The 144,179-nt window shown below is 39.4% G+C and overlaps 3 protein-coding genes, 1 non-coding gene and 5 pseudogenes across 10 annotated transcripts; 7 read left to right on the top strand and 2 right to left on the bottom strand.

Moving 5' to 3' along the window:
- Positions 1-28,038: 28,038 nt before the first annotated feature.
- Positions 28,039-28,836, top strand: LOC111024529 (putative glycosyltransferase At5g11130; annotated as a pseudogene).
- A 1,031-nt stretch (positions 28,837-29,867) lies between these two features.
- LOC148212257 (uncharacterized) lies at positions 29,868-44,030 on the bottom strand (annotated as a pseudogene).
- Positions 44,031-63,859: 19,829 nt separating this feature from the next.
- On the top strand, positions 63,860-86,593 carry LOC148212256 (uncharacterized). Of its 7 annotated transcripts, none has more exons than XM_088121626.1 (13): positions 63,860-64,396; positions 64,487-64,526; positions 66,998-67,126; positions 67,212-67,259; positions 67,428-67,469; positions 67,817-67,936; positions 68,125-68,270; positions 69,400-69,547; positions 69,671-69,754; positions 75,752-75,867; positions 76,891-76,949; positions 77,166-77,256; positions 86,187-86,593. In XM_088121626.1, exons 3-13 carry the CDS (start codon positions 67,030-67,032, stop codon positions 86,412-86,414), a joined length of 1,179 nt encoding a protein of 392 aa, XP_087977752.1. In that variant the 5' UTR covers positions 63,860-64,396; positions 64,487-64,526; positions 66,998-67,029; the 3' UTR covers positions 86,415-86,593. The 7 variants fall into 7 exon arrangements, with proteins under 7 accessions (XP_087977752.1, XP_087977754.1, XP_087977753.1 ...); XM_088121625.1 differs by having other exon boundaries at positions 63,861-64,388; XM_088121624.1 differs by having other exon boundaries at positions 63,861-64,400.
- Positions 86,594-96,212: 9,619 nt separating this feature from the next.
- On the top strand, positions 96,213-99,936 carry LOC148212255 (uncharacterized). Its single transcript, XM_088122165.1, has 2 exons — positions 96,213-96,408; positions 99,299-99,936. The coding sequence occupies exons 1-2, from the start codon at positions 96,213-96,215 to the stop codon at positions 99,934-99,936; spliced, it is 834 nt and encodes a 277-aa protein (XP_087978291.1).
- A 657-nt stretch (positions 99,937-100,593) lies between these two features.
- LOC148212254 (secreted RxLR effector protein 161 pseudogene) lies at positions 100,594-101,274 on the top strand (annotated as a pseudogene).
- A 2,958-nt stretch (positions 101,275-104,232) lies between these two features.
- On the top strand, positions 104,233-104,913 carry LOC148212253 (secreted RxLR effector protein 161 pseudogene; annotated as a pseudogene).
- A 2,960-nt stretch (positions 104,914-107,873) lies between these two features.
- LOC148212252 (secreted RxLR effector protein 161 pseudogene) lies at positions 107,874-108,554 on the top strand (annotated as a pseudogene).
- A 4,150-nt stretch (positions 108,555-112,704) lies between these two features.
- Positions 112,705-113,793, bottom strand: LOC148212251 (uncharacterized). The gene is made up of 2 exons (XM_088122164.1): positions 113,707-113,793; positions 112,705-113,595 (listed from the first exon to the last, which is right to left on the bottom strand). Exons 1-2 carry the CDS (start codon positions 113,791-113,793, stop codon positions 112,705-112,707), a joined length of 978 nt encoding a protein of 325 aa, XP_087978290.1.
- Positions 113,794-139,301: 25,508 nt separating this feature from the next.
- Positions 139,302-139,408, top strand: LOC148212250 (small nucleolar RNA R71). Its single transcript, XR_015790012.1, has one exon. It is a non-coding gene; the product is annotated as a small nucleolar RNA R71 (small nucleolar RNA).
- The last annotated feature ends 4,771 nt before the right edge of the window (positions 139,409-144,179 follow it).

Here is a 144,179-nt window from a genome sequence, read left to right as displayed (position 1 = left end):
AAATGAAACTTTGTGAATATTCCAACCTGAAACACTATATCATAAAATTAAAATTTACATAAAAGTAAATAAAATAAATAATTATAATGAGTTTATATCTATATCCAATGTATAGATAGAGCTCCAAGTGAATAATCAACTACTTAAACATGAGGAAAATTATTTCATGATTCTAAAAAATCGAAACAAGAAAGAAGGCAACACCCACCGAAGAGAATATAATAGATCAAAATTATTAAATCAAATAATCAGCTCACAATTTTCATAAGAACTACCTAACAAACTCTACCATTGTCATTACAAAAGAGCAAACCAATAAATAAAAGATGAAAACAAAAACGAAAAGAACCAACCAGAGTTTGGAAGTAACTTTCATACCTGGTACATGAAATTTTGTGCTCCCACTTTGGGCAAAAGTTTTAGACATAATTTCTTAATTGGAACCTGAAATGGATTTGAAACTGCATCCAAATATGCAGCATGAAATCTCTAGCTATGGTATATGAGTTTGCATACGTTTGAGATTGCAAGTTTGATAGACTACATAAACTCATATTTCTAAAACTTATCTACATAAGCTACACAAATGCTCTAACCACTACAAGAAATGAATCATTCAGCGACGAAAGATAAGCGACGAAAATCGATTTTCGTCGCAAAATAGGCAACGAAGACGCGTTTCGTCGCAAATTTAAGCTACGAAATGTCGTTTCGTCACATAAAAATGCGACGAAACGAGATTTTGTCGCTAAAAAATGCGATGAAACCAATTTTTGTCGCTAATATATGCAACGAAATATATTTTCGTCGCTTATATCAGCGACGAAAAATGATTTCGTCGCATTCGTTAAATAGAATGACTGCGTTTCCAACTCAAAATGACGTCATTTTGACTTGGGACGAAATAAATTTTCGTCGCTAGCCCCATAAAAACCCCCAGCCCTTTCTTCCCCATTTTTTCTCTCCTTTTCTATTCTCATCCCTCTCTCTGTGTTTTCTGCTCTCTTCGTCGGCCATCAGAGACTACGCAAGAATATTGGACATTTTTTTTGCATTTTTCTTGCCGGAAGTCGCTCAGGTTGAGTACATGGGTAAGTTTCTTCCTTTTAAAACTTCATTTAGTTTGTTTTGTGCTAGAATCTCTTTTTTTTTTTGTATATTTCTTTGTTCGTAGTTGCTAGGATTTGCTCAAATCTCAATTTTGTGCTCGTGCTTGCTCGAGTTTGTTTCTTTCCTTTTAAAATTAGTTGAGGCAATGTAAAAAATTGATGATATTTGTTTGCATATTTGTGGATTTGGTACCCATTTTTGTGATGAATATGATGTTGAAACCATGTGGTAGAATACCGTCTTTATGAATTTTTTGTGCTTTATTCTTCTATTGCATAGTTTGAGATTTTTTTTTTAGTTTTCTAGAAAAAGTTTAGCATAGATTATTCTAAGTCACTTTTGAGAACGAACAGTTTGAAAGTTTGTTTGAGTAGAAGAAATATGTAGGAAATTAATTTGAAATTTATTTTCAAGAAAGGAAGATGACATAATTGTAATTTGAACTTTTCAAGCTTGAAGTTTTACATTCACGGATGATTGAATAATAAATTTGAAGAGAAATTTGAGGTTAGTAAATCGACGACTCCGGATATTGAAAAATTACTAATGTAGTATGTTATATTGTTTATGTTTGTTTATAACTTATATTATTGACTAATCCTAAAATACATTAACCGACAATGGATGAGACCATTATTGGAATGACACAAGGTAGGGGAGAAACTTGTGGCGATTTCTTAATAAGGATTGTGTTAACTATATGTCTAGAATTTATGGGGGATTGTGTTAAGTATATGAGACCATTATTGGTTTTGTGTATTTTGAGTTTATGGACATGGAGGTTGATATTAGGTAACAAATTATGGTAAAGAGCGAGGGGTACTTTATCAAGGGGTGGTATAAGACTTAAGTGTGTAGTTATGAATTAAAGTTGAGATTTATGTATGTCTCAATAATATCTTGAAATTAGTATCATGATGTTGTGGTTTCGCTCTTAATTTTGAAATTTATGTATGTATGTATGACATGACTTGTGCATGCTTAATGAAAGACGAGGAGGGTATAGTTAATTAGTTTGAGATTTATATATGTGCCTTACACATGTTTAAGTTGGTTATCGGTACTCTAGTTTTTAGGTAAGTTCATGTATTGCAATTGTTTTAGTTTAATTATTTATATATTGTTTATGCAAAGAATTGCACAACACAAATTCTGCGAACTTAACTCGAGCCCGGTCCTCGGCTCGACCTGAACCCGCGAGTGAACCTGCACAAGAGGGTAAACTCTCCGACGCTCAAGTCAGTGTAGGTCGGGCTCAATATAAAGTTCAAGATGAGAAACGATACTTGAGCGTGAAATGAAGCCCTCTATTTATAGGTGGCGGGTCCGACAGTACTCACGACCGGCGGTTACCTTTATCTTTTTTCACGTCGAACCTGTCGGGTTTGAGCACCTCGAACCCGTCCAGGTTGAACCGGAGCTTTCTATACTTAGTGTAATGCCCCAGGAATTTCACCATTTCCAAACAGGGACCGTTACTAAGACTATCTAAAATTTTCACCTAAACAAAAGAATTATCTTCACAACAAAACTAAGCAATAAAGCTACCACGCTTCTCCTGCGCTACTCTAATTTTAAACACTCACGAGAGCTTGAACAATTAGAACAACACCACTAAAAATTTAAGAGAAACTCACATCCTATACGGATAGACCATTTAATACCGACTTCACAATAACCAAACCCTTCAAGGAAACCTTTACTAACTATAAACCATCCACTAAATGAACATTAACATCTCAAATGACAATGAAGCAGAAACTATTTCAAGTACGATCAACTTAAACAAATGTATTCATAAAGATCCTAAGTAGGTTACAATCCCGTAGTTCAAGAAGCTGACACAATTAATGCTCTAAAAAGAATAATGAATCGGCAACCTTACAACTTCTTTTAGACCATAAAACTAAACAAGACCAACCGCTAACAACTCAACTACACGATTAAATAGACACAACTATCCTAACTAAAAGAAATTAATTGCACGCAGCATAGCTAATGGTCTTTCCGATCAAGCCTCCTCCTCGCCATCACCTTCCCAAGAGCTAGCTCGATACCTGCAAACTGGAGGGGGAAAAAGAGGGATGAGTACAACCACAGTACTCAGTAAGCAGCCCTTATCCGAACGGTCATGCACAAACAGCATACCTATCAAGGAAAACAACGTGTAATGCTTATTAAAGAATCAACAAATCATGCTTATCACAACTCTCAAGCTTTGAATAAATAGAAACATATCACAAGAAGCAGTTTATGCAAATGTTTAACTATACATGTACCGTACATGTCCAACTCATCATGCTCAACCAAATCATGAAACATTCATAGTCATGCTTTTCATCACATTATGTAATCAAACATAGACACATTCTATAAAATCCGGGACAACCACAACCCGGAACACAATAACTACCAACCTTTAGTCTCCCTAACATCTCAAGTACCCCTATGCTTATCACAGCTATCCTAGCCTTCCACAGTTAAGTCCTTCGAGTAGAGTCGGCCCCTGACCATTTATACGCAGAGCCCCGACACTGCTGCATCGGCCCTCGACCATTTATACCCGAGGCCCCGATGACTTCACCATCTATTGGCCCTTGACCATTTATACCCAAGGCCCCAATAGTCTCCCTTCCAAAGGACTCATCGCATCGACCCTCGACCATTTATACCCGAGGCCTCGACACTCATCCTCATCCAATATTGGTGTATCGACCCTCGACCGTTTTTACCCGAGGCCTCGATACCCAATTGGTGGCGTATCAGCCCTCGACCATTTATACCCGAGGCCCTAACACCTACCCATTCACTTTCTCCAAGAATCCAAATCTCACCAGAGTCTTACTATATACTTTCTTAAGCCACTACCCCTGCACCTTTCAACTCACAAATACAATCCAGCATGCTTCCACAATATAGACAACTTTCTAATAATGAGATAATAACCCAATCATGCTTAATATCCAACATCATTATTTAACAAGCATTACTAATTATAATAACTCACAATACACTCCGAACAATTCATGCATATCCAGACAACAAACATTATCACAGCAATACTCAACAGTTTGGCAAAGCAGAAATCTCACCATTTTCATCGACAAATATCCAACACTACTCCAAGTAGATCGACTAACACAACGAGAATTATTTAGCACAATGACGTAACACAATTAATATTAAACGCCACAAAACCAGCACATTAGAGACCATTTAACATACATTAACGCACGCACACGCCCCTTGTCCACTTACTTTGTTATGTCTCAAAACTCTCACAAGAGTCTTACTTGCTACTACGCCATGCCTCATGCATCAATAATCTCATAACAGTCCAATATGCGATACACCAAAATGATCATATGTAAATCAAATCAATTTAAAATAGTCCAACGTGATCCAACAGCTCCAACAGGCTTCGTTCACAGAAAAGGTACAACCAACAACTTAACCAAAATATAATTGATAGATACCCAACATACATCAAACACAGCCAACTTCTCATAAACATTCAATATGCTTTCGAAACAACAGATTATAGTACCGGTATACAAGTTTCATCATGAAAACCAATTAGAACATAACAACAATTCAATCATAGTCACCCAAGATTACTTGACTACAATTTATTCACACAACCACATAATTTTCCCAAGATATATCAACAGTTTTATCAACAATGACGTTTACTAAATGATAACAACGACAAGCAACATGCAAATATCACACATGGGCACACGAGCAAACAACCATATCATATCAGCACACAACAACCAATCCCTCCAGTAAGAAACTACTTACTCAATGGCCATAACACTACTAAGCTCGCCGAAGTATTTCATTAAAAACTCTTGGGTTAGGAGTCGGTAGATGTCGATGAGGTTTGGGCTCCCAAATCCGAGCTCGAACGGCCTTATGCTTGCTGGTCCGATACCAAAAAAGAATGGGTAACGCTGATTTGGGTCCGATTAGCGGTGGGTCAACGCCGAACCAATGTCGAATAGAGTGCGTATCTGAATGAAGCTTCGGTTATGTGTGGGTAATCCAAATTTAACTTCGAACAAGGGTGGGACAACGAAACTTGCCGAGCTTCACCGATCTAGACTGTTCGAGGTCGTTGAGGGTCATCGGTTGCTGAAGAACGAAGCTGGAGGGCTATCACGCACGGGGCCACCGAAACCAAGACGCCCAGCCATGAATTTGGTGCAGACACCGCTACTGGTCGGCGAATCTAAGCTCAAGGTCGCCGGATCGGAGCAAAACACCATGAAACCCGCTGGTTTCACAAGTCTGGGTTGTTCGGGGTCATCGGAGGGCCACGTCGCCGGTATCTGCATTTGAAATAAGTTGCGTCGCTGCCGGTTGCTACAGGGAGAGTTGCGCCGCTACTCGACGCTGGAATCTGCTGCAGAATGCCAAACCCGCCGTCGCTGCCTTGTTGTGTCGCCGTTTTCGTCACCGACATGCTACTTCAGTTGTAGGTCCGTCGACTGGTACGGTCGTCGGTGATGAAGGCTGTTGGGGCGAGGGGCGGCGACTGGGGTTTGGAAAAAGAAGAAGAAGAAGAAAGGGAAGGGAAACCTAGGGTTTGTTTTGTTTTAATTTCCTTTTCTTTAACTTGTTTTAAAACCTAAAAGCCCAAACCCTTATCCTTCAAGGTGGCCCAACTAAACAAAACAATGACCCAAAACAATAAGCCCAATAATTATAGTTTAAACATCAAATAAAACCCACAACCCTAAACAAAATAGTTAACTTAAACTCTAACACCCAAGAATCATAATTCCAAGAAAAGTAGAATTTATGAAGGAAAATCCTAAAACCCCTGAATTTAAGATTTAACTAAAAAAAAATCTCCTACCCAGGTCAAGAACTTAAATTATCTTAATCCAATGAAATTAAACTTAATTCTAATTCAGCCAAAAATTAGTATTTCGAAGTTAGAAGATCCAAGAATTAAAGTTATCAACTTAGGGAAAGATCCAAAGACACTATTTATCTCTTAAAATAAATGAGTCAGAGAACGCGGGGCGTTACACTTAGCCTTGTCAATGGGCGAACCCGACCTCCTCGACAGGTTCGAGGTGGACCTGGTATATTTTAATCCTTGAACACCGATAAGCGTCCTCCACGTGTCCAAGGTATTTTTACCCCCAAACATTGGCCACCTCCCTATCAGGTCCGATCTTGATCTGGCAGAGAACTTTCGACTCAACTTTGGACACATGGAGACTTCTAATTCGTAGAGATAATACAACCATTGTGGAAGATTTTTCGATCTTCTAGGCTGTCGGAGTACTCAAGTATTCTGTCGTTACGAATTTCGAGATGATCGTGGCCGCTCGTTCTTTACACGTGTACGACGTAGAGGTTTTTCTGATTAGTTATAAATAGTTCCGAGACTTCAGGTCAAACCTTACGTTCCCTGAATTTCTGGAGTTCGATCTGAAACCAGCTCGAACCTTCCGTAGGTCAGTCATTCTTGTTTTACTCTTGCTTTCTAATATGGTAGTTTTCATGTCTTCCCCTTCCAGTAGTGACAGTTTAGGTAGTGCATGTCGGACTATAAGCAGTTCGCCCCACAAACCAAGTGACTCTAGGGAGAAGTTAGCTCTTAGGTTAGAGTCCGAGCTGGAAGAGATAGAAAATTTTAGGTTTTCTGACGATGGGGAGGATAGTGACACTTCTACCTCGGGCCTGGGTTTGGAATACCCTTCGAAGATGCCTGAACATTACCTCGGACCCCTCCGTAGGGGGTTTAGTATTCCAAATGACATCCTCCTTAGGATTCCGGAGGAAGGGGAAAGAGCTGACAATCCTTTAGAGGGATGGGTCACTCTTTATTTAAAAATGTTTGGGTCCGCCTCAGACTTCCCCTTTATCCTTTTGCCCATGAGTTCTTAAACCGAACTGGACTGGCACCTGCTCAAGTGGCCCCCAACGGATGGGGTGTCATTTTTGCTTCGGCCATCCTTTTTTGGTTAGAGCTCGAGATGAGGACGAGGCCGAGCTACTAAATGTTGAGCAGCTTCTTGGGTGCTTCGAAGCCAAGAGAATAGCTAAGAAGCCAGGTCGGTATTATATGTGCGCAAGGAAAGGCGCAGGTGGCATAGTCAAAGGGTCGACCTCCATCAAAGGATGGGTGGGGAAATGGTTCTTTGCCTCTGGAGAGTGGCTGGCAAAGAACGAATCAGGTCGTCCCTTCTTTGACGTGCCTGTTAGGTTTGGGAACCTAGGTATGAGGTCGTTATGATTACTTCTTGCATCTCTAAACCTTTTTATTCTAACTTTTTCATATCTAACTTGAATTCTTCTCTGTCTTGTGCAGTGTCGATCAGACCGATTCCCGAGCTCACTCAAGCCTCCTTCAACACCCTCAAGTATTACAAAGATCACTTCCCAAAGGACCGGAAGATCGGAACCTTGGTGACTGACAAGCTGCTCCTGGAATCTGGGTTGTTAGACTACAACCCCTTGGTGCGTCCGGTTGAAGCATCATGGCCAAACTCCAAACTTGGTAAGTCGAGCTCGGTCTTACTTCAAATTTGTACTTCAACTTCCATTTCTGACATCTTGCTTTAACTGCCTTGCAGCAATGGTGTGCGGGTTCACTGGCAGCGTGAAGTGCAAGTCCAAGGGCCACGTTCACACCCTTAAGTCCGTTGAGGGTACAGAGCCTGCAACCCCTACTGTGGCTCGACCTGCGGTTTAGGATAAGGCTGAACCATCTTCTGAAGTTCCAACTCCGGTGATCGAGTTGGACTCTGCTGGGGAGCACTCCAGAGAAAAGCACCCAAGGAATGAGTTCGAGGCGTTAGACGTATCTCCCCTGAACGAGGTGAGGGGAAAGTCTCCTTTGAAGAGGAGATGGAAGAAGAAAAAGACCACCTCCTCCTCGGAGGTCGGACCTCGTAGGCCCCTGCCCACGAGCCATGCCGACTTGGTGGACGATCCCGAAGCTCGGATGTGAGGTACGTTCGACGTGAAGATGCGGTTCAGAATGGAACCGTCGAGCTCCGAGGAAAAGGATCAGGTGTCCCGCATCTCGGCCGGGGTGCTTGGACCGTTGCCTTAGGGCATCCAAGTTTGTAAGTCACCCTAGGTCCGTGCTGCAAAGGACCATTGACCACACCGCCGAGGTAAGACTTGCTTCAGCTTCTGAATCGGCTTTTATTTTTGCAACTTATAGCTCGGCTAACTCTCGTGTGCTTGGTCTTCGCAGGCGTTCATTGCTTTTATTCATTCGGCGGTTATGATAAAGGCCGAGTTGGATGGAAGTGAGGTTTTGGCAGCGAAGGAGAAGAAGAACTCCTCTACGAGGCTGCCACCACGATAAAAGGCGAGCTGCTGAAGGCCCGGAGCGAGGTGGATATCTTGAGGGCCGAAGTGGAGGCCAATGCCGAGCTGCTGAAGAAAGGATGAGAGGCATGAGGCTCACCTCCAAGCTGCCCATGCCATCACTAAAGGGCTGGAGAAGGAGAAGTTCCAACTCCTAAAGGAGAAGGACGACATGCTCCAGGCCCTTGAGGCGAAGGATGCAGTGATAGGGCGTCTCACTGCTGAGCTCAAGGTGGAGAAAGAACGCCTCGCCAACGGAGCTCTTCTGGAACAAGCCTTCAAGCAACACCCAGACTTTGATGGGTTTTCCAAGGACTTCAGTGATGCGGGCTTCAAGTTCTTGATGAAGGGCATCACTGCCAACATGCCCTATCTTCAGATCGACCTCAGCGAGCTGAAGAAGAAGTATGCTGAAAAATGGGTCTCTGGGCCTAACAGCACTCCGGGCCCCCAGTTCTTGGTGGAAAAGTACGTCAGAGAACTGGACTCTGACTACTCCGATCTCGAGGAAGAAGATGCTCCTAGTCAAGAGCAGGTCGAGGTCGGCACTACCCAGGAAGAGGTCCCTTCGCAGTAGAGCGGGTCCTAGGAGGTCAACCTTCTGGGCTCCCAAGGCGAGCTGTCCTCTCATCTCGGAAGTACTTGAGGTTTCTTGTCTATTTTGTTTGTTTTGTTTTTTTTTTTGTAAGTCTTTGGGCAGAGCTGCAAGGTATACAAGCCTTGGCTCTGTCTTTTAATCAATGAAATCTTCATTTCTCCACTTATGCACATCGAGCTCCGTCTGTCCCTTTATCGCTATTTCTTTAAGTTTTTGAAATTGCTTTTGTAAATTTGAACTCATATATGAACAATCTCATCTCGCACCTCTAACTCGTAGGTTTAAAGGATTGAGAGTGGAATGAACTCTTTTCACATCGTGCCCTTTACTTATGCTTATTTAAAAGGTTCGAATTTGAGAGTTTCTTTTACTGGTCTTTGATATTTCTCCTCGAACTCGGAAGTCCAAAAGATAATATTAAACAATCTGAACTTTCTACATCGCACCTTTAACTTAAATGTTCAAAGGGTTGAATTTTGAGTCCATAACTACTATTCACATCGCACCTCGAACCCGTGGGTTTGGAGGATTGAATTTCTTGAACCTTCCACATCACGCCTTTAACTTAAGCGTTTAAAAGATTGAATTTTGGTTCATAATTGATTTTGACATCGCACCTCGAACCCGTGGGTTTTGAGGTTTGATTTTAATCAATTTTTACATTTTACCTTGCTGGTTTTGAGTCTTGTGGGAGTCCGTGGCCCCCATTTAGTTTTTGATCGAACTTAGAGTCATGAAATTAAATAACTCTGTTTATTAAAAGTTTCTCCCCTTGAAAATTTTTACAAGTCCATTTTAGGACCATTTTGACATTTCAAGGGTAATATCGCTTTAGGTGCTCCGCGTTCCACAGATGTGCAAGCATGTTTCCTTTCAGGTCGGCCAGCGTAGCATGTACGTTCCCGGTCGGACTATGCCTTTGACTTCGAATGGTCCCTCCCAGCTTCGGTCAAGGGTGCCCACATGACTTTGAATCTTCCTGAGGACCAAATGTCCAACTTGAAAGCTTCGAGGTCGAATTTCGGCATTGTAATGTCTGGCCATTCTGTTTTGATACTCTGCTAATTGTAGCTAAGCCATTTCCCTTTTTTCTTCTAGTAAGTCGAGGTTAAGGAGCAGTTCAGCCTCGTTTCTGAGTGGTTCGTACTGCTCTACCCTGTCGGTCGGCATGCCGATCTCAACTGGAACAACAGCTCCAGAGCCAAAGGCTAGTGAGAACGGGGTTTCGCTAGTTGATTCTCTTGGGGTGGTCCGATATGACCATAACACTTCGGGTAGCTCCTCGACCCATCTCCCCTTTCTGGAGTCCAATCTCAGCTTGAGCCCTCGTTTTATAATTTTATTTATCGCTTCAACCTGCCCGTTTGCTTTCGGATGCGCAGGGGACGAACTGAGATGGCTTATGCCCAACTTCCTACAAAAGTCCTTGAACTTTGCATTGTCGAACTACTTTCCATTGTCCGTCACAATAGCGTTTGGTATACCGAAACGGCATACAATGTTTGTCCATATGAAAGATGTGACTCTTGACTCCATGATGTGAGAGAGCGCCTCAGCCTCGGCCCACTTGGTGAAGTAATCCACAGCGACCTCGGCGAACTTTGTTTGCCTTTTGCCTAGAGGGAATGGACCTATGATGTCAACCCCCCATTGTGCGAATGGCCACGGGGCCGAGATAGGGGTGAACAGCTCGGGAGGCTGATGTATAATGTTTGCAAAGCGCTGGCAGTTGTCGCAAGCTTTCACAAACTGCTTGGCATCCTGATCAACAGTGGGCAAGTAATACCCTTGTCGGACCACCTTGGCCGATAGCGACCTGGCGCAAGAGTGCTTTCCACACACTCCTTCGTGAATTTTCCTAAGGATATACATGCCTTCTTCGGGAGTTACACACTTAAGCAGAGGCAGGGAGAAGCCACGCCAATACAATGCTCCATCTCGAAGTACGAACCGACCTGCCTTTCGCGCCATTTTCTTGTGCTCCTTTGAATCTTGCAGTGGATTCCCTTTGATTAACTCCACGATTGGATCCATCCACGAGGGTGCTGGAGTATCGAGCTTCATCAAATCTGGCTCCAAGATTGAAGGATTGTCCAGGATCTCGACCGGGACCGACCTGTCTAGGTCGGTCTCATATGTTGATGTCAATTTGGCTAAGGCATCTGCGTTGGAATTTTCTGATCTTGGAACTTGACTCACCTCGTAAGTCTCGAACTGGGCGAGGTACGATCTGACTTTGCTTAGATACTTTTCCATCCGGGAGTCTTTTGTTTGATACTCCTCCTTAGTCTGATTTACGACCAGCTGGGAGTCACTGAAGACCTTGATATGGATGGCCTCAGTCCTCTGCCAACGCGTAGGCCTGCCAGAAGCGCTTCATACTCCGCCTCATTATTTGAAGTCCAAAAATTGAACCGCAAGGCATACTCGAACCGCCCGCCACCTGGTACGAGCAAGAGGATTCCTGCTCTGCACCCTCTTTCATTGGAAGATCCGTCAACGTAGATCGTCCACGGGAGGTCGAACTCGGCCGACTGAGGTGGTGGGGTGAGCTTCGCGAATAAATCTGCCACTGCTTGCCCTTTCAACGCAGTTCTGGCTCAAACTGGATGTCGTATTCGCTCAACTCCGTTGCCCACTTCATCAGGCACCCTGATGTCTCTGGCTTATGGAAGATGTTCTTTAGGGGCAAGTTGGTAAGTACCACGACGGTGTGTGCTTGGAAGTACGACCTAAGTCTTCGGGCCGAGGTGACTAAGGTGAGGGCTAGCTTCTCCATTTGGGGATATCTGGTCTCAGCATCGGTCATGGCTTTACTTGTGTAATAAATGGGCTTTGGCGTACTCCCTCCTGCTTAATTAGGGCTGAGCTGACAGCTGTCAGACACTGCTAGGTACAAGTGGAGCTTGTCTCCTTACAATGGCTTGGCGAGCAGAGGTGCCGAACAGAGATAGTTTTTCAATTGTTCCAATGCTTGCTCGCACTCTGACGTCCATTCAAACGGTCCCTTCTTTCTTAGGACTTTGAAGAAAGGAAGGCAGTTGTCTGTTGACCTCGAAACGAATCTATTTAGAGCTGCCATCCTGCCATTGAGGCACTGAAGCTGCTTCAAAGTCTTGGGTGCCTCCATCTCGAGCACATCTTTATCTTCTCTGGGTTGGCTTCGATTCCCCGATTGTTTACCATAAAACCAAGGAACTTCCCCGAGGAGACTCCAAAGGCACACTTGGCTGGATTGAGCTTCATTTGATACTTCTGGAGAACCTCAAATGCTTCGGCCAGATCGGAAAGGTGCGACTTTGACTGCTTACTCTTGACAAGCATGTCGTCCACATACACTTCCATATTCCGGCTGATCTGCTTGGCTAACATTTTATTCACCATTCTTTGATAGGTCGCCCCCGCATTCTTGAGGCCAAAGGGGGGACCTTATAGCAATACAGACCTTAGTCTGTTATGAATGCGGTATGATCTTGATCTAGGACATGCATTTTAATTTGGTTGTATCTGGAGTAGGCATCCATGAAGGTGAGCAGCTCGTGCCCGGCCGTTGCGTCCACGAGCTGGTCGATCCTTGGCAGGGGGAAGCAGTCTTTTGGGCATGCCTTGTTTAAATTTGTAAGGTCTACACACATTCTCCACTTCCCGTTGGATTTTTTCACTAGTACGACATTAGAGAGCCACTCGGGATACAAAATTTCTCTTATATATTCAGCTTTTAATAGTTTGTTAACTTCCTCAACAATTACATCACTTCTCTCCTTGTTTACAAGTCTTCTTTTTTGCATTACTGGTCGGAATGATGGGTCTATGTTGAGGCGATGGACCATGATCTTCGGGTCGATGCCTGGCATGTCCTCATGGGACCACGTGAAAATGTCCGAGTTGGACCTGAGGAAGTTGATCAGCTCCTCCGTATCAGTAGCCCCCAACTAGGTTACTATGCTTACTTGTTTTTCAAGGCTAAGCAAAGGAACAAGCTCGAGCTCCTCTGTTGGTGCAGAGAACTCCCTTTTGCCTTCTCTAGGTAGGTCGGCCTCGAAATTTTGCAGCTCGTCCCGGTTGGTTTGTCCTTCCAGGGCGCACACTAACGACCCTTTGAGTGTGGAAGCATAACACTCCCTTGAAGTCTTCTACTCTCCTCGAACCGTGCCCACTCCATTGGGAGTTGAGTATTTTAAAACTTGATGAAGTGTTGAGGGAACGGGCCAAAACTAATGGATGATGGGTCTCCCAAAGATGACATTGTAGGCCGACCTGCCGTCGATCACGACGAACTTGGCCATCTGAGTTACTTGTGTATCATCTTGCCCAATAGTGACCGGCAAGTCAATACACCCTTCTGGGGAGACTGATTCTCTAGAGAATCCAACCAAAGGTGTCAGACTCTTCTTCAGCTGTGACCTGCTCCATCCCAAGGTAAGATATGTTGGAAGGGACAAGATGTTGGCAGATGCGCCTCTATCTACCAGTACTCTTCGGACCAGGACGTGTCGATGAGAGGAGCGATCACAAGCGCGTCACAAATGGACCCTCTCCAGGTCGGCGTCGTTGAAGGTAATGGGGGAGGTCGGTCTCTGCTCCCTAATGATGCACACCTCACGCCTGGCTTCACGAGCTAGCTACTTTCTTTTATTTCCAGATTGGCCCCCACTTGGGCCTCCGAAAATGGTGTTGATGACCGCAGGTCGGTCATCTCGGTTAGGTGGCGTCCTCGAACGCTTCCTCTCTTCTTTCTTTTCCACCGAGTTGGACCTCGGTTTGCCAATGAACTTTTTGAAGTAGCCATCTTGAATGAGGTGTTAAATCTGGCGCTTAAGTTCCCAGCAGTTTGACGTATTATGGCCGTGATCGCGATGAAAACGACAATACTTATCTTTGTTGCGCTTCTCTGGGTCTCCTCGGAGCTTCTCAGGTCGCTTGAGGAGCTTTTCCATCCTAATCTCCTTAATGTTTGTAAGTATTTCAGAGATTGGGATGGTGGTTGGAGTATAACGCTCATAAGGTCGGCTCCGGCTGGGGCCATTATCCGACCTTCGATACTCAGCTCGGCCATTGGAGGAAGACGATCCCCTGTCCTTAGACTTGGACTCAGCCTTCCTCTTCTCTTGGCTGGGCTTTTTCTGGTCAATCTGCTTCTCAGGTCGGCCAGTTTTGGTTCGGAGAAGTTCCTACCCGTCAATGACTTTTTTAGCTTTTTGCAGTACTTCGGCAAAAGTGGCTGGAACTTCTTCTCTGAGCTTCACGGTTAAGGTCTCATCGGCCAGGCCGGTGAGAACGTAGCACATGGCCGAGTTATCGGAGCAGTGCTCGACTTTCAGCTGCTCCTCTTGAAACCTTGTGACATATTCTCTCAACTTCTCACCTTCTTTCTGCATGATGGTGGTAAGGTGAGTCGCTGTTTTTCTATCATAATGCCTAGAAGATAATTGACTAATAAACTGTTTTCTCTGCTGGGAGTAGGTCGAGATCGACCTGGCCAGCAGTCTTCGATACCACAGGCGCGCGCAGCGGGTGAGCGCGATCTGGAAGACGCGGCACTTGATTGCATCTGTTGCCGTCTGAATGTCCATGAGGCCTTCGAAGACCTCAACATAGTCTTTTGGGTCCTTAGACCCATCATAAGGCTTCATGGTAGGAGTTTTGAATTTTAGAGGGATTGGAGCCTCCAAGATGTCAGAGGTGAATGGCGATTCTCCCAAGTCACCATCATTGAACGGGTTTTCCTTTTTCTCGCATATAGCCTTCAAGGCTTCAACCTAAGCATCGAACTTGCTCTTAAGCTGGTCGAACTCCTCTCTTGTGATCATTCCCTCGGGAGTTACCGGGTTGTAAGAAGATTTAGCCTGCTGGTTGGAATTCTTGTGCGAGCAAGACGGAGATCGTCCCTTTCGGAGGGACGAGCTTCTTTTTCTGTTGAGATGATCGTGGAGATCACCTCTTTGATGAGTGTACTCTTCATCTTCATCTCCCCCAGGGTGCTCTTCATCGACTGGGTCGAGGTGAAGACCTCTTTGCTCGCGCACCTCGTCGCGCGCCGGTCGGTCTTCAGATCGAGACCCAGCACCTGCGGCTTGCACCATTTCGTTGTACATCTACTCCATGGTGCGCATCTGGGTGCGTATTGCCTCCATTTATTTTTGGAGTGCATCAAAATTCTCCCTCGTAGGAGCTGGGGCTGCTCCTTGAGCGGTTCTCCTCGAGGCACCACCTCGGCCGCGATTGGCCTTAGACGGTTTTGGATGTGCTGGTGGCAGGACGGGCGTGGTGATACGTGCCGACCTGCAAAGAGGTTCAGTCCCAAAGCCTTCATGAATATGTCCCTCTGCCACTTCGGCCCCGACCTCCCTCTAATGACCCTCGTTGGCAGCCAGAGCTCTTCGGTCTGCTGTTGGTTGAGTTCGCTGGCTGAACCATTTTCGTTCACGCTTTTTAGATCGGGATGACTTAGATTGTCCTTTCCCACAGACGGCGCCAAATGTTTATGCAAAAAATTGCACAACACAAATTTTGAGAACTTAACTCGAGCTCGGTCCCCAGCTCGACCTGAAGCCGCGAGTGAACCTACACAAGAGGGCAAACTCTCTGATGCTCAAGTCAGTGTAAGTCGGGCTCAATATAAAGTTCGAGATGAGAATCGATACCTGAGCGTGAAATGAAGCCCTCTATTTATAGGTGGCGGGTCCAATAGTACACACGACTGGCGGTTACCTTTGTCTTTTTTCATGTCGAACCTGTCTGGTTTGAGCACCTCGAACCCGTCCAGGTCGAACCGGAGCTTTCTATACTTAGCCTTGTCAATGGGCAAACCCGACCTCCTCGACACGTTCGTGGTGGACCTGGGATATTTTAATCCTTGAACACCAATAAGCATCCTCTACGTGTCCAAGGTATTTTCAAATTTAGTGTTGAATTTTGGAAACGTCCCTACCTTTTGGACAAAATGGAACTTAAAATATTCAAAAAAGACAAATTAAAAATAAAAAGAAAAAAATGCGACGAAAATAAGAAACGTCGCAATTGAAACTTGTGACGAAATTTATTTTCGTCTGCGTTTCATAGCAAAGTTGGCGACGCAAATGCCTTTCGTCCCAAATATTGAGACGAAAATGCCTTTTCGTCGCTGAAAACCTTCAGTGACAACGTTTAAGCGATGCTTCTTGCGACGAAAAAGTTTTCGTCGCTGAAGACCTTCAGCGACGCAAAAAGACTTTCAGCGACGAAAATATTTCGTCGTTGAAAGCCATAATTTTTGTAGTGAACTTTCATACAATCCAAACAGAGGCTACACAATACTAGACTTTCTAGTCTAAACAATGCAAGCAGCTCAAACATATGAAATTCATGAACCAAAGCTCTTTGAGTTAGTAGGGTTGTGTAAGAAAAATGAAGCAACACTTGAATAGAGTGCAAATGATAAAAGACAAGGACTTTTTATCATGGAAAGAAAAAATATGAAGACTTAATTCATGGATATATTATGGTGTCCACACCACTAACATCTTTGATAGTGACAATACCATGGAATGTATCATCTTCATAACATATGATGAATATTATTCAGAGATCAAAAGGCCATGTGTATTTTGAGCAGCAGGCCAATGGTTTTGCTTTATCCACCCCTTTTGTAAAATCTTTCTTCTCCCTGTAACTTCAATTTATATATAACCACTCTCCACAAAGCAACAAAATGACCCATTTGCTATAGAAAAGAAACTAATAATGGATGCCTTGTGCTCTAATGCCAAATAAGCTATTACGTGGTAAAACATGGGCAAAAAAAAAACGACGATGAAAATTGAAAATCAACATCAACATTCTTGCAAACAAGCTTATAACAACAATATTGATACATAATTCAAATACCAAATGATATAATTTCTAACTGTACTACTTCACAAAATTTTTATGTGAGACAATGAAAAAAATGAACGGATGTGATTCCCGGAGCGGAAGCGGATTTTCGTTGCTGATTTTAGGGATACAAAATCGAAATTGAAAGAGGGAAAATACAGGGGAAACCATTAGCTTTGAAGAACTTTTCTTCTGCGGTTTCCCACGAACACCACCACTACGTCTTCCTCGCTATCCTCTTGGGTCTCGGGATTGTGCTTGTGGTAGCACCTTGATCGAAGAGAGGGAGAGATTGAGAGAGTTTTTGAGAGAAATTGGATGGGAGTTATTTTTCTTGTTCTTTATCTCACTTCTTCTGCTTCTCCAACACTTGGAGAGGAAGAAGAAGGGTGACGTAGGGTAACTCCCCACGTCACAACTCCTCCCACTCCCCTGCAATTTTGCAGGGGAGTTAATATTAATAATAATATTATTAATATTAATATTAATATATATATATATAATATATATAATAATAATTAAAAATATATATAATAATAATTAAAATATATATATAATAATTAATATATATATAATTAATTAATTAATAAAATTAATTAATAAAATTAATTATTAATCCAATTAATAATTAATAAATATATATATACATAAATAATTAACACTTAATTATTTATAAAATTAGAATCATATTCTAAAACATTTCTCTCGTATAACCTATAGTTCTAATGTACATCTTATGCACATTATTTTTAACCTATAGTTTTAATATGAATCTTATTCATATTAATTTTATTTGAATCTCATTCAAATAATTTCTCTCATAATATATAGTTTAAACTATATATTATAATGTATCAATATACATATAATCCCTTAAGTAATTTGAACAATTCAAATTCTTCCAAAAACTTGATCCTCGTTTTACCCGTTATGAGCTAGCAAAGGGACCTAATGGACCTACAGATCCGAAGCTCCAACGATGCAACATTAATTGGTCAAACTCATTGACCGAGTTAATCTAGATTCGTTAACTACGGGTCATTCCACTAAAGACCCGCAGTTGCACTCTTCTCACTGCAGAATGTTTTCGTGTCCATGGATATATGACCATTAATGACGAGTCAATCTTTCACGAGTGTTCGTAACTCAAGTTGGGTCAAATTACCGTTTTACCCCTGAGTTACATCTTACTCCTTAAACTCAACTGCTCCTGTAATGAACAACCCGGTTATGGTCCAACCAATAACCGGAAGTCCCTCTCGGCCAATGAGAGGGTGGGGCCCCTTGTTCAAGTCCCGGAGTCAGCATTTAAGGGAACACTCATCTACTCCCCTAAAGTCGGGAAGGAGTGAATTCCATCTTGTGAAGTTATGTTCCCAGCTCCCCACTCGGTCTCGTCCCCAAAATGGTAGGAATGTTGAGTCGGCGACTCGGGCCACTCTCACCCATACATATCAAAGAACGAGCCCTCACGGGCAGGAGTTCATAACTCACTCAGGATTGAGAATGAGTTGCCTGACCATCCTAAGAAATGGTAATCTATTAGTTAACGGTGTTACAACTAAAGATTGCCTATTTCACGGTCCGGTCTTATACAAACTCATTGTATAGGATACCCCCACTCGCATGTCTCCACACGAACGACCTGGATCGAGTCGTCTGTAACCTTTACAGAGCGGACCGTATCCATAGTGTTGCCAGGATAAGGTACCCAGTCTTATCCATATACTGTAGACCCTTTAGGTTATTCACGGGACATTATCCATTCATATATCAGGGGTATATCAAATATATACCCCGTATATCAACTATATACCCAGTATATATACTGTCCCGATTACATCACAAATAACCTTGGATGTTTAGTTTATTGGATTTTGGATAATGCAAAGCTATGATTCAACAACAAATTTATTGAATAAAACTTTATTAAATAGACATTTGTTTTTACAAAATACAAACTACGAGTTTAGGGCAACACACCCAACAAAAAAATCAAACAAACTAGAAGTCTACCAATTACCTTTTCAGTATTAACGACGTCTCTTTTGCAGTTGTCCTGAGTATTCTTCAACTCTCAAGCCGTTATGATTAGATTCTGTGAGAGCTAGAGAGAGAGTAGATTATTACATGAAATTGAATAAACTCATCGACAAACAAATAAAAGTGTAATTGTAAGGAAACATACCTTTTTCTTTTTTAAGAAGGAAACATACCTTGATCTAGAGAGGAACTGAAGAACATTAATTTGCAAAGTTTGGAAGGTATAGCATCAACTTTCAAAGAGTCCGACAGAGGTGGGAGACGGTCGTAGTTTCCTGAGCAGCTTATAATTCCCTCTCTCTTCGCCGCCTTCCTTTGCTTCACATATCTCTCTCTAATGAAATTTGCAGCCCTATATCATAGTTGAGAACCGGAGTATAACCTCAAGCACCACCGTCGATTAAGAACGACGAAAACTCGATCTCAGACGGTCCTTCATCATACCTATTGCATTATTGTGGAGAGATTTGCATTGTCGTTCATTCCACCGTTGTAGAGATTCACACCACTATTCTCCAATCACAAATCTGGTTCGTCGACATAGATCTAGTTCGTCGTTCTTTCGCCTGTTTGAGATGGAGATTTGGTTCACCAATAGAGGTCGAGTTCGTTGGAGGCACAATAGAATCGAAGGATGCTAGGTCGCATGTTTGAGACAGAAGAAGCGCCGTTTGTGTTATCGAGAGAATTAGGTCTTGTTTTTCTTTTTTTTTGTTTATATAGAAACCCTTTAATGACGGACAATGCCTGACATTAAAATAATTATACGATGTCGGTTAAAAACCGACATTGTATCTTACTTAAAAAAATAATTTATTTCGGCACGCGTTTTTCTAACTGTCCGTCATTGTTTCTCCGCATGATTTTTTTTGTCTGTCATTAAATCTCAAATTTGTTGTAGTGTTTCAAAAACTCCAATGACGGAAATTTGAACCTTCCAATATTCTCTAGGTGATAAATTTTTTCCAATGGTCCTCATGCCACTTATATCTATTAATTCATACCTTATAACAAAGTGTGAATTAATATAACTTGAGACATTTAAATAAAAACACAAAAATATTTTCTTTTGGACAAAATAATGTAATAGGTTAATTTCTGACAAAAGATGGTACCGTTTTCAAACGGGTGTCGTAAGGTGCTAACACCTTCCTTACGCTTAGTCGACTCCCGAATCTAAAATCTATTTTTCGTAGACCAAGTTTTAAATAGGTGACCAATCACACCTCGTAGATGATTGGTGGCGACTCCAAACCCTTATCTCGAAAGAGACCTTTCAGAGGATGATGTCGGCTGCTCCGCATCACGATGACGTTGCGACAGTATGTTTATGCAAAAAATGTGACGAGGTATGACCTGCTCAAGGTCAGCCATGCGGAAGAGCTGGAGTGTTGTTAAGAAGGAATTACCGTCTCTAGAGGTCAAGGTAGGTTGACTGGAATGAGCAGAAGTGTTTGGAATGAGTTAAAAGACCACTTGGCGAGGAAGACCTGCACAAGGGAACAACACTCCAACTCTCAAGTCAGTTTGAGTCCGACCTCTATATGGAGACCGAGCTAGAATACCATACCTGATTCAAGAATGAAATGCCGTATTTATAGGATGAGGTACCCGACAAGGAATCCGACCGGCATTGAGCATGTCGAGACCAAGGTCGGCCTGTCGGGGTTCATATGATTGTCATCCCAAATTTGACCAAGTATTTGAAGGTCATTCCTCCCTTGAATGATCTTTAGGGAAGACCTTCAGGTCGGCCTTAAGAAAAGACCTGAATGAGGTCAGTCTTTATGTAAGACTATGATGAAGTCGGTCTTTATGGAAGATCTTCAAGTCAGCCACTAAAGGGAAGATCTTCAGGTCAGCCACTTTTGGTGAGCCACTAAAGGGAAGACCTTCAAAGTTGGACCTTTTTCTGTCCTCCACGTGGCAGTACGATTGTCACCCCAAACATTTGCGCCCTCTCTGGCTGGTTCGAGTTCGACCTGGCAGAGAAGTTTTTCCTGGGTTTGAAACTTTGCCTAAGTGGTGACTTCCACCTTTAGAGATTGAAGTAGATAACAAGTCAGACATCGAACAATATATAATAGGTAGGACCTCGAACACAGTGTTATGGTCATGACTTGAGTCGACTTTGAGAAACTCAACTTAGACTTACTATGTTGATTAAGTTTGTTGTTTGAAGAAGCTTAACCTAAGCTGGGCACTTAGGAGTTCGAAGTAAAGAGATGAGAAGCTCGGTCTAAGCTGGGCGCTTAGGACTTTGAGTAAGAGCTGAGAAAATCGGCTCAAGATGCGCTTAGGAATTGGAGTAGGAGTTGAGAAGTTCAGCCTAAGCTTCGCGCTTAGGAGTTGGACATGCATACTTTGTATTGGGTGAATTCAATCTCATCTTTGTCATTTCGAACTTGTTGTAATTTTTCATACATCGCACCTCGGACTTGTAAGTTTCGAGGTTTGGATTTTTTCTTTTATCAAATTACATCGCACATCGAACTGGTAAGTTTAGAGGTTTGAATTTTCTTTTATTAGATTACATCGCACCTCGAACTCATAATTTTAGAGGTTTGAATTTTCTGTTATTACATTACATCGCACCTCGAACTCGTAAGTTTAGAGGTTTGAATTTTCTCTTATCAAATTACATCGCACCTCGAATTCGCAAGTTTAGAAGTTTGAATTTTCTTTTATCAAATTACATCGCACCTCGAACTCGTAAGTTTAGAGGTTTGAATTTGGTTTTGAATTGTACCTTCGCATTTATGCCATGTGGGAGTACTTGGCCCCCATTCGAATATAGGTCGGCAGCACCTAAGTTGGATGTGTCATACTGGATCAAATATGATCAAACAATGGAAGTTCTTTCTTTGGATGAAGATGAGCTGTCTGATCGAAGCTCTTCTTCTAGGTGGGGATGAGCTGAGATGTAAGCTCGTCCTCTGTGCAGGGATGAATTGAGATGGAAGCTCTTCATCGATAGAGCGATGAGTTGTCTGATCAAAGTTCTTCCTCTAGCCGGGGTTGAGCTGAGATGTAGGCTTCCTCTAAGTGGGGATGAGCTGAGATGGAAGCTCTTCCTCTAGATAGGGATGAGTTGAGATGAAATTTCTTCCTCTGAGTAGGGATAAGCTGAGATGGAAGCTTTTCCTCTATATGGAATGAGCTGAGATTGAGCTTTTCCTCTTGGCGAGGTTGAGCTTAGATGAAGCTTTTTCTCTAGGCGGGGATGGACAGGGATGGAGCTCTTCCACTAGGCGAGGTTGAGCTATCTTGATAGAAGTTCTTCCTCTAGTCGAGGATGAGCTAAGATGGAGCTCTTCCTCTTGGCCAGGTTGAGCTATCTGATGGTAGCTCTTCCTCTAGTTAGGGATGAGCTCAAATGACGCTCCTCCTCAAGGCGGGGATGAGCTGAGATGGAGCTCTTCCTCTAGGCGAGGTTGAGATGAGAAGAAGCTCTTCCTCTAGGAAAGAATAAGTTGAGATGGAGCTCCTCTCTTGCGAGGTTGAGCTATCTTGATAGAAGCTTTTGCTCTATCCGAGGATGAGTTGAGATGGAGCTCTTCCTCTTGGCGAGGTTGAGCTATTTGATGGCAATTCTTCCTCTGGCCGGGGATGAGTTGAGATAAAGCTCTTCCTCTAGACGGGGATCAGCTGAGATGAAGCTCTTCCTCTAAGCAGAGATGAGCTGAGATGGAAGCTCTTTCTCGATGTGGGATGAGCTAAGATGAAGCTCTTTCTCTTGGCGAGGCTGAGCTAAGATGAAAATTTTTCTCTAACTCTAGCCGAGTTGATATAAAAACTCTTTTTTTATATGAGTTATTTGATATAAGCTCTTTATATACAGCGATGAGCTGCATAATTGAGAGCACTTCCTCTAGGCCGGGATGAGATAAGATAAAAGCTCTTCCTTTAGCTGGCAGGAATGAGTTGAGATAAAGCTTTTCCTCTAGACGGAGATGAGCTGAGATGAAGCTCTTTCTATAGGCGAATTAAGCTAGCTTGATAGAAGCTCTTCCTCTAGCCGAGGATGAGCTAAGATGAAGCTCTTCCTTTAGGTGGGGATGAGCTATCTTGATAGAAGCTCTTCCGCTAGGCAGGGAGGAGCTGAGATGGTGCTCTTCCTCTTGGCGAAGTTGAGCTATCTGATGACAGCTCTTCCTTTAGCTAGGGATGAACTGAGATGAAGCTCTTCCTTTAGGCGAGGATAAGGTGAGATGAAGTTCTTCCTCTGGGTAGGGATAAGCTAGATGGAGCTCTTCCTCTTGGCGAGGTTGAGCTATATTGATAGAAGCTCTTCCACTAGACGGGGATGAGCTGAGATGGCGCTCTTCCTCTAGGCGAGGTTGAGCTAGCTTGATAGAAGCTCTTCCTCTAACCGAGGATGAGCTGGGATGAAGCTCTTCCTCTTGGCAAGGTTGAGCTATCTGATGGAAGCTCTTCCTCTAGTCGGGGATGAGCTAAGATGAAGCTCTTCCTTAAGCGGGGATGATCTGAGATAAAACTCTTCCTCTACGCGAGGTTGAGCTATCTTGATAAAAGCTCTTCTTCTAAGCGTGGATGAGTTAAGATGGCGCTATTCCTCTAGGCAAGGTTGAGCTATCTTGATAGAAGATCTTCGTCTAGGCGGCGATGAGCTGAGATGGCGCTATTCCTTTAGGCGAGGTTGAACTGTCTTGATAGAAGATATTCGTCTAGGCGGCGATGAGCTGATATGACGCTCTTCCTCTAGGCGAGGTTGAGCTATCTTGATAGAAGCTCTTGCTCTTGGCAGGGATGAGCTTTGATGGCGCTCTTCCTCTAGGTGAGGTTGAGCTATCTTGATAGAAGCTCTTCCTCTAGTTGGGGAGAAGCTGAGATGGAGCTCTTCCTCTTGGCGGGGTGAAGCTATCTAATGATAGCTCTTCCACTACCCGGGGATGAGCTAAGATGAAGTTCTTCCTTTAGGCGAGGTTGAGCTATCATCATTTACACGCCAATTGCCTTGCTCGATCCTTGAGAACATCTCGGAGACCCCCGTTGAGACGTGCGTGTCATAGCTTAGTTTGATAGGAATGACTTAAAATGTCCTTCCCCACAGACGACACCAAATTTTACGCAAAAAATGTGACGATATATGACCTAGTCAAGGTCGGCCACTCGAAATATCTGGAGTTTCCTTGAGGAAGGAATGACCAACTCTAGAGGTAAAGGTAAGCTAGCTGGAATGAGCTGAAGTGTCTGGAATGAGCTGAAAAACCACTTGGCAAGGAAAGACCATAAGGGAACAAACACTTTAACACTCAATTCAGTTTGAGTCCGACCTCAATATGGAGACCGAGCTAGAATACCATACCTGACGGAAGAGTAAAGTACCCTATTTATAGGCTGAGGTACGCGACAAGGAATCCGACCGGCCGTTGAGCGTGTCGAGGTTCATATGATTGTTATCCAAAATTTGACTAAGTATGGAAGGTCATTCCTCCCTTGAATGATCTTCACGGAAGACCTTAAGGTTGGCCTTTAGGCAAAGCTATGATGAAGTCGGCCTTTATGGAAGATCTTTCGGTTGACCACCAAAGGGAAGATCTTCAGGCCACTTCAGGTCGGCCACCAAAGGGAAGACCTTCAAAGTTGGACTTTTTTCTGTCTTCCACGTGGCAGTACGATTTTCAACCCCAAGCATAGTATTTCATTAAATTTAAGTTGTTATATATATAACCACATTTAAATTCATTAATTAGCAATCGTTTGTTTTCTTATAAAATAAAAAAATAAGCAATTGTTTGTAATTATGATAACCAATGCCTTCGTTAAAATTTTATAATATATCCTTTATCTAATTTTCAAAAAGGAAAAAGGAAAAAAAAAATTTTCAAAAAAATTATTATAAAATTCTACTAAAATTATACAACTCTATCCATAGGTTAAATTTTAGATCTAGTCCTTCAATTTTCATCGTGTTTTACATTCCTCTTGGTCTCCCCCTAATTTTGCCTTGGAATAAAAAAGAATCCAAACTCATGAGTTTCAATACTCGTTTTCTGTTCACTGCTTCTAATTGCTAATGGGTGTCCCTCACTTGATTGTTTTTGTGGGGATTTTGTTTTGTTTCACTTTCAAACCCTGTTTGTGTTTGGTTACTGAGAAAGAAACATGAATCACATTATTTCTAACCTGTAGTGGAATGGAGATTCGACCTCTCAATCGAATTCATGTGCCTGCTCACCTATGTTTTGATTGGCTTAAATTTTCGCAATTGAATTACATAATGTTAGATATATGTTGAAGCTACTGATTGGCTAAGACCCAATTAAATGAGTTAATATTATGGCCTGGGAGTAATTATATTTTAAAAGTTCAAGGACCAGAGAGGAAGAAAATAAAATTTAAACGTTGAGTAGTTTCGAGTTAAGGTTTCTATGTTTTCTTTGCGTGTGTTTAGGAAGAGGGAGTGGCAGCCATGAAGGAGCAAAGGGAGTTCCACGACGAACAGTTATTTATTGAGGACTACAAAGAAATGGTCAAAAAAGATTCAAAATCTATGTTTACCCTCACAAACGCAGGGATCCCTTTGCCCGTTCTTTGTTGCCAGAAGACTTTGAGCCCTGATAGCACACTTTGTGAGCTACATTATTTCATGAGATTTATATTGAACTTATTTGTTAGTTTTCGTTTCTTCATGACAAATTTAAGCACATAAGATATATTTTGCAGGAATGAAGTATCAGAAAGAAACGAGACATATTTGGATCAAAATGAGAGAAAAATTAGAATCACAGTGACCAAGATGGAATAACAACAAGATTTGAAGCCAAAAACCTGAGGAGATAGCACCACGAAGAGCTTAGACCCTGTATATAACGCCATGGCGCTGCCGCGAGGAGATAGCCAAAAGCCAAGAATCCAAGAATCCAAAGTTTAAATTTCGCATTTTGGGAATTGTGTAGCGCCATGACCCTGTATATAGCGTCATGGCACTGTCGCAACGATTTTTTATAAATATAGGGTTTTTCAGCCGCCAAGGAGGGGGGAGTTTGGGAGAGGTTTTTTGGCAATTTGCCTTTTTGGCCAATTTGGAGGGCAAGAAGACCATTGGAGAGCTTAGAAAAGAGATTTTCAAGGCTCGGGATCGTAGAGCTCACTTCGAGGACGGACGATTGACACGTGGAACATAGTTTATTCTCCTTTGCCTTGATTTTTCTAGTTTTCTTATGGACTTCTCATTGTGATTTTATTGTTTTCCATTGAATATGAGAAGCTAAACCTGTTATCTTAGGGATTTATATAGCCATTGAACTTTATGCATTGATTGTTTAGTTTTCTTGATTGAATGTTTATAAATGTTTCATTTATGTTTCTCATGCTTAATGGCTTGAGTCTACTGGCCATAGATTGAGTGATTTTAGACTTGAAATCTTACTCTCGGGAGAGATGGTTTAGATTTAGAACTAGGTTGCATAACTAAAGGGATTTTAAGATCGGGAGATTTATAAGTCCTTTAGAGGTCGTTAGAAGACTTGATCAATAAAGTCTTTACTTGTTATAGAAACTAGATAGGGATATTGGTTTCTTAATTCGTAAGGAGAATTAGCTTGCGCCCGGGAGAGGCAGTTGAGATTTGAGAGTTCTTGGCCTATAGAATTAAAATTCGTTCAATCTTGGATAATTAAGTAGTTGGTTCATAGATTCGATAGGTGAAATTAATTTCCTAGGACCTTTCTCCCCATTGCTTTTATCTTTGTTATTGCATGTTTATTTGCTTTGATTATAGTATCCCATTCGGTTTTGATTCTCTAAATAAAATTGAGTGATTGTATCTGTGGTACTTGAGTGATCTAGAAATCCAATCCAGAGGACGATATCGGTATTGACTTACCACTTTATTAAAACTTGACCCGTACACTTGCGGTAAGTAATTTCTGCTACTAGTATTTGGAATAATTTCTGCTAGATGAGTGTTCTCTTAAATGCTGACTCCGGGACTTGAACAAGAAGCCCCACCCTCTCATTGGCCCTAGAGGGACTTCCGGTTATTGGTCGAACCATAACCAGGTTGTTCATTAGAGAAGCAGTGGTATTTAAGGAGTAAGATGTAACTGAGGGGTAAAACGGTAATTTGACCGAACTTGAATTACGAGCACTCGTGAAGGATTGATTTGTCATTAATGGTCGTATATCCATTGACACGAAAACATTCTACAGTGAGAAGAGTGCAACTGCGGGTCTTTAGTGGAGTGACCCGTACTTAACAAATGTTGATTAACTCGCTCAATGAGTTTAATCGATTAATCTCGCATCGTTGGAGTTTATGATCTGTAGGTCCATTAGGTCCCCTTGCTAGCTCATAACGGGTAAAACGAGGATCAAGTTTTTGGAAGAATTTGAACTGTTCAAATTATTTAAGGGATTATATGTATATTGATACATTATAATATATAGTTAATTCTAAATTAAAACTATATATTATGAGATAAATTATTTGAATGAGATTCAAATAAAATTAATATTAATAAGATTCGTATTAAAACTATAGGTTAAAAATAATGTGCATAAGATGTACATTACGACTATAGGTTATACGAGAGAGATGTATTTAAATAAGATTCAAATATATGGGTTTAATTAAATATGTGATATTTATTTTTAAATAATTAATTATTAATTATTTAATTATTTAATATTAATTTTAATTAACTAATTATTAATTAGATTAATAGTTAATAATTAAATTGATTAATAATTAATTCATTAATTAATTATTATGTTAATTAATTAAAAACTCTCCTACAAAATTGCAAGGGAGTGGGAAGTTAATATGACGTGGGGAGTTACCCACGTCATTTTTTTTTCTGTTTTGTTGTAGTATTGTGCTGCAACACAAAAAAAATAGAGAATTCCCAGTATTTCTCTCAATCTCATGCTCTCTCTCAGCTCCCTCTTTTTCCAAACAAATTGCTCCCACAAGCCTGATCCCTGTACCTAGAGGATAGCACAGAAGACCGTTTGGTGTTGTTCGGGAGATTGAATCATTGAAGAAGATTTCTTCAAAGATAAGGAAAAACCAGTTTTCCCCTATATTTTCATTCATGAACGTTTTGATTTTTTTCCCAAAAATCATGAACGATGGTCCGGTTCCGCTCCGGGATTCACATCCCTTCAAATCTACCATGGATAAATCGGGTGAAGCTAAGTCAAGTGTTGTTCAAGTTGTTTGCTCTTCTAGTTACTTCTTAACAGGCTACATTTCCCACAAGGATGTCATTCTGCCCCACAAGGAAATAAGACCCCCCAAATCTCGCTTCTTCAAATAGGTGAGGGTTATTCCCTATTCCTTGTTTTTACATAAATGAACTAGCTATCAAACGGGACCTAATTAACTTTTGTTTTGAATGCTATGTTGATGACTAATTGTGACTTGTTTTAGGACAAGGTTGGCATCTTTTGCTGGAGCAATGAACTCCCCGACGCGTTAAGAGCTTGTTCGAGTATGGGGGTAAGGACTCAGAGATCTTTGCTCATTGGGGTCGGCTTAGGACACCTTATTCTGACGAGCTACTCAAGAGCAAGTTTTGCCTTCATGTAAAAGACTTTGAAGTGAACACCGCACGAGTTGGAGACTCTATCTTCTAGGGATGCATTCCCGTGATCATCGCCAACTACTATGACCTCCCGTTTGGTGACATTTTGAACTGGAAGAGCTTCTCGGTAGTCGTAACGACGTCGGATATCCCAAGGCTGAAGGACATCTTGAAGGGAATTAGTGATGAGGAATATCAAATGCTTGAAAGTAATGTGTTGAAGGTGCACATACACTTCAAATGGCATCCTTCTCCTGTTGATTATGATACTTTCCATATGGTATGTATCAACTATGGGTATGGAGAACGTCGGTTCGAATTCCGTTGACGGATTAGAAATGATCAATGATCGATCTTCTAAACTATATGCCTGGTTATCCTTGTCATTATATTATATCATGTTCATCAAATTTGTATGATAAGTTGTTTCTTTGATTCACAGTTCTTGATACTTGCTGTTGATGTTCATACAAACTGAATAAGATTCTTTGACTCTAACTTGCCTGAAACTCTTACAAAACGAATTTTGTGTACATTCCACAACTTTCCACTCCTTTTCCCTCGTTATTCAGGGTCATTTGGCACCTTCTCTTTTCTTATCTTCTTTTTTGTTTCATGTTTATTAATAAGGGAAAAGGAGGTATATAGTATTTGTGTCTTATTTCTTACCTTTTTTCTCCTTTCAATTGCTTCTTTTTTTTCAAAATTTAAAATTAAAAAAATATAATTTTACATGAAAACAATTTTTTAATATAAAAATTCACAACCAAGTTACAAATTTGGTCCAAGGTTTGGGCATAGTTTTAATTTACATAAAATCTCCCCCATAGAGTATTTGTAGGGTTAATATTTTACAAATGTTCAACCTTATAATCTATACTTTTAGATTTCCAATTTTAAAAGAGAATTTTTTGTTACCAAATTACCCTCAATTATGATCCTCATTCCACATTTACTAATTTAATTAAATTTATGCTTTCCAAATCAATCGATTCTCATTTTAGGTGTTGATGTCAATTTTTGGGCTAGAGTTGCGTCTGGTGCCACATAGGTGCCACAAACTGTAACGCCCCGAGTCCCTCAGGTCAGTTAATCTCGAATCGGGAGATTTTTTTTTCATTTAAATTTCAAAGTGAATGCTAATTTAATTTATCGATAATTATTGTTTAATTTATCGATAATTATCGGGCTCTAACAATCCAATTAAATGTTTATTAACCGAGCTTGGTATGTTGGGTCTTGGGTTGAGGGAATGGACTTGGGTTTGGGCTTGGATGATTGGGCTTAATGGGGAAATTGTTTTAAATCAAAACAAAGGGGAAAACCCTAAAACTTTTATTTTTTTTCCTCTTTCCCTCCTTTGTTTCTTAGCCGACAGCCACCCCCCCCCCCAGTTTTTCTCCTTCTTCTTCTTGTTCAGCCGGCAGCTCCCCTCTTGTTCTCCGGCGAGGCAGCACGACAGCGGCGAGCTTCCTCCCCGACGGCAGCGGCAAACGGTGGACCCTCCCGTCCCTCAACGATTCCGACGGCGGCGGCCTGAAGCAGCGTGCGGCGGCGAGAAGAGCAGCGAACCCGGTGGACTCGAGGAGTTGCGGCGATTTCCAGAGGCGCCGGTGTCGTGCAGTGGCGGCGCGTGACCTTTCCTGCGTGCAGCAAACTTCGACCGCCCCGAACAGTCCGAACTCGTGAAGCCCAACGAGTTTGGTGACGTTTTCCGGCCTCCCGATGACGTTCGACGTTGGTCCCCTCTTATTCGAACCCAAATCGGCATTACCCACTCTTTTCGGAATGGGTTCGGCATTGACCCACCTCTAATCGGACCCAAATCAGCATTACTCATCACCTTTAGACGTCGGGACAGCAAGCTTAAGGCCTTTTTGAACTCAGATCGGGAGCCCGAACCCCTTCGACGTCAACCCACTCCTAACCCAAGTTGTTTTAGTGTGGGTTAGTAGGTAACGACTCTACCTAAACTCGGTTTCGTTTATAACTAAATGTTTCTAATTGGTTACTAACCTCGAGATCGTGCTCTTTTGTAGTAGGAAGTGCTCAACCAGCTTAGGAGCTTTAGGACAAGTGTTTGTAAGTAGCACGGGGTGGGTGCGTGTGTTGGTGTTTATTATTTAGTTGTCGATGTACTATTTATGATGTTGAAAATGGTTCTGATACGATGTTGTGTGGTGTAACTCTCGTTTATGTTGGTTTGTATGTCTGAGTAGTGTTGGATGTTCGTTGGTGATAGTAGTAGAAACTTTGTATTGTTGAGCTGCTGAGATCTGTTGTGGAATGATGTGTGTTTGCAGGGAATCTTCGTTAAAATAAATATTATGGTGGGAATGTTGTTGTCTGAAATCTGTATGAAGTGTTTGGCATGTCTTATGAGTTTTTGATTATATTTAGCAATGATTAATGTTTGCGGATGTTGGATAATGAGTGCTTGAGTGATTTGTGTTGGACTGATGTCGTTAAAAAAAATCGTTGACTATGCTCTGTTATAACTGAGCTCACTGTGGCGCTGTTGTTGAAAATTGATATATTGTGGAAGCATGTTTGGTTTACTGTTTTGCTATTAGAATGATGTTTATGTTGGGGAAGCTTGCTGATTTGTGTTGGTGAGCTGAGAGATGCATTAAGGTCATACTAGTGGTGGTGTTGTTGATGAGCGTTGTGGTGGTTGGTGTTATTAGGGAAGTAGTACCGAAATCCTGGCGGAAGGCTAGAATTGATATGTGGAGTTATGACAGTTACGAAGTGAATGGGTGAGTGTCAGGGCCTCGGGTATAAATGGTCAAGGGCTGATACGTCACTAATTGGGTATCGAGGCCTCGGGTATAAATGGTCGGGGGTCGATGCAAGGAGTCTTTCGAAAGGAGAACTATTGGGGCCTTGGGTATAAATGGTCAAGGGCCAATAGATTGTAAGACATCGAGGCCTCGGGTATAAATGGTCGAGGGTCGATGCACTAGTGTCGGGGCTCTGGGTATAAATGGTCAGGGGCTGACACTACCAACAGAACGGTCTTGGAAGCTTGGATGGATGAGATGAACCTAGAGTTGCCTGAAGCGCTAGGGCGCCATGTGAACTGTAGTTGGTTTGTTTACGATTGTGGTTAGCATCGGGTTAATTAGAACACGTTCATGATCGAATGTATGATGTCATTGTGGAGCATGTCTATAGTTGTTCGCATACTGTAATGATAGAGCATGACGATGTATGTTTCCCTTATGTTTTGAGCATGATGATGTATGTTTTCTTTATGGTTTTTGAGCGTGATGTGTGTGTGTGCTTGATGATGGCTACTTACGGAGTATATATTATATACTCACCCCCCCTCCCCTTCTACAATGATTGTTTCAGGTGAAGGACTCGAGGGTGACCTTGCTGATGGGACGGGGGAGACCTGACAAACGAGGACTATAGGCTGCTTAGTTTTTCTTATTTAGTCTAATTCTTTTGTTATGGCCTTATGTTGTGGCCAATAAACGGGTTATGTACCTTTGACTAATTGGGATATTTTTCCTTGTTGTTAGTTATGCCTCGGGTTAGGTGCCTATTTGAGCTTTATCCCATTTGCTTAGAATCATTTAGATTGAATAATAAACTCGCCTCGTGAAGTAGTTCACGAACGTTGTTGCATTTTTTTTAGATTGGTTTACCGTTAATTTGATGAGGTTTGTAGCTTGATTTTATAAGTTTATGTTCAAAGGAAGTTGGCAAGTTGTAATCGGGGCTAAAACTGATTAGTTGGGTAGTTCATGTGACCTAGAGGTGCACGAGATTTCTGGGTCGTTACACAAACGCCTTCACCTCTACGATTTTGGTTGCTTACACTTATCTTACACCTCTACGTCTGGTGCCACATAGGAACCCTTTACAGCCAGCATATTTGTCGTGGATCTACCTAAAAGATTCAAAAGACCTCGTATGGATAAATATGACAGATCCGCAGATCCCGTAGACCATGCCACGTCATACCATGATGCGATGCGGCAGGTGGGGTACAATGACACCGAACAGTGTAGACGCTTCTTAGGAACCTTCATTGGTCCTGCTCGGCAATGGTTTCAGTACCTGCCCCCGCATTTAGTTGGAAGATATCAAGATCTAGCGAGTAAGTTCGTGGACCAGTTCCATTACTCCTATACCAACCGGCAAACGGAAACCTATCTCTCTTGATCAAGCAAAAGCCAGACAAGGACATGAAATCATATGTCGCTCGCTTCACAAATGAAAGGCTTCAAGTACCCAACTGAAATGAAAGTGTGGCCCTATGGGCGCTGTAACGCCCCAAGAATTTCACAATTTCCAAACAGGGACCGTTACTGAGACTACCTAAAATTTTCACATAAACAAGAGAATTATCTTTGCAACAATACTAAGCAATAAAGCTACCACGCTTCTCCTGCGCTACTCTAATTTTCAACACACACGAGAGCTTGAACAATTAGGACAACAACACTAAAGATTTAAGAGAAACTCACATCCTATACCGATAAACCATTTAATACTGACTTCACATTAACCAAGCTCTTCAAGGAAACTTTTACTAACTATAAACCTTCCATTAAATGAATATTAACATCTCTAATGGCAATGAAGCAAAAACTATTTCAAGTACGATCAACTTAAACAAATGTGTTCATAAATATCCTACGTAAGTTACAATTCCGTAGTTCAAGAAGCTAACAAAATTAATGCTCTAAAAAGAATAATAAATCGGCAACCTTACAACATCCTTTAGACAATAATACTAAACAAAACCAACCACTAACAACTCAACTACAAGATTAAATAGCCACAACTATCCTAACTAAAAGAAATTAATTTCACGCAGCATAGTTAATGGTCTTTCCGATCAAGCCTCCTCCTCGTCATCACCATCCCAAGAGCTAGCTCGATACCTGCAAACTGGAGGGGAAAAAGAGGGATGAGTACAACTACAGTACTCAGTAAGCAGCCCTTATGTAACGACCCATAATTTCCCACACAATTCTAGGTCACGTTAACTACCCAACTAATTAAACTTAACCCCCAAATACGTCATGCCAACTCCCTATACAAACAAATATATAAAATCAAGTTCCAATTCTCATCAATTTAACGATAAATCAATCTCATAGAATATCATTCAACAACATTCGTGGACCACCACACGAGGCAAGTTTATTATTCAAACTAGGCAAAACTCAATGAATGAAAAAAACTAGAATAGGCACCTATCCCAAAATGAAATTAACAACAAGGGGGAATCTCCCAATTATTCAAATCGAACAAATAGTTTATTGGCCATAACATAAGGCCTCAACCAATGACTTAAACTAAACAGGAGTAACTAAGCAGCCTATGGTCCTCGCTCGTCATGTCTCCTTCGTCCCATCACCATGGTCACCCCCGACTCCTTCACCTGAAACAATCATTGTAGGGGGGTGAGTATATAAAATATACTCCGTAAGTAGCCCTCACCAACACACACACACATCATGCTCAATAATATCATGAAACAATCGTAGTCATGCCTTTCAACACATTACACATTCAAACATAAACACATTCCATAAAAATTTAGTGACAATCACAACCAGTAAACACATTAACAACCAACCTCTAGTCTCCCTAACACCCCAAGTACCCACATACTTATCTCAACTATCCTAACCTTCCACAGCTATCCACTTCGAATAGAGTCGGCCCCTGACCATTTATACCCAGGGCCCCGACCCTACTGCATCGGCCCTCGACCATTTATACCCGAGGCCCCGATAACTTCACCGTCTATTGGCCCTTGACCATTTATACCCAAGGCCCCAATAGTCTTCCTTCCGAAAGACTCCTCGTATCGACTCTCGACCATTTATACCCGAGGCCTCGATACTCCGTTAGTGACGCATCAGCCCCCGGCCATTTATACCCGAGGCCCTGACACTCACTCTTTCATTTCTTCCAAAGAAAATCCAACCTTCACCAGAGTCTTACAATACACTTTCTTTTACCACTAACCCTGCATCATTCAACTCACGAGTACAGTTCAGCATGCTTTCACAACTTTATCAACTTTCTAATAACGAAATAACAACCCTGTCATGCTCAATATCCAACCTCATTATTTAACCAGTATTACTAAGAATAGTAGCTCGCTAAACACGCCGAACAAAACATACATATCCAGGCACAAACATTACCAAAATAACAACCCAATCATGCTCAATATCCCACATCATTATTTAACAAGTATTACTAAGAATAATAGTTCGCTAAACACGCCGAACAAAACATACATATCCAGGCAACCAACATCACCACAGTAATACTCACAATTTAGCAAAGCAGAAAACTCACCATTTTTTATCGACAAATACCCAACACCATTCCAAGTATATCGACTACCACAACGAAAATTATTTAGCACAATGACACCACAAAATTAGCATTAAACGTCACAAAATCAGCACATTAGAGACCACCGAGCATACATTAACACACGCACACGCCCCTTGTCTACTTACCCACAACCGTGCCCTTAAGTTTTGCGTCGACCTCACCCTAAGCACACCAAAACAAAAAATACGCACGTTACGTACGTTATTTATCCTTCGAAATTAACTCTAAAAGGGTTCGAATGACGCATTACCACCAAAACCGACTTCGTATATATGTGGGTCACCTAGATCTAACTCGCGAAGGTGTGGGTAGCTTGAATCAAGCTTCGAACGGATGTGGGCCACCACCAAACGTCCTAAACACCGCTATAACGTACAAATTCTACCGTCGTTCCGCTGCTGTACCGTTGTTCGCCCTACGCCGCTGTGAGGAGGGGGGCCGCGCCGCCGCTGTACCCGTTACGAAGCGCAGTCGCTGGAGCGCCGGGAGTCGCTGGCCGCCGCTACTCGAACGCCCCCAAGGGAAGGTCACGCCCGACCGCCGCTGCTCGAACGCTGCAAGGTCGCGCCTGGCTGCCGCTGCTCGTGGAACCCGTACGCAGAACCGCCGCGACGTCGCACGCACAAGAGAACGCCGGAGGAGGGAGGCTGGGTCGCCGGAAAACACAGGGGGGGCGGCTGGGTCGAAAAAGAAGAAGAAAATCGGGGGGGGGGGGGGGGGGGGGGGGGGGTAGAAGAAGAAGAAGAAGGGAGAAAGTGTTTTGGGCTAGGGTTTCTATTTTTTTTTCTTTTGCTTTGTTTTAGTTTGTTTTAAAACTAAATTACCTTAATGGAGGCCCAATCATCCAAGTCCAAGAGAAAGGAGTCCATTCCCCTTAAAACAAGACCCAACATACAGAGTTCGGTAATTATTAATTTAATTGGATTTTAGAGCCCGATAAATATAGATAAATTCAATTAACATTCACTTTAAAAATTAAATGAAAAATCTCCTGATTCGAGACTAACGAACCTGAGGGACTCGGGGCATTACACCTTATCTGATGGGTCACGCACAAACAGCATACTTATCAAGGAACAACGTGTCATGCTTATTAAAGAATCAACACACACACATCATGCTCAACCAAATCATGAAACATTCAAAGTCATGCTTTTCATCACATTATGCATTCAAACATAGACACATTCTATAAAATTCGGTGACAACCACAACCAGGAACACATTAACTACCAACCTCTAGTCTCTCTAACATCTCAAGTACCTCTATGCTTATCTCAGCTATCCTAGCCTTCCACAGTTAACTCCTTCGAGTAGAGTCGGCCCCTGACCATTTTCACCCAGAGCCCTGACACGGCTGCATCGGCCCTCGACCATTTATACCCGAGGCCCCGATGACTTCACCATTTATTGGCCCTTAACCATTTATACCCAAGGCCCCAATAGTGTTCCTTTCAAAAGACTCCTCGCATCGACCCTCGACCATTTATACCTGAGGCCTCGACACTCATCCTTATCCAATATTGGTGTATCGACCCTCAACCGTTTTTACCCAAGGCCTCGATACCCAAATAGTGAGGTATCAGCCCCCGACCATTTATACCCGAGGCCCTGACACTCACCCATTCACTTTCTCCAAGAATCCAACTCTCACCAGAGTCTTACTATATACTTTCTTAAGCCACTACCCCTGCATCTTCCAACTCACAAATACAATTCAGCATGCTTCCACAACATAGACAACCTTCTAATAATGAGATAACAACCCAATCATGCTTAATATCCAACATCATTATTTAACAAGCATTACTAAGTATAATAACTCACAAAACCCGCCGAACAATTCATACATATCCAGGCAACAAACATTACCACAGCAATACTCAACAGTTTAGCAAAGCAGAAATCTCACCATTTTCATCGACAAATATCCAACACTACTCCAAGTATTTCGGCTAACACAACGAGAATTATTTAGCACAATGACGTAACAAAATTAGCATTAAACGCCACAAAATCAGCACATTAGAGACCATTTAGCATACATTAACGCACGCACACGCCCCTTGTCTACTTACTTTGTTATGTCTCAATACTCTCACAAGAGTCCTACTTGCTACTACGCCATGCCTCATGCATCACCAATCTCATAGCAGTCCAATATGCGATACGCCAAAATGATCATATGTAAAAAACCAATCAATTTAAAATAGTCCAGCATGATCCAGCAGCTCCAACAGGCATCGTTCATAGAAAGGCACAACCAACAACTTAACCAAAATATAATTGATAAGTACCCAGCATACATCAAACACAACCGATTTCTCATAAATATTCAATATGCTTTCGAAACAACAGATTATAGTACCGGTATACAAATTTCATCATGAAAACCAATTAGAACATAATAACAATTCAATCATAGTCATCCAAGATTACCTGGCTACAATTGATTCACACAACCACATAATTTTCCCAAGATATATCAACAGTTTTATCAACAATGACGTTTACTAAATGATAACAACGACAAGCAACATGCAAGTATCACACATGGGCACACAAGCAAACAACCATATCATATCAGCACACAAAAACCAATCCCTCCAGTAAGAAACTACTTACTCAAGGTCCCAAACTGCTACTAAGCTCGTCGAAGGGTTCCTAAATCCAAAAGCATCCAAACTTGATTAGAGTTCATACTAGAAACACTTAAGTTGGATCGAAACTAAGCTTAGGTGATTCGTTACCTAATAACTCCCCCTAAAACCTCTTGGGTTAGGAGTGGGTCGAAGCCGAGGATGTTCAGGTTCCCAAAATCGAGTTCCAAAGGCCAAAAGCTTCTTGGTCCGACGCCAAAAAGTGATGGGTAACGCTGATTTAGGTCCGATTTGAGGTTGGTCAGCACCGAACCAATGCCGAATAGAGTGGGTATCTTGAGTTGAGCGTCGGTTGAGTATGGGTAGGGGTCAAAAGTTGTTGGAATGAAGAAATCATCACCAATCCGCCAATGTTTTCGTCATAATCATAGCACAGGTCGTTGGAGACGCCGATTCGTGTGCTGGCCACGGAATAAGCATCGCCACCGTTGGGTTCGGGGTCATCGAAGTTGCTGCACGCAAAGAGAACAACACTGTGGGTCGTGGGTCGTCGGGTTTGGTGCAGACCACGCCGGAAATCGCAAGCGTTGTTGCTGTGATGGTGGATTCGTGAGGATGCGTTGCCGTGGAGTTCGTTTGCGTCGCTGTCGCTCACCGGAGAGCTGCACGGAGTTGGGCCGCTGCTCGATGCCAGCCGCCGCCGTGTCCTGCTTCGCCGGAGAAGAAATCCCAAGGGGTCCGGCGGCTGGTTTGGGAAGAAGAGGAAGAAGAAATCAGGGGGGGCGGCTACAAGGACAAGGAGGGGGAAAGATAGGCCACTTAGGGTTTTCTTTGTTTTATGTTTATTTTATTTAATTTGCTTTTAAACCAAAAAGCCCACATTCCCAATTTTTAAAGAATCCTCTTAATTAGATTTTAAAAATGAAAAGCCCAACTCCCAACTCTAATGGAAAGCCCATGGGCTAGAGGGAACTAGAATTCTATTTTCAAATAGTTCTAACGGCCCAAAACAAGAAACCCGAAATTTCACGTTAGTAGTTAAAATAAAACTCACAATAATTCGAGATAAAATAAGTAACTTCAATTCTAAGAACCAAGAATAATAATTCAAAGAAAAGTAGAATTTATGAAGGAAAATCCTAAAACCCCTGAATTTAAGATTTAACTAAAAATCTCCTACCCAAGTCGAGAACTTAAATTATCTTAATCCAATGAAATTAAACTTAATTCTAATTTAGCCAAAAGTTAGAATTTCAAAATTATAAAATCCAAGAATTAAAGTTATCAACTTAGGGAAAGATCCAAAGACACTATTTATCTCTTAAAATAAACGAGTCAGAGAACGCGGGGCGTTACAGGCGCTCTTTTAGGGTATCAGAGAAAGGAAGCTTGTGCGCTCGCTCGACGAGTACCTTGCCAGGTCCATGATTGAGCTTACGGCCAGGATTAACAGACACATAGCAGGGGAGAAAATGCTCGCGACACAGCCCTTAGACAAAAAGCCAGGCGATGCGGCTCGATGCGATAAAGGGAAATCGGTGGAGAGGTCGGTTGCGAAAAGAGAGTCCAGCGGGACTTGGCCGGACTCTGAAACCGACCGACCACAATGATACGAGAAGTATACTCCCATTTGTATCCCAGTACTTCAGATACTGGCTCGAATCGACGGGACCCCCGTCGACAATCTACTACAGTGGCCAGAATGCTCCAAGAGCGACGCTGCCAAAAAAGATAAAAGCAAATATTACAAATTTCATCGAGATCACGGACACGACACCGCCGACTGCAGATACCTCAAGGATCAGGTCAAATCCCTGGGCCAAAGAGGATACCTGAATCACTTCGTCGGTGAGGGCTTAGACCGGGGCGCCGTAGACAAAAGTATAACGGGGGCAAGGCGCAATCGAAGCCAAAGTCCCCAAAAAGGACGATCGCCCATCGGCTATCCTCACCATCAGTAGAGGATCGGCAGGGGGGAGTCCAGTAACAAGTGGAAGGCCTGAGGGAAGCCTAGAACGTTGGAGGTCCTAGCCATAAAGTTTGCCGACACCGGCTAGTAGTGACCTTCACAGACGAAGAGGCGAATGCCCAGCTCCACAACGATGCTCTCATGGTTGTGGCAAGGATTGACCATGTACCCACGCACCGTGTGCTGGTGGAAGGATGGAGCTCGACAAACGTTCTTCCCTTGGTGCTGCTACGCACGCTTAGGTGGGACGCCACGAAGCTAAAGAGGTGTGTGTCATCACTGGTTGGCTTCTCCAGCGAACGAGTCTATCCTGGGGGCAGCATCGACTACCCCTAACCCTGAGGGAGGGTAAAAAGGCTGTGACGCGGGTTGAGGAGTTTGTGGTAATAGATGGTCCCCTTATAATGCCATCATTGGGAGACCGGCGATACACCAATTTAGGATTGTTCCGTCCACTTATCAACAAACAATGAAATTCCCCACCCTTGGCGGGATGAGAATGCTGGATGGACAACAGTAAACTTCGTGGGAATGTTGTGCCACCACTACGAAGGAACCAAAAATAGTGGGCGCTATTCATGCTCTAGCAGCCGAGCCCGAGCCCGGCACCTCCATGATCGGAGTTATTTTGATGTACTCAACCCTACCACAAGTGGGTTAGGCAACCCTTGTACGAACAAGCACCTCCTAAACACATACGGCAACACTTAGTACACACACAAAGAATCACCCAAAGGGAAGAAGAAGGGACTTACCTTGAAGGTCAAGGCTTTGGACAGAGGGAACTTATTCTAGATCCAAAGTGAAACACTCCACAAGTGTGATGACCAACCTAAACTTGCATGTTTCAAGGGTTTTGTGCAACTTGATCAATAAGCACCAATGCTCACGGTTTTGGGAGTAAAGAGGAAAGCTCAATGGCTATTTTCATTCATCAATAATCCAACCTTTTAAAAGTACAAGAAGAAGCCTATAAATAGGCAACTTGATTTTCTCTAAGGAAAAATACATTAACTAAAACTAGACTAAACTAGTTACAATGGGAAATAACTAAGTTACACAAAACCTTGCACTTGGGCCTAAAGGCAATTAGCTACAAATTGAGCCTAAAGGAAGGGTAAAATAAGTATTACAAAGAAACACAACATTTAAGGTTTAAACTCTAAATAAACCCTAAATAATACTTAAAATGGAGTCTTCAACTTTAGGTATTCCAATTTGGCTTGTAGCTTCTTTCTCAATATGTTCTTCCTCCTCATTCAGCTTAACATTCGAAATGTTAAAGTGGAGATTTCCTTCCTCTTTGTTGCAGTCTAGCTTGACCGTAAGAAGTAAGTTTTGAACTTTCTTGTTGATGGACTCTTGCACTTTTTTGGTTTGCAACCTCGTGATCGGTCCTCTTGGTAGTGTTTGGTCTCCTTGATGCACATCATCCCCTCCCTCTTAAAGAGGGTTCGTCCTTGAATCCAAGTCATTCCCTACGTCAAAAAGGCTAAGGTCAAGTACATTGAAGGTAGAATCAACTCTATACTAGGTCTAGCTTGTATGCATTATCATTTATTTTTTATCAAGCACTTGGTATGGTCCATCACCTCTTGGATTTAGCTTGGAGCTCCTCTCATTGGGAAATCTTTCTTTCCTTAGATGAAGCCACACCCAATCTCCTTTCTTGAAGATCATTGGCTTGCGGTTTTTGTTGACATTTGAAGCTATCTTCAAGTTTAATCTTCTTCTTGATTTCTTGGTGAACTCGTTGCATCTTTGCTACCTTTTCCTCGGCTTCAACACTAGCAAACTCATTAGATGGCAAAGATATTAAATCAAGAGAAGTCAAGGGGTTAAAACCGTAAATAACTTCAAAAGGGGAATGTTGAGTTGTGCTATGCATGGCTTGGTTGTACGCAAACTCAACAAAGGGTAAACAATCCTCCCAATTAGTTAAATTATTGTTTATAACCACTCTAAGGATTGTGACCATGGTTCTATTTATGACTTCAGTTTGCCCATCGGTTTGGCGGTGACATGTGATCGAAAATAAAAGTTTAGTCCCAATTTACCCCATAACACTCTCCAAAAGTGGCTCAAAAATTTTACATCTCTATCACAAGCAATAGTTCTAGGAATGCCATGTAACCACTTCTGTAAAGAATAAATCGGTGATATACTTAGCGTCATTTGTTTTTGCACAAGGTATGAAATTAGCCATTTTGCTAAGCCTATCTACCACAACAAAGTCACTATCCTTTCCTCGTTTACTCCTAGGCAAACCTAAAACAAAATCCATTGATATATCAACCCAAAGAGCATTAGGGATCGATAGTGGGGTATACATACCATGGGGCTTTAACCTTGACTTTGCTTGTAAACAAGCCAAACATTGTGCGAACATCCTTTACCATCCGTGGCCAAAAGAAATGTTCGGCCAACATGTCTAAAGTCTTCTTTTCTCCAAAGTGTCCCATGAGTCCATCTTCATGAGCTTCCTTTGTTAGTAGCTCTCAGATTGAGCCACTAGGAATGCACAACTTGTTGTCCCTAAACAAGAAACCTTCAAACAACATGTAATGTTCATTAGCAATACCTTTGTTATAAGCCTCAAGAATTGGTCCAAAGAAACGGTCATCAACATACAATAGTTTAATGTGCTCAAATCCTAGGACTTTTGTGTCTAAAGTAGAAATTAGCGCATACCTTCGAGATAGAGCATCGGCTACCACATTCCCCTTACCCTTTTTATACTTAATCACGTATGGGAACATTTCAATATACTCTAACCACTTAGCATGCCTACGATTTAATTTATCTTGGCTCTTTAAGTGTTTCAAACTTTCATTATCCATATGTATAACAAATTCTTCAGGCCATAAATAATGTTGCCAAGTTTGAAGAGCTCTTACCAAAGCATAGAGTTCCTTGTCATACGTAGGGTACCTCAATGGAGCTCCACTCAATTTCTCACTAAATACATCAATGGTTTGCGTTCTTGAGTGAGAACCGTTCCAATGCCTACACCACTTGCATCACATTCAATCTCAAAGGTTAAGTCAAAATTAGGTAAAGCAAGTAAAGGGGCTTGACATAACCTATCCTTCAAAGTGGTGAAATCTCGCTCTTGTGCCTCACCCCAAGAAAAATAAACATTCTTTCTAACCAATTCATTCAAGGGTGAAGTAAGAGTACTAAAATCCTTAATAAATCTACGATAAAAATCGGCTAACCCATGAAAACTTCTTACCTCTCCCACACATTGGGGTGTAGGCCACTCCTTTATGGCCATAATCTTCTCCTCATCAACCTCCACACGATTTTTGGAAATGACAAATCCTAAAAATTTAACCTTTTCCAATCAAAAACAACATTTTTGGAGGTTAGCATAAAGGCTTTCGGCCCTCAAAGTTTCCAACACATCTTTGACATGTCCTACATGTTCTTAAAATGATTGAGAGTAAATAAGTATGTCATCAAAATACACAACCACGAACTTACCCAAGAACTTTCGAAGAACATGATTCATCAAACGCATGAATGTGCTAAGTTCATTAGATAATCCAAACAGCATGACTAACCATTCATACAAACCAAACTTAGTCTTGAAAGTGGTTTTCCACTCATCTCCTATGTGGATTATAATTTGGTGGTAACCGGATTTCAAATCTATTTTGATGAATAAACGACATCCATGAGTTCATATACCATGTCATCTAGCCTAGGAATGGGATGCCTATATTTGATTGTTATCTTGTTAATGGCACGATGATCAACACACATTCTCCATTTTCCATCTTTCTTAGGAACTAAAAGTACCGGGACACTACATGGAGTAAGACTCTCCCTTACATACTCGAGGGCAAGGAGTTCATTCACTTGCCTTTGGATTTCCTCTGCTTCCTTGGGGTTAGTCCGATAGGCCGGTCGGTTAGGGATGGGAGCCCCGGTGATGAAATCGATCTTGTGTTCAATCTCTCTCAATGGGGGTAGTCCTTTTGGAAGTTCCTTAGGAAAGACATCCTTGAATTTCTGTAAAAGTTCATCAAACTCTCTAGGCAAAGTAGGTTCAACATCATTAGTGACCAAACATGGTCCTTTACATATTAACATAAGAAAAGCCTTTTGAGAAAACAAAGCTCCACATACCTCATGAGCCCTTGCAAGTAAGTTTTTACCTTTATGATTCGCCTCATCCTTGCTGCTACCTTTTTTCTCTTCCTTGGTCTCAGCCTCCTCTTTTCTTTTCTCATGTTTCATTTGATCAATTTGTAGCTCTTTTGGAGACAAAGGAAGTAATGTAGTTTTCTTACCTTTATGAATGAAGGTGTATCGATTAAGGTATCCATCATATTTCACCTTCTTGTCAAATTGCCAAGGCCTCCCTAAAAGCAAGTCTCCCGCTAACATAGGTACAACATCACAAAGAACATCATCATTATATTTGCCAATAGTTAACGAAACAAGAGCTTGCCTACTTACCTTGATGTCGACGTTGTCATTGAGCCATTGCAACCTATAGGGTTTAGGATGGGCTGTAGTTCCTAGCCCTAAACATGACACAAGTGTGGTGCTTACCACATTAGTGCAACTTCCATTGTCTATAACTAGGCTACATGTTGTATTCTTGACTAGGCATCTAGAGTAAACTAGGTTCTCCCGTTGATCCTCTAGGTGATCTTCCTCGGCCAAGGTACGAAGTGCTCTCCCAGTTACTAAGGTTAAGACATGAGTGACTGGTGGTTATGCTGAACGCACGCACTAGGCGTGGTAACAATTCTATAGATGCAAGTGCACACCTGTCAGAGTAATATAAAATGGATAGAGTATCCAAGTATCGATCCTCGAGGACTTCTAAATAATTTCCAAACTCTAAAGTTTTAATGAATAGTGAACGTTGAAATGAGTGATTCTTGTAAAATGGGAAGTGGTCACAAATAATGGTTTTGGATTTGGGATTTGGTCTTATAATGGTAAAACCTAGCCCGAATTACTTCAAGTTAGCCAACAAAGAATCAAGGATACGCTAAGGACGATATGCAGTTTACTTTAGGAACCAACGACTACGCTTTTCACTTGACTTATGTCTAAGCAAGTTCAAAGTCCTAAGACATTCCCTACTATATCTATTATGAGAGATATCTTAGTTTTAGGATGGAAATAGTCGCAACCTCGGGCTAAGGTCCTATGTCTAGGCTACTTAACCGGAACCCTTATGTCTAAGGCGCTCATCTCCTCGGTTTAACCACTTTACAATTCAAATAAGCAACCTTTTCAGTATTGACTTGTTAAGACTTACAGTGGCCTTCTCTAAATCCTAACATTTTGGGAAAACATGTTGAGCAATGAATGGAAAGCAAAAACACTACTTCTTAGCAACCCTTTTTAGAAATAAAAGGCTAACTATCCATAACCGGGCTAGAGACAAGAATTTAGAAAGACATATTAAAGAAAATACAGCAAGTAAAATGGTTCAATGTGAATTGCATGTGTGAAAAACAAAAGTTAACTAACAGAGAGTTTTTCTCGGGATTGAGAGCTTCGCCCTTCTCTTTCAAGCAAGGGGGAGTGTCACGTGCTCTTTCCTCCAAAAACACAACTCTCTTAACTAAAAATAAAGTAAAGGCAAAGGGAAGATAAGCAAAGTGCTGGATTTTTATATATTTGAATAAGTAGAAAATAACTAAGTACAAATGGAAACAAAACAAAGCTCAATAAAGGAATGTAAAGTGCTCGGGATTTAAAAACCAAAAGCAACTAATGAAAGCAACTCAAAAGTACTTAGAAAGCAACAAAGAAACACTAAAAATGATCAAGAGAAGGAAGCAAGGCTAGATGCATTTGGTGGAGAAGTTGCTGGAATTTATAGCTGTGCAGAATTGGTTAGGTAGGTCCTAAAACGATGGTGAATCACCCATTTCCAACTCTTTTGACTGACTAAATCGTGCTCAAACTGATAGTGGAACACTTCTTCTACACGTAAGCATCGGTTGGAACCACCAAAACGCATTGGAAGACGCGTTTCATTAAGGGCAAAGTTGGAAGAAAAACAGTTTTCTGCAGCCTTCCCAGGCGTCTGGCGCCTCCCATGTAGATATTTCCGTCTTTTTGCTTCTTTTGATTAATTTGCACTCCCAAATGGTCCTAAAATGTCATAAATACAATATAAGCCAACCACAAACCATCATATATGAATTTTGCATGAATTGGAACTCAAACGACCGAGAAAAAGTCCGAAAAAAAGTTAAAACATAGTAAAAACAGCATCTAAAACCTTCTTTTTACGCATGTAAACAAGTGTAATCAATGAGGGTCCTCCATGTCTTCCTCACTACTAGAGTGGCTTCATAGGTGTTTTACCCCTTCCTTCTCATTCTCACATTCTTCTTCTGAAACCCATTCTCCCTCTCTCATGATCATAACCCTTTAGTTGGGGCATTCTCGGCTAATGTGGCCCATTCCTTGGCACTTCCAACACTTAAGCTCTCTAGTCCTAGTAGGAGGGTTTTCGGCTATTTGCTTCCTTTTGGAGGAAGCCTCTCCTTTTGGTTTTTGTTTCTCACTCACATACTTGGTCATGGATCGTTTAGCCTCACTACTTTTTAATTCTTTCTTCCAAGTGCCACTAGTGTAAGGTTTTGTATGAGAATTGTACCTTGATTGTCGTCTTTTGTTTTGTTTCTCAATTTTGACTGCCAAGTGCAACATTTCTTCCTTATCCCAATTGAATTGGAAATCTAATCGGTCAGCCACATCCTTGTTTAGACCATTGCGAAAATAGGCCATGGTTGCCTCTCGTCTTCCTCCTCTTCCAAGCGGTTTAGTAAGATCTCTATCTCCTTGTAGAAGTCTTCCACACTTTTGGTCCCTTGTTGCAATTATTGGAGCTTTTGTGCATTGTCTCTTGAGAAGTGTTTGGGAATAAATCTCCTCCTCATGCACTCCTTCAGTTCTTGCCAAGTGCTTACGTGCAGTAGATGAATCCTTCTCCTATTTAATGATAAATGGTCCCATCATTCAATAGCATAATCCTGGAAATTGGATATAGCAGCACGTACTTTTCTTTCTTCATGGAGGGAATTGCACCCAAATACGAAATTGGCCTTCTTTTCCCATTTGATGTACTTTTCGAGATCTGATCTTCCATAAAACTTAGGGAATTTAAGTTTGATGCCTCCTAAGGCTCGGTCATCCTCCCTATGGCCCCTTCTTGGGTGGTTGTCTTCTTTTCTTTCGTAAGCACCTCTCATCTCTCTCCCTTGGGCATGATATCTAGGTTTTTTAGGGTACCGTTCATCTTCCTCGAGGTAGTCATCTCCCTCATCTAACTCCATAGTATCATAGTCCTCATCACCCCCTCGGCCTAATCCTCTAAGTAGTAAATTTTGTGGGGGAATTTGAGGGTTTGGTCTTTCTATTGCTTGTATCCTAGCCTTCATTCTATGCACTAGGGTAGTGAGTTGTTCTAAGCTTTGAGGAACTCGCTCTAAGCTATCTTCGAGTAGTCCTACCCGTCTTGGAACTTCTACCACATTAGTCTCACGCTCCTCATTCCCTACCTCTTGATTGTTTCGTTCCACCCTAGGTATTTCTTGCAAGGTGTTCACCATGGCTGCAAAAAAAAAGGAGAGTTAGAGAAAAAAACAACCACAATAAATGGATTTTTATTGATTTTCCTTCCCTCATAAGCCACTCAAGGATGAAGGCCTCTTGCTCACAACCACACAATTTTGAGATGGTAAGGTAACCGTGAGTGTGCAATCTTGTCTTTAAGCAAACAATTGCCTTGAAACACAGAGCTAGATTGCTTATGGCAATCACAATGAACCAAAGACAAGTTAAAGTACAAAGAAGGCAAGAAACGTGATGAATAACACAGACAAACAACAAGGACAAGTCTAATACAGAATACTACAAATAGCAGTCAACATAATCCATTCGTCCAAATTTTAATTGAAAAGCAGACTCAGAAAGCTTATGAAGTCTAGTTTAAGCATGTGAAACTTCAAAAAGAGATCAATTATGGTTGGTTACGAATTTAGGAAAGAAGACAGATTACTCAGTGATGTAGTGTAATAGTGAAATTCAGTAGATGACTCGACTTGTAGCTATTGGCGTGAGCAAATGGATTGTGCCATTTAAAAAATAAAAGCAATTCGTGCAAGTAATTGACCTAAGAACACTTACTAGGGCTGAATTTCAATTTGGATCAGTAGATTTGGACGAATTTCCCTTGGAAGGTCAAAAGGTCAAAACCGAAGAAACACTGTTTTGGAAAACAGTGGCTGAACAGTGTTCACTTTTGCTGATGGCGTGAGCTGGTCTTAAATGAGATTGGTTCCAAATCAATTGGAAATGAAACTACACTCACAAAGGAAGGTTATGATAGGCTGCAACTAAATTTGATTGAGTGAGGACGGCTGGGCAACGTTTTAAATTCAGACAACGGTGTTTTGCGTTGGTAGCAGTACACTGCTTTGGAGCAGTTGGAATATTCCATGAATTTGGGGTACTTGCTCTCCGCATTTTGGTCTAAAAATTGGTGTGGAAGTCAATAAGGTACCAGGGATTAAGGAAAACTCAGCTTCACTCAAGGTGAAATTCAAAATGTGGTCGTTGGAGTGGCTGAAAGTGGGGGAAAAGGTGTGGCAGGTACTGTTCTTCTTATTGTTGCAGACCTCTTTGTCTTCCTTTTTTTTTTGCCCGAGCAAATGAATTCCAAATTAACTGAGATCAAAAATAGACACAAAGAGCTTCACAATGGTCACAAATTTCAGGTCATTTGACACACGGAGTAAAAAGTTACAGGCAATACAAGTTGTAGAAGAAAAACCACAATTGTGTAGAAAAAAATCACAGTAGCACACTTCTTTTTCTTTTTTTTTCTGTTTTCTTCTTTTTTTTGTTTCTTTTTTCCTTCTTCTTCTTATGTTCCTTTTTTTCTCCTTGAACTACAATAAGCGTAAAACAAAAACACAATACAATAAAGCAAGTAACATAGAAGCTCAACAATCACCTCTTGATTAACAAGCAATGGTTGAAGCTTGAAAGAAAAGTTGGAAAGCAAGTAAAGATAGATGGATATATGGGGATATGTCTGATCCTGAGCCAAATCTCTGATACCAAATGATGTACTCAACCCTATCACAAGTGGCTTAGGCAACCCTTGTAAGAACAAGCACCTCTTAAACACACACGGCAACACCTAGTACACACACAAAGAATCACCCAAGGGGAAGAAGAAGGGACTTACCTTGAAGGTCAAGGCTTTGGAAAGAGAGAACTTGTTCTAGATCCAAAGTGAAACACTCCACAAGTTTGATGACCAACCTAAACTTGCATGTTTCAAGGGTTTTGTGTAACTTGATCAGGAAGCACCAATGCTCACGGTTTTGGGAGCAAAGAGGAAAGCTTAATGGCTATTTTCATTCATCAATAATCCAACCTTTCAAAAGTATAAGAAGAAGCCTATAAATAGGCAACTTGATTTTCTCTAAAATAAAAGGAAAAATACATTAACTAAAACTAGACTAAACTAGTTACAATGGGAAATAACTAAGTTATACAAAACCTTGCACTTGGGCTTAAAGGCAATTACAAAAGTTACAAATTTAGCATAAAGGAAGGGTAAAATAAGAATTACCAAGAAACACAAAATTTAAGGGAAATTGTAATGGGTAGCTCATCTTTTATACCTCTTTACAAAAATGTCAACCACTTTTGTATTTTGCAAATATGGCAAAATATTTGAATTTTTATTCTCGAAATTTTTATTATTCCAGATTTACCCTTATGACATCTGATATACGCGAGATGGATATATCTGATATACGCTAGATGGATGTATATCTGATATACGCCCGATGGATGTATATATGATATACGCCTCATAGATGTATATATGATATACGTCCGATATATCTCTGATATACTTCCGATCTACTTCTGATGTACATCCAATGTATCTCTGATATACATCAGATGTACATATTATACATCTAATATATACATATGATGTATCTTTAATTTATGATATACTAAATATATTTGTAATGATATACCTATATATATCTTATCTGATATATATCCAATGTATCTTTGATGTACATTTGATGTATATCAGTGGCATATTAAATATTTGTATTTGATATTTGATATACATCAGTAGATATCAGTAGATCACAAATGCATCAATATTAGATATCAGTAGATATCATGGTTATATCAACGGTAAATTAGACACATATTAAGTATACATCATAGATGCATCAAAGTTATATTAGTGGTAAATCATATAATCATATGAGAAGTTATATTAGTAGATATCATAGTTATATCAGTGGTAAATTAAAGACATATCAAGTATATATCACAAATATATAAGTGTTATATCAGCATGGTAAATGAATGATAAATTATGTAATCATATAATAACATATATCAGTAGAAATCATAGTTATATCATACTTATATCAGTGACAAACTATATTAGAAGTTATATTGGTAGATATCATAGATATATCATAATTAAATCAATTTTATATCAGTATTATATTAGTGGTATATCAAAGACATATCAATAATATATTACACATATATTAGTGATACATCAATAAATAGTAAATAATATAATCATATAAAAAGTTATACTAGTAGATATCATAATTAGATCAATGATATATTAGTTGTATATCAGTAGTAAATCAAATGTATATCAAGTGTATATATATATATATATATCAGTGCTATATCAATGGTATATCAATGCTATGAGGGTAAATTTGACATTTTATTATTGGACCTCCGTTTTTTCTAAAAATTTTGCTATATTTGCAAATCTAAAATGTAGATGCTAAATTTGTTATTTCTTTAAATTTTTTTGCCATATTTGTTACTGCCCCAAATAATATTTAAAATGGAGCCTTGAACTTTGGGTATTCCAATTTGGCTGTAGCTTCTTTCTCAACATGTCCTTCCTCCCCCTTAAGCTTAATATTCCAAATGTTAAAATGGAGATTTCCTTCCTCTTTGTTGCACTCTAGCTTGGCCGTAAGAAGTAAGTTTTGAACTTGCTTGCTGATGGAGTCTTGCAATTTTTTGGCTTGCAACCTCGTGATCGGTCCTCTTGGTAATGTTTGGTCTCCATGATGCACATCACATTCCCAAAGGGACCTCGATCACAAATGCCCCTGACATGGTCGCTGAACAGGAGAAGAGCATTCCATAAGCCGAAGAGTTGGAGATAGTGCCCATCATGGGGCCAGAAAAAACCACCAACGTCGAGCCACGCTACCGGGTAACGAGAAGGACTGCCTGGTTGAGTTCCGCAAGAACAATGTCGACATATTCGCCTAGTCTCACGAAGATATGTTGGGCATCGACCTTTCGGTCACCATACACCGGTTGAACGTTGACCTGGGCGCAAAACCAGGGAGGTAGAAGAAACGAGCCATGGATGCTACGCGTAATGCGGCTACGACATAAGAAGTGGCTAAGCTACTAAAGGCTGGCTTTATCTGGGAGGTCCAGTACCCCGACTAGCTGTCCAATGTAGTCCTGGTTAAGAGGGCCAATGAGAATTGGTAGATGTGCGTGGACTTCACCAATCTGAATAAAGCCTGCCCCAAGGACAGCTTCCCCTTACCACGAATAGACCAACTGGTAGACGCAACGGCGGTGCAGGAGCTGCTGAAGTTTGTGGGGCCTATTTAGGATGCAACTAGATCAAGATGCATCCGGCCGACCAAGAGCACACCTTCTTCATTATCGAGCAAAGGTTGTTCTGCTACAAGATCATGCCCTTAGCATTGAAAAACGCCGAAGAAACCTACCAAAGAATGGTTACCAGGATGTTTGCCCCGCAGATCGGAAGGAACATGGAAGTGTACATCAACAACATGTTGGTCAAGAGCCAGACAGTCGGGCAGCACAAGAATGACCTCTCTGAAGTCTTCTAGGCCATACGCAATCATGGTATGAGGCTAAACCAGGCTAAGTGTACCTTTGGCGTGAGGTAGGGGAAGTTCGTCAGCTTCATAGTGCACCAGCGAGGGATTGAGGCCAACCTGAAAAAGATCCAAGTCATCCTAAGTATGGCCCTCCCGACCAGCTTGAAACAGCTCCAAAGCATGAATGGGAAAATCGCGGCACTAAACCGGTTTGTCTCTCGATCAACCGACAAGTGCCTGCTCTTCTTCAAGACACTGAGAAAGGAAGGAAAGTTTGAATGGATAGATGAATGCGAGAAGGCCTTCAAAAACCTGAAGTAGTATCTAGTGTCCGTCCCTCTTCTGGCTAAGCCGAACCCAGGGGACAAAATATGCCTCTACCTAACCGTTTCATGGAGTGCTGTCAGCTAGGCACTAGAAAGAAAGGAGGATGGGAAGCTATACCCCATGTATTACATCAGCAAGGCCTTGATCGGGGCGGAAACTCGCTACTCCTAGATAGAGAAACTGGCTCTTGCGCTGGTCACCGAGGCAAGGAAGTTGCGGCCCTACTTCCAAGCTACCCGAGTCATGATCCTAACTGACGAACCGCTCCGACAGATATTCCTGTAGAGACTAAGGTTGGAGAGAATCCAAATGTTTAGTATTCTCATTATTAAAGTCTATATATATAGACAAATATACAAGGTTGACCTAATCCTATAAGGAGAAGGTAAATGACAAATTAATATTAATACAAGAATATAAAATATACTAATATATACTCTAACACTCCCCCTTAAGTTGGGGCATATATGTTAATCATGCCCAACTTGTTAGACAAATAATCTATTCGTGCTTCATTCAACTTGTGTTCTGTGATTTTTGATATCATTGGGATCACCTCAGAAGTTACGATTGATTTCTTCTCAGCCATAATAAACAAGCGAACTTATTTGAACAAAATGACAGAACCAGACCAAACCAAACAAAACAGATGAATCAAACGGTTGGAACCAAACCGGATTAGGTGTTTTCTAAAACCAGAAACCCCAAGTGCTCCCCCACGACAACCAGAGGGGTAAAGACAATTGGCAGTCACGAAAGCGCACCGCGATGAAGGTGCGAAGGTTGGCGAGACGAAACCCACGAATAGCAATTGGAAAAATAACTGGCAAATCAACAAACGGCGGCGGCGGCGGCTACGGCGGCGGTGGTCGACGGCGGACGGCGGCGGTTGACGGCGGCGGTGGTTGACGGCGGCGGCGGCGGCAGTGGCGGCGGCGGCAGTGGTGGCGGCGGTGGACGGCAGCGGCGGCGACGGCAACGGCGGTGGTCGTCAGCAGCGGCGGTGGTGGTGTTGGATAGCAATGAACAAAAACCCTAAGGCACAAAACCCTAATGGGCACAAAACCCTAATGGGCTCAAAACCCTAATGGGCACAAAACCCTAACGGGCATCAAAACCCTAACAGGCACAAAACCCTAATGGGCACAAAACCCGAATGGGCGCAAAACCCTAATGTGCATCAAAACCGTAATGGGCATCAAAACCCTAATGGCAAGAAACCTAGAGCTCTGATACCATGTAGAGACTAAGGTTGGAGAGAATCTAAATATTCAGTATTCTGATTATTAAAGTCTATATATATAGACAAATATACAAGGTTGACCTAATCCTATAAGGAGAAGGTAAATGACAAATTAATATTAATACAAGAATATAAAATATACTAATATATACTCTAACAATTCCAAAAACCCGAGACCTTAGGAAGAATCATGAAATGGGCTGTCGAGCTGAGTGAGTACGACATACATTATGTACCACAAGTACAGTGAAGGGCCAGGTTGCGACAGATTTTATTACCGAACTGACCCTAACGCAATTAGAGGAAAGCGTCGACCCCGGTCGGTGGACCTTACACACGAATGGGTCAACAAACGACCAGAGCTGTGGAGTCGGGATCCTACTAACGAACCCGGAGGGGAGTCGCCATGAGTATGCTCTCCGCTTTAAGTTTCCAACCTCAAATAATGAGGTTGAATACGAGGTGCTGCTCGCCGGACTAAGGTTGGCCCAATCAATGGGGGCCCGACACCTTAGCGTCATTAGCAACTCTCAGCTAATCATCAACCAGATCAATCAGGAGTACGAAGCCAAAGATCATCGAATGGCTCTGTACCTCAAGAAAGTACGGGCACTTCTGAACACCTTCAAGACGAACACTGTCGAGTAGGTCCCTCGTTCAAAGAACGCCAACGCGGACGCTCTGGCTCGTCTAGCATCGTCTTATGAGACCAACCTGTCCAGGACGGTCTTAATCGAGATACTGGACGAATAAGCCTCATTGGGCCAGAGATGATGGACACCGATCAACCTGATACCCCAGATTTGACGAGCCCGATCAAAGAATATTTGGAAACCGGTAAACTATCGAAAGATCAGGCGACCACCCAAAGGCTTCAAAGACAGAGCACCCATTATCTACTCAGAGATGGGGTCCTATACAAGAGACGACATTCTAGTCGAGAACTTGCAAACAAGATCTTGCGACAGGGATTTTATTGGCCCACGATGAACAAAGACTCCAGGAAGTTCGCATCGCATTGCGACAGGTGCCAGCAAACTGTCGTTGTAACGTGCGACCAGCCGAGCAGCCGACGAGCCTAACAGCCCCTTGGCCCTTCGCCCAGTGGGGGATCGATCTAATCGATCCATTGCCCATGGGAAAAGTCCAAACAAAATTTGCAGTTGTCGCAATCAATTACTTCACCAAGTGGGCTGAAGCTAAACCCTTCGCCGCCATCACCGAGCGGAACATAACGGCTTTAGTATGGAAGTCCATTATCTGTCAGTGCGGTATCCCAAATACTATCATCTCAGATAATGGGAAGCAATTCGAAAAAAGAAACTTTAAGAGGTTTTGCTTGGAGCTTAACATCAAACAGCTCAGCTCGACTCCTATGCACTCTCAAACTAATGGGAAGATCGAGGCTGTAAACAAGGTCATTAAAAAGATCCTAAAAGCTAGGCTCGAGAAACTCAAAGGTCAGTGGGCAGAGAAGCTTCCAAGCATCTTATGGGCTTACAGAACCACGCCCAAGACTTTGACGGGTGAAACCCTCTATTCGTTGTCCTTCGGAATTGAGGTCGTAGTACCTGTAGAAATGGAAGTTCCTCAGTTAAGAATCCAAGCCTTCGATAAAGACCTGAACAATGAGGGAATATTTAATTCCTTAGACCTTATGGAAGAGCACAGGGAAACTGCTCGTCTACGTGTAGCACAACACCAAAGCTGAGTCGTAAGGTACTACAATTAGCGAGTAAAGCCGCGCAGATTGGGAGTCGAAACCCTGGTACTGAGGAAAGTGATGCTGAACAAGAAGGACCATGCAGATCGAGCACTCGACCGGAACTGGGAGGGCCCGTACTGTGTAACTGGCGTTATTCGACCAGGAACTTACACGTTGGAAGACCTGGATGGCAAGCCCCTTCGCCACCCATGGAACGCCGAACATTTGTTCATGTACTACCCATAAGAGGATCAACAACCGTCTACCATGTAGGTGACTCCTTTTGTTATTAAGTAAAAATGGGATATTTTTGTTACAATTATTTTGAATTTGCGTGGTGTCGTAAGACCCAGGCCCTACTTATCCTAAAGGAAAAACACAACCTGGGCCGAGGGAAAAAATCCGTAGAACCACAACTCCCTAAGATATAGGTCGAGCAAAGCAAATCAAAATAAACAAAAAGAGCGTCATTTTCATTAAAAATAACGACTCATCAAGTACAACTGTCCACTATGATCACACAAAAACAACCAACAAAGCTCCGCAACGCTACCCTATAACAAGTATGAGTACAAAAATGGTAGAAGTCAGAGCCATAGGACACTACCCTACAATAGAGCCCGAACAACCGCCACACGAGCAGTCTTTCCCCTGGATAATTGTTTCAGTCGAAGAAGTCTCCAATTGGAGGGACGTCCTCCAACAGGTCGGCGCCAGCGTCGCTTATTCCTCTGACAATCGTTTGACTTGATGGACAAGGCATGTTCCAAGGCAGCCATGCGGTCGCGGAGAGTCTGGTTATCAGTACGAAGAGCCTTGATTTTCGCCTTCAATTCAGCCTTCTGCATGTCTAGGGTAGAATTAGCTCTACAGAAGAAGTTTGCCTGGTACGCTTGGCTATAAGCAAAACTCTTCATATCGGCAAGAGCACGACGCAACCTTAGAACCTAGGAAGCCAGTTCGTCCTCGCCAAGAGGAAAGCCATTACTATCACAAGGTTCGTCCTCATTAGAAGGGAGCTTTCGTTTCTTCCCCATCTTAAGAAATGGGAGGAAGAAAATGAAGCGGCTGATTTTATAAAGACGCCATCACCTACCCAAGAAGGAAAGCTATGAGTCGCATTAAAGATGTTAATTATTGAAGCCTTAATGAAGCGTGACTTGGGGAGTGGAAGCATCGGGTAATTTAATACCTTGCCACTTCCAAAAATGACCGGTCAAAGTCAATCAAAATGGGTATTCACAGATGATTTTCAGCATAGAAGAGATCTTAACAAGTCTGATCACCATTTCTAGAATGATTGAATGTCGGATTGATCATTGACTCAATATCTATTATCTTGCCATTTCACATTACAACATGTCCTAATCAGGCGCAAGGCGCACCTCAAGGCAACAAGCCTCCTTATCGCCTCAAGGCGAGAGGCGACAAAAAGACGTCACTTGAGTGAAGTGAGACACACTAAATAAAATAGTAAAATAAATATTATCTATAGAAATTTTATGTAAAAAATACTTTAGGTGAAAATATTTCATGCAAATAAATTTTAACTTAAATAATTAAGAAAAATAAAAAATACAGATTTAAAAAGAAATTAATAAAATTAGTGATGAAGTAGAATACTAAAATTAATTCATAAATTAATAATAAAAAAGATTTATTGCCATCTTTGCCTTTTGCTGCCAGATGGCAAGATAAAATTGCATGCAATTAACGATGCATGCCTTGAAAATGTAAAAGGGAATATGAAAAGTCTCAACCAAGCATCAAATCCTCATATCTTTTATTTTATTTTTTAATTCCTCTTCTACTTCTTCCGCTTTTCCAATTCTTCTTCTTCTTTATCTCTAATTCTTCTTTCCTGATTCTTCTTCTTCTTCATCTCTAATTCTTCCTTTTCGAGCACCTACGTCGTCATGAATACACGTTCGTAAGTGAAACTAAATATTTTGATTATCTATGAAGAAGGAGAAGGTCATGATGGCTTTATATCGTGTAATGAGCAGGCAAAGGCGGCAGCAATGGCAGCATCAAAGGATGAAGCGGCGGTGAAGGAGGAAGACTTTCGGGTGTGGGTATTTCGATTTTTAGGTGTGGGTTTTCATCTTTTTGGGGCTTGTTTTGTGGGTTTTTAAAATTATAACCAAAAAAAAAAGATGCCTCGCTTCAAAAAGGCGATCGCCTCACCTTATGGCAATGGTGCAAAGGCATAGCAAGGCGCACAGAGGCGAGCGCCCGGGCGCTCGCCTCGGGAGCTCGCCTCGGTGCCGTTCAAGGCGCGCCCAGGAAAAATGCCTCTCCCCTCGCCTTAGGCGACCGCCTGGGCGTGCCTTGAAAACACTAGTCCCAAGAAAGGTCAACAAATAGTGTCTCCCGCCGCACTAAATTGAAAAATCGGACCCCTTGAGTTCAACAAACAAAGTATTCCATCAAATGAAGCTCACTTCCCTTCGTCAAAGCCACTTTCAGGGGTAACTCTTGCTCACAGACTCCCTAAAACCAAGAGAAGAGACAAAAAATGCATAAGATGTGGAGGATACTATGGATGAAGAATGAGCCTCTCTCTTATGTTTAGGAGTAGAGAAGAGAGCACCTTCAATCGATAAAGCATTTATTTCCTGTTTTTCCTACTTGGCCAAGATGTGTTAAATGAAACCTTCTTCAAAAATGTCTCTAATGGTGGATAATGGGACTACTAGTCTGCTGCTTTAACCTTTTCTTTTTCCAACTACTGTGACGAAAGAAAGCAAAGAAACTCAGCTTCTTGCAGGTCCCAATAAGCGGGTAACTGAGGTCTACTCGTCTTGAGAAGCCTCATTTTTTTCAGCGAAGACCAGAATTGATTTAATAATTGAAATCAATGCAACTTTGTTCGACCAGGAAGGAATATTCTGAGGTGGGCAAGGAAGGAAGAGGCAGGATATGTCTAGAGTGTAGAAAGCGAATCTTCTCATTCTTAAAATGCCCTCTTATGCGTGAGACGATCTCGATGAAGTCAATGGGTTAGCAATGATCCTTTGAATTGACTAGTTCAGTTTCAGGACTTCTCCTGAAGAATGACCAATGGAACTGACCGTATCAAAGTAGTGATCTCTTGGCATAGTTGAAACTTGATGTCATAATGCATGTTATTCGTGTAGAAGCCCGAACTATTAGACCAAGGTTAGATTAAACAAACAAAAGGGTAGGTTAGCTTTCTCACCCTTCTTGCTTTCCCCGAAAAATGGAATCCTTTGATGAACCACCGATTGCTTGGTAAAGTTCTCCCACATAGTGTTAAGGAATCAAATCAATCCTGAGATCGTATGGCATAGTGCAAAGTCGACATCTTTGTGATTCTAGATCTGAGAATGCCCTTTTAACCCACTCTCTTTTTACATACCCAATAGCTGGTTTACTCTTCCTTGACGCTGACCTGATAGAAGTCAAGTCCTTTATCTAAAAAAGGTCTCGATCTCTATCTTTCTTAGCATTATTGTAAATCATTTGATCCTAGTTGTATTGTGTGGAAGGAGCTAGATGAGAGAGATTTCGCCTTTCTCACCCCTAAATATATACTACTATTAGATTGCATCCGACCACCTCATCGATGAAGACTCGAACCTAATCACCCTGATTTTGGAGATGACGGAGACTTTACTCGACGTCTTGACCTATCCATAGTCTGCTAATCTAATTCCAACGTCTTCAATCCTGACAAGCTCGTCTCATACGAGATCTCTGCCTTTTGTTTGTTGCACAACACTGAATGTATAGTTTCTTTGTTCTTTTGGCTATGGTTCTTTCATCTTCTTGCTAACTTTTTCATTTATGGTCTGGCCTTTTTCAACCGTGATACTCTACCTGTATCTAAATACAAGGCTTGTTTAACTGTGCCCACGGACCAGTAAGCCCTTGAGGCAAGGCAAAATGGAAGAGATGCTACAGTTTTCTTTAATCTTGAACTCGCTCCCCACTCGAGAATGAATGTTGGAAACTCTTCGATGACATGTTCCTTTGAGTGCACAATTTTTCCTTAACAGTGCCTGTTTGGTACCGAGCTCTTTGAGGGCAGTTCTTTATCCATTCATGCTAAAAGGTAGTGAGTGTAGTCAGGCACGAAACGATCCTCAACTGTCGAAAGAAGCCTTGTTCAATTTCCTATTGAAGTAGGTACGACTCACCTGCAACATAAGTTTTTCAAACCTAGGTTCATTCCACTTTCCATTGGACGAAGACAAAAAGAAAGATCTCTAATATGACAAATTTTCAGGCATATAGAGAATGACACGATCATATAGTATTCGTCTTCTCATCATCTGATTCCTGAAATGCAGAACGGAAGAACTGTTTGGGACTTACCCTTCTTTTTTTGACCGGACAACAGGATGCGTGAATCTTGCTCCACCACCTTTCCCTTTCTTTAAAAAGAAAGAACTCTAGTGAATGGCTAAGAGAAGTGCCTTTGGATTTTCAGTTTTGACATGATCTTGATCTTCTAGTGAAGTGGTAGGATTGTGAGTCTTATCCAATCATTTTTCAACCAAGGATACTAAGTCTGACCGGGGAGAAGGACATCGAGGTTGGCTGTCTAGCTATGACTAAAAAACCTACTCGTGACAACTCGACACTGGAAGGTTTGATGAGACTCTTTTTGCTAGCACATGACCATAAGCTGTCTTTGCTTAGCTACCCTCGAATGGCTTGGTATGCATCTGTCGGACCCTCACCCTATTAGTTAGTAAAGATTGTATGTCGATTAGTGGCCTATTTACCATATCATGATTCTTTTGAGTCTTATTTTTGCAAACGAATAAGACGTCGATTCCGATGTATTAAATTTCTATGAGATCGAGTCTACCTTTCATTTTTTCCTTGTGTATGACCTCTTGTATAGTCTTTTATCATGCATTCAAACTCGATTGAATCTTTATTGAAATCCTGGTGATTATACCAAATCGTTCTTCCAACGAAGTGGTGTAATTAGAGTCTTCCTTGATACTAAGACCTTTTAGAGATAGGGGCAAGGCACAAAAGATGAACTGGGCCAATTATGACCCTTTTTGAGCAACTATTTCAACTGCTGCCTAATCTCCTCATTAACCAATGTCGACGTCCTGTAACGTTGTTGGGCAAGACTGCTCCCTGTGTGAGTTCAATCGAGTGTGCTTCAAGCTACTACAGGCTTTCTATCCAAACCAGCTACAACTAAATGAAACCAAAAAGCAAAGCTTTCAAGCTCAATTACTAGCTGCTACAACCAAATCTAAGGCTTAACCTTAGCTATCTAGTAGCTCCTTTATTTGATTTAGCGTAGGGAAGGTGGAAGCTCAGTAGGACAATAGCTTTGGCCAATTTGAAAGCTATGCTAGCTTTTGCTGTTAGCTCTTGCTAGTATTTTAGGAGCCTTCAAAGAAAATCGAATAGCTTTCTTAGCCACTACTACTTTCTTTCTAGTAGCTGCTAAGTTTTAGGAGGTTTTTTTTTTATTATTTTTTTTGTAGAACCACATAGGTAGCTCGAAGTTATTGAATTGATAGGTGGAGCTTACCGGTACCATAAAGCAGACAATTTCATCCATCGAAATATTGGTCTAGAACTCTATTAGCTTAAGTTAGTCAATTTATATCATACTTACTCGCAAAAGAATGATATATTCCGTTAAGGACAATCCCTCATGTAAATTGCTTTGAAGGGGTAAATAAATCATTTGTGTGATGTCTTGAGTTTTCAAGTTATTTTATTTTAAGATTTAAATTGTGCCTTTGGATTTTACTAGTTCGATACCACGTGCAAATGCACAGATATTTTCTATTGAACTTAATTTTATAATAACATAAATAAATGAGAAAAAATAATATCACTAATAGTAAAATAATAACAATAATAACCAAAAAGAAAAAAAAAAGAAAATTAAGATGTATATATGCAAACTTCATTAAGATATATGTACTTTACTAATTTAATCATTTAATCAATGAGTATATTTACTTTGCATTATTTCGTACCACTTCTTTTTAATGAATTTTAAGTTACATTTCATATCATTAATATATTGATTAAAAAATGTATAAGTACTTTAATTTTTTATTTTAAAAATGTTATTTTACCTAATTTTGGTCCATTGTTTTTAAAAAGTATTTTGTTTGTTTATTAGAAATTCTAAAAAAAATTTTGGGCTAACATTTTGTTATATATTAAACATTTTAGTTTATATTAATTTAAATTCATATTATAATTAAAATTATTAAAAAAAATCTTTAAATTATATTATTAGAAAAGGAAGAGACAAAAAGTTATATATTCAAACTTTCTAGATTTCATGCTATTGTTCATAATTAATTTATTAATTTAATATTTACAACTAATTAAAACTTTTTTGTCCCTACACAATTTTTTTTCAACAAAATCAACATGAACTTGTAATAGATCAATACATTATTATTTTTTTCTAAAATAACATTCTAAATACATGAAACACTAATTATAAAAGAACAATACAAAACAATAGTAACAAAAAAAAAACAAACTTTAGCTATACACTAATCTAAAATATGCTTATGCTTAACAATCACTATTATTTTACCTCATAAATTATAGAACGGTAATCTCGCAAGCCTTGGATTCAATATATAGATTCGACACAGGTATTCTCTACCACTTGATGAATATGTCACCAACATGATTTTGATATGTTTTTGAGATGAAATAATATTTGAGAGCAATGTTTGGAGAGAATTAAGTGTTGTGAAAAAATAGTGAAAGAAAGTATGTTTTTCTAGTAGTAGGAGATAAAACGTTATAAAACTTTTGAAATTCTATTATGAATTGTAATTAATGAAAATAATTTAATTTTATGGTGTAAAAAACCTTTTATATTCTAACATTTTGCATTCTAACCTTCTTTAGATAAGGTACATTTATTATTATTGATAATTAATAATCAATAATAAATTTAATATTTATGGTAAATTATTAATGACATAATTTGAAAATTAATAAATTAAGGAAGGGAAAAAATGTCAAAAAAATGTTTTTCCGACATCCACACATTTTAATATACTAGTAAGAAACACGTGCGGTGCACGTGAAATTTCATAGTTTTTATTTCAATGTTTAAAAATATAAAATTTAATTAAATAGTTAAAATTTATAATATAATTTGGTTTTTTTTTATCTCTAAATGTTTACCTCACCAAGTTTTTTCGTATTTTCAATGTTTATCTCATAAAACGTCTCAATAATTCTCATCACACACTGATGCGGTTAGTGTAACTAAAAGTATTATTCTTCAATTACTTAAATTTTATTTCTAAAAAAAACACATATTCATGGATTTTTCATCTTTTTTCCGAGAACATAAGAATACATAAAAGTAAATACAACTTTGTTTCAATTTCTTATTTGAGTCATTGAAAAATAAAATGACAAAAAAAAATAGTGAGAGATAGAGATGCGTTGAGGGCAGCTGTTCTTTGCCATGTTCGAGTTCCGGTCCAATTCTTTGTCATAGCTCGCGGGGAATGCCAACCGTAGCCATGTTCCGATGGATTGCTCCGACTATTTTCATCACACGATGCTCACCTTTCCAAGGAGGAGGTCATTGAGAGAGTTCTCGCGGTTATCAAGTACCATCCCAAAGTGGATCCGTCCAATGTGATTCGATCTTATCACTCATTTTCACTTTCCTTTTTCCAGTTGATTGAGTCGTCTGAAAAAAAATAACTAAAAAAGTTGAATATTCAATCAAACAATCTAACTAAATATAAAAAAACACAAGACATTGACTAAAGAAGAAAATTTACATACCGAAAGAGAAAAGAAACTCAAGTTTTGATGAAGAAAAAATTGGGAGAAAGAGTAAGAAAAAACTCTTTATATAGTTGTAGAAAATAAAAAGTTACGAAATTTTTTAAATTCTTTATTAATTATAATTCAAAATAAGTTATAACTTTTTAACATAGAAATAAAGAACTAAAACCCTCCATATTCTAACACTTTATATTCTAAATTTTAAGAGAGAGAGTTTATTAAAAAAAAGAAAATTAATTTGAGAAATGTAAGATTTGTAATTATAGAGATTAAATATTTTAAAAGAAATGAAAAAAAGGGAAAGTGGCGTGAAAGGGGGAGGAAGAGGGAGTGAGAGAGAAAAAATTATATTTGAAGTACAAAATTGTCCTCAAAATATCTATGAGAATGTTGAAATTAAAAGGGTAAAATAGGGATAAAAAGTTTCTCCCTATAGCCCCTCGGTATTTTTTATTAATAATGTTAATAATAAAAATTATTTTAAAAATATTGTATTTTAATTAAAAATGTTTAAAATATGTTATGTTTTGAAACTTTTTTTTAAAATATAGTTGTTTTAAAAAAGTGAAGGGTGGTCGACTCTTGAAGAGATACCATCCAACATGGTCGAGAGACGACCATTTAATTTTTTTTTTAAATTTGAATGTTGGTCGTCAAAGAGACCATGTGGGAGAGACAACCATCCGATCGGTTTATTTTTGAAAAGAAAAAGTATAATATTTTATATTATATATTATTTAGTAGTTTTTATTCAAAAGATTCTTGAGTGGTGTAGTGGATGTACTGTCGTTTTATATCTCTTCCATCCTAAGTTTGAATCTTACCTAAGATTCGAATCTAGAACGGAAGAGATATGGAGTAACACTATATCCACTACACTACTCAGGAATTTTTTGAGATAAAGCTACTAAATAATATATAATATAAAACCTTATACTTTTTTTTTTTGAGAAATAAACCGACCGAGTGGTCGTCTCTAGAGACATTCAAATTTAAAAAAAAAATTTACGTGGCGCACGCGTGGCGCGACGTCTAAATGGTTGTCTCCTCAAGAGACGACCAAGTTTCAGTTTTTTAAAACTACAATATTTTTAAAATAAGTTTCAAAATCTACAATATTTTTAATTAAACAACTATATTTTAAAAATAAGTTTCATTTACAACAATATTAAAAAAAAACCCTTTTATATATACTATATATATATATATATATATATTATTGAGTTATAAAATTAAGATAATCTCTTAGTTAAATTATCCATCATAAAAGTGGGTCTCCTTTTCTAAAATGGATTAGGGAAAATCCTTTTTTATTTAAAACACTAGTCATTTGATTTAATATTATTATTATCTTGTTTTTTTGGTAAATAAGAAGTAAAAGAAGAAAAACAAACAAAAAGGAAAAACCCTAGCCGCCGCCCCTCTTGATTTCTTTTCCCCGGCCGGAACCACCACCTCCTCCGGCGAGAACCCAGACCAACGCCGACGAGGGCACGGCGTACGGCGCGGTGCAGCGATCCTTTAGCAGTGGCGGCGGTTCAGCGGTGTGCCTCGTGGATTTCGGTGGCCCGAGCTCAGATCCGACATTGGTACGGTGTTCCAGCGACTGTCCACGGCGGTGCACGACAGACAGAGCAGTTTTGGTTCGTTCTCTGGCCTCGACGGCCCCGAACAGTCCGAATTCGTTAAGCCCAGCGAATTTGGTTACGTTTTCCGGCCTTCCGGTGACGTTCGACGTTGACCCATACCCAAACGGAGCTTGGTTAGTGTTACCCACCCCTTCCGGCATTGATTCGACGTTGACCCACACCTATTCGGACCCAAATCGGAGTTATCCATCACTTCTCGGCATCGGACCAGCCAGCATAAGGCCTTTTGAACTCGGATTTGGGAGCCTGAACTTCCTCGGCGTTAACCCACTCCTAACCCAAGTTGTTGTAGGGTGAGTTAGTAGGTAACGACTCACCTAAACTCGGTTTCGGTTATATTTAAGTGGTTTGAATTGGTTACTAACCTGAGATTGTATTCCTTTTGTTTTAGGAACTATTCAACAAGCTTAGGAACTTTAGGACATTCGTTTGTAAGTAGTTTCTTACTTTAGGGGGAATTTTTTGTAGCATGTATGCTTGGTTGCTTGATTATGTTTGGTAGCGTGATTATGCATGTAGTTTCTTACTTTAGAGGGAATTGTTTGTAGCATGTATGCTTGGTTGCTTGATTATGTTTGGTTGCGTGATTATGCATGGTTACTTGATTGTGTTGTATTCTCTCTTGATTAAATTGTGCTTCTGGTGAGAGTTTGGCTCTATTATGAAGTGAATAGGTGAGTATCAGGGCCAGAGGGATGATACGTCACTAGTTGGGTATTGAGGCTCCGGGTACAAAGGTCATTGATCGATACGCTAACTTTGGACAAAGATGAGTGTCGAGGCTTCGAATAAATGGTCGACGGTCGATGCGATGAATTTTAGAGGGAAGACAAGTATTGAGGCCTTGAGGGGAAAGGACAAGGACCAATATGTTGCAAATCTATCGAGACCTTGAATAGAACGTAAAGGGTCGATGCAACAGTTCAAGGCTTTGGGTACAAAGGTCAAGGATCGAACGCCAAACGCTCTAGAGAAGTGTCGGGGCTCTGAATAGATGGTCTGGGGTCGATACGACTCGAAGGAGTAAGCCTTGGAGGAATATGAGAGAGAATGAGTGAGTCGTGATTTGAGGATTGGGTTTTGGCATGTAGTTTGCATGTTTAGTTGAGTTTATATTATGTAAAGCATGATGACTTGTTAAGCTTGTTGTTTAAATTTCCTGTAAAGCATGATGTTTGTGCGTGACCCTTCAAGTAAGGGATGCTTACTGAGGACTAGTGGTTGTACTCACAAGAATGGTGATGGCGAGGACGAGACTTGACGGTAAGAGACCATTAGGTTGCGTAGCTTAGTTTCTCTCTAGTTTTGATTTTTAGTAGAGTAGTTGCAGTAGTTTATTTTTAGTGGAGTTTCTTATTTCGGTTAATTGTTTAAGTTTTGTTTAGATTCCTTTTTAAAGAACGCTTTAAAATTGTCATTTTGAAATTTTGAGAACTCTAGTTTGATTATTGCTCAAGTTGCGAAAATTGAGACTTTTGAGATTAACTTTAGTTAAATGAATAGTTCTTGATTCATTGTCATTTGAGTATTCAGGTTTCTCGATACTGGATAGTTTATGGATAGTAAAAGTTGATTAAGTTGCTTTGAAGTCGTGGTACAAAATGTGGTTATTCTCTGTTAATGGTATGGGTTGAATAGGAGATTTTTTTACGTGCCCCATTTGGTGTTCTTGAAAATTTGGGGCGTTACAATTTGTCTTTGTGGATATGATATTAATTCTCTCATACCTACAAATTGGTGTACTTGAGATATTTCCTCGAGCTCTTGAAAAAGACATTATATGGATGAGATTAAAAGGGTCAGTCATCCTAAAATTAGGATTCATTTCTTGTTGCCAGTATTCACTTGTAGCATATCATATCTCTAATTTTTGTACTGCGTGTATGTTTCCATGGTGTTTTTCCAAAATCAAACTTTGTTGTTCAGCATCTTGGACTAGCCATCCCTTAGAAGGTATTGTTAAAAGATCATCAATTCCTAATGAAATGGATGTAGCAACGGTCCGTTGGAATCCCAAAGTCTTTATTTGATCCAGGATATGTGATGTATATGCCATTTCGAAGTGATCGAGTAACCTGCTAATAAGTCGTTTAATGGCAATTTCATCTATCACTTTATTGTGAAGGATCAGATCGGCCCGTTTTGCCATAACTACCTCCATATTACGCTGAGTGTGGTTGTGTAACAAGTCGTTTCTCACTTGGTCTATCATGTTTTGGAATCCTATATCGTTGCATAGGAGAGAATTGAAAGGTCCCATCTGATAAAAGGGGAATTTTCTCCTCTTATTCCTTTCCTGAGATTCGGGTTTGATAATTAGGTTTCTCTTCGAAAAGGGAGATGTTATTAAGCTTTTGGTTAAGTTCGTTTCTTTTAGCGTGAGGAGATTCCTCACGTAACTAGATAATAACCAATTTGCTTTTAGATTGGATCATTGTTCCTCATTTAATATATGTCCTATATGTAGGTAGGAAGTACACATCGAATTTTGCATTAAACCAATGTTTATCGAAGTTAAAGTGTACGCGAATGCTTGCTTCTTTACTTCAGTCCGATGATCCTCGATATGTTGCAGTGAATATTGTGTTATGACATCTTGCTTTTCGTGCTTTCTTTTGAATATATTTCTCTCTTGGTTTCTAAAAAAAAGGTCTGAAGAGGAGAATTGGTGTTTTACTCCCAACCTTAACCTTATGGAATAAATGTTTTTATTTCTTTTAAACAATATTTTTAAAGAGACCAATGAGGCCTTGCAGTGCGTTAAAAGATTATTGAAGGTTGGGCTATAATTCATTATGTAATGATTTTCTTCAAAAAGTAAAACAGAACCAAAGAAAAAGCATCATTGAAAAAAATGGTTGCTTTCTTGACTCTCATATTATCTTTTTCCTGTCTTTCACAGCAATTCCAACTGCTCTACCACGTGATAGAGCTATGAACATTCCAGCTTCACATGAGGAGGAAGATGATCGCGGTGAGGTCTTTCTTGATGAATCTGACATAATCGAGGAAGTTGCAGTAGATGAGGAAGGTCTCTCTTTCCTCCTGTTGATTTTGTGCGTGTGTTTATATGAAGTTTGCTTTACTAATTATTAGGTTTATTCTGTCAATTTAAGATCTTCCTGATGCTGCTGATGAAGAAGGCTCTGATGAGGAATTTGTCGGTATGAGATGCTATTTTCAGTAATCTTGCTTGCTTAATGCTTGATGTTCGTGAAGAATATTTCTATTATATAGGTTTATAACTTTCTATGTTATGTTTGAAGATAATTTAGAAATTTATCGGAGTATTATGCTCTGTAAATTGGTTGCATTTATTTGATTGTTTTCAGATGAGGCCGATGATTCAGTTCATACTTTTACTGGCCACACTGGTAAGAGTCTATTCTAATTGTTATTCAGTTTATGTGTGCAATATATACACACACACGCACATACATACATATTACATATATTGCTTTCTTTTTCTTCTTATGCTCTCTCCATAAGGTTCATATATTTATTTGATGTATCAATTGATGACAATAATAACTCATGTTTTCAATCTTTGAATCAAAGTGTAGTATTAGATGTAAGAAATTTGCCTAATCTAACTTTTGTGAAGCTTGTTTTTCATTCATCTTATAATTGGAGGTGTGTCGTTTCATGCATATGCAAAGAAAATATTGAACCTTTCCCTCATATTAATGGAAGTTCATATTGGTGTACCCCTTTCCCTTAGGTGAGGTTTACACGGTGGCTTGTAGTCCAGTAGATGCTGCTTTAGTTGCAACAGGTGGTGGAGATGACAAAGGATTCATGTGGAAGATTAGCCGAGGAGATTTTGCACAGGAGCTTAGTGGTGTGTCCATGATACTGTAAATAGTTGTAAACATATATTTTTGTTTTACTTTTCATTTCCAAAAGTATTATATTATACTTCCTAAGTATCAATTCCACTTCCTTTCCCTAAGCTAACTCTGTGAATTAGCATATTAGATCTTATATCTGTTAATTTTTTCTAACTGGTTTAAGGACAACTGTATGCAGGTCACAAGGATTCTGTGTCTAGCTTAGCATTTAGTACAGATGGAAAATTACTTGCATCAGGGAGTTTTGATGGGCTTATCCAAATTTGGGACATTTCCTCGGGGAATCTTAAATGCACACTTGATGGCCCAGGAGGGGGAATTGAGGTGAAGCTATATTTATTTATGATAAAATTGATTATTTAACCAAGCCATTAAGTTTTTAGGATGATCGTGGTTTAGGTTCATTAATAAGAACCATTTGATATCTCACCAGTCATCATTCTTTAGGTTAATCCCCTTTTTCTTTCTGTTTGTTTATTGCTCCATTGGGGATGGTACAACAACCTATTTTTGGAGGATTGTTGGTTGGATGATCAAACCCTCGTGTTTCATATTTCCTCGTCTTTACCGCCTTTCTGAAAAGTGGTTGCATTAAGTGGCCTCTGTGTTGGGGTCTTCAGGAAATTCCTCTTTTATTTCTCTAGTATCTGTTTTTTTTTTTGAGATAAATCCCTAGTCTCTGTCGCGTATAGGGAATTGTTGAAGGTTGTTGATTTGCTTGTACCTAGGGGAGGTATGTGTGATTCAGGCAAGGAAGGACTTTTGTATTTGATCCCGTAACCCATTGTTGGGTTTTACTTGTAGTTCTTTCTTTAATATTTTGAGTTTTTCTTCACCTCCCCCTTAATGCCTTGCTATTCGCCTTGCTCTAGAAGGTAAAAATTCTAAAAAGGTTAAGTCCTTTGCCTGATAGGTTTTACATGGAAAAATTAATACCATAGACCATATTTAGAGGGGTTCTTTTTGGTTGGGTCCTCAGTGGTGTCTCCTTTGCAAAAATGCTTATCAGGACCTTGATCGTATCCTGTGGAGCTACCAGTTTGCTCAGTTTATTTGGGTCAGTTCCTAGAGTTTTTTGGTGTTTCTTTGGCTTGTAATAGGATGGAGTTTTGGACAATGGTGGAGGAAGTCTTGCTTTGCCCCTTTGGGATAGAGGGACCCTATTGTTGCAGCTAGCAGACTTGTTTCTTCTTTTTGCTATTTGTGGGGTATTTGGATCGAGAGGAAAATTAGAATTTTTATCGGGGGAAATTTGGGATCTAGTTAGATTTAATACTTCTTTGTGGTTGTCGGGTTTTAGGCTTTTTATAATTACCAGGTGCCATTCGTTTTAGTCAGGGTCCCTTCTTGTAGATGAATTCTTCTTTGGTGTGCTTGTTTTTTGTAGGGCTCTTGTATGCTATTTTATTTGTTCTCAATGAAAACTTGGTTTTTATTATAAAATAATGCTTAGTGGGTAAGGTGGCATCCAAAAGGACATCTGGTTTTGGCTGGTTCTGAGGATTCCTCTGCTTGGATGTGGAATGCCGAGAGAGGTGTCTATCTTAATATATTTTCTGGTCACGGTGCTAGTGTTACCTGCGGTGATTTTACCCCTGATGGTATTTAACTAATCTCCACCTTGTTTTTTTTTTGTTACTCTATGTGACGATCAATTACCAGATTCTATGATACGCACATTTTTAAATATTTTTTTTTTTCAAATGACCATGACGTTATTCAAGGTAAAATGATTTGCACGGGTTCTGATGATGCAACGATGAGGATATGGAATCCAAGAAGTGGTGAGAATATTCACGTTGTGAGAGGTACGTTTGAAACTTGAGTGTATGATCCATTTAAAAATTTTTCCTCATTAGTTATAAACTTGTTAAAATTTTAAACTCATAAGAAATTAAAATTGAAATCCTTGCCCTGATTTTTTTAAGAAATTGATTGGTCAATCTTCTGTGTATATTTTACTTTAATCAATATATTTATTTATAAGTTTTTTTTTTTAAATAAGAAAATCTTTTTTGTAAGTATACTTTTTGGGAAGTGCAATTTCCATTGGACAGATGTTAATGTATTGGTTAGGAAGTATTGAGAATTTAATTTTCCATCCTTGTCTTTTTGTGAAAGTTTGATGAGGCCTTATTCCTTATCTGCCTCTGAATATGAGCTAGTCTTGGACAATTGGGACTTGCTATAATGGTATGAGATTAGGGATATAGGAAAAGGGTGATCGTTTAAGACTTGCTTGATCTTGAAAGTGAATCCTTTTAATATTTTACAAGAAAAGTGTTAGGATTCCAAATACAACAACGGAGAACCTAACTAGAAAACTATATTGCAATATCAAAGAGAAATGACAATATCAATAGCCTTTCGAGAGGGCTATCTCTCTCCCAAGAACCATGCTTAAGTTCTTCACCAAAATACTATTCCCAAAGATGCTCTCTTTCTCCATTACCACCCTTATTTATATCCATCTTATCCCTAACTAATTACCATACTATCCCTTCATACTAACAAACTAATATTCCCCTATACTCCTAATAGGACTGTCACAATACCCGCCTTTCAAAGACACCTTGTCCTACTCCTGGTGTGCATGACAATTTTTTTTTTTTAAGAAGAAAATATCCACCCAGAAACTGCTTCAAATAAAAAGTAAAAGAAAAATCCTAGTTGGATCAGCTGGTCTGATGAAACGTGGCAAACGGTGATAACCAGCGGTGTGCGACAGATGGCGGCGGTGGTGTGTGACAAACAACGTCGGACGAACTTGGCGGGGGTGGCGGCAGACGATGTACAGCGGATGGTGGCGGCGGCAGACGATGGCGCTCAGTGGTGCGTGACAAATGATGGCAGGGGTGGCGTGACGAACTTCGGTGGGTGATGGTGTACACCGATGGCATACGACGAATGGCAGTAGCGGCAGATGGTGATGGCTGAGGATTGACGACAACGGTGGATGCCCAAGTCGCGATCAGCGGCGAACATTGTGAAGGTGGACGGCGGCGTCATGTTGGCGTTAAGATGGAATTTCCCAATGTTGGGTATTAGGGTTTCTCCCATCTCATGGGTAGGGATATGCCATTTCGGGTCGGGTTTTGGGTTTGGATTTAAAACAAATCTTGACCCGGCTCGAAACCCAAACCTATCTTGCCCGACCTCCTTTTCTGAATCAAAATGGGCCTCACCAAAGTCATTTAATTTCAGTCCTTTCAGCCCAGTTCCCTCTTCCAGCCTAGGGTCCAACTTGTCCACATAACCTTCTTCTTCCTTGCCCTTCACGAGATTCACGTGGTTAGGGTTCCTTCTTCCCTCTTTCTCCTGTGACCCCTCTTCTCCTTAAGCTCCATGGTTGCCTCTTCATAGAACTTCCATCGGCGCCTCATCCTGAGCTTCTTCTCCGACCATACTTGCTTTCGTCGGCGATGTCTTCCATTTGTCTTATGCCTCTTTTTCCTTTTGTTTTCGTCGTTACTTGCACCTTTTTCCCAACGATTATTAAAACTCCTTCCCTTCCGAGTTTTCGATTCTCGCCACAGAACCATCCATGGTGTCAACCTCACTTTGGAACTCCAGCCTCAGTCGCAACATTCATCAGCTCAACTCACTTGATCTTCGAATTTAGTCGAAGTTTAATTTCTACTTCATCCCTCTTGTCAAACTTTCATGATCGGTGTTGCCTTTTTCTTCTCCTTCCTAGCTTATTTCTGCTCAGTTGAGTATAATTTTTCTCATCCGTTCTCGATGAATCCCTGCACGCTGACCTTTTCATACCTCGGCTGATTTTCCATCGAGCTCCAGTCCACATTCTTGGGTACGATCGCTATCTTCCAGCAACTCTTCGCTCCTGCTTCCGACAATCCAATAACTTTAAGACTGGTTTCTTCACAATTGGTCCTTCCGTCTTTGGTGTCTCTTTTTCCCTCCCAAACGGTCTTGCTGTGCACTCCTTAAGCAGGTCTCACATTTCTTTGAGTTGTCGTTGCAATTCTTTCAAAGGATTATCCTCTTCCACTGCCCATCTCCTTAGCTTCTGTAATAATAACTCTGATACAATTCCCATGGCCAGGATTAACTCCGATACAATTCCCATGGCCAGGATGAACTTACTCTGATACCAATTTGTTAGGATCTCAAATACAAGAACCTAACTAGAAAACTATATTGCAATATCAAAGATAAATTACAATATCAATAGGCTTTCAAGAGGGCTATCCCTCTCCTAAGAAGCATGCTAAGTTCCTCACCAAAATACTATTCCCAAAGATGCTCTCCTTCTCCCTTACTACCCTTATTTATATCCATCTGACCCTTGAATAATTACCATACTAATTACCATACTATCCCTTCATACTAACAAACTAATATTCCCCTGTACCCCTAATAGGGCTCTCACAAAAAGATACTCCCAAAGTAGATAGGAAAGCTAGTAATCTGATAGGAATGACCCTTAGGGTAATAAAGGGATATTATTAGGGTAATCTGATACGACTAATGGAACCTCCAAATATATTGTAGGATAAAAGATAAACGAACTACAATAGCTAACAAGTATTAGAGGTACTTGGGTCCTTCCCTCTTGAGATATCACTCAAGCCTAAAAAGTATTCACTAATTGGATACCTTGGTCCTTACACTCTCATTCTATTTATAACAACTATCCCTAACAACTTCCCTATCTAATTACCAAGGTACCCTCAATACCCTAATAATATCCCTTTTCCTATCATAATCTTAACCATTTTTTTCTGTTCTTCGAGAAGAGCTTAGTTATTGATGTTCTTTGCAACCCCTCGAAGGTGTCTCAGTAAGCCTCACCTTCGAGGAGTTGCATCATGGGTAACCTTCCTTCTTCCTGCCTTAGCCTTGCTTTGGGTTATTGTCCTAAGAGTCTATCCTTAGGGAAACCCCCGAAGAGTTGGATTTGTTAGGTATCCGAATACAAGAACCTAACAAGAACACTATATTGCAATACAAAAGAGTAGCGAGAGGGCTATCTCTCTCCCAAAAACTCTCTCAAGTTCCTTACCAAAATACAATTCTCCAAGATTATCTTCTCCTCTACCTACTACCATTATTTATAACAACTCACCCTAACTAATTACCATACTACCCATTCATACTAACAAACTAATATTTCTAATAGGACTCTCATGTTACCCCGCCCTTCAAAGACACCTTGTCCTCAAGGTGTGAATACACAAGAGCAAAATGATGAATACCAACAAATTTAGAAACCCAGCTAAATATCAACTAAAAAACCCTAGTTTCTGACAGACGACAGCGGATGAGGTGTGCAGCAGATGGTAAATCGTGCTGGTGATGGTGGTGGCGACGACAGACGGTGGCACGACCAACGATGGCGGTAGTGGTGTGTGGACGGCGGATGGTGGCGGCGACAGATGGCGGTGGAGGCACATGTGGCGGGTGATGGCGGTCGGTTATCGGTGGCGTGCGGCGGTCGGCGGCAATATAGGTTGGAAGGTCTGCTGCGTAGGAGAAAAGAAAGGCAGCTAGAGTTAGTTTGGATTGGAAGTTTAAAATCAAGGACATGGCCCAAAGCCCACCTTTTATTTCTCTCTCCTTTTCTATCTTTGAAAAGTCTTGGGCCTCAAACACTTTATCCAATTCTAGCCCATTTCCCTCAGTAGCTTCCAATTGCAGTCCATTCTCTTTAGCACGTTCGACTACAGAAAAATTAGGCACAAAATCCACACAGCTCCTCCTTTCTCCCTCCATGTTTTGGAGCGTATGTGGCGGCGCCACCATTCCTGTAACTCCGACCACCCAAACATTCGCCCACGATGCCTTCCATCAGTCCTTTGTCTCTTTTTTCTTTCATTTTCTTCTGGATTTCCTACTTTTCTCCATACTTTAGACGCCAAGAATTGTCGGCCATCCTTGAAGAATCCCGTCTCCCTCGTCACATATATCGCCCCGACTCTCTCGTGACCGATCTTCAAGTCTCGTGGGATTTTAAGCCGTTCTACTTGCAGTCATGCCCTACCCTTCTTTTTTCCCCGCTTCTTCATCGGAGAACCACCGTGCAAATCTGACCCAACCATTCTTAGACTCTTGCCGTTTCTTTTTGGATATTCAATTTCTTCTTCATCCCCCTTTTCGAACTTCTATGGTCGGTGTTTCCTTCTTCCTCTCTTCCTTAGCTTCTTCATATTCGGTTGAGGGTAACTTTTCTCTTCTCTTCTCGATGAATACCTGCACGAAGACATTCCTTTTCGTCGGTTGATTTTCCATCGAACTCCCATCCACATTCTTGGGTACAATCGTCGCCTTCCAACAACCCTTCGTCCCTGCTTCTGAATGCTCTTCCCTGCTACTTCTTCCCTCCTTAACGTCCTTTTTTCCTCTCTAACCGCAATGCTCTCTGCAAGTCTATTTTGCAATTCGTTGCATATTCGAACCATTTCCTTCGAATTTTCCATCATTTTTTCACACCTTCCCATCATTTCTTCACACATTCTCTATAACTTCATTCTTGTCTCGACTAATAGATCCATCGCCAAGATGAACTTGCTCTGATACCAATTTGTTAGGTATCCGAATACAAGAACCTAACAAGAACACTATATTGCAATACAAAAGAGTAATTACAATACCGATAGCCTTTCGAGAGGGCTATCTCTCTCCCAAGAACTCTCTCAAGTTCCTTACCAAAATACAATTCTCCAAGATGATCTTCTCCTCTCCCTACTACCCTTATTTATAACAACTCACCCTAACTAATTACCATACTACCCATTCATACTAACAAACTAATATTTCTAATAGGACTCTCACAGATCCGTCTTTACTTCTTATGGCCATTAGTAATGGTGTGGAGAAAGCTTTTGAGAGATTTTATTTGGGAAGGTGTCCAGGAGGTGGGGATTACATTTAATTAGGGGAGAGGTGGTATCAAGGATTACATTAGAGGTGGTTTCAAGGCCAATTGACATTTAGGCCTGGATATTGGGAATTTGAAGCTTTGCAATGAAGCCTCGTTGGCCAAATGTCATGGCATTTCCTGTTGGAACCGAACACCCTGTGGGATAGGATTATTGCAAGTATGGTAGTGTTCTTTTGAATGGGCTGTAGTTTGTGGGTCTGAATACATACATCTTGCGATCTTTCATTTTTCTTAAGCTTAAGCTGGTTTTTCATTTTAAATAAAGGTAAATAGGAAAGCTCTGGAGAGCCTTTGGAGTTCAAGGGATGTAGGTAGACTTAACTTGGAATATGATAGATATTTTAAAATATAATAGATAACCAATTCAAAATTAAAAGAAAAAATTGATAACTTTTTCGCTATGAGCAAACATAACAAAATTGATGAATACAAACTAGTATATTAAAAATACAAAAATAAAAAGATCAAATATTTATATAATAACAATTTGAACTACGTGTGGTGCACATAGTTGGGCCATCCTTTCAAGAGAGAAAAGGCGCTCATTTGGAAACACATCCTTCGAGCCTTTTTTTTTGTTGACATTCTATAAGTGAAGAAACCATAGGCTCTTTACAAAAAATGAACGCCCATTCGATAGACTCTGACAATATCATTCTTGCTATATATTGATGTAAAGCATCTCCACTATTTTACTCATATAGCATAGATTCTCTTTGGACGAATCGGAGAAGTTTCATGTAACTCCTTTGGTATTTGGGATATACCCACCATTTTGTAATTTCACTCATCAATGAAATTGTTTCTTAACAAAAAAGAAAAAAAACTACGTGTCGTGCACATGTTAAGTTACTATTTCTTTCAAGTGGTGATGATTTTATCTTTTTGTATTATTCTTCAGGTCATCCCTATCACACGCAAGGATTGACTTCCTTAGCACTCAGTTTCGATTCAACGCTTGCTCTTTCTGGTTCAAAAGATGGTTCCGTTCATATTGTGAATATAGCAACTGGAAAGGTTATTTCTACAATTTAATTAGATGATATCTATTTGTCTAACCATATAATTATCTTTCTTGTCTCAGTTAGATTGCATTCGAGTGGACAATTGATGCCACGTTCTAAAATTTTTTGTTTTCTTGAAATACTAATACTATGAAATATGACCACTATCATTGTTTTGTTGAATATGTAATAGAGAAACTAGATTTGGTGCTACATATATATACATAACTATGTGAGGAGAGCTAAAGGAAGGTGTAAAGAGGGGGTTTTTGTGATATGATATAGCCATGTGGTTTGATCATACCAGCACTAATGCACCAGATCTCATAGAGAACTTCACAGCCAAGCATGCTTCGGCGAGAGTAGTACTAAGTTGGGTGGCTATTTGGGAAATTCTCGTGTTGAACGCCTATAAAATATGTTATAGGCATGCTAGAAACTAGTTGGTTAGTTAATGTAAGAGGCATAAGTATGTATTATAGTAGCGGACGAGAGACCTTGAATCATCTTGGAAGCTTGGAAAATGTATATGAATGGTTAACTGGAAGAGTTAATATGTTAAAATTATGAATTGTATTTATTTTAAACCTTAATAATGATGAATGTGAAAAGAGGTTCTAAAAATTTTGATATCTAAGGTGGCTAATGCATCAAAAGTCGAGATTGAGAATTTTGACAAATGTTGTGTTCTTTTCAGAACTTTTATTTGTTGATAATGATGAATAAGATATTGACAAATTGAATCTTATATTTGATAGGTACACAGTTGTTGCTTAGTTATCAGCATTAGACTTAGCAACAGATTCTTAATTTTAGTAAACCACTTTGAGTTGGCCAATGTATTTATCTGGTTGTGATACGCTAAATTTTTGTAGGGTCGGTCAACAGATGTTTGTAAGACTGGTTGAGATATCCATAACTTGGTTTGGATATCCACATTTATAAGAAACAAAATTTTACGGTGGTTTGGACCATGGATGCAGAATTATGATGTTTTGATGTAAATTGAAATGAAATCACTTACTGCTTTTGACAGGTGGTAAATTCTCTAGTTTCCCATTCGGATTCAATTGAGTGCATTGGTCTAGCGCCAAGGTATTGTGATTTTCTGCTATGTTGTCATTCACCTCCTTAAGGTAGAGGTTCCAAAAAAAGAAATTATGAAAGCATGTTAATCCGTAAAAGTAATGACTTTGATACATCATGTTGAATTAGTAGGGATGTTCTAATTGCTGCAGAAATGCTATAGTGTAGACTTTTTTATTTTCTATAGCCTATGAATGTTCTGATTCTTGAAAACTTGCATTTCAGCTCCCCTTGGGCTGCAACTGGAGGAATGGATCAGAAGCTCATCATTTGGGATCTTCGACAGTCGTTGCCACGCACTACATGCGTGCATGAGGTCTGTTGAGAACTGATTTATGTTTTTAACTCAACTCTAGAATATAATTCAATTTATTGTTGATCTCATTGTAACGACCTGGTTTTTGGACATATACTGGTTATGCATGTTATTGACATTTAAAAACTAGGGAATGTCAAAACTAGGGAAGAAGTACTTTAGAAAAGGAAAATTATACTAGCGCAAGATAATTTTTAAAAAAATATTCAAAACTTATATGGAATCCATGAAAAAGTAAAATTTAACCAAATCCAAAACTTAAAAAAATTATTAATAGTAAATAAATAGAAACGTTATTTCAAGTTCTTAAAATAACTCTATCCAAGCATGGACAATATTTAAATGCGAAAAAAAGACCATGCTGACGCAGACCCCCATGACACACTTTAGCAAATAGCCGTTAGACTTGTCTGGTATGCTTTTGCCATTATCTAAAATGAAAATTTACTTAGTGTGTCACCATGGCCAAGCACATGGCTCTTAGGACCCATTACAATCTAGCACCACCATAAAGTTAGTACCTAAGTAAATTTTATGTACACTAATGCTTAAAAGTTGGTATCAAAGCCCGAGTTAATGGTTTTGTAGACTTGCTTGTAAGCATTAGTGTGTCACCATGGTCAAGCATTTAAATACTTTGTCATTGCCAAGTATGTTATGTTTGTTTATATATATATATATTAAAAAATTTGTGTAATATGCATAAAAAATAGACATGATTATATTGTATTGTAATGAACAATATGTTTGATGTTTAATGGTTGTGACGTTAAGACTTAGTTCAACTCTGTTGTGATTATTTGATTATGGCTCCACGCAGAAGAGGGTATATGAGATGGGTGGACTAGGTAGAGGTGCAGTCACTAAGATAGTAGAGCCAGCAATGAATTAACCTAATGGTCAGATAGAGAATCCATCAATAGGTCAAATTTCTAGACAGTCAAAGCGCCATTGATGAAGACCTTCCAAACACTTGTTCAAACTGCGGTCTCTTACCAAATGACTCAATTGGCTGAGGACCAAGGAGACATGTCACTAGAAGCCAAGTATTTGTGAGATTTTAAGAAGTATGACCCTCACACTTTTGATGGATTATCCTTAGATCCAACGATGGCTGAGACTTGATTGTCATCTATAGAGAATATCTTCCGTTACATTAGGTGTCCAGAGGAAAAGAAGGTGCAATGTGCAGTCTTCATGTTGAAAGATATACTCTTTTATGGTGGTAGTCCGCAGAGAGGTCTATTGATATTAGTGGAGGTCTATTGATATTAGTTGCAATTTAAGAAGGTTTTCTTTCGGCAGTACTACCTAGCAACCACCTGATTCAGAAACAAACAAAATTCCTGAGCGTGAAGCAAGGCAATAGACCTTGGAGGAATATGAGATAGAATTTACAAAATTGTCCTGTTTTGCCCTGAGATAGTTGACACAGAGGCCAGAAAGATTGAACGATTTATTATGGGTTTGAAGGATGAGATTCAAGGCTCTGTGGTAGCTCTCTCTTCATCAGATTATCCTACAACACTTCGAGCAGCTGCATTGATTGACAACTGTTGACAAGTTAGTCTTTAAGTCCTTTAGGACTAGGATCTTTCTCAGGATAGAAGAGGAAGTTCAGCAAGCATCTTGTAATCTACAACAGCTTGAGGATAATTTTGTCACGACAAACCAAGCTAAAGTTCAGAACAATTGCCCAATCGACAACAAGGGCCTAATTATGAAAAATCTGTTTGCAGTACTTGTGGAAAGCATCATTGGGGGCGTTGTTGGTAAGGAACTAAACTATGTTTCTAATGCGGCAAGGAAGGGCACTGGTTGTAAATTGCCACGAAGATATGCCCAAGTTGATGCAAAACAACCCTCTAATATGAACCAGCGGACATCAAGTAGACCCGATAGTAGGAAAAACTTTACTCATTACATGTCATGGAGTGAAGGACGTTGATGCTTTAGTGACAGGTACGGTTCAAGAATTATGCTTGTTTCTTGAATCGAGTTATTATTAGGTAATTAAATTGCAACCATGTGACCATTCTCCACTAACGTCAATAGACCTCGTAGAACACTCTCACCATAAAAGAGTATCGTGTTTCAACATGAAGACTACACACTGCACATTCTGTTCCTGACACTTCTGGGCGACAACTAAGCCTCAACCATCGTCAGTGTTAATTTGAGAGGGTAAAAAATATACTACTATATTCAAACATGTAACTTAGGTCTTCTTATATAGGAGAATGACCTACTACAAACAAGGAAAGTAATAAATACCATAAAGACTAAATATCAACAATAAAGACTAAATATTAACAACTAAAATTGACACCTAATATTTACACAAATATTGATAAATCCAACACTCCCCCTTAAGCTAGTTTGAAGATGTCGTCCATAGCTAGCTTGTTGCGAATTGTTTCTTTGGAAGTCCCTTAGTTAAAACATCGGTAATTTGCTCTGTTGTCGGAAGATAAGGAATACATATTGTACCTGCATCAATCTTCTCTTTAATAAAATGTTTGTCAACCTCGATATGTTTGGTTCGGTCATGTAGCACAGGGTTATGAGCTATACATATGGCAGACTTATTGTCACAATAAATCCGTATAGGTGTCGGTTGAGGAATCTTCAATTCTTCAAGTATCCTTTTGATCCATACACCTTCACAAATTCCATGAGCCAATGCTCTAAACTTTGTTTCAGCACTACATTTTGTCTTTTTCTCCTCCATGTAACTTGGTTTCTTCCAACCAAGGAACAGTAACCAGAAGTAGACCTTCTGTCGGTAGTACTTCCAGTCCAATCTGCATCAGTATAAACTTCTACTTGGAAGTGGTTATTCTTTTCGAATAAAATACCTTTTCCAGGAGTTCCTTTCAAATATCTCAAGATTCTGTAGACAGCTTCAAAATGAGTTGGTCCAGGTGCATGCATGAATTGACTTACCACACTTACAGCAAATGCAATATCTGGTCGCGTATGTGACAGATAAATTAATCTTCCCACGAGTCTCTGGTATTGCTCCCTATCCTTTATTTCTTGTGCGTTTGCTACTTGTAATTTCAAGTTAGGTTCAATAGGAGTTTCTGCGATCCTGCAACCAAGCAATCCTGTTTCTCCAAGTAAGTCAAGAACATATTTTCTTTGATTAACGAATATACCTTTCTTCGATCTTGCGAATTCCATTCCTATAAAATATTTTAATGTTCCCAAGTCCTTGATTTGAAACTCACTTGCCAGATTTTTCTTAAGACCAGCTAGTCCTGCTTCATCATCACCAGTGAGAATAATATCATCTACATAGACAATCAGAATTAAGATTTTATTATTCTCAGAGTGTTTATAAAATATAGTATGGTCAGCTTGACTCTGGAGAAATTCATAACTCGATATGACTTTTCCGAATCGTTCGAACCAAGCTCTAGGAGACAGTTTGAGGCCATAGAGAGATTTCTTTAATCTGCAGATTTTATTCCATCCGAGTTCTTTTTCAAAACCTGGTGGCAAATCCATAAAAACTTCTTCCTTAAAGTTGTCATTGAGAAAAGCATTTTTCACATCAAGCTGGTGGAGAGGCCAATTTGAATTAACTGCAAGAGAAAAGAACTCTAATAGAGTTAATTTTTGCAACAGGAGCAAACGTTTCCTGATAATCTATCTCGTAGGTTTGTGTGAAGTCTTTAGCTACCAATCTAGCCTTGTATCTTTTGATGCTACCATCTGCATTACATTTTACGGTAAACACCCATTTACATCCCACTAGTTTCTTATCCTTTGGCAATTCTACTATCTCCCAAGTACTGTTTTGCTTTAGAGCATTCATCTCCTCCATGACAGCTAGTTTCCAATTTGGATCTTCTAAAGCTTCATGTATATTCATTGGAACAAACAAATTAGTTATCCTAGATGTGAAGGCCTTCTGACTATTTGATAGTTTTTCATATGAAATGTAGTTCGAAATAGGATATTTGGTACAACTTCGAACGCCTTTTCTAATGGCTATGGGAACATCAAGGTCAGAGACAACAAGTGAATTATTTTGAAAATTTGAAGAAGAGGGATTACCAGACAATGTTGAAAAGGGAGGATTATCAGATAGTTCAGTTTCATTTCTCGGAGTCTCAGATTGGCTTTGTGAAGGAGTAACTATTTGATCTTGGTTCCTCTGATTGAATTTCCTTCTAGTATAAAACTTTAACTTAGAACTAGGATTCGCAAAACGTTTCGTAGTATTTCTCCCCCTGATTGGACAGTTTCTATACTTGGCATCGAAGGACTAGTAAAATCCAAACAGGTAGAACTAGAAAGAGGAACAGAAATATCCCAAAAATTATCTTCCAAATTCATTTTCTCCCCCTGAAGAGAATTTTGGGTAAAATATGGTTGATTTTCTAAGAAAGACACATCCATACTCACAAAATTTTTTTTGGTCTGAGGATCAAAACATTTGTAACCTTTTTTACCTGAAATATAGCCTAAGAAAACACATTTAATAGTGCAAGGGTCATGTTTCGACCTGAAATGACTAGGTGTGTGAACGTAAGTAGTACACCCAAAAACTTTGAGAGGTAGATCAGAATATATGCAGGATGTTGGAAAAATATTTTTAAATGACTCAATGGGAGTTTTGAAATTTAAAACTTTAGTAGGCATCCTATTTATTAGATAGGTCGCTGTGAGAATCACTTCCCCCTATAAATATTTTGGAACATGCATAGAAAACATTATAGCACGTGCTACTTCAAGTAAATGCCTATTTTTTCTTTCAGCAATCCCATTTTGTTGAGGAGTATCTCGACAAGTAGACTAATGAACCATACCTTTTTCTTTCAAAACATTTTTCCAAAAACTCATTAAAATACTCAGTTCCATTCTCAGAATGTAAAATACAAATTTTTGTTTGAAATTGAGTTTCAATAATCTCATAAAAGTTTTTGAAAATGTCTTTCACCTCAGATTTTTTTGACATTAAATAAACCCAAGACAGGCGAGTATGATCGTCAATGAAAGTAATAAACCATCTTCTTCCACTATGAGTACTAATTTTAGAAGGACCCCAAATATCACTGTGAATTAAGGAAAATGGTTTGGAAGCTTTATAAGGTTTTGGAAATTATGTGGAGTGATGATTTTTTTCTAAAAAACAACTTTCACACTTAAAAAATGAACAATCAATTCCCTTAAATAACTTTGGAAACAAATATTTTAAATAGATAAAACTGGGATGTCCTAGTCTACGATGCCAAAGCATAATTTGTTACCTAACAGAAAGAGAACTAATACTACTAAAGCCCTGAGTTATTTTATTACTAAAGTTACCTTCATCAAAGTAGTAGAGACCATCAACCATCCTACTGCGACCAATTATCCTCTCCGAGTTCTGATTCTGAAAAATACAATGGGATTCAAAGAAAGTAACACGACAGTTAGAATCTTTAGAAAGTTGGTTGACAGATAAAAGATTACATGCTAATTGTGGAACATGGAGGACAGACTGTAACGAAATGGTCTCAGTCAATTTAATGGTTCCTTTTTCTACAACAGAAGAAAAACTACCATCTGCCATTCTAACTTTTTTATTGGAATGTGAAGGAAGGTATGATTCAAAGAGATTAGAAGAACTTGTCATATGATCAGAAACTCCAGAATCTATAATCCATGGAAATGACTACACGAGAAAGCCTTATAATAAATACCTGTTTGTGTCAAGGATACACATGAGTTATTAGAAGGTAAATTGGAGGATAGCAATTTTAGGATTTGATTAATTTGCTCTATACTTGAGTCACCACAACTATCACCAAACATTTCTCTACCATTGACAGTTGAGATTTGGACCATTGTAAATAAACAACTTGTCCTGAACAACTTGGCCTAAACAAAGGCTGACAACAGAACTACACCACTAGATAGTAATTAACCAAATCAAATCAGGCCATAAATTGATATTAGAAAGGAGATGATCATAACCAGGAGAGTTGAACCAAGTCAGAATAAGTTACGGCAGATGAACCAACCCGAACCGATTTGAACCAAAGAATTGAACAATGCAATACTTAGAAAATCTCCGGCGGACAGGATTGACGGTGACTACAGAGGCGGCGGTGAGATCTGCGGTGGCTAGACTGACAGATATGCGAAGGATGTTGCCAGACTAATAGATATGCGAAGGAACGATGGTGTAGCGGCACGAATCTATGAACGTAGGTCAGACACGACGTTGGTGATGGCGGTTGTGAGGTCGGCTGCGAACAGATCTGCGAGCAGAAGAGGTCGACTATGAGCAGAAGATGGCGACCGACAAGAGTGCTAGCGGATCGAAGACGGTGAGGATGTGCAACAGCCAGAGATGGGCGATCGTGAATATTAGACGAAGAGACGCGGAGGTCGACAGATGAAGGGTCACGTCGCGATGGATGTGTGCGGATGACGGAGACCGGTGAACGACAGATTGCGTCGTGGATGGGAGTAGCGGCGGATCTGTGCGGATGACACTGGTGCAGATCGATGGTGAGGACGACGGATCGACGACAACAGCTGCGTTGCCGTGGGGAGTTCGCCGAAGGTAGACTTATCGGAAGGAGGAATGGATGACAACTAGGGTTTTGATTGACAGCTAGGGTTTTGATTGACGGCTAGGGTTTTAAAATTAGGGTTTGGTATTTTTTATGATGGCTAGTTTGAGAGTTAGGGTTTACTTCCTAAGCTCTGATACCATGTTAATTTGAGAGAGTAAATCTTAAGAATGAACAAACCACCACTCAACCCAAAAGCTTAAGTTGATGGGTTGGGTAAATTTAATTCATTTATATGGATTCTAACACTCCCCCTCACTTGTGGGCTTGGAAAACATCAAGACCCAACAAGTGGAAATCATAATAAATGGGGAGGAAACGACAATGCAGGGGTTCGAAGATAGGACCTCCCGCTCTGATACCATCTTAAGAATGAACAAACCACCACTCAACCCAAAAGCTTAAGCTGATGGGTTGGGTAAATTTAATTCATTTATATGGATTCTAACAGTAAAAAATATACTACTATGTTCAAACATGTAACTTAGTTCTTCTTATATGGGAGAATGACCAGACAAACAAAGAAAGTAATAAATACCATAAAGACTGAATATCAACAATAAAGACTAAATATTAACAACTAATATTGACACCTAATATTTACACAAATATTGATAAATCCAACAGTCAGTTCTAAGGATAGTCCATCAAGAGATCGAGGATCACACTTCTTAAAATCTCACAAATACTTGGCTTCTACATGCCTCCTCGGTCTTGAGCAAATTGAGCCATTTGGTTAAAGACGGCAGACTCAATGTTTTAAAAGGCTAAAGGCTGCCTCGAGGCGGTATGAGGCGTAAGCCTCAATTTTAATTAAAAAATTATACAAATCTAAAATTTGTATGATCAAGTATTGCTAAACATAATAGTTATATAAAAGTATAAAAAAATCACCTGTTAGTTACCACTTAAATAAAAATCCTAAAAGAAGATCCTCAATATCACTACTATTATCGCTACTATTATCACTAGTACTATTATCACTAATATGATCGACTTATTCTATAAAATTTGTCTCCAATGTTTTTAAAGTCCAATTAGTAAAAGTAGTGATAGATTGAATCATCGCCACACCTAGAGTGCATTCCGTATGCAAAGAAACCTTTATATTTTGTAAGAATTGGGCAAATTACTAAAATTATTCTAATCATTACACGAGGCGTAAAGACTTTAAGCCTCAGTGTGTCTTCAAAGAGGCGTAAGCCTCTTATGGTTCAAAGAAGGCGTAAGTCTTGAGGCTAAAAGTTAGAGCCTTGCCTCGAGGCGAGCCTCAAGGCGTAAGCCTCAAAAGCTTTTTAAAACATGGACTGCAGTTTGAACAAGTGTTTGGGAAGTCTCCATCATTAAGGGCGCTACAATAGCCTCTGGCTGCCTAGAAGTTTGACTCACTAGTGGATTCTCTGTCATTAAGTTGATTTATTGTTTACTGTCTCAAGGATTGCACCTCTACCTAGCCACCCCGTCTCACAAACCCCTTTCTGCAGACTTCTGCTAAGTCTAATGTCACAATCATTAAGCATAATGTTCATTACAATACAAATAATCATGTCTATTATTTAGGTATGTTACATTTTTTTTTCTTTTAATTGTTATAACGAAAGACATACCTGGAAGTGACTGGGTGTTCGCATGCTTGGCCATGGTGACACTAATTCTTATGATACTAATTCTTATGATGTAAGCAAGTCAAGTCTACAGAACCATTAAAGCGCCTAAGTCTATGATGTACATAAAATTTACTTAGTTATCAATTCCTTGATGGTGCGTAGGCAGGTTTCATGCGAGATTCTACCCAACTGATAGTTGCCACCAAATTTATGGAGTCAAGACCACCAATCTAGCTACTCGAACTCAGTCTAGGTTCATCTACTTGAAAAGAGGATAACTGCAGTAATTTTTCATTAAAACCTACGCATTCATAAGCATGCATTCCATGATTAAACTTTATGTAAAACTTTAAGGCATTTCAAAAGTAGAGCCATTAATTATTTCTTGATAAAACTAAAATAAATCCAAAAGTATTAAGACTTAATACCAATGATCTATGATTTAACTACAAAAATTTAAACAACCGACCTTAGAATAATTACCTAAAATTGAAGCTTCAGGCTAAATGAAAAATACCTAAATATGCTCTTGCTTTGAGATCAATGGACTGAAATTTGATGATCAATGTTTTTTTATTATTATTTTAATCTATGACTGAAATTTGATCTATGAGTGCAACCAATCATACAATTTAAACTACTAAAATATCGGTTGCACTCATAATCATTATCTTTTCTTGTTTGACATTGACTATTTGTTGTCCGGTTTGACTTGTTTAAGCAAAAACAAACTGTCTATTTTTGACAGGATGGAGTAACATGCTTGACATGGATTGGCACATCAAGATACCTGGCAACTGGATGTGTTGATGGTCGAGTACGAATATGGGATAGTCTCTCCGGAGAATGTGTAAGGACCTTCATTGGGCACTCTGATGCCATCCAATCTCTCTCGATATCTGCCAACCATGAATACCTTGTTTCTGTTGCTCTCGATAATACAGCTCGGGTTTTTGAGATTGCAGAGTATCATTAAGTAGGATCTTCATACTAAATTTCAATGTCACAAGTTGTGATCCCATTGTTGATTCATCCGTAATTATATGAATTTATACCATTTTATGAGTTTGTATTGGTTTGTCAAGTATGGTTAGGTAAAATTTTTGGTCATTGATGTTTGATAAATTATACAAGTTAGTCTTTTATGGTTTAGAATATGATAGCTTGAAGTTTTGAATGTTAATTAAATGTTGTGTTAGTTTATATTGTTAATAAGATTTGTGAAAATTTGATTAGATGGTATTTTATGTTAATGTGGTTATTTTAATGGTTACCAAATATTTTCTTTCAGTGGAAAGATTAAAATTAAATATATTATTGATCAACATAAATTTAATTGAAACATGTATAGCTAATGATTAAGAAATTTTCTCAAAGTAAATAACATCGAACAAATTCTAGCTACATTAAATATTTAAATAAAAATAAAATTGTCACCATTTTGGGGTAATTTCAATAATAACAATGTGTTCAAGTAAAACAACAAATCCAAAAGTGTACTCTTTTCTTAACAAATGATTAAAAAATGTAAATGAAATGATATGTTTTGAAAAGTATATAGGCAAATTATTTATAAAAGTGGAATAATTTTATGTCGAAGTTTAAAACTTGTTTTTGTTGGATGAGAGTTACATTGATGTGTAAAAGGAGAGTTGAATTAGAAGGGTCAATTGTGTAGAAGAACGTCAAAATCAATGTTTGGCAAATTAAAAAATTAATTTTGGTAAATTAAAAAATTAATTTTAGTAAAGTTTAAAATTACTTTAAACTGATTTTTAAGGTATTAATTAGATGATAATTTGGAAAATCAATTATAATTAAATCTATTTTTTAAAAATCACTCATTCTACCATCAATCTCAATCACACTTAATAAGTGTAAATTTTGTATCTTCTGCATAATTTACTTAAGTTATAACGTCTTAATCAATTTTTTTTTAAACCAATATAATGTCTTAATCAATTCATTTATGCTCACGCAAGAATTTAAAGTATTTTTAAATTTGTATATTCAACTACGTTGAAAAATATCTTAACCAATTAATTTATGCTCACGCAAGAATTTAAAGTATTTTTAAATTTGTATATTCAACTTCGTTGAAAAATGTCTTAATCAATTAATTTATGCTCATGCAAGAATTTAAAGTATTTTGAAATTTGTAAATTCAATTTCGTTGAAAAACGGAAAAATTTTTAATGGACAAATTTTTTTAATGTTATATCAAGATAAAACAAAATTTTAAAAGTATGACCCATGGATAATAATTATACAATAATGAGAAATTGAGAAATTGTTAGATGATGTAACAAAATATGTCAGCTTAATAATCATTTTAAATTTTCTTGGATACATTCAACGATGTCAAATATGGTCACATTGTTTTAGCTCCTCACTTTTTTTCTCAAGTCAGTGGTGGATCTAAACATTTCAAATTTTATCACCGTAATCACATCTCAAAACGTCTCGAAGATATACAATTATCACCTATTTGTTCATCAATGGGGTTTCTCAGACGAAGGAAACAACAATATGATCGGGAGATGTTGAAAAGTTTGTTTTGACTAACCTAATTTGTGTTCATTAGATCTAAATGTAATACACATCTTATTAGTCCGAACATTATTTTTTTTTTTGAGTAAAAAGTTCGAACATTACTTAATGGATAAGATATCTATATTACCTTTTTCCAAGGTTAAAGATTTAATTCCTCATCCTTTATTGAACTAAAAAAAATGTAAATCATATATTAAGATTATCTTTAGGGGCCGTTTGTTTTGTGGGAATCCAAGATTCCCATTGGACGGGCATATGGATTCCCACGTTTGTTTTACAGTAAATGTATGATACCCGAGTATCTCAAGTATGTCCGGATATCCTAAATACCCGTACGGGAGGCATTTAACGAGTTTTAGATGCCTTTTTGAAACGTGGGTATCCAAGATTCCGGTGTTGAGGGCATCCGCTCTCTACATTTTTGCCTTTCATTTTTTTTTGCATATATTTTCTTTATTTTTTCCCAAAAAATATTTTATTTTATTTTTAAATTTATAATTCAAATAAATTAATGGATAAGCAATTTTATGCAATTAAGTATATTTGTATATTACATTTACATATAAAATAAACTGCAATTAAATTATATAATATATGAATTTATTTTTAATATTTGGAAGGAATTAAATTATCAATAATATTTATTATCAGAAATATATAATTTTAAATCAAACAATTTTTTGATGACAAATATATTTGTAATATTTTTCCTAAAAATATAATATGATGGTAAGATAAATAAATTTTATCGAAAATAATACCAATTATATGATTGTGTTTTTGGAAAAATATTAAAGTTGAAAATGAAATATATATTAAATTAATAGGAATTAATTCGTTCTCCACAACAACATATAAAAAAACAAAATATTAAATTAATTAAAATAAATCTATTATATTAAATGAATTTATAAATTATATGAGTAATCGTGAGGGCATTTTTGGAACATTCTATAAATTTAACACATCCCAAAAACAAATCCTGCAAAACAAACGTGGCTATCCAAATATTCCCGGACATCCTTAATAAATATTCCTAGGAAACAAACATGGGTATGTGAAGATGTCGGATATCTAAAATTTTGGGCATCTGAAATTTCAAGCATCGCTAGATGCCGAACATCTACATTCTCGAAAAACAAACGGCCACTTAGAGTTAGCATTTTTGTCGTCACCCAAAATACTTTCCACTCAAATTCATCATGTTTGGAAGTTAGTTTATAATTACTTTCGGAAAAAAAGTGCTTTGTAAGAAAGTAATTTTTAAGTGCATTTGACCCAAATACTTGTCGATGAATCACTTAAAGTACTTTTATTAAAAATTTATGTTTAAGTACTTTAATTGAAGTAGTTTTACTAAAATCACTTATTTTAAAAACACTCTCAAATCACATAGATCTTAGAGCACATAGACATCAACCACTAGTTGACTATTAGTAAACCATCAAATGTCAAAGAATATTACTTATTGACTATAACTTTCGAAATACATGTACTAAAAAAAACTTTACAAATATATCATACGTCCATTATTTATAGACTATATTCTAAGATAAATTCACCTATATCAATTATCAAAACGTAGTAGTTGATTGTGTATAATTTTATCAAATGTTAAGCAATAAGACATATTCTCCTTCCCTTGAGGTTGGAGGCTCAATTTTGTGAGTATGTTCAAATACGAGATGGTGAAAGTTGTGTCACATTGTAAGAAGTTGAGACGTTTTAAACTAATGTTTGATCCTTATTCCTGTGCTTTCGATTCAAACTCATCATAGTCTCAGTTTGCTCTTACATAACCTTTGAAGTTGAAAATGTTTCATATATATATATACAACCAAAAATACCTTTTCATCTAAAATATTAGAAGTAACTACTACTACTTCTAAGCTACTACTAGACTCTTCTCGGCAATTTTATATATTTAAGAGAATATTGCTTAATTAACCGTGGAATTTTGGGATCGTTATTTTCATATTCATAAATTGTAAATTTGAACACTGGTAAACTAACAAAAATTTGATGCCAAAATAATATATTTTAAAAAGTTTAATGGTCATAATGTCAGTTATTTAATTATGAACAAAAAAAAATGAATTATTACAATATTTTAAAATCAATTTTTGTAAGTTTACGAGAATCCTTCACTAGTTAAATCAGGGAGGTATGAGTAAGTTTTCATAATTTTGGGGTTAACTATGCAATGTTTCTTTAAATATATAGTAAAAAAATATGATGTGTATTCAAAGAATAATGCAATTGTACCTTGGTGGTTAAGACATATTTATTTTATTTAACATATTATTTGCTCCGATCTATACTCTTGTATTTGTCACTCAATATTTTTGAAATAAATTCTAAAAATAAAAATATTAAAAGAGTTGATTTTAATAATAGTTTTCTTCTTTTAATAATAAATTATTTGTGAAAACATGTTTGTGTAATTGGTCATTTTAAAAGATTTTTCTATTAACCTTTTCCTCATATAGTGTATTTGAAAAAAAAAAAATAGATCAGAAAATATAAAATAGATATACTATAATTTAGCCTAAAACTACTGTGAGGAGCATCTACTTCAAGCTCCTCATTAAATCTATTCACAAAGTGAAACCACTCGGGAACGGGGTGCCAAAGGTTTGTCATAAGAAACCCGCTAATCGAGGCACTATTTACATAACTATAGGACGATCTGCTCTCTTTCCAGCCAATTATAACATTGAAAGACGGATCGCTAGAGCTGGACATTTCCAATAAAACGAAATATAACAAGAAAATTTTCAAAGGCAGAAGACCAACCTAGAAGGAAGCACCGAGTTTACTAGGTCGGACTCAAGAATTTCAAAAACAAGAAAGTGTAAAAGGTGGAGATGGATATGAGGATTACTTATAGCAAATCAAAAATTCATCTCAACCTTACACGTGTCCAAAAGTCAATGGTTAAGATCTAACAGCATACCGAGCATCAGAAACGTTTTGAGTGCTCCGATAGCGGTCATACCAATCTTTTACATTCCTAACGATTATATTTCGCTAGTTCGGTACCATTGAGCTCCAAGCAATGAAGTCGCCACTTAGGCAAATTTTCAAATTCAGAAAACTCCTCTACCAGGTCGCACTCACGACCAAACAGAGTTGGGGCCAATGTTGGCGAAAGAAAATTAGCTGCCATGTGGAGGATGGAGGAAGGTCCAAATGAACCAAGTCCTACCTAAACATTGTCTCTAACAAGTTCGACCTGCCATACTTAGTTATATAACGCTACTAAGATGCCTCTTAGTAATGTAGCCGTCATCTGGGTTTGACCTTAGGCACCCAAAATGTCCGACCTTCAAGCCAACACACATCACCACATGTCGAATAGCTTGTCGGGTCCCCTACTTATAAATAGAGGGTCTCACTTCCACATCAGGTTGTTGAGTTTGGTGCCCTTAGCTCGTGTATTTCTAATTTATGAACAAATTATTTATTCAATAAAGAATTATCTTATTATTTATTTGCATTACTCGTATTCCAATAAACTAAGATCCAAGGTTATTTAATTTAACTAAAACAGTATATATTTGATATACAATATATATTTAATATACAATGTATATATTTGATATATAGTATATATTTAATATACAATGTACATATTCGATATACAATATATATTCGATATACAAATGAATAATGTTCCAGTAATAACCTAAATGGTCTATAGTATATGGATAAGGTTGGGTACCTTATCCTGGTAACACTATGGATACAACCCGCTTTGTAATAGTTCCAAACAAATTTATCTAGGTCCTTCATGTAGAGACATGCGAGTGGGGGTATCCTGTACAATGAGTTTGTATAAGATCGGACCGTACCGCTAGTCAATAGATTGTTATCTCATAGGATGACCAGGTAACTCGATCTTAATCCTGACCGAGTTAGGGACTCCTACTTATAAGGGATCGTCCTTTGGTTTGTATGGGTGAGAGTGGCCCGGGTTGCCGACTCAATGATCCTACCATTTTTGGGACGAGACCGAGCGTGGAGCTGGAAACATCACTACGCAAGATGGAATTCACTCCTTCCCGACTTAGGGAAGTAGATGAGTGTTCCCTTACATGCTGACTCCGGGAGTTGAACAAAGGGCCACATCCTCCCACTAGCCCGAGAGGGACTTCCGATTATTGATCGGACCATAACTGGATTGTTCATTCGAGGAATAGTGGTATTTAAGGAGCAAGATGTAACTCAGGGGTAAAATGGTAATTTGACCCAGATAGAGTTACGTGCACTCGTTAAGGATGAACTTACCGCGAATGGTCAATTTCCGTGGACACGAAATATCCTGCAGTGAGAATAGTGCAGCTGCAGATCTTTAGTAGAATGATCTGCAGTTAACGAATATTGGTTAATTTGGTTAATAAGTTTAATCAATTAACCTCGTACTGTTGAAGCTTCTGATCTGTAGGTCCATTAGGTCCTTTTGCTAGCTCACAATGGGTAAAACGAGGATCAAGATTTTGAGAGAATTTGAAATGTTCAAATTATATATCAGGGAATTTATATTATGTATATTATGATACATTGTATACATAGTTTATTTTTTAATAAAGATTCAATAATTAAACTATATACTATGAGAGAAATATTTGAATAGGATTCGAATAATTAATATGAATTTGAGTCATATTAAAACTATAGATATTAAAACTATAGATTATACAAGAGAGATGCATTTAAATATGATTCAAACATGTAGTTTTAATTAAATATGTGATATTTAATTAAAAGTTAAATAATTAATTATTATTTATTTAATTAATATTTAAATTTAAATTAATTGATTATTATTTAGATTCATAGTTATTAATTAAATTAATTAATTGTTAATTGTTAATTGATTTGATTAATTTGTTTATTATTAATTAAATTAAAAGAATAAGATATCCTGAAGGTCTTGAAATTTCCCCTAGACTAAGGAGAAATTTATTTTATATACAAAATGATAAGATATCCTAATGGTCTTAGGATTTTCTTTCTCTATAAATATTGAAGGGATCAGATCGCGAAGCGGAAACGCACGAACGCGTGTGCTTCGATCTTGTCTTAGAATTACAACAAAGAAAAGACATATAAGCATGAATAAGAAAAAGTTAGTGATACATACCTTTGAAGACACCTCTTCAATGTAGACACCAACGCCACCACAAAATCTTCCTTGCTATCCTCTGGATATTAAGAACTCGGTTTGTGGGAACCGTTTTATAATTGAAAGAGAAATTGAGAAATCGAGAGAGAGCTTTTCACGTTTAGAGTTTCGGAAACTCTATCAACCGACGTTTTGACTTTTTAAAAGAGATGGAGAACCTCCCCTTTATAGGGACGGAGGAGTGAGGGGGAAGTCACCACTTCTCCCACTCACTTCCCCAATGGTGGGAAGTGGGAGGTTTTCTCCCATTTTCTTTCCTTTTCTTCTTTTATTTTAATTAAAATAATAACTAATTAAAAAAAGAATTATTAATCTAATTTAATTTAACCAAATTAATATATGACATTAATTTAATTAAATCATATTTAATTAAATTAATCTTAAATTAATCAATTATATTTATTAGAATCACATTCTAATATTTATATCTTTAATCCAATTCAAAATTAATTTTATATTATAATGTATCAACATACATTATATTAATTGCATCTCATACAATTAACCTTAATTCACTTTAACTAATTTGAACAATTCAAATTCTTTTCAAGACTAACTATTCTTAACTATCATTTACCAGCTAGCAAGGGGACCTAATGGACCTATAGATCGGAAGTTCCAACGATACGAGATTAAATGATTAAACTCATTAACCATATTAATCAACATTCGTTAACTGTTGGTCACTCCACTAAAGACCCACAGTTGCATTCTTCTCACTGTAGAATATTTTGCGTTCATGGATTTTGACCATTAACAGTAATCAATCCTTCACGAGTGTTCGTAACCACAGCTGAGTCAAATTACCATTTTACCCTTGTGTTACATCTTGTATCTTAAGTACCGCTGATCCTCTAATGAACAACCTGGTTATGGTCCAACCAATAATCGAAAGTCCCTCTCGGGCCAGTGAGAGGGTGGGGCCCCTTGTTCAAGTTTCAGAGTCAGCACTTCGAGAACACTCATCTATTTACCCTAAAGTCGGGAAGGAGTGAATTCCCTCTTGTGTAGTTATGTTCCCAGCTCTCCACTCGGTCGCATCACCAAAATGGTAGGCATATTGAGTCAGCGACTCGGGCCACTCTCACCTGTACAAATCAAAGGACGAGCCCTAACAGGCACGAGTCCATAACTCACTTAGGATTGAGATTGAGTTACCTAGTCATCCTATTGAAATATTAATCGGTTAGCTAACGGTGTTACAACTAAAGATTAATTATTTCGTGGTCCGATTTTATACAAACTCATTGTATAGGATACACCCACTCGCATGTCTCCACACGAATGACCTGGTTCAAGTCATTTGTAACTATTACAAAGTTGGTCGTATCCATAGTGTTGCCAGGATAAGGTACCCAACCTTATCTATATACTATAGATACTTTAGGTTACTATTGGAATATTATCCACTTGTATGTCGAATATATGCTGTATATATAGACATTGTATATCAAATATATACTCTGTATATTAAATATATACTGTATATCTATTAAATACTGTTCCAGTTACATGACATAACCTCAGATATTAGTTTATTGGATTTGGGTTATTGAAATTCTATCAATAACAACTTTATTGATTGAATATTTGTTTTATTTACAAACCATGAGTTTATGGCATAAAACCCAACAAATATAACAGTAACCTGAACTCTAAAAAAAAGGCCGAAAGGGCTAAAAATCTCTCCACTCTCTTAATCTCTCAATCCCTTGCAATTAGATCCCACAATTCGGATTCTCGACCGAGAAACTTAGCGACGAAGATCAAGTGGTGTTGTCTCATTGGGATTACACGAAAATGAATATTCAAAAGTAAAATCCAATATTCTTCCCTGTTTTATATTTTTATGTATTTTAAATTTAAGGCATAAAACCCAACAAACTCCCACTTGAACTAAACTCTAGTGGGGTGTACAAAAGCTAAAGGAAAAAGTGGGTTGTATAATAAAGTACAAATAAAATAAACTAGGGCATACACTACTATACCCTTTACAAGTCTCCCACTTGCCCTAGACTATATTGTACATCTCTCGTAGGTCTAGACCTTCTAGACGACCCTTTAACACTTTAGTCATATGAGCCGTTGTAAACGGATCAGCAATTTGCCACAGCATCACTGTTATCACAATAAAGTGTGATGAGCAAAGTCATGTTTGGAACAACTTCCAAATCAATTAAGAACTTTCTAAGCCACACTGCCTCTTTTGCTGCTTCACAAGCGGCAACATATTCGGCCTCTATTGTGGAGTTTGCGAAGCATCCGTTTTTTAATGCTCCACCATACTATAGCTCCTTCATTAATAGTGAACACTGATCCAAAAGTGATTTTTTTCAAATCCTTATCACTTTGGAATTCAGAGTCAGTGTATCCTGTAAGGATCAAATCCTTAACGCCATACACAAGCATATTGATCCTCATTCTCCTAAGATGCTTGAGGATTCCCTTAACGGCAGTCCAGTGATCAAATCTTGGATTGGATTTGTAACGCCCCGAGTCCCTCAGGTTAGTTAGTCTCGAATCAGGAGATTTTTCATTTAATTTTAAATTGATTGTTAATTAAATTTATTGATTGATAATTAAATTTATCTATATTTATCGGGCTCTAAGAAAAAAATCCAATTAAATTAATAATTACCGAACTCTGTATGTTGGGTCTTGTTTTAAAATTCCCCTCCTTTCTCTTGGGCTTGGATGGTTGGGCCTCCATTGAGGTAATGTGGCTTTTAAAACAAAACAAAAGGAAAAGAAAACCCTAGCCCCAAGCTCCTTTTCTTTCTTCTTCTTTTTCTTCTACCCTAGTCATTTCCCGACTTCCTCTTCGTTCCCAATCCCGTCGCGCCTCCTCTCTTTTTCCGGCAGCTTCTCCGATGCCTCGACGCAGCACCGGTGCTGCTAGCCACTTCGAACGGGACGACGACCCGTAGCAGCGGCGGACGAAGACACCACGAGCGGCGGCCGGCGACTCCCGGCGCTCCAGCGGCGGCGTTTCGTAACAAGTACAGCGGTGGCGCGCCCTCCTCGCAGCGGTGCATGGCGGACTACTACAGCGGCGGACCGGCAGCGCGACTCCCCGACGTTCCGACGGCCTGCAGCAGCGGCGGTGCGCCCCGACGATCTGCCACGAACCAGCGCGGCCTCTCCCTTGCGGTGGCGCACGGCGAACGGCGGTACAGCAGCGAAACGACGGCAGAATTGTACGTTACAGCGGTGTTTAGGACGTTTGGCGGTGACCCACATCCGTTCGAAGCTCAATTTAGGCTACCCACACCTTGGCGAGCTAGATCTAGGTGACCCACATCTATACGAAGTCGGTCTTGGTGGGTGAGGTCGACGCAAAACTTAAGGGCACGATTGTGGGTAAGTAGACAAGGGGCGTGTGCGTGTGTTAATGTATGCTCGATATCTCTAACGTGCTGATTTTGTAGCGTTTAATGTTAATTTTGTGACGTCGTCGTGCTAAATAATTTTTATGGTGTTAGTCGATATACTTGGAATGATGTTGGATATTTGCGATGAAAAATGGTGGGTTTTCTGCTTTGATGAACTGTGAGCATTGCTGTGGTAATGTTTGTTGCCTGGATATGCATGTTTTGTTCGGCGTGTTTAGTGAGCTATTATCCTTGGTAATACTTGTTAAATAATGATGTTAGATATTGAGCATGATTTGGGTTATTATTTCATTATTAGGAAGTTGCTAAAGTTGTGAAAGCATGCTGAACTGTACTTGTGAGTTGAAAGATGCAGGGTTAGTGATAAAAGAAAGTATATGGTAAGACTCTGGTGAAAGTTGGATTTTTGGAAGGAATGAAACAGTGGGTGTCAGGGCCTCGGGTATAAATGGTCGGGGGCTGATACGTCACTAATGGAGTATCGAGGCCTCGGGTATAAATGGTCGAGGGTCGATACGAGGAGTTCTTTGGAGGGAAGACTATTGGGGCCTTGGGTACAAATGGTCAAGGGCCAATAGATGGTGAAGTCATCGGGGCCTCGGGTATAAATGGTCGAGGGCCGATGCAGCAGGGTCGGGGCTCTGGGTATAAATGGTCAGGGGCCGATTCTACTCGGAAGGATAACCGTGGAAGGTTAGGATAGCTGTGATGAACGTAGAGGTATTTGAGATGTTAGGGGGTCTAAAGGTTGCTTGTTAACATGTTTTCCTAGTTGTGGTTGTCACTAAATTTTATGGAATGTGTTATGTTTGAATGCATAATGTGTTGAGAAGCATGACTATGAATGTTTCATGATATAGTTGAGCATGATGTGTACGTGTGTTGTCGAGGGCTACTTATGGAGTATATTTTATATACTCACCCCCCCTCTAAATTGTTTGTTTCAGGTGAAGGACTCGTGGGCGACCATGGTGATGGGACGGAGGAGACATGACGAGCGGGGACCATAGGCTGCTTAGTCACTCTTGCTTAGTTTAAGTGATTGGTTAAGACCTTATGTTATGGTCAATAAACTTTTGTCGTTTTTAAATAATTGGGAGGTTCCCCCTTTGTTGTTAATTTCATTTCGAGAATAGGTGACTATCTTAGTTCTATTCCATTTATTGAGTTTTGCCTAGTTTGATTAATAAACTTGTCTTGTGGGGTGGTCCACGAATGTTGTTGAATGCTACTCTGTGAGATTGATTTATTGTTAAATTGATGAGAATTGGGACTTGATATATATACTTGTTTACATAAGGGGTTGGCATGCCGTATTTGGGGGTTAAGTTTAAGTAGTTGGGTAGTTAACGTGACCTAGAAGTGTGTGGGAAATTCTGGGTCGTTACAGATTTGTCGCAACGTTATCACGACGCGGAGCAGCTGACGTCATCCACTGAAGGGTTTCTTTTTGAGATAAGGGTTTGGAGTCGCCACCAATCATCTACGAGATGAGATTGATCACCTAATAAATAAAAAACGGCCTACGAAAATCAAAATTCTTGGTTTGGGAGTCAATTGAGCGCAGGGAAGGTGTTAGCACCCTACGACACCCGTTAAAAAACGGTACCACATTTTGTCAAAAATTATCCTATTATTTTATTTGGTCCAAAAGAAAAATATTTTTGTGTTTTTGTTTAAATGTCCCATATTTATTAATTCACATTTTACAATAAAATATGAATTAACAATTATGAGTGGCGCAAACGCCATTAGCAAAATTAACCACCTCGAGAATATTGGAAATAGCACGTAAGGGTTTAATCTTGGGACCTATGTGTAACCACTCAAGAGTCGTACCTCTTGTGCCAACACTTAAAGATGTTAATTTTAATTTCTTTTTAAAAACACATGTTAGTTAAAAACTTTATTTTAAAAAACATTTAAACGAATCTTACTTTAAAAACTCAAATTTTTTTACCTTGAAATTTAAGTTTCATTTTATCAAACAAAATTTATGTTTTGAAAAAAACTTTACTCTTAATATTTTCCTTAAAAAAGAATTTTCCTTCTTTTAAAAACTAAAATTTTAAAAAAATTAAAGACATCTATTTTAAAATCAAAACAAGATATCTTACTACTATCTAAAAAGAAATTAAAAGGTGGAGGAGGCTTTAAAAAAAAACTTTCATTTTAAAATTCAACATTTTTACCACTTTACAATTTTAATCAAAATTTATTTTTAAAAACATTTTGCTCTTTTTTCCAAAGTAGATCATTTAGAACCTTATTTTAAAACAATACCTTTTATTTGAAAAAAACCCAACAGTTTATTTATTTTGCATTAAAAAAAAAACTAAAAATTTAAAACGAAATCTTCTTTATTTTTAAAATTTATCTTGATTTACCAAATAAAATGTTTTTGTTTTAAACAAATTATATTTATCAAAATCTTTTCTTTTCTTTTCAAAAACTTATTTAAAACAATCTGTTTCTTTCAAAATCCTATTTTTTATTTGATTTCACTTTTAAAACAAACTCTTTTATTTTTTTAAAAAAACAAATTTTATTTGCAAAAAATTTTAGCTTTCTTTACCAAAATTTTTTTAGCTTTCTGGGGGTTTGCAGTGGAGACTGCAGCTTACATTTTAAATAACGTTCCCTCTAAAAGTGTTTCAAAAACACCTTATGAGTTATGGACTGGGCATAAAGCTAGTTGACGTCATTTTCGAATCTGGGTTTGTCCAGCACACGTGTTGGTACAAAATCCTAAGAAATTGGAACGTCGTTCAAAATTGTATCTTTTTGTGGGATACCCTAAAGGAACGAGAGGTGGTCTGTTTTATGATCCTCAAGATGAAAAGGTAGTTGTATCGACAAACGCCACATTCCTAGAGGAAGACCACATACGAGATCATAAACCCTGTAGCAAACTAGTATTAGAAGAGATTTCAAAAGATGCTACAGATAAATCAACAAGAGTTGTTGATCATGCTGGACCATCAACAAGAGTTGATAATAGACCAAGCACATCTGGTCCGTCACATCCTTCTCAAGAGATGAGAGAGCCTCGACGTAGTGGCAGAGTTGTGAGACAGCCTGACGACTATATGGGTTTAATTGAAACCGAAGTCACCATGTCTGATGATGGCTTAGAGGATCCATTGACCTATAAAAGGGCAATGTATGATGTTGACCGAGATCAGTGGATCAAAGCCATGGACCTCGAAATGGAGTCTATGTACTTCAATTCGGTTTGGGAGCTTGTAGACAAACCAGATGAGGTGAGACTTATCAGTTGCAAATGCATCTATAAGCGTAAAAGAGACCATTCGGGAAAGGTACAAACCTATAAAGCCCGATTAGTAGCAAAAGGTTACACCTAGGTGGAGGGGATAGACTATGAAGAAACCTTTTCACCTGTTGCTATGATTAAATCTATTAGGATACTATTATCCATTGCCACTTTTTATGATTATGAAATTTGGCAAATGGATGTCAAAACTGCCTTTCGGAATGGTAATCTTGACGAAAGTATCTATATGGTCCAACCAGAAGGGTTCGTAGAACAGGGTCAGGAGCAAAAAGTTTGTAAACTTAAAAAATCCATTTATGGATTAAAACAAGCATCCAGATCCTGGAACATGAGGTTTGACGCTGCGGTCAAATCTTACGGTTTTGAACAAAATATTGATGAACCTTGTGTTTACAAAAGGATCATCAACTCCACGGTAGCATTTCTTGTTTTGTATGTAGATGACATCCTACTTATTGGGAATAATGTAGGATATTTAACTGACATAAAAAATTGGCTAGCAACCCAATTTCAAATGAAAGATCTTGGAGAGACGCAATATGTTCTAGGTATCCAAATAGTTCGAAAACGAAAGAACAGAACGCTAGCTATGTCTCAAACATCCTATATAGACAAAGTGTTGTCTAAATATAAGATGCAGGATTCCAAGAGAGGTCTTCTACCTTTCAGATATGGAATACATCTGTCGAAGGAACAATGTTATAAGACACCTCAAGAAATTGAGGATATGAGACGTGTTCCCTATGCATCAACAGTCGGGAGTTTGATGTATGCAATGCTATGTACCCGACCAGACATATGCTTTGCAGTAGGGATAGTCAGTAGGTATCAGTCCAATCCCGCTTATGCACATTGGACTGTTGTTAAGAATATCCTCAAGTATCTTAGGAGAACAAGGAACTATGTGCTCGTGTATGGAAATAAGAATCTGATCCTTACTGGATACACTGACTCCGATTTTCAGACTGATATAGACTCAAGGAGATCTACTTCGGGATCGGTGTTCACTCTTAATGGAGGAGCAGTAGTGTGGAGAAGCATAAAGCAGAGCTGCATTGCCGACTCCACAATGGAAGCAGAATATGTTGCTGCATGCGAAATAGCCAAGGAAGCAGTATGGCTTAGGAAGTTCCTAAATGGTCTAGAAGTTGTTCCAGACATATATCTGCCCATCACTTTGTATTGCGATAACAGTGGGGCAGTGGTGAACTCCAAAGAACCGAGAAGCCATAAGCGCGGAAAGCATATTGAGCGCAAATACCATCTCATCAGAGAAATTGTGCAGAGAGGAGACGTTAGTGTAAGACAAATAGCGTTTGAGCACAACATTGCTGATCCGTTTACGAAGGCCCTCCCGGCTAGTGTTTTTGAGAGTCATCTAAAAAGTTTAGGACTACGATTAGAATAAATAGGGCAAGTGGGAGAAATTGGGTATGAGATGCCCTAGTTTATTGTATTTACATTTCTCGCACTTAACTCAACCACGTTGTAAACCCACTAGGAGTTTTAGTCCAAGTGGGAGTTTGTTGGGTACACTGTCCTAAAACTCGTACTTTCTAAACAGTGAACATTAATGTGAGGTTATTCAGACAAATGTTGTTAAATGAAAGTGAATTTGTTTTTTAATAAATCCAATAAACTACGAACCCTTGGCTATTATAATGAGTACTTGGACTTTATGTAGAGACATAAACTTGATCAAGTTCAAGTAAATAGCCTAAACAATCAATAGTACATGGATCAAGTTGGGTACCTTTTCCTGGAGACACTATTGAATACAGCCCATTATTGTAACAAGTTGGGCCCAACGGACCAGAACAATTATAGAGAAAATAATTTCCTCGTTACACAATAATTGGATACGTAAGTACACTTCAACACTCACAACAATTACCACAGCAGCTCGAAATAAAATGAAATGAACAATGAAATAAAAAAAAAGAAATTTCTAAGAAAAGAGGCCCGGGGATTTGAGATCAACTAACCTGAGTAACGCGGGGCGTTATAGACTTCCCCCCTTTAGACACTTTCGTCCTCGAAAGTTCGTCGTTCGAATAATTCAGGGTACCGGGCACTAATTTCGTCCTCCTTTTCCCAGGTGGCTTCCTCTACTTGGTGATTTCTCCACAAGACCTTCACCAAGTCAATTGCCCGATTCCGCAGCACCTTGGTCTCTCTTGCTACGATCTCAATGGGTACCTCCTTATAACACAAGGTTTCGTCCACCTACAGTGGTTCATAATCCAAGACGTGTGAAGGGTCATGGACACTTCCTCAGCATGGACATGTGGAACACGTTATGCATTGCAATCAACGACGGTGGCAAGGCCAACCGGTAAGCGACTGGGCCAATGCGCTCCAAGATCTCAAAAGGACCAATAAATCTTGGACTGAGTTTTCCCTTCTTACCAAAACGTAGAACTCCCTTCACCGATGCCACACGAAGAAAAACGTGGTCGCCAACATCAAACTCCAATGCTCTTCGCCTAACATCAGCGTAACTCTTCTGTCTGCTCTGAGCCGACCGCATTCTTGCCCTAATCCTTTGGATGGCGCTATTAGTCTCCTGCACCAACTCTGGTCCCAACAGGGCCCTCTCACCGACCTCGTCCCAATGCACCGGCGACCTACACTTCCTCCCATACAAAGCTTCATATGGGGCCATGGCAATAGTTGACTGATAACTATTGTTGTAGGCAAACTCCGTTAAGAATAGGTATTTGTCCCAAGAACCACCGAAGTCCAGTACGCAAGCCCTCAACATATCCTCCAAAATCTGATTCAGTCGCTCAATCTGGCCATCAGTCTGGGGATGGAACGCCGTACTAAAATTGAGCTGAGTCCCAAGTGCTTTATGCCAACTTCGCCAAAAAGTTGACGTGAAGCGGGGGTCTCGATCTGACACGATGGATGCTAGTATGCCATGGAGTCTAACTATCTCTTGCATATACAACTCCGGCCACCTTTCTACTGAAAAGGTGGCCTTGCCTGGTATGAAATGCGCAGACTTTGTTAAGCGATCCACAATTACCCAGATCACTGTGAAACCTCTAGCCGTCCTCGGCAACCCTGTAATGAAGTCCATGGCTATGTCATCCTATTTCCACACCGGTACACTTAGAAGTTGCAGCAACCCGGCAGGTCTCTGCCTTGAGGTGGTCTGTTTTATGATCCTCAAGATGAAAAGGTAGTTGTATCGACAAACGCCACATTCCTAGAGGAAGACCACATACGAGATCATAAACCCTGTAGCAAACTAGTATTAGAAGAGATTTCAAAAGATGCTACAGATAAATCAACAAGAGTTGTTGATCATGCTGGACCATCAACAAGAGTTGATAATAGACCAAGCACATCTGGTCCGTCACATCCTTCTCAAGAGATGAGAGAGCCTCGACGTAGTGGCAGAGTTGTGAGACAGCCTGACGACTATATGGGTTTAATTGAAACCGAAGTCACCATGTCTGATGATGGCTTAGAGGATCCATTGACCTATAAAAGGGCAATGTATGATGTTGACCGAGATCAGTGGATCAAAGCCATGGACCTCGAAATGGAGTCTATGTACTTCAATTCGGTTTGGGAGCTTGTAGACAAACCAGATGAGGTGAGACTTATCAGTTGCAAATGCATCTATAAGCGTAAAAGAGACCATTCGGGAAAGGTACAAACCTATAAAGCCCGATTAGTAGCAAAAGGTTACACCTAGGTGGAGGGGATAGACTATGAAGAAACCTTTTCACCTGTTGCTATGATTAAATCTATTAGGATACTATTATCCATTGCCACTTTTTATGATTATGAAATTTGGCAAATGGATGTCAAAACTGCCTTTCGGAATGGTAATCTTGACGAAAGTATCTATATGGTCCAACCAGAAGGGTTCGTAGAACAGGGTCAGGAGCAAAAAGTTTGTAAACTTAAAAAATCCATTTATGGATTAAAACAAGCATCCAGATCCTGGAACATGAGGTTTGACGCTGCGGTCAAATCTTACGGTTTTGAACAAAATATTGATGAACCTTGTGTTTACAAAAGGATCATCAACTCCACGGTAGCATTTCTTGTTTTGTATGTAGATGACATCCTACTTATTGGGAATAATGTAGGATATTTAACTGACATAAAAAATTGGCTAGCAACCCAATTTCAAATGAAAGATCTTGGAGAGACGCAATATGTTCTAGGTATCCAAATAGTTCGAAAACGAAAGAACAGAACGCTAGCTATGTCTCAAACATCCTATATAGACAAAGTGTTGTCTAAATATAAGATGCAGGATTCCAAGAGAGGTCTTCTACCTTTCAGATATGGAATACATCTGTCGAAGGAACAATGTTATAAGACACCTCAAGAAATTGAGGATATGAGACGTGTTCCCTATGCATCAACAGTCGGGAGTTTGATGTATGCAATGCTATGTACCCGACCAGACATATGCTTTGCAGTAGGGATAGTCAGTAGGTATCAGTCCAATCCCGCTTATGCACATTGGACTGTTGTTAAGAATATCCTCAAGTATCTTAGGAGAACAAGGAACTATGTGCTCGTGTATGGAAATAAGAATCTGATCCTTACTGGATACACTGACTCCGATTTTCAGACTGATATAGACTCAAGGAGATCTACTTCGGGATCGGTGTTCACTCTTAATGGAGGAGCAGTAGTGTGGAGAAGCATAAAGCAGAGCTGCATTGCCGACTCCACAATGGAAGCAGAATATGTTGCTGCATGCGAAATAGCCAAGGAAGCAGTATGGCTTAGGAAGTTCCTAAATGGTCTAGAAGTTGTTCCAGACATATATCTGCCCATCACTTTGTATTGCGATAACAGTGGGGCAGTGGTGAACTCCAAAGAACCGAGAAGCCATAAGCGCGGAAAGCATATTGAGCGCAAATACCATCTCATCAGAGAAATTGTGCAGAGAGGAGACGTTAGTGTAAGACAAATAGCGTTTGAGCACAACATTGCTGATCCGTTTACGAAGGCCCTCCCGGCTAGTGTTTTTGAGAGTCATCTAAAAAGTTTAGGACTACGATTAGAATAAATAGGGCAAGTGGGAGAAATTGGGTATGAGATGCCCTAGTTTATTGTATTTACATTTCTCGCACTTAACTCAACCACGTTGTAAACCCACTAGGAGTTTTAGTCCAAGTGGGAGTTTGTTGGGTACACTGTCCTAAAACTCGTACTTTCTAAACAGTGAACATTAATGTGAGGTTATTCAGACAAATGTTGTTAAATGAAAGTGAATTTGTTTTTTAATAAATCCAATAAACTACGAACCCTTGGCTATTATAATGAGTACTTGGACTTTATGTAGAGACATAAACTTGATCAAGTTCAAGTAAATAGCCTAAACAATCAATAGTACATGGATCAAGTTGGGTACCTTTTCCTGGAGACACTATTGAATACAGCCCATTATTGTAACAAGTTGGGCCCAACGGACCAGAACAATTATAGAGAAAATAATTTCCTCGTTACACAATAATTGGATACGTAAGTACACTTCAACACTCACAACAATTACCACAGCAGCTCGAAATAAAATGAAATGAACAATGAAATAAAAAAAAAGAAATTTCTAAGAAAAGAGGCCCGGGGATTTGAGATCAACTAACCTGAGTAACGCGGGGCGTTATAGACTTCCCCCCTTTAGACACTTTCGTCCTCGAAAGTTCGTCGTTCGAATAATTCAGGGTACCGGGCACTAATTTCGTCCTCCTTTTCCCAGGTGGCTTCCTCTACTTGGTGATTTCTCCACAAGACCTTCACCAAGTCAATTGCCCGATTCCGCAGCACCTTGGTCTCTCTTGCTACGATCTCAATGGGTACCTCCTTATAACACAAGGTTTCGTCCACCTACAGTGGTTCATAATCCAAGACGTGTGAAGGGTCATGGACACACTTCCTCAGCATGGACATGTGGAACACGTTATGCATTGCAATCAACGACGGTGGCAAGGCCAACCGGTAAGCGACTGGGCCAATGCGCTCCAAGATCTCAAAAGGACCAATAAATCTTGGACTGAGTTTTCCCTTCTTACCAAAACGTAGAACTCCCTTCACCGATGCCACACGAAGAAAAACGTGGTCGCCAACATCAAACTCCAATGCTCTTCGCCTAACATCAGCGTAACTCTTCTGTCTGCTCTGAGCCGACCGCATTCTTGCCCTAATCCTTTGGATGGCGCTATTAGTCTCCTGCACCAACTCTGGTCCCAACAGGGCCCTCTCACCGACCTCGTCCCAATGCACCGGCGACCTACACTTCCTCCCATACAAAGCTTCATATGGGGCCATGGCAATAGTTGACTGATAACTATTGTTGTAGGCAAACTCCGTTAAGAATAGGTATTTGTCCCAAGAACCACCGAAGTCCAGTACGCAAGCCCTCAACATATCCTCCAAAATCTGATTCAGTCGCTCAATCTGGCCATCAGTCTGGGGATGGAACGCCGTACTAAAATTGAGCTGAGTCCCAAGTGCTTTATGCCAACTTCGCCAAAAAGTTGACGTGAAGCGGGGGTCTCGATCTGACACGATGGATGCTAGTATGCCATGGAGTCTAACTATCTCTTGCATATACAACTCCGGCCACCTTTCTACTGAAAAGGTGGCCTTGCCTGGTATGAAATGCGCAGACTTTGTTAAGCGATCCACAATTACCCAGATCACTGTGAAACCTCTAGCCGTCCTCGGCAACCCTGTAATGAAGTCCATGGCTATGTCATCCTATTTCCACACCGGTACACTTAGAAGTTGCAGCAACCCGGCAGGTCTCTGCCTTGAGGTGGTCTGTTTTATGATCCTCAAGATGAAAAGGTAGTTGTATCGACAAACGCCACATTCCTAGAGGAAGACCACATACGAGATCATAAACCCTGTAGCAAACTAGTATTAGAAGAGATTTCAAAAGATGCTACAGATAAATCAACAAGAGTTGTTGATCATGCTGGACCATCAACAAGAGTTGATAATAGACCAAGCACATCTGGTCCGTCACATCCTTCTCAAGAGATGAGAGAGCCTCGACGTAGTGGCAGAGTTGTGAGACAGCCTGACGACTATATGGGTTTAATTGAAACCGAAGTCACCATGTCTGATGATGGCTTAGAGGATCCATTGACCTATAAAAGGGCAATGTATGATGTTGACCGAGATCAGTGGATCAAAGCCATGGACCTCGAAATGGAGTCTATGTACTTCAATTCGGTTTGGGAGCTTGTAGACAAACCAGATGAGGTGAGACTTATCAGTTGCAAATGCATCTATAAGCGTAAAAGAGACCATTCGGGAAAGGTACAAACCTATAAAGCCCGATTAGTAGCAAAAGGTTACACCTAGGTGGAGGGGATAGACTATGAAGAAACCTTTTCACCTGTTGCTATGATTAAATCTATTAGGATACTATTATCCATTGCCACTTTTTATGATTATGAAATTTGGCAAATGGATGTCAAAACTGCCTTTCGGAATGGTAATCTTGACGAAAGTATCTATATGGTCCAACCAGAAGGGTTCGTAGAACAGGGTCAGGAGCAAAAAGTTTGTAAACTTAAAAAATCCATTTATGGATTAAAACAAGCATCCAGATCCTGGAACATGAGGTTTGACGCTGCGGTCAAATCTTACGGTTTTGAACAAAATATTGATGAACCTTGTGTTTACAAAAGGATCATCAACTCCACGGTAGCATTTCTTGTTTTGTATGTAGATGACATCCTACTTATTGGGAATAATGTAGGATATTTAACTGACATAAAAAATTGGCTAGCAACCCAATTTCAAATGAAAGATCTTGGAGAGACGCAATATGTTCTAGGTATCCAAATAGTTCGAAAACGAAAGAACAGAACGCTAGCTATGTCTCAAACATCCTATATAGACAAAGTGTTGTCTAAATATAAGATGCAGGATTCCAAGAGAGGTCTTCTACCTTTCAGATATGGAATACATCTGTCGAAGGAACAATGTTATAAGACACCTCAAGAAATTGAGGATATGAGACGTGTTCCCTATGCATCAACAGTCGGGAGTTTGATGTATGCAATGCTATGTACCCGACCAGACATATGCTTTGCAGTAGGGATAGTCAGTAGGTATCAGTCCAATCCCGCTTATGCACATTGGACTGTTGTTAAGAATATCCTCAAGTATCTTAGGAGAACAAGGAACTATGTGCTCGTGTATGGAAATAAGAATCTGATCCTTACTGGATACACTGACTCCGATTTTCAGACTGATATAGACTCAAGGAGATCTACTTCGGGATCGGTGTTCACTCTTAATGGAGGAGCAGTAGTGTGGAGAAGCATAAAGCAGAGCTGCATTGCCGACTCCACAATGGAAGCAGAATATGTTGCTGCATGCGAAATAGCCAAGGAAGCAGTATGGCTTAGGAAGTTCCTAAATGGTCTAGAAGTTGTTCCAGACATATATCTGCCCATCACTTTGTATTGCGATAACAGTGGGGCAGTGGTGAACTCCAAAGAACCGAGAAGCCATAAGCGCGGAAAGCATATTGAGCGCAAATACCATCTCATCAGAGAAATTGTGCAGAGAGGAGACGTTAGTGTAAGACAAATAGCGTTTGAGCACAACATTGCTGATCCGTTTACGAAGGCCCTCCCGGCTAGTGTTTTTGAGAGTCATCTAAAAAGTTTAGGACTACGATTAGAATAAATAGGGCAAGTGGGAGAAATTGGGTATGAGATGCCCTAGTTTATTGTATTTACATTTCTCGCACTTAACTCAACCACGTTGTAAACCCACTAGGAGTTTTAGTCCAAGTGGGAGTTTGTTGGGTACACTGTCCTAAAACTCGTACTTTCTAAACAGTGAACATTAATGTGAGGTTATTCAGACAAATGTTGTTAAATGAAAGTGAATTTGTTTTTTAATAAATCCAATAAACTACGAACCCTTGGCTATTATAATGAGTACTTGGACTTTATGTAGAGACATAAACTTGATCAAGTTCAAGTAAATAGCCTAAACAATCAATAGTACATGGATCAAGTTGGGTACCTTTTCCTGGAGACACTATTGAATACAGCCCATTATTGTAACAAGTTGGGCCCAACGGACCAGAACAATTATAGAGAAAATAATTTCCTCGTTACACAATAATTGGATACGTAAGTACACTTCAACACTCACAACAATTACCACAGCAGCTCGAAATAAAATGAAATGAACAATGAAATAAAAAAAAAGAAATTTCTAAGAAAAGAGGCCCGGGGATTTGAGATCAACTAACCTGAGTAACGCGGGGCGTTATAGACTTCCCCCCTTTAGACACTTTCGTCCTCGAAAGTTCGTCGTTCGAATAATTCAGGGTACCGGGCACTAATTTCGTCCTCCTTTTCCCAGGTGGCTTCCTCTACTTGGTGATTTCTCCACAAGACCTTCACCAAGTCAATTGCCCGATTCCGCAGCACCTTGGTCTCTCTTGCTACGATCTCAATGGGTACCTCCTTATAACACAAGGTTTCGTCCACCTACAGTGGTTCATAATCCAAGACGTGTGAAGGGTCATGGACATACTTCCTCAGCATGGACATGTGGAACACGTTATGCACTGCAATCAACGACGGTGGCAAGGCCAACCGGTAAGCGACTGGGCCAATGCGCTCCAAGATCTCAAAAGGACCAATAAATCTTGGACTGAGTTTTCCCTTCTTACCAAAACGTAGAACTCCCTTCACCGATGCCACACGAAGAAAAACGTGGTCGCCAACATCAAACTCCAATGCTCTTCGCCTAACATCAGCGTAACTCTTCTGTCTGCTCTGAGCCGACCGCATTCTTGCCCTAATCCTTTGGATGGCGCTATTAGTCTCCTGCACCAACTCTGGTCCCAACAGGGCCCTCTCACCGACCTCGTCCCAATGCACCGGCGACCTACACTTCCTCCCATACAAAGCTTCATATGGGGCCATGGCAATAGTTGACTGATAACTATTGTTGTAGGCAAACTCCGTTAAGAATAGGTATTTGTCCCAAGAACCACCGAAGTCCAGTACGCAAGCCCTCAACATATCCTCCAAAATCTGATTCAGTCGCTCAATCTGGCCATCAGTCTGGGGATGGAACGCCGTACTAAAATTGAGCTGAGTCCCAAGTGCTTTATGCCAACTTCGCCAAAAAGTTGACGTGAAGCGGGGGTCTCGATCTGACACGATGGATGCTAGTATGCCATGGAGTCTAACTATCTCTTGCATATACAACTCCGGCCACCTTTCTACTGAAAAGGTGGCCTTGCCTGGTATGAAATGCGCAGACTTTGTTAAGCGATCCACAATTACCCAGATCACTGTGAAACCTCTAGCCGTCCTCGGCAACCCTGTAATGAAGTCCATGGCTATGTCATCCTATTTCCACACCGGTACACTTAGAGGTTGCAGCAACCCGGCAGGTCTCTGCCTTGAGGCCTTCACCTGTTGACACGTCAGACACTTACTAACAAACTGGGCAATCTCGCGCTTCATGTTATGCCACCAGTAGTGCTTCTTAAGATCCCTGTACATTTTGGTGATCCCAGGACGCACCGAGAACGGGGTACTATGAGCCTCGGTTAATAGGTCCTTCCTTAAAGAGAAGTCTCTTGGTACACACAGTCTCCCCTGATAAAGCAGGGCCGTATCTCCAGAAAGAGAAAAATCCCCTTGACCTACTATAATGAAACCCTTGCTCAGGCTGGAATCTCCCTTCTGTGCAGCGATGACCCACTGTCTGAAAGTGGGTTCAACCGAGAGTCGAGCTAACACTGCCGAGACATCCTCCACTGCTAACTCCACCTCAGAACGATCCAACTCGTCTAGTACTGGTCTACGAGACACTGTCGGAGGTGCCATGCTCGTTGCCCTCCTACTGAGTGCATCGGCCACCACGTTCGCCTTGTCCGGATGGTAGTTGATCTCATAGTCATAGTCCTTTACCAGTTCTAACCACCTCCTCTGCCTTAGGTTAAGTTCTTTCTGAGTGAAGAAATATTTCAAACTTTGGTGGTCGGTGAAAATTTGAATCTTTCCCCATAAAGGTAGTGTCTCCATAGTTTCAGGGCAAACACCACCGCAGCAAGCTCTAAATCATGGGTGGGGTAATTAAGCTCGTGTACCTTTAACTGTCGCGAGGCATAGGCTATGACATTCCCATGTTGCATCAGAACGCAACCCAAACCTCTGCGCGAAGCATCACTGTACACCACTAGACCTCCCGTCCCATCCGGTACCGTTAGTACCGGGACCGTGACCAAACGCTTCTTTAGTTCCTGAAAACTCTTCTCGCACCCATGCTCCAAGCGAATGTGGCATTCTTACGGGTCAACTGAGTCAAGGGCGCTGCCAACCGGGAGAAATCTTGGACGAACCTCCTGTAATAGCTAGCTAGCCCGAGAAAACTGCAGATTTCGGTCACTGTGCGAGGCCTTGGCCAACCACTGACCGCCTCTACTTTGGCTGGGTCCACGGCAATACCTTCCCTGGTGACTATGTGGCCAAGGAAGGCCACCTTATCCAACCAAAACTCCCATTTTGAGAATTTCGCATACAAGCTATTCCCCCTCAAGGCGGTAAAGACCCGTCGCAAATGTTCTTCGTGCTGTTCTTCTGTCTTGGAGTAAATTCAAATATCGTCGATAAATACGATCACAAACAGGTCCAAAAATTCCTTAAAAACCCGATTCATGAGATCCATGAATGCCGCAGGGGCATTAGTGAGTCCGAAGGACATTACAGTAAACTCAAAATGCCCATACTTGGTCCTGAAGGCTGTCTTTGGTATGTCGGCGTCCTAAATTCTCAACTGGTATTACCCCGATCGTAGGTCTATCTTCGAAAACACCATCGCTCCTTTTAGTTGGTCAAAGAGGTCGTCAATGCGAGGAAGAGGGTATCAATTCTTCGTTGTCACCTTGTTCAACTCTCGGTAATCGATGCAAAGTCGCATAGATCCGTCATTCTTTTTCACAAAAAGCACTGGAGCACCCCAAGGAGACACGCTTGGGCGAATGAAGCCCTTGTTTAAGAGCTCTACTAGCTGAGCCTTGAGCTCTTTAAGTTCCGCTGGAGCCATGCGGTACGGTGCCTTCGAGATAGGGGCTGTCCCGGGCAAGAAATCGATGCAAAAGTCCAGTTCACGGACAGGAGGTAGCGCCGGGAGGTCTTTAGGGAACACATCTGGAAACTCTTTGAACACGTGGATGAAGTCGATGCTGGGTGGAGTCACACTAATGTCGACGACACTGGCCAGATATCCCCAGGCACCATTCTGTGCCTTCAACGCTGAGACTGCCCTTGGAACTCCACCCGAAATTCCTTTAAACGTAAAGCTCTGACCCGAAGGTAGTTGGAAAGAGACTTCCCTCCTCGAGCAATTAATGTTGGCTTGGTTGGTAGCTAGCCAATCCATGCCCAAATGACGTCAAAATCCCGCATGTCCAGTTGGATCAAACGTGCCTCTAGGGTCTGATTGTCAAAAGATAACTCACCTGCTCTCACCATTTGACTAGCAATCAAAACCGACCCTGAAGGTGTAGAAACTGACAACAGAAACCTTAAAGGCTCTAGTTCGAGGGTTGCCCGACGAACAAACGCAGTAGAAATGAAGGTGTGACTCGATCCCGAGTCAAATAATACATAAGCAGGCACATTATGGACTAAGACCGTACCGGTAGATAATGCAAAGGTAAAGACATAAATCCCGCACACAAACACCCCAAATAAAACAAAAAGAAAACCCCAAGCGAGAAAGGAGTACTTGTGACAACGGTTTCGGCATCCGCCGCTTCCTTGCGAGTAAGTGCAAAGACACGAGCCCTCTAATTACCTCCCTACGTCGAAACTGTTGGGGGAGCCCTCTGCCCTAGCCTCTGAGTATTCGCGGCCGTCATAGAACATTCCCTTGCAAAATGCCCTTCCCTTCCGCACCTGAAGCAACGCCTAGTTCCCGTCCAACACTGCCCCGCATGTCTTTTCTGGCAGGAGGGGCACACTGGTGGCAGGCCCTGCTGCTGAGCCGGGCGCTGGGGTGCTCTAAATGGCTGGTCGGCGTATGCCAGAGCGACCTTCCTTTTCACACCCGAAGATGATCCGACTTCCACCAGAGGTTGGACCCTGTTGGAGACATCCTTATCCATGATTAAGGCGCCCCTAACTGCTTCAGCGTAGGTAGCGGGTCGCTGAAGGTCTACTGGTCCCCTTATTCCCTTGCGTAAGCCCTTAACAAACCTCTTGATCTTCATTGCTTCAGTGAGAATTAATTCCCGAGCAAAACGAGAGAGCTCCGTAAACTTCCTTTCATACTGTGCTACCATTAAGGTTCCTTGGCTGAGATGGAGGAATTCTGCCTCTTTCATATCTTTCACGGTCTCCGGGTAATAGTAGTCGTACAACATGTCCTTGAACCTTGCCCACGTAACTGGTACGTTAGCATGATCTTCAGCCGCTGCTACTGAGTCCCACCAATTCAGAGCCTCGCCCCTCAACATAAAGACCGCACCCTTAACCTTCAATTGGTCCTCATTACCCAGGTACACGTAAAGGGCTTCCAACTCCCTGACCCACTCTTCTGCTGCTGTCGCTTTCTCGCTTCCCCCGTCAAAGGTAGGGGGTCCGTAACGCTTGAAATCCTTGATGAATTGAGCTTCGCTCTGGGGAGTATGAAAGTGTCGAGGCGGTTGAGTTTGTGCACCGCCAACCCCTGCTGTGTTATTGACCAGTGCCTGCAACGCCTCCACAAGCAACGCCAACTGTGGGTTTCCCTGGGGAACTGTCGGGGGAACTAGGCGATTGACCCACTCCTAATCTGCTGTTGGAGGAATTGGAGGAACTACCTCTGCCTGAACACCAGCAGGAGGGGGTAGTGGGTCCGCCACATTTTCACCTCCGGGAGCTGGGTCGACGCCTGCACGCAGCCTCATACTACGACGGGGGTGGCATTCTCTGGATGAAAGAGCACAACAATCAAGTACGACGTTAGTACGTTACCAAACAGAAAGACCAATAGTAGAATGGCAGTCGAAACTCCCACATAAGAGCAAGGTCAGCTACATTCTAGCTAATATACTCAGTGACCGCACTAGGCCTAATGAAACTGAGCTGCAACTTTAACTGACGAGAAAAGAATTAAACGCAGAGGCAATTCATGGGGAAAGTATAAGTTCACAAGAGCAAGCATGAGGCGTACATGGTGATGACACGGAGGCCGATAGGGATCACTACTCCTAAGTACCCTAGTTACTAGGTCAGTCTACAGGAACATTTCGGCTCTGATACCAACTGTAAAGACCCAGATTTCTGACACGTTTAACGAGGTAACGACCCTATAATGCTTACTGAACCCTCCCATCTAAAGTAACGAAAATGTAATGTTCTCCTAATGCATCATACAAAATGGAGGTACACAATAATAGAATATTCAGGAGATAATACCCGCCTCAGTGGTCAGGAATCAAATCAAGAATATAATCATTTTGTCTCGTAATCCCAAATACATCAGTAGTTCGAATAGCAAAAACAAAATACCCATAAAGCAATAAAAGAAAGTGTCCTTGGAGTTAACCCAATGTCTAATTCCCCTTTTTATTTCATAGCAGTAAGATTTTAACGTCTGCATTGCAAGACATCATTCCCTAGCCTAACCGACACAGCTAGTGATCCCGCCTCAGTCAGACCTCCTCCACGTCATCACCACGGTCAGCCCGGTTCACACTTGAAACAAAAAGGTAGAGGGGGGGGGTGAGTATATAAATACTCCGTAAGTAGCCCACCCTAACTAAAAACCGCAACACGCTCGTAATCACAACCACATCAAAAGAACAATAGCAGAACAACAGATTGGCAGCACGGGATAATAATAATAGATTAACAATTCCATACAAGCTACCCAACACCTAGACTTCCGGGACCCCAACCACACTACCCACTAGCACTTGTCCATACTTGAACTAACACTCACTCCCACTCCATGTTAGTACTCCAAGTCTAACTTTTCGAGGCGTAACGGCTATTGACATTTATTCCCAAGATACCGACCTCCCTCTACAACGCTTGGTGTTCGACCCTGCCATTTATTCCCAAGGTCTAGAACTGTTACATCTTAAGCACCCCTTCACGTTAGTCCTGCGTACTTAACTCCTCTAATCGTTTTGGCCCTTGACATTTATTCCTAAGGCCCCAACACTTCTCTACAGAAACTTGAAGTTCGACCTTGCCATTTATTCCCAAGGTCTAGAACTATGCACCAGTCCTTGACATTTATTCCCAAGGCACCGATGACTACCCGGCGTATTGGTTCTTGACATTTATTCCCAAGACCCCAATACTTCTCCATAGAAACCTGATGTTCGGTCTTGCCATTTATTCCCAAGGCACCCACTCAAAGCTTTGAATAACCATGCGACTAGTATGCATTTTCAATTTAGACACCCCACAGGTTAACGAACCACTAACCCGTCCCATCGCTCGTGACAATTCCCACTAATCTTCCAAAGACAACCTATAAATAAGTCTTCCACATTTCAATTCACAGCTCAATTTTACCAGCATGCTTTTCTTCGTACCAACAATACACTAACTCAGCAGCTTCCAACAAAATAATATAAAACTATATAACAGGCTATCAACACACGCATTTCGTCACTGAGAGTTTCAACTACAAAAAAATCATAATGTCTAGCAATGAAACAACAACACGTAACACAACAATAATCACTGAGAGTTCACAAACCACGGCTAACAATTTTCTAATGCACGAAATAAATTATTCTAAATTAAAAATCAGCACCAAAACCATTCAACTAATTAAAAATCAGCACCAAAACCATTTCAGTTAATACAAAATAACGCACGACTCGCCCCCTGGTGCTACTTAGACACTGCTATGCTCCTATATCTTGCGTCAACCCACCACCTAAACAACAATAGACAACGAAATAATTAATACAAAATTTCCAGCCGTCTAAATTCATTCTAAGAGATATTGCAATGTCCATTACTGCAAAAATCGACTTCGTCTAGGTGCAGGTAGCTTAGGCCTAACTCGAATGGTTGTGGGTTGCGTAAATCGAGCCTCTAATGGTTATGGGTAGGTGCCGGGATCGGAAACTGCTACTGTCCGGACTATTTTAGCAGTAAAAATTCACCAAAACGATGCCCACGACGCTGTGTGCAGCAAGAACCCGCGCCACGACCCGCTGCTATCGGAACTCGCGCACCACTGCTGTTGTCCGACGCGTCGTGCACCTCCGCCACTACCCGACACCCGCGCAATGCTGCTGCCGACTCCCGCGCACCGCTGCTGCCCGTTGCCCGCGAACTGCTGCTGCCGTCACCCACGCGCACTTGCCCGTTGCTGCCCGACGCCGCACACCGCCGCTGCCCGGAGTCGCCGCCGCCGTTGCCTGCCGCGCCACCTGCCGTGCCATCGCCTGCTGTCGCTGCTGTCAAATTGCCGGTGGTCGCCGTCCGTCGAGTGTTTCGGGGAGGGTTGAGGCGCCGGTAGAAGAAAGAAGATGAAAACTAAAATGGGGAGGGGAAGAAGAGGTTCACGAAAGGGGAAGGGTTGTTGGGGGCTAGGGTTTTCTCTTACCTTCCTTTTGTTTTAACAAGAAGGGACCCACTTGGGCTAGGCCCTTTTCTCTTTCCCCCTTGTTTTAAAACAAGAAAGACCTACTTACTTAGATACTTAATTTGGGCCCAACGGACCAGAACAATTATAGAGAAAATAATTTCCTCGTTACACAATAATTGGATACGTAAGTACACTTCAACACTCATAACAATTACCACAATAGCTCGAAATAAAATGAAATGAACAATGAAATTAAATAAAACGAAATTTCTAAGAAAAGAGGCCCGGGGATTCGAGATAAACTAACTTGAGTAACACGGGGCGTTACAGATAAAATGTAACGAATCTGGCTTTAACAACAGGCTTCGACCTCGACTTAGATCGAGTTCGATTTAACTGAATGATAAAATGCAACAGACCTGACTTAAACAACAGGCTTCGACCTCGACTTGGATCGGGTTCTATTTAACCAAATGATATAATGCAACGGACCTGACTTTAACAAAGGCTTCGAGCTCGACTTCGATCGGTTTCGATTTAACCGAAAGAGAAAATGCAATAGACATGGCTTTAACAACATGCTTCGACATGGACTTGGGTCGGGTTCGATTTAACCGAAGATAAATATTTGATCACAAAAAATTACCAAGCCTACGAGCTCGGCTGAAACAAAATGATGACCTTGAAGATGAGCTGAATTTATCTGAGCAGGAGATCTTCAAGAAAAAACACTCCGACGCCCAAGTCAGGAAGAATCCAATTTGTATTCGAGAGAAAATACAATGTTCGTGTACCTGGGATAGAGGCAAATGATTTCTATATATATAGGTCGAAATCTGTGGCGGAGCAAGATAGGTCTAGGTCGACTCAAACAAAGAATGAAAACGGGACCAAAGAAAATCTTGGTAGGCTTAGCCATAACGGAGTCGACTCGGTTGACAGTCGAAATACTGAGGTGATAAAACTTTTCTCTTCTAATAAGGATATGCCACCTAAGTGTAGGGTTTATAGATTCTTATAAGCTTGCTAAGTGCATGAGATATACACTTGACGCATGATGATAAGACTAACAAAAACCATGTGTTCATGCAAATCCAAACCTCCAATGGCAGTATGCAGTACTTATCGCAGCGGGAGTCTGACATCCGAGCGAGAGGTCAGACCAAACTAACTCATCCTGGCAACCGAGACTATACTACATATGTACCTATGCAGGTGATGCGCTGGTCGGTCCTAGAAATGGCTGCAGCTGAGCCAGAGATCATAAAGGATGTGATAGGAATGAAGGCGGTGGAAAGCTATGCTCATATTAAAATGCGTCCCCAAAAGAGCTAATGAAGATCGGGTACCTTGTCACTGACAATTGAGTATGGCCTATGAATTAGCTTTAACTCTATAGGTCGAAGAAAAGCTAAAGAGATTCGCAGGAGGCTCCATGGGAAACTGCTGCGTGACTTTTGGCGCAACTATCTTATGAAGGATGGGTGCATCTACAAATGTACATTGCCTCAATGTCATGAATGACAAATGATGCTCATTTATTATTTTGCTTGTGTTTTTTACTTGAAGAATGATAACTCATTGACAATGTGTGACAACATATGATCTCAATTTAGCTTAACCAATGAATTTGACCTTCAACGCATGATGCAATAATGAATGCATTCTAAAAACTAGAAGGCTGCAACATGTATGCATGATAGTCATTTTTGTTTTGGCTCAAGCAATAGAATGTGACTATGAATGCACAATGCATGATATTTAAGTTTCATAATTTAACCATGATATGAAAACTATTTATTTTTTTGAAGAATATATATGCAAGTGATGTGAATGCATGATTTGTAAAAATATGGTTGAGAGAACAAGAAGTTTTTCCATATTTTGCAAATATATTACTTTTGTGTCTCATCCCTCTTATTAGCAAATATTAGCAAAGAATCAAACGAGAATAGTTAATGTCGACATTGGAGTAAACCTTCAACTCTTTTTTTTTTTCATTTTCTTTTGCTTTTGTCCCCTCCCCCCCCCCCCCCTTTTTTTTAATGAATGCCTTCACGTGATAAAATATATACACATAAGGGTAATTTCTCAACCATATCAGGTTTGGTGGAGATTATTTTGTATATGTATCTCATGTGCTAGTTTAGAGAACTATTAAAAAGTAATCCATAGCATTGTACATCTTGCTTGATTAAACTACTTCATAACCTTATCCTTGTAATTGACAAGAAGATTAGATAGGAGAACATGAATTTGACTTTATGAACAAATGAGGATGGAAACCATGATTTTCCATCAAGCCTCATGATGGGAAAAGTCAGCGAGCTTCCTTTTTAAAGAAAAAGAAACCAAGAGTTCAAAGATATTTTATCAAATCTCTTGAACAATAAGATATTGATTTTTTTTTATTGAAGCTTTGGGTTAGAGATTATGATAGAAGAGTAAAAGTGATCCAATTTATTTGGATAAATAACCTTGAGAATTGGTTGCGTAACTCCCAATAGTTCATCTCATTTACCTCACTCATTCTTTGAGCTTAGCTAGAGACCTTTGATGAAATGATCTTTCTAACCACATGTTATCCTCCATGGAAACGTTATTGTGGTCCACTTTGAATGTAAAGCCAGTCTTTTTAGCCTTAGCTTCGAAGTGCAGTTGATGCAGTTCACTTTTGAATGCAAAAGACCTCTCATTTCTCAAAGTGTAGCTCTTTATGGATTGTAGAGTACACTTTGTGAATGTTGAAGACTTCTCAAAAATTGAAAGATTTTGTGCAATGTAACAAATCTCAATCTGAAGATGACCTTTGTCTCAAAGCTTTGTACAATGCAATTACCATTTTGCCCCAACGAAACATTTCTCAACTTTGCCCCAGTTTGAAAATTTGTAAACAGAACCTTGAAGTCTTTGAAACTGCAGTTGTTGATCTATATTGATTGCCCCAGTCATGGAACTAAATGATTGTCATGGCCTTTTTATCTTTCTTTTATCTTTTCTTTTTTTTTCCTCGTTTTCCTTTTTTCTTTTTGCTGGACATAATCTTTTCTATAAACAAAGTAGGGTGCAATCTCATATTAAAAAATAAAATTTGATCAGGCGTACTCGCCTTTTACAACTCTGACTGCTGTTCCAAATTATTTCTTTTCTGTTGCTCCAATAACATGATGAAACTGTTCTCAAACGAAGCTCATTAAAGAAGATCGAGATCTTAAGACTATTTGTCAGGTCGCTAACTTTCCAATTCTCAAAATCATTATCCTCGATCTTGGAATCACTTTTTACTCAAAAGAAAGGAGCAGACAAAAGATTAATCTTGAAGAACAAGACGGAAGAGAGTTGGGAAGAAAAATTTAGATATGAATAAAAGGCAGTCAAAATAGGGAGATTTTTGTGCTACTACAAATACCAATTCATGAAGCAGTAAATCATAAGAGCCCAATATTATTCCGTTACCTTCAAAATTCTCTTGGTAAAATTAGGCGGATAATTTTGAATGTTTACCACATAATTAGATGTGGTAGGCTTAGCAAAAGGCTTTTTATAGTGAGCAAATAAATATGGATATTCATCACAAAAATTGTATGTGACGGACTCAGCAAGGGATTTTTTTTTTGTAGTAAATGGTCAACTCTCAATGTTGACCATATTTACCATATATTGGTAGGCTAGGCTCAAAGTAGATTAGGCTCAAAGCAGGCTAGGCTCAAGGTTTTATAGGGAGTGAGTAATTTTGGATTCTCACCTCAAAAATGTATTCTTGCCCTAGCATGGAAATTTAGTGGTTTACTGGTTTGCACATGAGAAGAAATAAAGAGGCCAACATAAAGTTGCTTTGAGTTAGGGTTTAGCCCGAGAACAAAGCTTGGTAAAATGGTTGAGTTTTGAAAAATATTATATCTCGTTGAGAACTTTGAAGGCATTCATTTTTTTCATTTTTCATTTCTTTTTTCACTTTTATTTTTATTTTTATTTATTTTTATTTATTATTTCTTGTTTCCTCTAAGTGACTTACTATAATTGTTTGATTCTTGCTAAATTATCAACTAACAAGAATGATAAGAGTAGACCATATCAAAACATGCAATTTTATTTTATGGAGAGTCTTTTGAAAGAAAACATTTTTTGTTTTTTTTTTCTTTTAACAAATGATATGCAGTGATGTATGAATGAATGAATGAATGTATGACCTTTGACTTTTTCTTTTTAGAAAAATAGCTCAATTTCCACATACTAAAATTATTTTTGACAAGTACTTAGCTAAATCATAGATGACTAAAGCTTCATTGTCGTTTTAACATTAACAAGCAATCTCAAAGATGACTTCAAATAAGAAATAGACTTTATTGATAGTGCAAAGCAATAGGTCAACATTGACTTTCACAACCTTGTACACTCATGATTCTAGTGCTTCATGTGTGGACCATCTTCCTTTGAAAACCTAAGCCACCCTGCCCTCATTAAAACTTGCACTTTATGCTTCAGTGAAGTACAGTTCTCAGTTGAATGACCTACAGCTGTTGCATGGTAATCACAACAAACATGCGGGCCGTACCACTTTGGATAACGTGGTTGTAATCGCTCTACGGGTACGGAAGCTAATAAATTACCTTGAAATAATTGGGATAACAGCTCGATATAAGATATTAGGATCGGATGAAAGATCTCTTGCTTTAGTTGCCTCCGACTACTATGAGTTTATAGGTACTGTAGACGGATTATTGTATATCGTAGATCCATGTTGGTGCATCCATTTGCGCTTTGAGTTTGCTGCCTGGACTTTATTTTTCCTTTTAAAAGAGCTTCCATTCGTTTCAGGATGTGACTCTTTATTAAATAAAGGCACTGGCAGTTGTTCCGTTGCTTCTCCCCATATGTGAGGATATTCTTTCCCTGCAGTTTCTTCAGCATTTCCATCGGTAACATTTTCTTTTTCTTTACCTTTTGAATTATCTGAGTAATTTGTCTTTGATGTTTGTTCATCTCAGAATGTGAATTCAACCTGATAGTTCGCAGGAACTTGTTGGCCTTTCTTGGAAAGCTGAGTTTCATGTGACGAATTATGCTGGGGGAAGCCCTCTGTTGATTGACAAAGAGGTGGGTCCACCCTAGGTGATGAATTGTTATGAGATTTGACTAAATTGTTAGGTTGAGAAATGTCCCCAACATTATTCTTTAAGACATTGTAAATTTCCGTGACTTGCCTTTGAATCTTATCGATGTCTTGTCTCATCTTCTTTAGCTCTACATTCTGTACCTTCATGACCTATTCTTGAATCTCGTCTCTTATTTTATTTAGCTTAGCATTCAATTCTTTCATGACCTGTTCGTGGATTTCGTCTCTTTCTTTAGCTTAGTGTTAAATTCTTCCATGTTATGCTGGTTTATGTACCTTGTATATAAAGAATAGTAAATATGTAGTTGTTGAGCTGTTTTTTCTAAGAGTTCGTGTTAATTATGATGTAGTAATGGAGAATGCACAAATTTTGTTTTTTTTTTAAGATAGAAATTGATATGCATGAGACGATATTATGCAAATGTTTGATATAAATTAGGGGAAAATTTTTTAAATGATTATGAACATGTGAAATGATGCATGCATAAGATGATATAGAGTTTTTTTTAGTGATGCATGAGAATGATGGACATGTAAAATGATAAATGCGAGATATATTCTTTTAATTTGTGATGACAACATGTGGCATGGTGCATGAGAAAGACATAGAGTTTTTTTTTTAGTTTGATTTTCCTTAAATATGCTACAAGGTGCCCTAATGATATGATACATATGCAATTATTAGTGCATGTAAATGCAATGCTAGACTCTAACTCATCCTAAGAGAGAAACATGAATATGCATGACATTTGATTCTAAGGGTTAAGGCTTAACTCCTAAGTTTTGGATAAAAAATGAATGAATTTGAAAGTCTTTGGTGGGCCTACATAGGGACATTTATAACCCCTTTGAAATACAACACTTCTACCCAAAACTTAAACAAATAGCTAGGAAGAAGTAAGGTAAATGATTTTTTACTCTTTTCCTTTATTTTTAAAAAAGTGGTTCATTTCAAACCTTATGGTTAAAACTCCAAATCAAACCTAAATTTTTTATTAAAAAACAATATGTCATGAATGACATAACAACCCACATAAAATGCAATATGAATATGGTGTGACGTTATGTACTAATGAATCCTATAGGTTAATGACCCTCAAATCTTCCATATGCTTTGACAGTATGGTCGACTTGAGTGAAGAATTTCATACTCCTGCACGGGAACCGAAATTCCACGAAGGTCACACTACTCAGTTTCCGATCTAATCCTAAGAGGTAAAGCACGGGTACTTGTGGATGTGTGTGAAATGCATGGCGATGCAAAATAAAATTAATCATTACAAAATAATAATTAAAACAATACAACTAAAAAAAATAAAGCGGACCAAAAAGCAATATAATAGGACAATAAAAAACAATAATAATGACTTGAATCTCTAAACGTCCCCAGCGGAGTCGCCAAGCTGTCGCAACATCATCGCAACGCAGAGCGACCGACGTCATCCCCTGATGGGTCACTTTTGAGATAAGGGTTTGGAGTCGCCACCAATCATCTACGAGGTGTGATTGGTCATCTAAAAAATAAAAAACGGTTTGCGAAAAACAGAATTGTTGGGTTGGGAGTCAACTGAGCGTAGGGAAGGTGTTAGCACCCTACGACACCCGTTTGAAAACGGTACCACATTTTGTCAAATATAATCCTATTATTTTATTTTGTCCAAAAGAAAAATATTTTTGTGTTTTTGTTTAAATGTTCCATATTTATTAATTCACATTTTATGATAAAATATGAATTAACAATTATGAGTGACACAAAGGTCATTAGCAAAATTAACCACCTTAAGAATATTGGAAGGTTCCAATTCCCGTCATCGGAGTTTTCATTATTTAAAAAACATAAATTAATAACAAATAAAAAAAAGAGAACATAAGGGTCTAAATGTAACTACCCAAGATTCTTACCTCTTGTGCCAACACCTAAAAATGTAAACTTTAATTTCTTTTTAAAAACACATGTTAATTAAAAACTTTATTTTAAAAAACATTTAAACGAATCTTTACTTTAAAAACTCAATTTTTTTTTACGTTGAAATTTAAGTTTCATTTTATCAAACTTATATTTTGAAAAAAACTTTATTTTTAATACTTTCCTTAGAGAAGAATTTTCCTTCTTTTAAAAACTAAACTTAAAAAAAAAATTAAAGACATCTATTTTAAAATCAAGACAAGCTATCTTACTACTATTTAAAAAGAAATAAAAAAGAGGAGGAAGCTTAAAAAAAAAAATTATTTTTAAAAACTTTTTGCTCTTTTTCCAAAGTAAATTATTTAGGAACCTTATTTTAAAACAATACCTTTTATTTAAAAAAAAAACCAACATTTTATTTATTTTGCATTAAAATAAAAACTCAAAATTTAAAACGAAATCTTCTTTGTTTTTAAAATTTATCTTGATTTACCAAATAATTTTTTTTTGTTTTAAACAAATTATATTTATCAAAATCTTTTATTTTATTTTCAAAAACTTATTTAAAACAATTTGTTTATTTTAAAATCCTATTTTTTATTTGCTTTCACTTTTAAAACAAACTATTTTATTTAAAAAAAACAAATTTTATTTGCCAAACATTTTAGCTTTCTTTACCAAATTTATTTAAATCTCGTTAAAAGGTTTCCTCCTTCTAAACTAAAAAAAAAAAAACTTTATTAGTAAAAGGTTTTTTTTTTTACTTCAAAAAATAAATAGATTTCGTTTTCTTTATTAAAAGAAACTTAAGAAACCTACCTTTACTCACCAATCACTGGAATGACGGAAGTCGCCAGAGTTTGTGTAAGGCAACTCAAAAAATGAGTTATCAGGTCCTGCCACCGCTGAAGGTCGCCGTTAAGTCATACTGCCGCTAGAGCTCGTGAGAAAGTAAGAAAGAGAGGGGAAGACAAATGATTGTTGTGAGGTTGTAGAGAGATGAATTTCCTTTCTCTTGGCCTTTCACTATTGTTCTTTTTTTTTCATTTGCTTATGACAAGGGAAAGTCTATGTGCTAATGGTCTGATCAAAATTCAAGACCCATATGGAATAATTTTTCCAACCGAAATGATGGGAAAAATAGTGAGTTTTGGGCCTATGGAAGTGGGTGAAAAAGGTGATGGTTTCCAAGAGTGAGTTTGTCAAAGGAGTGAGAGAATGGGGATAAGATTCATCTTTCCCTTTCACGAATGGTGTCCCCTACAAACAGTTAAACACTCCCTTTATATAGGGTAAAGAAAATATATTTTTAAATATAAAAGGTTAGGAGCTAAACTTGTGCAAGCAAAGACTAAGAAGATTTCAAATTTGCACATTAGTATTGAAAAATTCACCTTTTGACTTAATTAATAAAAGAGACTTTCAAATAAATAAATAAAATCAATTTCTTTTAAATTAATTATTTTTGCTATTTTTTCCTTTTAATTTTAGTTTTTAATTAAAAGACAAAAATATAGTATATAAAAAAACTCTCTTTTTTATTAATAAGTTAAGAAAGTAAAATGAAATAATAATTAAAAATAAATCGGACCAAACACGGTATCTACAGGATTGATACCTACTGACAATCCCTACTGCATATCAAATGTCAGGCCTAGTACACAACATGACATACATCAGGCTGCCTACTACTGAAGCATAGGGAGTGTGTCTCATATCCTCAACTTCTTGAGGTGTCTTAGGACATTGTTCCTTAGATAGAGAGATTCCATGTCTGAAACGTAGTATACCTTTCTTCGAATTCTGCATCAAATATCTAACAAGCATTTTGTCGATATAAGTTGGCTGAGACAGGGCTAGCGTTTTGTTTTTTCGATTTTTTATGATTTGAATCCCCATAACAAACTGAGCGTCTCCCAAATCTTTCATTTGGAATTTAGTTGCTAGCTTCTTAATGTTAGTTAGGAAACCTACATCATTCCCAATGAGTAGGATATCATTCACATACAACACCAATAAAGCTACAGTGTTGTTGATGATCTTCTTGTATACACAAGGCTCATCAATATTTTGGTCAAAACCATAAGACTTGATTGCGGTATCAAATCTTATATTCCAAGATCGAGATGCTTGTTTTAATCCATAAATGGATTGTTTAAGCTTGCAAACCTTTTGCTCTTGACCTTGCTTAATGAACCCATCTGGTTGAGACATATAAATACTCTCTTCAAGATTGCCATTCAGAAAAGCAGTCTTGACATCCATTTGCCAAATTTCATAGTCATAAAATGTGGCAATGGATAAGAGTATTCTTATAGACTTTAGCAAAGGCAACCGGGAAGAAGGTTTCCTTATAGTCCACCCCTTCCCTTTGGGTGTAACCCTTTGCCATGATTCTAGCATTAAAGGTTTGTACCTTTCCTTCGATGTCTCGTTTTCTCTTGTAGAGCCACTTACAACCTATAGGTTTGATCCTATCAGGTCGATCTACAAGGTCACAGATAGAATTGAAGTACATAGACTCCATTTCAAGGTCGATCCATTTGTCCTTATAAACATCTTCCATTGCCTTTTTGTATGTAAATGGATCCTCAACGCCATCATCATGTATGACGACCTGGATTTCTATTAAACCCACGTAACGATCAGGTTGTGACATAATCCTCCCACTACGCCGAGGCAGTCTCAACTCTTGAGATGGATGTGACTGACGTGATGTACTAGCACCATCAACAACTCTTGTTGAACTGCTAGCTTTATCAACAACTCTTGTTGATGTATTTGTAGCTTCATCGGAAATCTCATTTAACACAATCTTGTTTTGTGGTTTATGATCTCTAATGTGGTCCTCTTCCAAGAATGTAGCATTTGTCGATACAAACACTTTGTTTACTTGCGGATCGAAAAAGAATCCACCTCTCATTTCCTTGGGGTAGCCTACAAATAGGCACAATTTTGAACAAGATTCCAGTTTATTCGGGTTTGTCACTAACACATGTGTTGGACATCCCCAAATTCTGAAGTGAGGTAAACTAAATTTACGTCCCCTCCATAGTTCAAAAGGTGTTTCAGAAACACTTTTTGATGGAACTGTGTTCAAAATGTATACTGCAGTCTCTACTGCATAACCCCAAAACGAGGTAGGCAATTGAGCATAGCTCATCATAGATCGAACCATGTCTAACAAGGTTGTATTTCTCTTTTCTGATACACCGTTCTATTGAGGTGTACCAGGTGATGAGAGATGAGATGTAATTCCATGTTCTATCATATAGTCCTTGAATCTTAAGTCGATATAATCTCCTCCCCAATTAGATCGAAGTGTCTTTATCGTCTTACCTAATTGGCTCTCAACTTCAGTCTTGTACTCCTTAAACTTTTCAAGGGTTTCAGACTTATGTTGCATTAGGTAGAGATATCCATACCTTGAATAATCATCTATGAAAGAGATGAAATACTCATATCCTCCTCTGTCTTTAACATTCATCGGACCACAAAGGTCTGAATGTACAAGTTCCAAAGGTTCTTTCATTCTGTAACCTTTTCTAGTAAAAGGTCTTTTAGTCATCTTGCCTTCAAGATAAGATTCACACGGAGGAAAGGAGTCATCTTATAACTCGCTTAGAAGTCCACTCTTAACCAATCTCTCGATCCTATTGAGATTTATGTGACCTAGTTTTAAGTGCCAAAGATAGGTATCTTCTTTTAGAAAATTTCTTTGCCTTTGTGTTGAGTTTTTTGCATTGTTAAACAACTCTGTATTTCAAATTACTGTAGTTATGGTTGGTCTTAACACATATAAGTTGTTTTCAAGTTTTCCAGAACAAATGTTAACACCATTTCGTGAATTGGACACTTCATTTAACGAAAAAGAATTAGCATAACATTGTTCTAGTAGACAAGAAATTGAAATCAAGTTCCTCTTTATTTTGGGAACTACATACACATTATCTAATAATATATATGTACTCTTGTCTAAAAACAACTTTAGGTCTCTACTGCGACTGCTGAGATGATATCTCCTATTCCAACTTTGAGAGTCATCTCCCCATCATCAAGCTGCCTCCAGGAACTAATTCCCTGAAAAGAAGAACAAACATGGTTAATGGTCCCTGAATCCAGTATCCAGGTAGAGTCTTCATTCTCCATTAAACATGTTTCAAAAATAAGTAAATCATATTTACCTTATTTGGCTATCTTCTTTTCGACCAAGTATTTCGACAGTTTCTTTTCCAGTGCCCATCCATGTTGCAGTGGAAACATTTTCCTTTGTCTGCAACTTTGACCTTGTCATTCTTGGTAGCAGTAGTAGCAGTAGGGTCAGCTTTTACCCCCTTACCATTGTTCTTCTTTTTCTTGAAAGTCTTACTTCCAGAAGAAGAAAATGCAGATTTGGTTCCTGAGATTGAACCTCGATGTAACCGTTTTGAGATGACAACGTTTGCCTCCCCTTCCTGTCCCTTATTTTTCATAAGAGACTGAAAAATTAGTAGCTCATTTAAGAGCGTGGTAAGGTTGTACTCGATATTGTTCATTACAGCATTGTTGCGAAACTGTAGGAAACTCTTCGGAAAAGATTCCAAGATAAAGCTGACCTGACACCCCTCGTCTATGACGGCGTCGTTCACTTCAGCCACATTAAAGTGGACCATCAGATTGAGAACATGTTCTTGCACTGATGTTCCCTCTTTCATGCGGGAATTGTAAATGAACTTGAAGGCATCGTGTCGGGCTTGAATGGACGGCTGTCTAAACATATCCTGCAACGAATCCATGATCTCTCTTGCGGGGACCATGCTCTCATGCTTCTTAACAAGCACATCAAATATGCTTGCCAAGATGTAGACCTTGGCCTTGTCATTGGCCTTGATCCATCTGTCATAGGCATCCCGACTGGCTCGGGCTGCATTAGACGTGGGAGCCTGATGACACTCCTCAGTTAAGACGAACCTAAGATCATCCACGAGTATCATGTTAAGGTTCGTTTTCCATTGTGTGTAATTTTCGCCGTTAAGTTTTTCGACGAAAAAAAGGGCAATAACGGAAGTAGACATGCTCAAATGTAACAAATCTATATTAGAAACTTGCACTACCCATTAAACCCAATCAAATTTAGCAAAAAATAATAATGCACCAAATCAATCAAGATTATTTTTCAGTGATTTAGAGCAACAGCTACCATAGGGAAGTCAGCTACTCCTTCACTAAATTGAGACATTCTCAACTAAATATTACACCAGAATAACATCCTATAAAAGTTAGTCACTATTTGTTTGGTCAAGGAGTTACTAACAAACTTAATAACTTCTCGTAAGTGTTGACTGGCGTTATGCTGAACGCACGCACTAAGCGTGGTAACAATTCTATAGATGCAAGCGCACACCTGTCAGAGTAATATAAAATGGATGGAGTATCCAAGTATCAATCCTCAAGGACTTCTAAATAATTTCCAAACTCTAAAGTTTTAATGAATAGTGAACGTTGAAATGAGTGATTCTTGTAAAATGGGAAGTGGTCACAAATAATGGTTTTGGATTTGGGATTTGGTCTTATAATGGTAAAACCTAGCCCGAATTACTTCAAGTTAGCCAACAAAGAATCAAGGATACGCTAAGGACGATATGCATTTTACTTTAGGAACCAACGACTACGCTTTTCACTTGACTTATGTCTAAGCAAGTTCAAAGTCCTAAGACATTCCCTAATATGTCTATTATGAGAGATATCTTACTTTTAGGATGGAAATAGTCGCAACCTCGGGTTAAGGTCCTATGTCTAGGCTACTTAACCGGAACCCTTATGTCTAAGGCGCTCCTCTCCTCGGTTTAACCACTCAACAATGCAAATAAGCAACCTTTTCAGTATTGACTTGTTAAGACTTACAGTGACCTCCTCTAAATCCTAACTTTTTGGGAAAACATGTTGAGCAATGAGTGGAAAGCAAAAACACTACTTCTTAGCAACCCTTTTTAGAAATAAAAGGCTAACTATCCATAACCGAGCTAGAGACGGGAATTTAGAAAGACATATTGAAGAAAATACAGCAAGTAAAATGGTTGAAATTGAAATGCATGTGTGAAAAACAAAAGTTAACTAACGGAGAGTTTTGCTCGGGATTGAGAGCTTCGCCTTTCTCTTTCAAGCAAGGGGGAGTGTTACGTGCTCTTTCCTCCAAAAACACAATTCTCTTAACTAAAAATAAAGTAAAGGCAAAGGGAAGATAAGCAAAGTGCTGGATTTTTATATATTTGTATAGGTAGAAAATAACTAAGTACAAACGGAAACAAAACAAAGTTCAATAAAGGAATGTAAAGTGCTCGAGATTTAAAAACTAAAAGCAACTAATGAAAGCAACTCAAAAGTACTTAGAAAGCAACTAATGAAATCAACTCAAAAGTACTTAGAAAGCAACAAAGAAACACTAAGAATGATCAAGAGAAGGAAGCAAGGCTTGATGCATTTGGTGGAGAAGCTGCTGGAATTTATAGCTGTGCAGAATTGGTTAGGTAGGTCCTAAAACGCTGGTGGATCACCCATTTCCAACTCCTTTGACTGACTAAATCGTGCTCAAACTGATAGTGGAACACTTCTTCTACACGTATGCATCCGTTGGAACCACCAAAACGCATTGGAAGACGCGTTTCATTAAGGGCAAAGTTGGAAGAAAACCAGTTTTTCTGCAGCCACGCAGGCGTCTGGCGCCTCCTATGATGTTTTTCAGTCTTTTTGCTTCTTTTGATTAATTTGCATTCCCAAATGGTCCTAAAATGTCATAAATACAATATAAGCCAACCACAAAGTATCATATATGAATTTTGCATGAATTGGAACTCAAACGACCGAGACAAAGTGCGAAACAAAGTTAAAACATAGTAAAAACAGCATCTAAAACCTTCTTTTTACGCATGTAAACAAGCGTAATCACACCCCCAAACTTAACTTTTTGCTTGTCCTCAAGCAAAACTTAGCAACTTTAATCAGCTTTCTAACACATGGACAAGGTAAAGCAAAAGCAACCGAGATGTTCAATCATAAATTGTCTCAGGGAAAAGATGTCAAAGCCTACCATTCTATTGCCTTTGTAAGCTTAGTTACTATAAACCAAGTTTGAAATGATAAAAACTTTCTCTTTCAAAATCCTTTTTCCTTTCAAAAACAGAAAACGTTTTCAAATACCCCTAAGGAATCTGCACACTCCCTTTTTACCTTGAAACTTTTACATCTGAAAGACCGGCTACTAGCCCCTAAGGTTTCCACACACTAACATCGGTTTTAACCACAGCTACTCGTAGAAAGACTTTGAAACTAACAGCTAGGTCATAAGATGACGACAATGAGAAACACGAAGCCACTTATCACCATCCTTACTGCTATTTTCAAAGTCAACACCCAACCTAAAACTAAATGGGTGTCTAAAGTAGGACTCATAAATCATAAATACATTTTCTTTAACTCTGATTGTTTTTACCACTTTTTTCTTTCTAACACAAGTCTTTCCCCACTCTTATTTTCTCTCAACAAGACTCTTTTTACTCTCTTACAACTTTTGTCTTTTTTTTTTTTTAAGCTAAGTGATTTTCAACACTTTCTTTCTTTCCAACTGACTCTTTTTCAAAAGAAAATAGCATGATTTTTCAAATATAATAACACTTTATCTTTCTGAAACAATGACTGACACAACTACTGTCCCCACCAAACTTAAGAGAGATAGTGTTCTCACTGGGAAAAGTCTTTTGCATCTGATGAAAAAGGCTTAACAGTAAAAAGGACAAGGACTTCCTATATAGGGGCAAAGAAAAAGCTTAAAGTTTGTAAAGATCAAAAAGACATAAAAGAAAATGAGTTTATCACATAAACGAAGGAAATAGCTCAAAGCTTAGTCAGCATAGAACAGAAAACTCAACAATCTCTTAGAATCATCATTGACATGAAATCACATGCACAGCACAGATGCTTCAAAGTAGGCATGTGAAAAGCTAAACTAAGGTTAAGTGAAGGCATACTTTAAGTGATCAGAAGATAAACGATACTAATTTATACATGCTTCAACTGAGCTCGAAACATAATCAATACAAAAAAACATGCGTAGTAAGGCTAGAATATGCAAACGACGTCATTAACCAAAAGAATGAAACACAAAAAAATAGCAAAGAAGGAACCTCCCCTTCATGAAGTTGGAGGTTGTGGACTAGGATCCGTGCCGGTACTGGAAGATGGATGACCAAGGATAGCAGCTAGCGCTGGAGGCCATGAAGGTAAAACCGCAAAATCCAATGAAGCCCTCAAGTTGTAGATATGTTGCACGACTTCTCGAACCTGATCTCGCAGCTGTTGGTTCTCCTCTCGGAGACGACGGATCTCCGATGTAGGAGACGTCCCAGTACCTTCCCTTCTTTGTAGCGCATATGAGATAATTCTCCGAATATTATTCTCTTCCACAACTGGGGCATCTCTCTTAATTTGATCCTCAGGGAGCTGCACACCTTGTCACAAGCATAAAGAAGTGACCAAGCGTGGGTGATAAAGCTTACCACGTGTCCGGTGGGCACACTCATGGATGCTGGTATTGATCAATTCTCCATAATTCACATCTATGCCCTTTAGCATGGCATAAACCAGCAGTGCCCTATCCTGAGTGACATGCTTATCATGCTCCGTTGGCAGAATTCTGTTTTTGACTATATATAACCATCCTGCAGCAGCTAGTGAAACATCCTCGGGTCTTAGTCGTACCTTGCCATGAGTAGTCAAATCCCAAGTGGCAGAGGGCGTCCCAACACATTATAGAGCCTCACCGAGCTGTTCTAGAGTCGAAGTCACTAACATCTTATTGCCCACAGCATCTCTGATATTCTTAATGTTGAAGGTGTAGTTGATCTGTGTGGCATCAAACCATATTTCCTTCCCACGCACTATGGCTATATGTGACTGAGGATGGACAGCAGCGTAGAACTCTCTGACTAACTCCAAAGCCTCACATTGTATGGGCTGAATGAGTGGTCTCCATTCTTTAACTCTAGCAGTCTCCCTCCAATCATCAGGCACATCTCCTAGAGTGAGGTCGAATCCCAATTCGGTCATAATCTTACGGGATTTCATTAATGAAGTGCGAGTGGCTAAATTCGCCGCGTTCCATTTCGTCTCGACCTCCTCGCCCTCGGACAAATCTAGTTCGATTGTATCAACTGGCCCAGGTGCCACTACCTTCTTTTTAGCTTCAGCTGCTTTAGCTTTCGCAGCTCTCGTTTTAGGTTCATTCATGGGCACTGTCGGCTTTTTAGTCTCAACTGCACGACGTTTTGAACTCTTTTTCTCCCGCCTCTTGTATTGGAACATTTCCCTTATTGTCTGCGTGTCCTCAGGATCTTCTTCTCTGATAGGTTCTTGAGTACTATTCTCCCCAACTTGGATCTACCTGTATCACACTCAAGTGGGTGAACTGCATTAGAAGGAATAGTGTGAGCATCCCTTACCCCTGGTAGAGTGGCAATCAGTGTGACATACTCATCCGTTGCCAACGGAGTAGATCCAGGTGCCCCAGTAGGCAACTCTTGGTGACTACAAAATGCTCCGTCTGTAGGTGTATCCAATGGGGAAGGTTCCTGAGTATCTTTCCTTACCACTTCGTTTTCGGTATCCTCCATTTCCGGCATATTTGAACAATTGTCTCGTGAAACTAGTAGAAAATCATCATTACCATCTCTAGGTGTAATAATCAACGGAGATGAATAAAACTGCTCCTCATCCCTGTTCTCCATAGATGAATCCTTAGGCGTCAGACGCCTACTACTCCCATCTTCCTCAATTTCTGGGTCCGTCATCACCTCCTTGCCCTTCCTCTTTTGCCCTATCGAAACCCCGGGCTCTAGCCTCTGGCCATGGCTCTTCTCTTGCTCAACTCCTGTATCCATTGGCATATTGGTTGGGATTGGCATCCTAGGAGGCTCTAAGGGTTTTAGGTGTCCCATGTTGAAGGTATTCAATATGTTAGGGTTCAATTGTGGTGCTTGATGTCCTCTTTCTAGGAATGAAAGTTGATGTGGTGGGGGAACCCTAGGTGAAATCATCCCATAATTTTGTGGAGGTACCCAATGACCCATTCCATAATAAGGTGGAAGGCTAGGAAATATAGTAGATGGGTTGGGCATTCCATAAGGATGAACACTAGCTGGAATTTGCATTTGGGACAAGGGAAAATGATAGGAAGGAACCGGGTAAAACATAAACGGTTGGTACATACCCGGATTGACCATTGGAGGAAGTTGTTGAGGATTTTCAGCCCTAAACTCACTGTTTTGAGGTATATTAAGGGTGGGTAGTTGCTGAACATTTACATAACCATGTGGTCCCATCATAGGAGGTTGTGTAGGAGCTTGGGAAGGAGAAGTAGGGAGTGAAGTGTGTTGAGAAGAAGAAGCCATAGAACTAAATAAAGGCTGGAAATTTCTGCTTCTTCTTGGTTGTGGCCGAAATTGAAAAAAAATGGTGGTAAGGGAGTGGGTTTGCCGAAAAAACAAAGGGGAAAGAAGAGAGTTGTGTGTGGGTTTTTATGGAGGTGTAAGGCTTAGGCAATCGGTCTATTTAAAGCTTTCCCCAAACTAAATCCTAAATGAAAAGGGATTGAGTTTTAAGCTCAAACTAGGTTTCCTAAACCTAAAAGGAAAAAATAAGTTTGAATTCCAAATAGGATTAGGGAAACAAAATTTGAAGTATTTTTTAGTTTAAGGAGAGATTTGAAACTTAAATCACAAAGGATTAATATTTGACCCAAAATAAAACACATAAAATTCGAAATTGAAACCTAAACCACGAAGGAAAAAGAAATTCGAAATACTGGAAAAAACAGAGTAGGCGCTAGGCGCCTGCGTGATTCTTTTTCGCAAAGGGCAGGCGCCAGGCGCCTGCGTAATTTTTTTCAACGTTTTTTTTTTTAACGTTTTCAAGAACATTCTTAATAAGCAAAACTTTTTATGATTAAACAAAAAAAAATGTAAGATACAAAGACTTCCTTCCTTTATTTTTGTTCTTTCAAAACGGATAAGAAGGAAAAACATTTTTCGCCAAAAATTTATTGTCCTGAAAGTTGAATAGAGGTTTTTCCTCTATCCATTGGTTCTCCAAAATATGGCTTAAGTCTCTGCCCATTTACTTTAAAAATACTTCCCTTAGAATCAACTAGATCCACTGCCCCATATGGGTAGACTTTAAAATTTTAAAGGGACCAGACCATCTAGACTTAAGTTTCCCAGGAAAAAGTTTCAACCTATAATTGAATAACAGAACCAGATCACCTTTTTGAAGATTGTTCCGCCGAAGACGCCTATCATGCCACTGTTTAGTTTTTTCCTTAAACAGTTTAGCATTCTCATAAGAAAATTGCATGTGTTCTTCTAATTCCAACAATTGTAACGTCCTCGCTTTACCTGCAGCCGACAAATCAAAATTTAATTTCTTAGTAGCCCAAAATGCTTTATATTCTAGCTCAAGAGGCAAATGACATACTTTTGCAAAGACTAGCCTATAGGGAGACATGCCGAGGGGAGTCTTAAATGCTGTCCTATATGCCCAAAGTGAATCATCAAGCTTCAAAGACCAATCCCTACGGTTAAGATTTACAGTTTTTTCTAAAATGTTTTTTATCTCCCTATTAGATATTTCGGCTAACCCATTCGACTGTGGATGATATGCTATTGCAACCCTATGACGCACATTGTATTTAGCCAGCAAGTTTTGCATAGACCTATTCACAAAATGAGCCCCCCCATCGCTTATCAGACAACGCGGGGTTCCATAACGCGTAAAAATGTGCTTTTGCAAAAAACGAATGACAACTTTAGAATCATTGGTAGCAGTTGCAATGGCTTCTATCCATTTCGAAACACAATCTACTGCTAACATATATAAAGCTTACCATTAGAAGATGGAAATGGACCCATAAAATCTATACCCCACACATCAAATATTTCAATCTCCAGGATCGGGGTTGAGGCATTTCGTGGCGTTTAGATATATTACCTGTCCGTTGGCATTTGTCACCAACCTGGGCAAACTTATGTGCATCTTTGAACAGAGTGGGCCAAAAGAACCCACTTTACAAAACTTTGGCTGCGGTTTTGTGTCCTGCAAAATGTCCTCCATATGGAGACATCTGACAAGCGTCTAATATCGCCTTGCTCTTCTTCTGCTACACACCTGCGTAAGATATTGTCAGGTCCTAGCTTATATAAAAAAGGTTCATCCCAACGATAAAATCGAACTTCATTTAGAAATTTATTTACCTGTTGCTTGTTAAACTCATAAGGAACTATTCGACTTACCAGATAATTTGCTATATCGGCATACCACGGAACTGAATCAACTCGCAAGAGTTGCTCGTCAATAAACTGTTCACGTATAACAGTTCCATCATCACAAAGCGGGGATTCTAATCTAGACAGGTGATCAGCAACTTGGTTTTCAGTACCCTTCCTGTCCATAACTTCAATATCAAACTCTTGAAGTAACAAAATCCACCGTATCAAACGTGGTTTCGCATCTTTTTTAGCAAATAAATATTTTAAAGCAGAATGGTCAGTAAAAACAATGACTTTTGTGCCTATCAAGTAAGACCTAAACTTATCAAAGGCGAACACAACTGCTAACAGTTCCTTTTGTAGTAGTGTAATTGAGTTGTGCACCGGTCAAAGTCTTACTAGCATAATACACAGGATGCAAGATCTTGTTTTTACGTTGTCCTAACATAGCTCCTATTGCATAATCACTAGCATCACACATGAGCTCGAAAGGTAAATCCCAATTAGGTTCGATAATTATAGGGGCTGAACTTAAAGCAACTTTCAACATTTCAAATGATTTTAAACAGTCATCATAAAAAACAAATGGTCTATCATGTTCTAACAATTGACACAAGGGTTTAGAAATTTTAGCAAAGTTTTTTATAAAGCGGCGGTAAAATCCCCCATGCCCTAAAAAACTTCTAATCCCTTTAACATTCGTGGGAGAGGTAGCTTTGAAATGATGTCTATCTTAGCGTGGTCTACCTCTATTCCTTGCTTGGAAATTTTGTGACCCAAAACAATACCTCTTGTACCATGAAATGACACTTCTCCCAATTTAGGACTAGGTTTGTTTGTTCACATCTCTCCAATACTCTCTCCAAATTAACTAAACATGCGTCAAAAGAATTTCCAAAAACAGAAAAGTCATCCATAAAAACTTCTAGAATATTTTCTACCATGTCAAACAAGATGGCCATCATACACCTCTGAAAAGTCGCGGGTGCATTGCATAATCCAAAGGGCATTCGCCTGAAAGCGAACGTACCATACGGACACGTAAATGTTGTCTTCTCCTGATCTTCTGGAGCAATAGTAATTTGATTATAACCCGAATATCCATCTAAGAAACAATAGAAATCCTTACCTGCCAGACGGTCGAGAATCTGGTCAATAAACGGTAGAGGAAAATGGTCTCTTCGTTACCTTGTTGAGTTTGCGATAGTCAATGCAAACTCTCCACCCACTCACAGTTCGGATTGAGATGAGCTCATTCTCCTCGTTGGCCACCACGGTTATACCCCCTTTCTTTGGTACACACTGTACTGGCTTACCCAGCTGCTGTCGGATATTGGGTATATAACACCGGCGTCAAGCCATTTAAGAATTTCTTTCCTTACAACCTCTTTCATCTTCGGGTTCAACCGCCTTTGACTCTCAATAGAGTTCTTAGCATCTTCTTCCAATAAGATTTTGTGCATGTAAAAGGCCGGGCTTATCCCTCGGATATCTGCTATCGTCCATCCAATGGCCTTTTTATGCTTCTCCAAAATCTGTAATAAAGAATATTCATTAGTAGGTGATAAATTGGAAGCTATAATAACTGGTAAAGTGTCATTCTCCCCTAGATACGCATATTTCAAATGCGACGGCAATGGCTTCTGCTCCAACGTGGATGGTTCCACTATGGACGGAAGTAACGACTTGCATTCTTCTTTTTGTATTTTTTCAACAGGATTAGTCACATCTTCCGGTCCTTCTGCTATCTTATCAAGCTCTTCTTCAATCTCTGTAACTAACAAGTCATAAAACTCATCAAACAGAACAGGATTCAAGCTAGTTATAGCAGAGCACTCTTCAAAGTCTCCTGGTAATTTCATGGCGTCTAGAATGTTAAATTTAACTTCTTCATTATTTACCCTCATTGTAATTTCTCCCTTCCTCACATTAAAAACTGTATCCCCAGTGGCTAGAAATGGTCTTCCTAAAATAATGGGAATGTCTAAGTCTGTCTCGCAATCTAGAATTATAAAGTCCGTAGGGAAAATGAATTTGTCCACCTGGACTAAAACATCTTCTATCTTTCCCTCAGGTCTTATGATAGATCTATCTGCTAGTTGGAGGGTAATCGTAGTAGGTCTAGCTTCTCCTATGCCTAAAGAGTTGAAAACCGATAATGACATAAGATTAATGCTAGCGCCTAGATCACATAATGCCCTTCCTAAGTTTTTCCCTCCTATGGAACATGGAATGGTAAAACTGCCAGGATCGTTACACTTCATGGGTAGCGGGGCCTACAGCTTCACTACTACATTTGTCATGGCTACCAGTTCATGCCCTCCTATCTTTTTCTTCCTAGAAACTATATCTTTCAAAAACTTAGCATAATTTGGCATCTGTTCTACAGCATCTACTAATGGTATATTTATATGCAATTGTTTTAAAATATCTAAAAATTTTCTAAACTGGGAATCATTATTTTTCTTAACTAATCTTCGTGGAAATGGGGGAGTAGGGGTAAAAGAAGGTTGTACCCGTGGAGGAACACTCGGGGTGTCCTCATTACCTTTTCTAATATTTTTCTTTTTCTGGTGTTGTTGGATTTTCTGGTATCTTAACAATTGGTTCAGTGGACGGAATCTGTACATCTGTTGTTGGCATTGTTGGTCCATCATATGCCAGTCCACTCCTAAGGGTGACAACTTTGCACTGTTCTTTCCCTTCTCGTTTTGGTAATTCAGTATGGCCTGGAAAAGAACCTCGTGGTCTATTCTTCAATTCATTGGCGAGCTGTCCCAATTGGGTCTCGAAATTCCTCATTGATGCCACTTGGAATTGTATCACTGCGTCGGTTCGGGCCATGTACTCCTTCATCATATTCTCAAGATTTGAGTTGTTATTTTGAACTGGTGGAGTCTGTGTTCTCTGATTGTACTATTGTTGCGGGTGGCGGGATGTATTGCTGTGTAGGTGGAACATAGGGCTGCTTGTTCTGCTGGCTCTGCCCTTGATTAAAACCGCTCGAACCTCCTTAACCTCCCCATGAGAAATTAGGGTGGTGCCTCCAACCTGGGTTGTAGGTGTTCGAATATGGGTTAAAGTTCCTATTGTTCCCATGTCCTACATAAAAAACGGAAGCAAGGTTATGTGGACAATTACCATAAATATGGTTTTCACTGCAAAATGAACAAATGAGATCGTTGACTTGGCAAACAGGGGCAGGAGTGCAATAATCTAACTGCATAGGTTGTATCGGCGTGGCTAATGGATTTTTTATTCCCAACGCCATCTCTTTCAGCCTTTGGTTCATTGTAACCATCTCTTTTTGCATCGAGGTCGCAATGTCCAGAGCCAAAACTCCAGCTGGATCTTGCTTATTTGGTGCTGCCCTAGATCTTTGCGAACACCATAGTTCGTTGTGTGAAGCTAAGTCATTTAGGATGTCGACTATCTCGTTGAATGTCTTCTTTGTAAAGGCTCCGTTGGCAGCATTGTTTAGCATCATCTTAGTAGGATGATCTAAACCTCTAAAGAAATGTTCTATCTGGATGCATGCCGGCAAGCCATGGTTCAGACATTTCCTGATTAGTTCTTTAAATCTTTCCCACGCCTCGTGAACAGGTTCACGATCATACTGTCTAAAGGAGATGATCTCCTCTCTGATATCAGCGTGGCGAGTAGGTGGGAAGAATTTTGTTAAGAACTTCTCCACTAACGACCCCCATGTGGTGATGGATCCCGGTGGGTGGAAATGCATTGAGCCATGCTCTAGCTTGGTCCTTCAAAGAAAATGGAAAAAGTGTTAGTCTAAGAGCATCGTTTGTTATATCAGGTAATCGAAATGCATTTGCAATTTGAATGAATGATTTCAGATGATCATGTGGATCCTCATGTTCTTACCCTCCAAAATTTCCGATTGTCTGCAACATTTGGAATCATTGGTTTAAAGCTCAAAGTTTGCGTGGGCTGGAATAGGGTTGACTATCCTTGAATCAAAGTTCTGAAAAGCCGTGGCGGCATTGCCACGTCTCTGTTGTCCGCCATCTGGATATGGTTGAATTCATCATCATTTCTTGCGTGATCCCTCATATTACCGTTAATAGCAGGTGGATCAACCGGATCACGAGGTGGAATATCTGCCATTGATGTGCTCGTACTCTCTACCTCACTTTCAGGACTGATTTCACCTTCACTCTCTTTTGCTTTTCTAGTTGTTTTCGAAGTCTTTGCTCCTTTCAAGTTTTTCGAAGGGTCCGCTTAATCTCAGGGTCAAGGGGTAGAAGAAAAGATCTTGTGCTCATACACTTTAACTTACCCTTGTGAGATAAACGACCAAAAATATAGACCAAAAACGGTGGATGGAAATTACACCCAACAACAATTCACAAAAATAAAAACTAAAAGAATTTGAAAATAATTTTAAAACTAAAGTCCCCGGCAACAGCGCCAAAAACTTGACTGGCGTTATGCTGAACGCACGCACTAAGCGTGGTAACAATTCTATAGATGCAAACGCACACCTGTCAGAGTAATATAAAATGGATGGAGTATCCAAGTATCGATCCTCAAGGACTTCTAAACAATTTCCAAACTCTAAAGTTTTAATGAATAGTGAACGTTGAAATGAGTGATGATCTTGTAAAATGGGAAGTGTCACAAATAATGGTTTTGGATTTGGGATTTGGTCTTATAATGGTAAAACCTAGCCCGAATTACTTCAAGTTAGCCAACAAAGAATCAAGGATACGCTAAGGACGATATGCATTTTACTTTAGGAAACCAACGACTACGCTTTTCACTTGACTTATGTCTAAGCAAGTTCAAAGTCCTAAGACATTCCCTAATATGTCTATTATGAGAGATATCTTACTTTTAGGATGGAAATAGTCGCAACCTCGGGTTAAGGTCCTATGTCTAGGCTACTTAACCGGAACCCTTATGTCTAAGGCGCTCCTCTCCTCGGTTTAACCACTCAACAATGCAAATAAGCAACTTTTCAGTATTGACTTGTTAAGACTTACAGTGACCTCCTCTAAATCCTAACTTTTTGGGAAAACATGTTGAGCAATGAGTGGAAAGCAAAAACACTACTTCTTAGCAACCCTTTTTAGAAATAAAGGCTAACTATCCATAACCGAGCTAGAGACGGGAATTTAGAAAGACATATTGAAGAAAATACAGCAAGTAAAATGGTTGAAATTGAAATGCATGTGTGAAAAAACAAAAGTTAACTAACGGAGAGTTTTGCTCGGGATGAGAGCTTCGCCCTTCTCTTTCAAGCAAGGGGGAGTGTCACGTGTTCTTTCCTCCAAAAACACAATCTCTTAACTAAAAATAAAGTAAAGGCAAAGGGAAGATAAGCAAAGTGCTGGATTTTTATATATTTGAATAGGTAGAAAATAACTAGTACAAACGGAAACAAAACAAAGCTCAATAAAGGAATGTAAAGTGCTCGGGATTTAAAAACTAAAAGCAACTAATGAAAGCAACTCAAAAGTACTTAGACAGCAACAAAAAAACACTAAGAAGAATGATCAAGAGAAGGAAGCAAGGCTTGATGCATTTGGTGGAGAAGAAGCTGCTGAAATTTATAGCTGTGCATAATTGGTTAGGTAGGTCCTAAAACGCTTGTGGATCACCCATTTCCAACTCCTTGGACTGACTAAATCGTGCTCAAACTGATAGTGGAACACTTCTTCTACACGTATGCATCGGTTGGAACCACCAAAATGCATTGGAAGAAGCGTTTCATTAAGGGCAAAGTTGGAAGGAAGAAAACCAGTTTTTCTGCAGCCACGCAGGCGTCTGGCGCCTCCCATGATGTTTTTTCGTCTTTTTGCTTCTTTTGATTAATTTGCACTCCCAAATGGTCCTAAAATGTCATAAATACAATATAAGCCAACCACAAACCATATATATGAATTTTGCATGAATTGGAACTCAAACGACCGAGAAAAAGTCCGAAACAAAGTTAAAACATAGTAAAAACAGCATCTAAAACCTTCTTTTACGCATGTAAACAAGCGTAATCAACTGTGACCCGCCATTTTCAGACCTAGAGGTCTACCCCAATAAGGCTGCCGTAGGGGAAGAACAAATATTGGTGCAAAACCTAAAAGACCTTATCCATTTCTGGAGTTCACCCTGATTTTCATTCCATACAACAGACCCTTCGTGAGGGTGGTCGCTCCAAGACGACACGCAAGCCGTGTATGAAACCTCACGTCGCAAACCAATGGAGAAGACCGTAGGATGTGTTATCCCACGTCCTTCTCCCATTTACTATAAATACTTTCTCCATTCACCTTGGTATTGAACCATGCAAACACCTTCCGTAGGGAGGCTGCGCTTAGTGCGACACGAGGCAGAGCATAGAACTCACGGTGTGAACTTATAAGGAGGACATGAGTGAAAGAATTTATATATACCACATATATCTCATATACTTGGTATATTTATATATACACCTAATCTCCCACTTAGTATTTTACAACTAGGGTTATTACTTAGGTAAAATCCGGCTAAATGAAATTATCTAAGTTTATTAGTTTGCCCAATATAACTTTTGTATTGGATTTGTTTAACACTTAATGTTTTAGTTCATTAAACATTTTAACTAACTAACCACATTATTGCATGCTATAAAATATTGACTAAATCAACCCCCAGGTCGATTCCCATGTAGAGGTGTTCCCTTACGGTCAGCTTAAGTACCTCAACCTAGATAGAACCTTCCTTAGACAGGGTTCCCTTATAGACAATATTTTATCTTTACCTTTTATTTCGTGTTTTAAACAACCTATTTACCAAAATAAAAAGTATATATAACGTAGGATATAATGAATTCCAAACCTCTTGAAATTAATTATTGAAGACCTAGGGTTTGCATGCAATTCTTGATTATAGACTTTAATTTCTATTCAACAAACTTATAACACTTATAACATTTATATTTAAATTAAAGAAATTGAAACTATAATCATGGATCAATGACATACATAAATATAACATTTATATTACTAAAGTAGTGTCATGCTCATTACAACCCTATTTTCATCTAATTAATACAACGCTTATATTAATTAACCATGAAAATAACTCATGCTATCATATTATAACTATTATATACATTGATGATGATGAACATGCTTAACCTATGGTGGGATTTTAAACTATATGGCATACTTTATGCAATATATACAAGTAATTAAGTATACATTCAAAATGCATAATAATTAAATAGCAAAATAGACCGGTTTTTTGCTTCTTATAAGAAGTGAAACAAAACAAAAAAAACATTTAAAAAAAATACCCGACGCCTAACACCCAAGCCCAGCGCCTAGCGCCCGAACCCAACCCTGAGGCGCCGTGGGACAGTGCCAAGGCACTGCCCCCACTGCTGCAGGCCCGAGTTCTTTGATTTCTGCAGCTCAGGCAGCGCCTAGGCGCCGCCTCCAGCGCCGAGGCGCTATTCGCTCGATTCCTCCAGTTTTTCTTCACTTCTCTGGTACTCTTCACAACAACTCCTTGCCACGAACGACACGAATTTAAGACTCAATTTACAGGATTAAACGCCAAAAAACAACGGGGTATTATATTGATCGAACATCAACGTAAAAATTGTAAATCTAATGCCGAAAACTGAAAAATCTATTTGCAAACCAATACATACATCAAATTTATAGAAACACCCACCATTTTTTTCCTTGTTATTCAAAAATAAGATCGAAAAGCAGAGTGTTGGCTCTGATACCAATTGAAGGGATCGGATCTCGTAGCGGAAGTGCGCGAACACGCGTTCTTCGATCTTGTCTTAGAATTACAACAAAGAAAAGATATAAGCATGAATAAGAAGTTAGTGATACATACCTTGAAGACATCACTTCAATGTAGACACCAACACCACCACAAAGTCTTCTTGCTATCCTCTAGATATTAAGAACTCGGTTGTTGTGGGAACCGTCTTATAATTGAAAGGAAATTGAGAAATCGAGAGAGAGCTTTTCTCATTTAGAGTTTGAAAACACTATCAATGGACGTTCAGACTTTGTAAAAGAAATGGGAGAACCTCCCTTTTATATGGAAGGAGGAGTGAAGGGGAAGTCACCACTTCCCTATTTCACCATTAGGAAAACCTCCCCACCATTAATGGTGGAACGTGGGAGCCTTTCTCCATTTTCTTTCCTTTTTTTTCTTTTATTTTAATTAAAACAAATTTAACTAAATAATAATTAATTAAATCTAATTTAATTAATTACGAAAAAAGAATTATTAATTAAATTAAATAAATCTGTTGGGTACTCTGTCCTAAAACTCGTAGTTTGTAAACAGTGAACATTAATGTGAGGTTATTCAAACAAATGTTGAACAAGGGGCCCCATCCTCTCACTGGCCCGAGAGGAATTGGATTTAGTGATTGATCCTAAATCAATGTTCAT

Source organism: Momordica charantia, assembly GCF_013281855.1.
Source record: "Momordica charantia cultivar OHB3-1 chromosome 3 unlocalized genomic scaffold, Mcharantia_2.0 BLBB01000003.1, whole genome shotgun sequence".
In the NCBI taxonomy this organism is placed as follows: Eukaryota; Viridiplantae; Streptophyta; class Magnoliopsida; order Cucurbitales; family Cucurbitaceae; genus Momordica; species Momordica charantia.
The sequence above is the reverse complement of the archived record's forward strand: the minus strand, read 5'-3'. Positions and strand labels throughout refer to the sequence as shown.

Excerpts from the sequence above, each read along its gene's own strand:
- LOC148212256 (XM_088121623.1), top strand. The coding sequence starts at position 65,331 with ATGGTGATGGCGAGGACGAGACTTGACG. Across the intron at positions 69,548-69,670 it reads CGGTGATTTTACCCCTGATG|GTAAAATGATTTGCACGGGT; the intron begins GTATTTAACTAA and ends ACGTTATTCAAG. Across the intron at positions 69,755-75,751 it reads GAATATTCACGTTGTGAGAG|GTCATCCCTATCACACGCAA; the intron begins GTACGTTTGAAA and ends ATTATTCTTCAG.
- LOC148212255 (XM_088122165.1), top strand. The coding sequence starts at position 96,213 with ATGGCGGACTACTACAGCGGCGGACCGGCAGCGCGACTCCCCGACGTT. Across the intron at positions 96,409-99,298 it reads GGTGTTTAGGACGTTTGGCG|CACACGTGTTGGTACAAAAT; the intron begins GTGACCCACATC and ends GGGTTTGTCCAG.
- LOC148212251 (XM_088122164.1), bottom strand. The coding sequence starts at position 113,793 with ATGAGGCTGCGTGCAGGCGTCGACCCAGCTCCCGGAGGTGAAAATGTG. Across the intron at positions 113,596-113,706 it reads CTGCTGGTGTTCAGGCAGAG|GCACTGGTCAATAACACAGC; the intron begins GTAGTTCCTCCA and ends GAGGCGTTGCAG.